Here is a 111,225-nt window from a genome sequence, read left to right on the forward strand (position 1 = left end):
CTTGGTGAGGTGAGGCTGATCTTTCGAATTCAACAGGGGTCACAATTGGCTCTTCACTGCCACATTGAAGGAAAGGAACAAGCAGAAGGAACCATTTCACCGGCCAAAAATTTGCTTTTGGGGTACAGAACTTCTCTATTAAGAATGCTCTTGGGACCGACAAGAGCTGTCCTTAATAAAGAGTTGTCTTGATTAGAGAGGTCAAGTTGAATGGAAACAACCAATTTGGGTCCAAAACTAGTGTCCTAAATAGAGGGGGAGTCAATATATATAGTAGGTGTCTGTATATTTAGACAGAGGGATTACATTTTTTGAAAATTATTAGGAAGCAACAAAAAATGTTTTATCCACACATTTATTATAAATAATCCACCCAAAATATGTTCAAAATTACTCCTCATAGTGAAACTAACAAAACCTGTGTTTTTTAAGAAAATATCAAATAATATTTGACCATGCATTTGCATGAGTGAGAGTTTCATGGTCCTTATCTAATACCAGTAATGATCATGATTGTGATGATTGTATGCAAATTGATAAATTAAAGCACCAATAAATAGCTACCCTACATGTAGCAAAGGTGTAAGATTCTGAAATTTCCAATACAACCATAAGTCGTACTTCCACCTATCAAACCCCCCCCCCGTGTCTTTTGTGCTTACACCTATGAATTGCCGTGTCTAAATAGACCCGTGTGTCAAATCCCCATGTCTATTAGCCCTATCGAGCTCGATGGGGCTAATCGGGGCTAATTTAGACCCGTGTTCAACACAGGTTTTTTGATAGATGGAATCTGAATAGACACGGCAATTGCAAGTTCTAAGATCCGGCGACAGATGGCGCGGTGTAGTTGCCTCGGTATTGCGCATGCGAAATTTCCCTCCAACGGGAAAGAAACACAGGAGAGCTCCCTTCCTACAGCGCACATGTCGCTGGGGCTATTAACCATTTTCTAACACCACTGATAGGTGTCAGTGCGCCCCGGGATTTTTGACACACGGCGAAGACACGGGTTTTGAAAAAACACGGGGTTTTATGATAGGTGGAACTATGACTATAGTTTCTAAAGCTGACATTTCCCAGGCCCCAAGACACTAAAACATAGAATGTGATTCCATCATATTCTGCTCATTCTGTCAATTCAATGAGGCCCTCTGTAAGATCTAAAGCTGTACTCGAAGGAAAACTGGAATATCTGTGGCAGTGTGTTACTTGGTATAGTACATCTAAAATTCGACTAGTTGCTAGCTAATAATTAAACTAAGTCCATCAGCTGTCAATCATCCAATGGCTGCAAATCTAGCAGCTGCAGCCTCAGCGCAGCTATTTCGCTATCTTTTTCCTCTAGAAGTTGACTCTGGTCTTGTAGAAGAGCATCCTTGTCACTTATCAGCTGTTTTTGTTGACGAATGATGCGATCTTTTTCCTTTACTTCACTACGCAACCATTCAGTCTCCTCCATTGCCATCGGTTCCTGGCTGGCACAAGCTTGAGGGCTGGGCTGTGAATAAAATATGGTATGTGAATTATTAAGGATTATCTTCTTCTCTGAATCCGAGAGAAAAAATCTTTACAGGTACATTTCACTCAGAACATGGAACGCATCAGTGTCCCAACATCGAAGGGCTTCCCCAAATCTGTCTTCAGATCCCCTATGCATTTAGCAAGGAGTCACAAGGGGTCAAGTTTATGAGAACGATCGCAGTGAGGTTGGGCTGGAGTCTTAATGAAAGAGGGACTATGAAGTTGGCATGGAAGTAAAATCAACCAAGTCGGCGCTGGACACTATAAAGCGTCAAGGCTTGACCAGAGAACATCGAGAATGACAATGGCCTTTTAGAAAAAATAAGGGCAAGCTCAAAGATGGGTAAGCTTCTTTACTCTGTATTTTACACCAGATATCAAAATCTAAATACAGCTTCATGTAAATAAAGTCCTAATTCTTCAAATGATCAAAGCAGACATACATTTTCATCCTTCTTCTCCATTTGCCCCGGACTCTCTGTCTTGGACATGTTGCCTTCAAGCAGCTCTTCTGCCGTTGGACGACTGTCATGGTCAACAGCCATCATATCCGTCACACACTGCGTCTGAGTCGGCCATTTTCTTTGGAAGATCGCGCAGAATTCCCCCCTGCGACAATCTTTCAGAGATTCCACACGCTCCATTCCAGTGTTGTATGGCTGGAAGAGCTCATATAGCACCACACCAAGGCTGTAGAGATCACTCTGAAAGATTCAAAGGTTAAATTTCAAGCATCATGCGTCGAATTTCAGCTGAAAGACCTGTTTGAATTTTGTCATTTGAGGATAGCAACCAAATGATTCAGAAATCTTGTCCCTCAAGGTTTTAAACATCTTCAGACACGCATGAGAGCCTGCTGGCCTAATGGTGAAGGCATCAACCTTGTGAATATAAGGTCGAAGATTCTAGCCCCGCTGGTAGCTCTTCTGATGGAACAGTTGATTAGCCAAAAGCTACCGGGTAGTTTACTACCTTATAGAGACAATTTCTTACTTTTGAGCCATAATTTGAACCTTTCAGCTGCTCTGGTGCTGCGTACATGCTTGTCCCGACTTTCTGTGTGTGGCCTCCATGGCCTGCATCGGCATATGTGTCATCTCGGCTAGCGGTCCAAAGGTCACATGCCAAGCCAAAGTCGCCAATCTTGACTTGAAGGTTGGAGCTGTTCACGAAGATGTTTCTTGGCTGAAAAAAGATATCACTTACTACACCATACAGAAATGAAATATAAAAGCAGATGGTTGGAAAGAGACAGTGATGTGATAGAGTCTAAAGCTAAAAAGCCTGCAAAACCCATCACTCAAAGGGGTTTTCAGACAAATAGGTGAAAAAGGAGGTGTGTTTCCATCACCTCTCAGGAAATTTCCCAGGCTAGGAAGCACCATTGACCAGTGGAGATAATGCACAGTAAGAAATAATAACTTTAAGTGCCTTCGCCGGAAAGTGCTCTACAAAACAATATACTTTATAATAACAACTATAACAAGGGTCAACCTATAAGAGATATCTAGGCCAAGTAGTTTGTGATGCATTTAATCATTACTGCGCATGAAAATCTCAAGTGGCTATCACCAGGTGTTTGGAATCTTGAGAAGGTTGGTCTTGCGGGATGGGTTCATGAGATTTACAGATGGCCATCAACAGCATATTCTGACGTAGCTTCCCGCATAATCAACATCACTAAACAAACCTTGATATCTCTGTGAATGACATCTTGTCGATGTATGTAGGCAAGGCCTTCCAATACCTGACGGATAATCTTCATGTTGTCTGGTTCACTCACAACATTGTAGCGATCTAAAAGATTAAAATCAGAGTGATTGTTGCCACTGGCAGTGCTATTAAAGTCCTGAAGATGTGAGAGACCAACAGGGGGTTGAAAACTATAACCAGCAATTTATAAAACTGCCCAAAGATGACACTGAGGAAGCCCATTTTGTAGTACAACTCTCCTTCCACAATGCATCATACCAACCTACTGAGGAGCCACATAGCCTATTGGTTGACACTGCTGGCTACCATGCAATAGGACCCAGTTTCAATCCTGGGTTTTATTTCTGGATGAACCGGCGTGGCTTTCAAGGAACTAGAATTCCCGGCTCTTAACAGTCATTTGAATGAGACATAAAACTCATACAAATGCTTTTTTCAAGATTCCTAACCCAAACCCTTTTACCTAATCAAATAAAGAGCAAGGTATTCAGACATGTACCTTCACCAGTCAGGTTCACTGCCTGTAGATTCCTTGCGTCCATCCAATCCTTCAACGTCAGCTCACAAAGCTCCATCTGAATAAACAGATGAATCTTACCCGCCTGAAGAAGACATAGAAAAATCCTTTCAACAACAAAATCCAAAGGTGCCAATCACAAAATAGAAGGTAACATCATATGTAGATAACACGGTCAGCTCACATTTTGTAGTACATTCTGACGGTGCAGTAAAAAGCAGAAAGCACTAGATGTCTTGTATATCAAGTCCCTCATAGAGCCAAAATTACTGTTTTTCAATCACGCTTCCACAAAGGACTTCTTTCACTTGTTATTTCAAACCCAGTTTAGCGAACGGAATGAAAAAATCTGGGGCTGTGCACTCGATACTTACGAAAGGATACTTTTGATTAAAGTCTCTTTCAACCTCCATGTAGTGATCGTCACACATGTCGCACACCACCGGATCATAACTGATACTCCGGCGCACCCAAAATTTCCTCGAACATTTCCTACACTCCCCATCTTGCTGAGTAGACGAGACTTGCCGTGGCGACGTGGAATCTGATCTTCCATGTGTTCCTCCGTAGCCGTTAACAGATAGGGAGCGTTGCACTAGGTCGTGTTTGGACGTGAACGGTGGATCTCCAAGTCCCGTGGGTTTTTCCCCACTGCGGTGCCTCGAACGCCTAGCCTTCACGATAGTCTCACTGTATTGTTTTTTACTATCCTCCTTAGATTTATCACTCCCCTTACGCTTCAGCGGAATATGTGGCTTTGGTTGGATATCTGGGTCACTGATGTCATCTATTGGCAGCTTTTTGAAAGAACCGCTCAAGTTGGAGGTGCCACCTATAGAGGAAGCCTCGCCTGTATTGCTGCCGCCTGCTGCAGCACCGCCCTTGACTGATGCGAGGTCTGACAAAGATTCATCGCTATCCCATCCAACTTCCATACTGGTTCGTGATTTGAGTTCAAATATTTTTGGTGTATCGACGTACTGGCGCAATCCGGATGCTGCAGTATCGAAAAGGATGCTGTCTTCCCCTTGTTCATCTTCGGTGGCTTCCTTCCCTACGCTGGAAAAGGAAACATACACATTTTCATATTTCATATACATGTAATCGGGCTGCCTTTGAACTTCACAAAACTATAGCAAAATCGGAAGGTAACAATCATGGTCAACTCTCATACAAAGCTGCCCCTTGTACAGAGTGGATGACCCGAGAGTCTGTCAAAAAAAATGGTTAAGAAAAAAGAAAGGATTTAAGGATACCAGATCAGGGCTTGAACAATGATCAAAGGGATACCAGGGAGACTCAGACCAGGGTTATGTCATCCAAAAGACAATTACAGGGACATCAGCATCCTGTTAGGCAGCGTTGGCTGACATAATGGGTATGATGGATTTTTCCAGTCGTAGATGACTATCTATAGTGTATAAAATTCGTGAAATCGATCTGGATAAGCCAATCCAATGATACTCAATTGGATATGGGCATCCCGCAAGGTGGTGCTGGCTAAGCAACCGGTCTCCATTGTCTGTTTTCCTCCTCGATCTATTTCCAAGCTGCCTCAAAGCAGCCTACTACATTTTAACTTCAGATTTCTTCTATTTCTACCCTGGTTTGGCTCACCTTTGATTGTATTCGAGTGCCGGATATTCATGATTTGTTGCCAAGGATGGTGCTGTCCTAGGATTGTCCTCAACCCAGGCGTTATTGTAGCGGACGATGTTATCATGGCTAAGCCTAGCCAATACTTTTACCTCTCTCACAATCTGAAGAGGAGAGAATAAGAGGTAATAAATCACACCAGAACGAATAATCATCCTTACAGGGATGTGGCAGTGCCAGGAGCGAAAAAAACAGATAACTTTTCATGCGGAAATTACATGCAAAGTATGCCTCTGAAAGCTCTATAAACAGTATTGGGCGATTGTATCGCAAGTAGGAGGAAACTGGATACACTGGAATATTTGGTAACTCATGTAGCGCCCCTTGTATTCCTGTTTTCTGGATTCCCTACATACCTTCACACAGACATCAGGATTCGAATTTCTGAATCTGATTATCTTCACAGCGTATTCACACCCGTCTAATTTGTGCCGGACCTGGAAAAAAAGAAATATGATATTAAACTTTACTCACAATTCAGAGAAGACTATCACAAGACCTAAATAAGAGCTACCACCAATTAGGTTATAGTAACCCTTTCTGGTAAAAAAATCACTTTCAGAATTTCAAACCGTGCAGGAGAAATCACCAGACACATACCCGGAAAACATTCCCAAATCCTCCCTTTCCTAGAGTGCAGATTTCAGTGAACTCTGTCTCGTAGCGTGTACTCTTCATGGTGAGCATATCATGCGGAATTACAATTGGTGGTCTCTGAATGTCCCTGCAATACAAGAAAGATGATACAATTAATTCAAAATACTGGGTTTTCCATATCCTTTCCAGAAAATGTTGACTGTGATTGAACATTAAAATTGGTTTATTGTGTGATATCCACTGTCATGGCAGCAGGCAATTTCATTCGCCCTTCCACTGCAGTGGCGGATTTAGGGGCGACACAAGAGGTGCCTATTCCTCGAAGAGCAACGATATTATAAAGTGCCTCTCCCCAAGAAGCAAAGAAGGAATTTAGCCCTCCAAAAGCTTTTCAGTAAAACTCAGTCAGTACTACTACTAGAGCACTTCTGACCAGAACCCCCTTCATACAGCTAGGATATTGGCATGCCAGACAAAGAGACCTGTCCAAAGTCTCACGCAGGGTTTGAACCAGGGACCTCTCCACTCCTAGCCTAGAGACAAAAGCCACTAGACCACAGGGGCTCCAGTACATGACGTATCAAATCAAATCAAATATCAAGACAAATCAAAACAAAACATTTTATGGCAACTCACCTTTGATTAAAGAAGTTCCCAACATTTTTCGCCTCAAAGAATGAAATCCCAAATGTTGTACTCGTCTCGATAACCTTCATCGCTGCATTCATCATGCCCGCAAATGAGTTCCTGTACTGCTCTCTGATGTTACTGAACTCATCCATGTAGGTCAGCGGCGACATGGCATTGAGATCGGACAACTTGCCACATATCACTGAAAGAAAAAGGATGCATATCTTCGTATACAAAATGATGTCATTCTGATGTCATGATCACGCGTAGAAAACGCACGTCAGGATTTGCTGCGATCGTGTGCACCTAACGCCACTCAACAGACTGTGGAGTGACGCAACAATTTCAACGTCGCTCGATTGAGGCCAGATTCACTTGGATACAAGGAGTTTTTTCTCGCCTAACCCAATTACTTGTGGGATATTTTAAAATAAACCTGAATACAATTTAGGTAGAAGAGCAACTTTCATCGTACATGTATGTCAAGTGTCATTATTTTATCGAGATAAATATCAACAGGGGACTAGTTTGTTGCACCTTTTCTCAATGGACGCTAGAAAGGAATTTTGTCACCTGAATAACTTACAGTTAAAAAGTTCCTTCCGAAGTTTCTTGTCCTTCACATAGAGAGAGCAAATGTGCTCCAGTAGCGCCACCATGAGGAGATGATTGGGAACCTGTGGACGCTCCATCATCCTGGTGGCAACAACTCGTCCAACCTCATCCTCGCTGTCAATGGAGGTGTAATCACCATTTATCTCCGAATTCCAGTCTGTCTCTGCAAAGTCAAATGGAGGACATTTTTATTGAGATGACTACGGAGATCATGCAAGGGAGATCAAAAGTCAAAACGGGATTTTTCACAACCAGCCTTTGAGACGAGAAAATGTACCTTTTCATTTCCTGTCTAAAGGGGTTCTAGGACAATTCCACCCCTCCCCCCCCCAGTCAAATTGCCCCCTTGGAGCCTAATTTTTTCTTTACAAAAGTGTTTTCTCCTCAGTTTACACTCCTAAGACTCCCTACCTCCAGCCAAGCCATATGCAGACCCATCTAAGAGAAGCTTTCGACCAGTCATACTCGAAGTGAACTCCATGTTTCAAAATTGTCTATGGCGTGGCTATGACTACAAGGGATCTTGAAACAATGTAGCCTATGATGGATTCAGTGAAACTCAACTTGAATCATTGTGGAGAAACTGATCTTTCACCACGACCATGTAGCCTATGATGGATTCGGTGAAACTCAAAGATTCCTTGAATCATTGTGGAGAAACTGATCTTTCACCACGACCATGTAGCCTATGATGGATTCGGTGAAACTCAAAGATTCCTTGAATCATTGTGGAGAAACTGATCTTTCACCACGACCATGTAGCCTATGATGGATTCGGTGAAACTCAAAGATTCTTTGAATCATTGTGGAGAAACTGATCTTTCACCATGACCATGAAATGTATATCACGACAGATACCTCAGAGAGCAGGCCTGGGGTAGGCCTACTTACCATCGAATTCTTTGAATGACTCCATTACATGCCGTTTCTCTGGTTGTGGAGAATTGACCATTTATAGGGTGACCGTGCGACTGCAGACTAGGCCAGTATTGAGACTCACTCAAGTGGTCCTATATGGCTCCATCATCAATTTTTCATTTCGTCATCAGCTGTCAATGAAATTGTGAAACGTGAACAAAGATGATACTTTAATTTGTATCTTTATTAATAAAAGATCAGCGAATCTAGTGGACAAACTTCTTTGTTGGGCATTGTATTGTTTAAAACAACACTACAGTTTTCATAGAGCTTGAATTTCAGGCTCTTGTCTGTCCCGACGACCTATTTATATCAGATAATAAAAAAGCCATAGTAGACGGTGAAAGTGTACTGCATGCATGCACTGATGTGACATGAGTCATGATGCAGTGTTGTGTTGCTCTGCTTCACACACTACACAACATCATTCATACCAATACCATAAGTACACAATACACAAGTCACAACATAGACTCAGTTTTTTTATAAATCATGAAATAGAGTAGCCTAAGTTCGAGCAACACTCAACAAACTATTGCATGAAAGCAAATATTCTCCAGTTCACTTCATGTACAGAAGACAGCCAAAAATTGGATGAATCAAACAATGAAGTAGGCTCCCTACACGTTGCATCACATTTTCATCTTTTAGACACTAAAAAAATAATCGGGATTCCCACTTTTGTCGGTTTCACCACAAGCCGGCAGATGGCAGCACTAAAAACGGTATCCAGTCGTTTCCTAGGTTGAATTCGAACCAAGAACGGTGTTCTCGAAGGAGTCGAACGCGTTCGCGAACCGTTCCTACCAAGAACAAAGATGGCGGACAAGGACAATTCGTCTGCTTTTTACGTTATTTTTTGTGCGATTTCAACAATAAAACAATGTCTTGAACAGCTTTAACCCGCTCTACAACTTGTACGAATTAAATATTTAACATAGTCGACGAGACGTAAGACGAAAAATCGGTTTTATCGCGCCTTGTTCATTGTCGAAAATAACTTGCCGGCCGGGGTTTTCCCGTGGTTCCGGTAGGGTAGCTATGACAACAGTACTTACCCGTTCGAGATTCGGGAACTTGTTCGCCTGTTCTCGGTCCGTTCCAGAACGGTGGCGAACAGGGAGTCGAATACACCCAAGAAATCGAACGCGCTACTAAAAAAACATGGAGGCAAGTGATGAGAAAGTTTCGAAAATGCGCCGGTAAATGACCCTATTTAGCATTGTCTGCATTCCAAATAACATCTGAATTGATTTTGATGCTTTCGGCTGACGTAAAGCTTCGATTGAAATCACCGTTATGTCAAGTTAAGCTCAGCTTTCCATGCTGGAAGCGTTTGAATCCCGGATGATTTAGTTATGTTATGAGGTGACGCCTAGCGGCAAGAGGAGAAACTACCATAAAGCTGTCTGCTAGTGCTAGCCTTTCACAATTAACCTTATGGCAGTTTTGCACTATTGGTTGCATATATTGATAAGTTAGGCCTGGACAATTTACAAAATATGCTTGGGTTACCATGTCATGAGCAGCAGACTGAGCATGACAAAGTGATACAATAAAAATTCTATATGCCTCAGTTGTTTAACTTTGACAGTGACACTGAGACAGTCATCCTCGCCCTCGCCCATTTTTTCTATTTATCTAGAGTGTGAAGCGCTTTCAACCTTTAGGTTTTTTCTCTCATTGCAGAGTTTATCTCGACTACAATGCCACCACACCGCTGGAGGGGGAAGTTTTAGAGACTATTCAGGATGCCTTGGAAACAGCGTGGGGGAATCCGAGTAGTGCTTATGAGGAAGGTTGGTCTCCTTTGGGCTGAATAAAGTTAATTTTGAAGCTCCTAATATATCGTCTAATATCAACGATGTTTGAGGTTATCGTCTGATTTCACATTTTCCCTGAAACCAAGGCACTTAACTCAGAAAGGCTACTCGAACAGTACAACAACCTGATCATTTCTGACCAGTGCTCATTTGTTCACCTGCTGGCGCTGGGTGGAGTAAGGCAAGGTTAAGGTAGAAAATGAGTCCTGCCTTAAGTCTCACTCCGATTGTGGGGTTCGAAACTGGCCACCGGCTTTGAGTCCAAGTGTTTGAATCAAGTAGAAACAAAATCCTAATTACAAAGGTTGCCACAATGACTTTGCAATGAAGACTAGAAGAGCCCACCTAAACATACGCAAGATTCCATGCATTTTTTGGTAAATTTCAGACAACACCAATGCCTCAACAGTTGGAAGACATGTCCATCCAGACAGATCATGCAGCATAATTTGATTCATGTGTCTCCAATCTCTAATGATACATGTATCATTCATAGTCAGCGAGCTCACGAATGTTAAAAAAATGCTTCCTTTTTTGTCTGAAAAGGTTAAATGTTTTTTCATTTTTTTATTAGGGAAAAAGGCGAAGTTACTTATTCAAGATGCTAGAAGCCATGTTGCAGATATGGTTGGAGGGAGGGATACAGGTATGGAGGTCATTCTTTCTCTTGCTGACAGATTGCCTGTAAGAAGTTTGATAGGGACGATGATATATGATTTTAGTATATGCAACCAAGGAAAAAGGAGATCCAACCTGGGTTCAAACCCCAGGCCTACAGCTCACAAGGCCATCACACCACCAAACTCTACAAACAGAGTTGAGACGAAATTCCCACTGGAATGATGTCATCACTTCATCTGGTGTATGTCACTCATAGTGGAACATTTGCAGTGCAGATACACAGATACAGAACTCCCCTACTACTGATAATTAACTGGTGCTAGAGACTGGTTTGGATTACCTTTAAACTTGTCGCATATGGTATTTTATGATAATTGTGGTACTTTAAGTTTTAGTATCCATGTCTTTCAGATATCATCTTTACATCTGGGGGGACAGAGGTAAATAATATGTATTCCTATTTCTTGAAATCAGCTGTAATAGAAAACTGTAATAGAATTCGTCACAGCGAGTAAACTGCAAAGCACGTCATGCCCTACTAGGTACTTACTTGCACCTGCTTTAAACATGCCAAACGCACTTGGGGATCATAAGTTTCATCCTAATGGTATATATAGATGGGGACATTTTTGAATAGTTTTGCCAATTCAGATGAAAGTAAGCTCTACTGTGCAGTATAATTTGTGTCCATGGTTTAAATAGCACAAGATTGTGCTGGTGCTACAAGGGTTCAAGACCTTTCATTGGCTGCCCCCAGCAAAAGCATTTTCAATTTTGTTTCAGGCCAATAATTTAGTTATCCACTCTGCCTTAAAAAACTTCTGGGGGCACCACGTTTATGCCGATGGCAGCAGATGTTCTGTTTCCCCTCACATCATCACCTCCAACCTGGAGCACGACTCGGTGAAATTGGTCCTGGAGAAATTGAAGGAGGAAGGAAAGATAGGCATGTGAACATGTTTGTTTGTTGAAAGCAAATTTGAAAGACGTCGGAAAACTTTCAGAAAAAATTATTTTAAAAATTGACCAGGAGAAGAACAAACATATTGAAGTATTTAAAAAACCTAACTTAATCCTTTTAACAGTACAAGGCAATCGAAAGTCGTAGACACAGTTGACCAAAGAAGATTTAGATGGGCGATGTAAAGGAATGGACAGGAAAATTGATTGTACTCTTAGGCCTGGTTGTTCAAAACAAGATTGGTTACTAACGCTGGCATTAACTTTAGTTGGTGTTAAGTCTTATGGACTTACCTATACCGGTAAATGACAAAAAGAATTTTGAACAACCGGGCTCAAGATAGATAGATAGGTAGATAGATAGGTTCTTTAAACAATGTTTTCTGTTCCAGAATTATCAGTTGTGCAGGCTTCAAAACTAACTGGTCGTGTTGTGGTTGAGGACGTGATAAGTCACATACGCCAGGCACCAGATGTCTCCACTTGTCTGATCACCATTATGTCGGCGAATAATGAAACTGGAATCATACAGGTCAGTGAATGAAGGGGTTTCATCACCCAATGATAAAACTGGCATCATCAACCTTAGGAAAGAAACTGACTCCAACACTTTCCGAAAAAAAACTTGAAAACTCTTCTCTTCCGTGAGCATTTTGGAGCGTGAGCGCTTTTGAACATTGTATTCAGTGGGAAAGGCGCTATATAAAAGATAATTTCATTCATTAATTCATTCATACAGGTCAGCAGAGAATGAAGGGCTTGATACCAAAATTAATTTCATTGAGGAAATTTTCTGACCAATTCTAAGGAAATCAGAATTTATTGGACATTGGAGCAGCCACATGTTACCCACTTGTGGGAGGAGGTTCCTTAAAATCAGGAGGCTAACATTCACAACCCCAACAACAGTGCTTTTAACTGTAGGCATGCAGGAAAAGCTGAGGAGAACTAATTAAGATGAAAAAAGGTATGAAAAACGAATATCTTTCTTCAATATTTTTCAGCCCATTGCAGAAATTTGTGAAAGAGTGCGATCTATGAAAAGACAAAAAAATGCACCTACTCGAATTTTTCTACATACGGATGCAGCACAATCTCTTGGCAAGATACCAGTAGACGTGGACGTTTTAGGCGTCGATTATTTGACAATAGTTGGCCACAAGGTAAACTATGGCATTGTTATCATAAGTTGTGGAGAAAGGTGTTCACAAGGCCTTTACCCTGGAGCTGCAATCTGTGACAGTGTCTCCTAAACTGGTTTAATTGTCAGTGTTTAAAACCATGCCACATTTTAGGGGCAAATGGAGTCTTTGATGAGAAGAAACATTGGCTCATCGAACTTCTTGTGATTCAAAACTGATGTGCTGATGATTGAAATGAAAAGACGGAATGAAAATTGCCACTTGAATTCATAGAGCCCTGAAAATTGGCAACTGTGTATTGTCAGAATGTCTAAAAAAATTTATCAAGCTACAATTCCACTTTTGCTTTACTTCTGTACTTGTCATCATTTTGTATTTTCCCTCTCTCCATGCAGTTTTATGGACCAAGGATTGGTGCTCTCTATGTAAGGGGCCCGGCCACGGAGACACCTCTACACCCCATGTTCTTTGGTGGCGGTCAGGAGAGAAACTTTAGGCCGGGGACGGAGAACACTGGCATGATTGCGGGATTAGGAAAGGTATGAGATCAGTCCTTCGAATGAGACTTAAAACCAAAGTTCCTTGTATCTGGTGTTTGTGCTCCACCAAGTGGGAAACAGGTGTTGCTTGCGTGGACTCTATATCTGGCCAAAGACAGATTCACTAGGCCAATGAACCTAATTGGCACCTAACGGTTGTGGCACGCATAAAACGATGCAGACATTTTCCAAGGCCTCTTCCAGGCACCACTGCTTGGTAAGTTGGAGTGCCTGCCTTGAATACGCAAGATTTGGATAAGATTCTCAGCAAGCTGGGGAATAGCTTCTCTAGGGTGTTTAATCAAAATCGAATAACCATTTTCAGGCTGCTCAACTGGTTGTAAAAAATCTTGATACATATTCCTCACGCATGGAAACGATAAGGGATTACCTGGAGGAAAGGTTACAGGTATGATTGAGCTTAAGATTAGCCAAAGTGCTGGTTGAGAAGACAAGGAATATTATTGCAAAGATGGTCGTCTTTCTGCTTCCAAAACTGCCCAAATGTTTTGATTAATCAGAGGCATGCTTAATGGGTTATTTGCATCCCGCTTCTCATGAGTGACTGATTGATTCTTTTCGCTTAAGCCAAGGCTGTCTGTCTCTTTCATTAGGGGTGACACTATCATCAACAAACTTTTTAAAACCAGAATCCACCATCCAACTCATGTTCATGACATTGGGACATTTAAGTTCCAAGTTTGCCAAGGACCAGAGCTCTCAAATTTGAATATGGATCTCAATCAGCAGAACACGGCCCTTCAGAGACAGTACTCTTTCGATTTATACCAGAGACTTGATACTTGATGACTTCACTATAAATCTTTATCCTATCATTTCTTGGACTGTTCCAGAAAACCTTTGGTGCTATGGTACACTTCAATGGGAAATTCGAAGGAAGTTCGAGACTGCCGAATACGTGTAACGTTTCGTTATTAGGATGTAATTTAAAAGGTATGAAGTGGTTTTGCTCTGGTGGTCTAATGGTCTTCACGTTCCGTGGGTTGACATCATGCTTACAAAGTCAAGAGTTTTCACCATGGTATCAAGCTTCTCTAAGGAATACACATGTATCCCAGTTTCTGAGGAGCAGATGGCATCTTTTAATTTCTGTTGTCAAATAAAGTGTTTTTATGAGAGGAAAAAACAGAATTCCTCCTTTATTGGAAATACCTCATCCCTGAATGATTGGTTTTTTTCAGGTGGCACTGTTCTAGCAAACGTACGTAATTTGCAAGCAAGTGTGGGATCTGCGTGTCATGCTCAGGACCAGCCATCTCACATCCTTCTGGCCATTGGAATTCCGAGAGAAATTGCATCGAACGCTCTCCGATTGAGTGTTGGGAGGTACACAACAAAGGAGGACATTGACCTTATCATCACAGACTTGAAACAGACTGTAACCAGGTTGGAAAAGAAACGAATAGAATAGTATGGTTAATTGCCAAAAAAGACATTTCTTTAACTTGAAAATGTTGGATTACCAACAGAATTGGAATCTTATTATTATTCTTCAGCTGATGCATTCATATCATATCATTACCGGAAAATAAGTGGCAATACAGTTTCAGGTCATTGATTTTTATTTTATTTCTCAGAGAAAACAGCTTTTGGTTTTATGTATGGTTTAAGGAATAAACCTCAATACAAAGAGTTAAATTGTTACACTGGCAGTTGTTTTCTTCTGTACTTGAAATGGCCGTTCAAATTTAAAGGCGTGACAGTTCCTGACTGAGTTTACAGTATTAACCATAGATATATTTATGAAACACATGAGCCTCTCGCAAAATCACCGGTAGAGTGGAACAACATCATGGAAGGAATTAGAATATCACAGTATTTCAACTCTTTCATTGAGCGATAGACCCGAGAGTCACCCAGCTGAGCTGAAGCATGCCACAGAAAGACTCGGGCAACGGTCTGAGCTCCGGTAGACCGCATGCATATTGTATAAACTATAATGGACAAGCTTGACTAACACGGAGCAAAAAATATATGACCTGTTGCAATGGAACTGTATAATTCAGTTAATTCCATTAAAATTTGCCACCTTCAAATTAGCTCACCAAACTCCGCCTGATATCGGTTAGTCCGCAGTCTACAATGCACACTTGTGTGTGTATGGGTAACAATACATCCATGTATCACGTTAAAATGGTACTATTGCAGGTCTAAGCAAGTTAAGTAAGGAAACCCTCTCCTGACCAAGCGTCTAACTAAGAGATCATCGAATAAAGATATACTATTTACATATACTTCAGAGAGGAATACATACTATGTATAAACAAATATTCTAGTTTTAAAATGATATGTGTAAAGGACATACATTATCACAAGGACTTCACCACCATTGGTGATGTTACATGGGACACCCAACAATATTCCAACAAGGGACTACAGTCCCTTGTTCCCCCCTGATCCCCAGACCTTTGTCTCCATTGATGCACCATATGGCCATGTGGTAAGTCTCTTGGTGTCCCAGAGTCGGCTGTTCTGGAGCACATGATCCGTGGTGTCTGATCTAGTGTGTTGCACTGGCATGCAAAATATACAACAATGAATAAGGTTCCTTCCTAACGTTATCAAGAAATCGTACATTTGCCCCTTCCGCCCCTGCACTTGCAGTTACAAGATCTTGAACCACCTGAATGACTGCCCCAAACTGACCCCATTCGCATTCGAACAGGTGCCGACATCCTCCCACTTCTTGCAGTCCAATTCAAGTTTGGAAGGTGGGGTAGTCTTATCATAGTCATATGTCTGAAAAAGTTCATGGGACCAGACCGACTGACTGTGACAGGGTTTCCTCCCCTATTTCTTTTGGCTTTCTGTAGTAATCCATCGACGAGGACGAACGGTACCAAGAAGATAAAGAAGATAGCTCCAAGCGGTTTCAAGAGGACTTCTGAAAGAGATTGAAGATGATTATTAGTAAAGCAAGGCTGCTTGAGACGGGAAGGAAAGGGGCAGTTTGCTTCTCTCCGAAAAACATGTTTTTTCATGCAGATTTGCAGCCTTCTGGGACTAAGAGGATGCGTATGACATAATTTCTTTCAGTTTTCCAATCATAAAATTACTCTTCAAGATGTTTATCTTAAACACTTGTGAGAATTAAGCAGTTAGCAGGAGCTTCCTTGGCAAAGGCATTATCAATGCCATCGTTGATGATGTTGTAATGATGACGGCTTTTGAAAGTAAAAGAGAATGAGGACTTCCAAAGTTGTCTCCCAAACAAGAGGCCCAAGGGCCTGGCGCTCAGCTGGATATGACCTAATAACATAGGACTGAGGGTATAAAGTAGTAAATATCGGCTTTATACTACTGTTTGAAGGTCAAGAGAACACGTTATACCACTAAAATTTCCAATGCAGAGCTGCCAGTTGGATGAAATATGATTGAACTAATCAGCCATGGTATGTAAATATTACAGGAGGCAACGGAAGATATCCCTAGTTCAGTATAGCTTTACAGAAAAAATGGGAGTAACATTATTGTGTTGCTTAAAACGTCTACTTTTTACTCATGTAAGAATCGTAGTACTAATAATAACTTCAACTTATTTTCCAGTTATGATAACACAACACGCATCTTCATGATCATGATCTTTCTCAAACTAACTGAATGACCTATTAGTAATCGCCTTGGACGCACAACCTAACCACATATCAATCCGCCCCGACGATCGACACATCCATTCGATTCGATAACCGGGTAACCCTCGATAAAGTTTGATGAATAAACTAGAACTGAGATTTCACAGGAGCACCTGTGAATTCATGACTCCAGGGTTGTTTTGAGGGCGATATTGTAAGAGTTGGTCTTGAGTACGTGAAGGTCCGTGTGAGGCACCTGGGGAGAGAAGACTAGTTGAACGATGGGATCATGGAGGTATAAATAATTATTTATACCTCCATGATGGGATCTGACACGGACACTACTATTGATCTCATTATATGAATACCATTTAATTACAAAAAAGTGAAAACAGATCATATCATATTCCTTGGGATAAATTAAAATAGGAGTGCGGGAACAAGGTTTTTTAGCAGGAGGAAAGCGAGAACATTTTGTGCCGTCGTATTCCGATTTGGCTGGTTAGTGGTGAAATCTGCTTTTAATTTTGCAAATTAACATATTCGTTTTTCGAGTTCTAACGTTGTCTGAATTAAAGATGCTTTCCCAATGCTTGACTGGTCTGGCAATTAAAGAGACATTGCCAGGAAAACGTGACGTCATTTTGGCCATTCTTCTTACCGCACGCCCTCTCTCTCCGTAAAAGTTCCTGACATGGTGTGAAGTGGGAGGGCGCACAATGGGAACCACACTGCCGCGATGTTAATAGTTTCTATTTATAGAATTCAGCGGCAGAGATTTTAGGCACGGAAAAAGTGGATTAACTCGGCTAATCTCAATGGATTTTACCCAGGAATGTTTTCAAGGCGAGAGAAACATCTGATTTAAGTACTGCGCTTATTAGATTTCATGTTCAGGCCGAAGATTGGCCTAAAACGTGGACGAAAAGAGTGCATTATCGAGTGTTGGAGAGGTCACGTGATTGGACGAGAAACCTGAACAAAGTTTTCGTGCTTTTAGCTGTCAACATCAATGGCTATAATATACTCCTACGGAATAGTAGAACTAATAGAACTAATTTCCGAAGTTTCCAATAGTTTGAACACAAATCAAAACATCGCCCATCAGCTGGACTCAGATCTGCATAAATTACGATAAATAATGATGTCGTCGCTTCAATTTCGCAATGAAAGTTGACTCCATTCGAAGGTTGTTTTGACCAAATTCTGTTGAACTCATCGTTATGAGGGCATTTGAACACATTCTCGTTGATCTTTTCTATAAACGTGTGAAGTTTCGTACCAAAATACGTTTCCGTAAAGGCTTAAAAAAGAAAATTTGTCACTTACAAAATCATCGCTCCGGTAGAAATAAAAAGGTCACCGCCATTTTCTTGATGATAGTACTCCAGGTAACCGGCGGGAAATTTAAAGCGGGGTCATCCGGGGTCAAACAACAGTTTTGCTCACTACCGCCAACTGGTGATATAAATCCACACTAATCTATTTTATATCAAAACTTCTGTATCATGAAGACCTTTTCAACTTTATTTCGAGCTTTTATCTGCTGGAATAGAGCGTCAAAAAATTGTTTTTTCATTTACGCATTTTGTCCCCTGGGGAGCTGAATTTGAGTCGAATCGCCCAAATTTTTTTCCGTAAGTAACATTTTCTGCGGTGTTTATAAGCAAGACTAGATTTGAAGTGCTTCGGTTGTATGATTACAAAATGCCCAACTTTGCCTACAGATGGATGGATGGATGGAAGGATGGCAGGATGGGTGGAAGGACGGACACCAATCGAATAGCTATTTGACTAGCTCCGCTGACTTTGTCAGCTGAGCTAAAAATGCCAACAAGTTGTTGAAATGTCATATCGAGAAATGCCATTACAAACGTTTTACTTTCCAACTTACCATACATTTTTTTGAAGGGATTCTCAATTTGTAAAGATGCAGACGATGGCAGTCTGATTGGGGCCACATAAGGCCTTGTTCGTTTTTTTCCTTGCCCGACGGAGGACGCCCATTTTGATACTGATAAAATACCATTGATCACCATCAATACTGTTTGCCAAACTGTTACTATGGAAACAGCTGTCCCCATTATCAAGAAGACAAAGGAGACTAGAATGATGGAGGATAGATCCCAGAATGCACCTGGAAATAACGTAAAGGTATTAAAGTATCAGCATCCCAGTAGCTGGCGTTGATTCTTTGTCAATCTGGCCAAATTGACAAAATCGACAACATGTCTCAGGCCTAAAATGCAAGGCCCTAATCAGCTTTGCTATCTATTTGTTCTGAATGTCTAAGAACAGTTGATTGAGGTCACCTCTGTTTGCGGGGTTAACTGATATAATGAAATCGACATCTTTAAATCGCTTCCTCAACCAAAGCAACAGTGCAGATGTGATGCCATCAGGTCACATTATGACGTCATGCCGACATGTACTTTGTGCATCACAACGTGACTGGCTGTGCAAAAAATTTCAGCGTGTTTGCCTGGCATGAGTTCACTTACTAAATATATCACTGATAGGGTTGATACTCCAATTCAGCAAGAGATCATCTGGGCTGTACACCATCCCCCATCCATTCTCTTCGACAGAATATCGATACTTCAGGGCATCCTTCATTGTTGAACTTAACAACATGTCCTCAATTTGTGAACGGTCGGAAGCGAAGTCATGCGCGACTTCGTTCCACACTACCATACCCCATCCCATCGATACTGGTTTGATATCGTGTTTTTTCTGGGTTCTTTCTGGTGTCACACGATCATCAAGTGATCCTGAACTGTCCACTGAATCAGGATTACGTATCAACGATACGTCACTGAACATCGGAAAGTCATAGATTCTATTTGAATTTGAGTCTGTTTCTTCAGCAGTTCTATCTGGCGCTAACCTCTGTATGAGATTTGCATAATCACCACCAGTATCGAAGTCTTCTGGGGCTAGTTTTACTTGTATTGTGCCAACAATGGATTGGCCTTGAAATTCTTCATGACCGTGTCCAGATGTCAAGTGAGTTTCACCTTGACCCTGTCCAGAGATCAACTGAGTTTCGCCATGACCTTGCGCAGGGGTCAATTCGACTGGAACCTCCTCAAGAACTGGTGCAGTTGGAATGAGGCATTTTGGCTTGGCTTGAGGTTCAAGTCTCTTTCTTTGGTCCCCGACAGCATGCTGATGACTTGCAGTTATTTCCGCAGAGTTCGTGGACGTGTCGTCAATTTTGCTGGTGGCTACGTGGCCTATTTGTTGCCCCGCCCTGTTCAGGTATGTTGGTGAAACGTGAACTGAAAGAACAAGAAACAGAAAATCAATATCATACTGTTGGAACTTTAAATCTGCATCATACAGTAGAACATTTCAATTACGGACACCCTCAGGATTGACAAACTGTGAACTTTATGTCAAAGACAGTTGGGATGACACAAACAACACAATCAACTTACCTCTCAAAACTTTAGTTTCCCGATGATGTGTAGGTGTTCCTGAATCAAAAACATCGTCATCCTCGTCCCAATTTTCCCCGTTACTGTCATCGTCCTCGACCACGAAGGATCTTTGTTGTGCCTGGTTACCACCGGAATGTTTGTGAGAACGACGAAGAAATTTTGGAATGATTTTCTTGACGAAGCTCTTCTTTTTCGAGAGACGCTTTGGCGAAGGAGAGTTCTGAGCAGACATGGTAGTCGCGTGAAGGTGTCAACCTGAATGTGAATTAAGTTTATAATAGTTTATTCAAATTCATTAACCATTAAAGGGTTGAGCATGGTGCGAGTCTGTTCTTTGTTTTCCAGGCAGAGAACAGCCTCCTAGTCCTAGGTCACTTAATCATTTGATGAAGTTTTGATTGCTTTAGGAATACCGAATAGGATAGGATTTCAAGTTCCAGCCGAAATGATGGTGCCTCTACCTCTTTTATGATCATGATGATGTATACTCTTATGATTGTGCTCCGAGTGTGTGCAGTAGACACACAAAGCTTGAACACAATTCACTATAATACAGCTATGGTATTAATGGTCTTCAATCACACTCCGACCAAGGCAATGTAAATGTTGAGTTGAAAATACAGTTTTGTTTACAAATACAAGCTCTAAAAGGATTAAAGACACTAGAGAAAGTTATAAAAAGGTGTTTAACTACACTTACTGATATCAAAGATTGTCATATCACCAGCTTTGTAGGTGACAACAACGTCTGATCTGAAATACAGGTGATTTTATTGAAGGTATTTCTGACATAAGGAAGTAAACATAGTCAACCGGGTAGGTGTAAACTGTGGACGAAAGTGTGGACGAAAGTGTGGACAGCGGCCCTCTAAGTTTGGTGGGCTGGCATTTCTTTGTCTTTCAATATATTTAAAAGAAATTGCAGTATATTATGCATTATAGTCTTTTTAAGGGTCAGCGAAAGAAAAAAAGAAAAAAAAATTATTTTGATCTGTTTTACAGTATGACTTGTCTCAGTGAAACTGACTAGTATAGCTCCTGACTGATTTACAGTAACCTTTCAACATGTTCAACAGGGCTTCACAGTGGTGCCGCCATCTTGGATCAACGAAAGTTGGTCGGAGAGAGGGCCAACTATTTTTGCCTACAACTGAATGATATTGTCATTGTCATTCAAATAAAAGTAGTTTTTGTGAAAGAATATTATTTGGACTAGTTAGAAACATCACAGTTTCAACAAATTCTTTGATAATTAGTCCACATTTGGACACTAGACCTCACATTTCCCCGTCTACAAAGCCAAAGGCCACTTCGAAAACCTTCAAAAAAGGGGCAAAAAAGCCCGTCCACTCATTGATCAAAATTACCCATCAAAATAATTTTTTTCTTTTTTTCTTTCGCTGACCAATTAAAAAGATTATAATGCATAATATACTGCAATTTCTTTTAAATATGTTGAAAGACAAAGAAATGCCACCCCACCAAACTTAGAGGGCCGCTGTCCACACTTTCGTCCACACTTTCGTCCACAGTTTACACCTACCCGAGTCAACCTTATTTCCAGGCCATGAAAACATCCTGGAAGCGAGAGTAGAATTGTATACAGTGTCTTACAATAAAAAGCAATCAGATTTATTTTTCTGTTTTATCCCGTGGGTTCATAGAAATAAATGTTGCTCCTCTGACGACATAGATTCTTCACCAAAACCCTTAACCAAACCTGATGAGATTACAAACACTGTCACAACTCGACCTGGCGAGATAACAAATGCTGATACACCCAGAGCCAAGCGAACATTATTACGATTAACCCCTGATGATCTCAGGATAGGAAGGAAGGATGAGGCCCCAGTCTGAGTGCCCTTAGTATAATCTTAGTCTGATCTTGGTCTAAGCTAGCATCCCACAATTTTCCGGAAGACATTCACAGCCTTAATTCACCCCGGCTATAATAGTGTGTAGTCCCCCTTTAAGAAACCCTTTTCAAAACGACGGGAAAATGTTCACCATTTGAACTGCGCACGTGCGTTTGTTTACAAAATCTCGAAGATCACATGACTGCTAATGTGGATTGGATATAACCTGTGACGGCAATTACCATGGAAACAAGTCGGCTGGTTTTGGGGAAACCCGGAAGCAAAATTAGTCATCCGGGAACTTTCGTGCGAGATTCCAACATGGACTCCTGTTGATTTTTGTGACAGTTTTGCAGTCAAACTTTCCTATTTTTTGGCGGAGTTACGGCGAATATTGTTATGATTTGATGATAGGGATAATCTAAATTGAATTTGTAAACAGTTGACGTCAACAATCATGAGGCCAAACATTGATTTTGGTGAATGTTTGAAGGATTCTCCTCGATTTAGGTGAGCCGAGTTCTTCAACATACACAAAATACACTGAATTGCATGCATGCATGCATATGTGCATGGTATACTGCCTGAGAAACTCAAAACCATGTGGATGAGTCATCGGCTAGAGTCCATGCGTAACAACAAGTGAATAACGCATGTTCTGTCTGTTGTTATATTCAAATGTAGGCCCACGGCAATAGGTTTAGGCCTGATGGAAGAATACGACAATCAAGATGTACAGACCGGGGGAGCTGGCTGTACGTACCCATAAGTTTTGCGGTAGTCTCGCGCGTACCGGATATAACCTATCAAGCTTTTCTCCTTCAGAGAAATACTGCGTTGCGCTCAACTGCCAATTATGCATTAGTCTGGTGGACACGAGGTTGGCCTTAAACTTGCTTGACATCGAAAATTTGGACAACACACGTGTACTACAGCGCAAACGGCAGCATTCTGACATATAGAAACATGTGGTCTGATTCTATTTTAACTTGTCATTTAGTGATCACGCGTCCAACCTCGTATGCAGGGTAATGTGGCTTTCTCATTGGTCGAACGTTAATTTTGTTCACAGCCTTATAAGGCACTTGAGCGCAACGCAGTATTTCTCTGAAGGAGAAAAGCTTTATGGGTTATATCCGGTACGCGCGAGACTACCGCAAAGACTTATGGGTACGTACAGCCAGCTCCCCCGGTCTGTACATCTTGATTGTAGTATAATGGGGAAGATCAGTGGAAGAATAATTGGGGAAGCTCAGTGGCGTAGTGGTTAGAGCACCGGGCTCATAATCAGGAGGTCGTGGGTTCCATTCTCGGAAGGGTCACTGCTGTTTCGTTTTTGTGTCTTTGAGGAAGGCACTTAACCCTACTCGCTTCTCTCCACCTGGGAGTAAATGGGTACCTAGCTGGCAGAGTTGGCACACTATGAATGTTAGTCCTGAGCGCTGTATAGCTGCCGTCTTGGACCTGTAATACTCCCAGGGTTTAGAGCTTGAACCAAGAATGTACAGGCCAATACCTAGGGGTAATAATGTGAAGCGCTTTGAGCGACTGAAACCAGTTGGATTTAGCGCTATATGAGTCTCATAATTATTATTATAATTAGTAGAATTTAGATTTTTTGGAATACGGAGATATCACCGGCCGGCCATGAGCAGTCAACATTGGCCTTTTCGACCGAGATGAATCGGAGCCATAAAAAACAAATGCGCACACTCAGAATACGCCAATGCCTCAGCTGACCCAGTGAGCAGATGGTCAGTGCCCAAACAAACTTCTACGGAAAGGTCAATTACTAGCACTTGCATGCTTCCGATGACAATAGCTCCACAGCCATTGTCTTGCGTCTTTGACCTGCTGATGATGGAGACTTAGAGTAAATATCTTGATGTTTGTGACATAGACACTTACACACCAGTAGGAGGGGGTAAAACTGAAAGCTTATGAAGTAAAGTACAATTACTATCAAGAGTTGATTGGCTTTGGCTAGTTTTGCTCAGTGGGAATTGTCAAACATAGAATTTGATTCCTCCAATTTAGTCCTCAAGTTAATAAAGGAATAATTTGATACCAGGCAAGATTTCCTGGACTGAGCACATTTATGGTTGTTAATGTTATGCATCAAATTGGGTTCCTGTACAATGCATTTGGGGCACGAAAGTCAACCTACATCTCATTCATGTCATTGAGATACATACTCTAGTTTCACTGGTCTAAGACCTGTTCTGAATATGACATGGGTTCCAACTAACTATTGTGTATCATCATAGTTGTTCAGTCCCATTCAGCATGTTCAATTTTGATAAACAATGAGCTGTGACACCGAGATGTTAAATGGTCATGACGTCATATTCTGGCTCATGCCGGCCTACTGGCGGTGTGAGTCAGCTCTAAAGTCTTAAGCACAATGCCGGTAGATCAGCATGGTTCCAGCCTGGGCGCTGTTTTTGATTTCTTAGTAATCAATCAGACAACTTGTCTTAGATCAGTGAATTTAGAGTATGTGTAATAATAGGTACATGTATAATATGGTCGTATAATACAATGTATGTACTATGTGTTATTAATAAGATGACCTTACGGCAAAGAGGAAACTTCCTCTTATTATCAGTGCATGCTATGTTGTTATTGTCATGCCTCCAATGACTAAGGAGCCGCTGTGGTGTAGTGGCTTGGACTCTCGACCAGCGGTCAAGAGGTCCCGGGTTCGATCCCCACTGTTGGCGTGAGACTGTAGGCTGGTCTCTCTGTCTTACTTGCCTCTCTGCACCCAGGTGTATAAATGGGTACCGGTCAGAAATGCTCAGATTAATCATAACCTTACCAGGGAAAGTTTTTGGTGGCTGGGAAGTTGCCCAGCGAACTCTAGCTTTAAACAATCTTGCATTTCTTTCTTAACTTGACATGAAAAAAGAACAAATGAATTGAAAAAAACATTAGAATTTATCTGCTAAGCATTAGATGTGTAGGAAAGTGTTAAAAGTTCCCACAGACATTCTGGAGTACTGATACCGACATACAGTGATGAGGTTTCAGGTACTGCATTTGCATGTATCAATCATATCATACTTTATTTATAACATCCATCAAATAACTGCATGAGTGCCATGGTTTTGTTTGTTCGGGATTTGCTCAATCTATATCTAGACTGGACACCATTCAATTCTATCATCCAACCAAAAAGCTGATGTTGATAGAGTGATGTGTTTGCCCAACTCGTCAATTAACCCTTGTTGGGTGACCAGGGTGTGATTTGGGTACTGGAACGGACCATCTTTCCAGCTGCTTGCATAACTATGAGCAGACGTTATGATTGCAATCAAATGTCTGAAGTCTGGAAGTGAATTTGGAAACTGCAAGGCATACATGCCATCTCTCCAGTAGTCTGAATCGACACTGTTGTAAGCAGACATCATAAAAACTGGACCAAATAGGCATTTTGTGCATGTGAGCTCTGATCAAAGGACGAGATTTTTACCAAAATATGTCCGACTTTCTGCCTAAGCTCTTTGGCAACTTTCAATGAAATAACTGCACCAGAGTCAGAGACCCACTGCTTTTGCATTTCTAGCTCAACAACAGCATTTTGGTATCCAATCTAAATTTCGCAAGCCCCATCCTTCAATCCCTGCCAGCTCAGACTCGACAACTTATAAAGTTTAGGTAATTATCTTGAGCGATGTTGCTTCAATCGTTGCTTCGATCGAGAACAGGCTACCACAGTAAGCGCTAATAGCTCTTCTAGCTGAAGCAGAACCACCTAAACATGTCCATGTGCTAGCTATTTGTTACATTTGTTTAGTTGAGAGGGAAGGATAGTGTCTGAACTGGTCAGTCTGGTGATACTGTTTTTTAAAATTGAAACAAGAGGCCCATGTCTCTGCCACTCAGCTGATGTACATGTATTGGAGGAAGAAACTGAAAGTAATTTGGTGCCAGCCCTGACAAGCTCTCTGCGAAGCTCTCCACCTACTGGACACAATATCATTTATTACCTTAAGAGTGGCAAATAATTAAAAAAACGTATGTGAAAAATTTTAATTAATGGACAACCTCAGTGATTCGTTGTAAACATAATCCATTCCTGGATTCCCGTACCATGTACCAAAAATTTAACGATCACAACAATAATGATGAAGTTTTTACGAGTGTGAAAATGGGTGGGTATTGCTATCGCTCTAGTAACTGCAATGACTGCACTTTGGACTAATGAATGGATTTTTGATTAGTTTGACAGCTCAATTTACAGTAATGTGGTGGTAAATTGCAATTATTCAATTAGTGTTAATCTTTCAAGGTAAATAATGCTTTGTGCTGTTTGTTTGTGTATTGCTTCGTCAATTGTGTGTTTGCATTCCAGACAGTTTCTTCTTTTGACTTTTGACTCCTTGTCTTGCTCCTGTTGGGGAGGGGGGAGTCGGGGGGGGGGGTCCCTCCCCTCCCCAAAAAAGGATATGCACAACCATGCCCATGGCTGGTGATATTTTAAAGCCCTTACTGTGGGCAGGCGCTGACAATTACCTGCTTCACTTTACACCCCTTTCAGCTGCGTCATAGGCGCTGAACAATTCCGTATTGTAGACCAGTAGTAGACAGATATATTCCATAGTTTCCTGCCCATCAAACTGGACTTGCTCTCTCCAATGCCTGGATATTGATATGATAACAGCCAATAGTATTTGTAAACAGTCGTTGACATCAGACACCATCTTGTATCTTTCCAGGGCCTCGTTAGAGGATGCTGAGGATGATATTGACAAATTAGAAATAAGACTAGATAAGGTGAGTAAACATGGCAGGTAAACTGTCGTGATGACGGAGGTATCCTTCTGCGTTTGGAACTTTTGCGATGCTTGCTAAAAGTCAGTTCATTTTCGGTAACAAAGTCGGCTGTTCGGGAAAGTTCCACTACTGAGCGTCAGAGCTTTATGGTCAGGGTGCAACTTATCTGAGTTCTGCTGAAAGGTTTTTAGGATAGATCAATGTTAAAGTGTCAAAATGTATCATAACCTCTACTGCCATTATCAGACACTTAACCCAAAGCTTTTACTCTCAAAAGATGGTACCATGATACTTGCTGCGCGTACACCACGAAATATTGGTGGACCAATTGCACGTACACCACCACATTGCCGCGGCAAATTGGTTCGGCAATCCATTGCCGATACAAATTGCCAGGGAATTTGTCCCATCAAGCTTGATGGTCCAAATTCGCCCGGCTTGTTAAAAGCTCGGCTTTGTCGTGGTGTACGCGCTAATGGATCGGCAATTAGCTAGTTAGATGGTTCGGCGACAGGCGGCGCTTTCGAAATGGCGCTTTCTGCTTATTGTTTGCGCGCCATCTGTTGCCGGATTTTATAACTAGCTGCAGCGCTGGTGTACGCGCGTGGTGGATTTTCGATGGTGCGGCATTGGTTCGCGAACCAAGATTGGTGGTCCATTTTCAGGTGGTGTGCATGCGGCTAGTCTCATCAATGCCAATGTTAGATTAGTCTAGACGAGAACTGGCCGATTACAACTGCCGTTCTTCTCACCTACAATCAAACTCCCAGCCACTCATCTCGGTCAAACAATAAATGCGGTTAATGTGATAATGTGGTCTTGATGTATCAATAATTCGATAAAGATCTCGGTGAAAAAGTTTCATCACGCATTGTTGTGGTTGTTGCTTACTACATGTACAAAACAAAACTTTTTAATTATCGAAGAGATGTGTCCTACTATTTTATAGCGCAGGCCTGGGAAAATAAATGGAAGACCTGACTAGACTTAAATAATCTCTGGGGTATGCCGTTAATAATTACTGCTGGTGCAGGAAAATAGAAATGCAGTTATACACAATGCTGTAGTGCAGTTATTATGCATACGAATTTGCTGAAACTTGGTTTTTAGTATTTGAATATCTGTGTACACAATGGCATTGCTGGAGGACGTATTGAGGCAATAGGAAATTTTCAAATTCAATTACTAATTTCAAATTTTTAACGTCAGTGATGTGCAACGTTGCGCAAGTTGCACGCCGAGTTGCACGTCAATGACGCACCAGTGACACGCTTATCTCTACATTTCGCGTAAATTACACGCAACCTACGTGCGACCGACGTGATGGGTTGTGTGTCAATGATGCGCTAGAGACGCGAATTTAGGGATGTCAGTTGTGATTTGGACTGTACTTCGTCTTTGTTTGCAGATCGTGAAGCTGTGTCATACCACTACAGAGTCTGGCAAAATCTACAACAATGCCAACAAGTAAGTTGTGCGGACGTGAAAATGGTTTTGACTTCCTGGTTTGAAAATTAATTGGTGCAGTTGTCACTGTAATGGTGATTTGTAGTTGAGAGCATGACATGATAAAATTAGCCAGAAGCACATTTCACTTTACTTTCATTTTGACTATATCATCAGAATCGGAAATCAATAGGTGGACTTCCATGGGATGGGGTCCTGGAAATGGGAAAACTCGGTACTGATAAAGTTTGGCCCCTACCCTTATCCCTTTTCCTCCTATCAATGGAGTCGTATTGGAGGCTGATTGTTAATCCAATTGCAGCAAAAATGAGAGCTCTGCAGTATGTTAAATGGTTACCGTAATCATTGACTAAGTCTGCTTTCTGCGATTGCGGACTTTGCCACCAAAAGTTCAAGGTCTGTTGGATTATTGTCCCTTGATGAAAAGAAGACAGGACTTTTTGTCAGAGCCAAAGTCTGAGGAGCAAGCTGTGGGGAATTTACTGCTGAAGACTTGCAGCGGATTTTGTTGTGGCGAACGGCCTGAGGATATGATGGTTTTGTAAAATCTTATGCAGAAGAAAGAGAACGTCCCTCAGCAAGCGTTTTGTATAAATTGACAAAACTATTTTGTTTCCTTCCAGAAATTTGATCAGGGGAATCCAAGATCTGGGTGACTACTTCAAGAGTGATGATTTGGTCTCGGTGAGTATCAAGGTTTAAAGAATGGGGACGGAGAAATAGTAAAGCAAGCTGCTCCATACCTTCTGAAAACACAGAAAAAGAAAATATGTACAGCAGCTTGTCTGAAAATAAACCGCTGCAAAAATTGGGTGGTTTACAGTATAAAACATTGAGCATATTCAAAGACCAGTTTGACTCTGAACTGCCGTAACCACACACACTCTCTTCCTGTTGGTTGTTACCTGTCCGGCACTTTTTTTCTTCGGGAAATATTTTCATCTTTCCAAGTAGCCCATGTGGTTCTCTTCTATAATTTATTTACCTGTTGCAAACTTAAATCGAACATGATGTCAGTGGCAACATCATGGGAAACGCATCTTGCACAATATATTGTAACAAGTTTACTAGGTGACTCAGCTGGCATTACTTGTATTGTTAAGGGATATCACCAATTTGTCTTGAACTTGATATCCTAGAGTAATTAGAACTCCAAAATGAAGTGATTGGTTAGATTGCAATAACTCATAATATTGTTTTGGCTCTGTCGCAGATTGCGGTGACATAAATCGCTCGTTTGCGCTGAAAACCATGAGGCATGTGACATCAGGTAGTAGCGCAAGCTCAAATAACCATATGATAGCTTGATTTCAATAGCCGTGTGACTTTTAAAGAAAGTCAGATAGTAAATGCATAAGTTCTATTTCAAATTTCAGACTGTTCTTCAAAGATTTGCACAGGTACTCACAGAGATTCATAATTACAATGCCGTAAGTAAAAAATTATTCTTTATTCAAAAGTTTGTTAATTTGAATTTTTGATGTGGGATTCCCTGCCAGTCGTTGTTAGTGTTTGGCTACAGCCTATCCCAGTCTAGAGGGTCATGGGTTCATAGGCAAAGGCGACAACAAGATCTGGAATGATATGAAAGACTTGGAATTGTCCGAGAAGTGGTGTTGGCATAGTATTTAGAACTCATGAATGTGTGGCCACTTGTCTGGTGTGTTTGGGGGGAGCGGGATTTGGTTTGGTCAGTGTTAAACAGCTCTGTATTTGACATCATCACAATCCTCTAGAGCAGAGTGTTAGCCATCCAGACTGTATTTCAGCTCTGTATTTGACATCATCACAATCCTCTAGAGCAGAGTATTAGCCATCCGGACTGTATTTCAGCTCTGTATTTGACATCATCACAATCCTCTAGAGCAGAGTGTTAGCCATCCAGACTGTATTTCAGCTCTGTATTTGACATCATCACAATCCTCTAGAGCAGAGTATTAGCCATCCGGACTGTATTTCAGCTCTGTATTTGACATCATCACAATCCTCTAGAGCAGAGTATTAGCCATCCGGACTGTATTTCAGCTCTGTATTTGACATCATCACAATCCTCTAGAGCAGAGTATTAGCCATCCGGACTGTATTTCAGCTCTGTATTTGACATCATCACAATCCTCTAGAGCTGAGTATTAGCCATCCGGACTGTATTTCAGCTCTGTATTTGACATCATCACAATCCTCTAGAGCTGAGTATTAGCCATCCGGACTGTATTTCAGCTCTGTATTTGACATCATCACAATCCTCTAGAGCAGAGTGTTAGCCATCCGGACTGTATTTCAGCTCTGTATTTGACATCATCACAATCCTCTAGAGCAGAGTGTTAGCCATCCGGACTGTATTTCAGCTCTGTATTTGACATCATCACAATCCTCTAGAGCAGAGTATTAGCCATCCAGACTGTATTTCAGCTCTGTATTTGACATCATCTCAATCCTCTAGAGCAGAGTATTAGCCATCCGGACTGTATTTCAGCTCTGTATTTGACATCATCACAATCCTCTAGAGCCGAGTGTTAGCCATCCGGACTGTATTTCAGCTCTGTATTTGACATCATCACAATCCTCTAGAGCAGAGTATTAGCCATCCAGACTGTATTTCAGCTCTGTATTTGACATCATCTCAATCCTCTAGAGCAGAGTATTAGCCATCCGGACTGTATTTCAGCTCTGTATTTGACATCATCACAATCCTCTAGAGCAGAGTGTTAGCCATCCGGACTGTATTTCAGCTCTGTATTTGACATCATCACAATCCTCTAGAGCAGAGTATTAGCCATCCAGACTGTATTTCAGCTCTGTATTTGACATCATCACAATCCTCTAGAGCAGAGTGTTAGCCATCCGGACTGTATTTCAATTTGGCGACCACGAATGGCATAAGAGGGACTTAGGACGCCAAATCTCATCCCCAAGTAGACCGTCTTTCATTCAGAGTGCCAGTTCCTAACCTCTTACTTTCAGTTTTCGACTACTCTTTCATATCTTGTTTCATTCCTGCAGATTCTTCTGGAGCAGACGCAAAAATCGTTGGGGAAAAATATCAACTCATTCATTAAAAGGTAAGTGGATACTTAAATTGTTTTTCTTCTATCTTTGTCCTGATAACAGAGATGAAAGGTCTTTGGCTTTACGGGCTATGGTACATAGCGAACAGCTTGTAAAGCAAATTTCGTACGAGCAAGACAATACCCTTCCCCTGCCAATGTCGTTATCAAAGCTATCGATTCATCATTAAGTCATTCGCGAGTTTCTGAATGGAACCCCTACAAAATTTGGCATTTACTAACGCTGTCATTCCATTTTCAGTGATATCAAGAAAGTCAAAGAATCGAGGAAGCATTTTGAGAAGATCTCGGACGACATGGACCAAGCCCTGATCAAACACTCGTCAGTCCCCAAGTCGAAGTTACAGGAATGTGAGGAGACCAAGAATGTCCTCACGGCGATGAGGTCATGTTTCGCTCACACGTCTCTGGATTACGTGTTCCAGGTTTGTTCGACTTTTCTTCATCGATTCTAGTTGTTTGACACACGACTTGTTTGGATGTTATGGTTGAAGGCATTCGGATCTCCAGATCTTTGCTTGTTACCATCTTCTTTGAAAGCTTCTAAGGGAGAAGCTGGGCATGGACATGTTGGGTTTTTCGAACGAAAATGTCTTCCAGTTTTGCCGTGACTTCTCCTAACAGGATTGCTGAAAGCCCACAAAACTGCAATAAACATTGCACTTGAAATCATAGGAATCTGTTTGAATAAGACAATAGAAGTTACTCTCCCTGTCAACAGAGGTCTCTACTTGCTGGCCAACCAACATGATCAGTTAGCGTTTCCCTCTGTTTTTAGCCATGCTGAAGCGACATGTTGCAAATAATTTCTTTTCTTCTTCAGATCAACGTCCTCCAATCCAAGAAGAGATTCAATGCACTGGATACAGTAAGTTACGGAGCATTCAAAAATAGTTTGAAGAATAAAAAAGGCAAACGTTTTTCATCTCTCCCCGCATCTTAGCAGACGCTACCTACCATACTTGAACGTTGGAGAGAGGCGGTCTCCCGTGATATTGACAAGTTGTACCCGTTTTGTAAAACATGCTGCTTCAATTTTTCAGATGCTCGGCTATGTGAATGCTCATAAAACGTTCTTCCACCAAGGTCATGACCTCTATCTTGACCATGACCCTCATCTCAAATCAACAAATATGCAGGTGAGTTGAATTAGAGGAGATCAGTGACATAGTGGTAAAAGCACCAGGCTCATAATCAGGAGGTCGTGGGTTTCGGCAGACAGGCACCAGGAGTGAGCAGCTTCAATCCACATCCCATTCAGTGGAGTGAGGTGTAATTTGCAAGTCATCCAGGCAGTTTTGTTTCAAAATTGGGGCTTTTCCTGGGTGCCATGTTGTGTCTGTAACACAGTTTAAGGCAGCAGAAGGTGGATTTTGCAATCCAAGGCCTTTTGCAGGCAAAGTTCCTCTGAACGGGGGCTATAGATCTCGTGGGTAGAATATCAAAATGAAAATGTTTGGGAATAAAATGAAATGAAATTTATCAGTTAATAACTTTAATTCAACCACTGAGATGAAGTCAGAGTGGGTGTCGGAAGGGTGCACAACTTCTCTTATGCCGAGCACTTGATTTCGTTCCTTTTTCTTCAGTTGAAAGAGTTACAGGCACAGTCGGTCCAGACAGAGAAGGGAATGGAAGAACGGCACCATTTGGTTCAAGATCGGGTAAGTTGTCACAAATCTTGACTTCATTGAGATAAAATGGAGGATTCAAGATCACCTCATATGAAAGATGGCAGCACTTAGCACAGATTCTTATAACTTGCGCATGTTCTAATCTAAAAGCAGACACGATAAGTCTTCAAGTTTGTAGTTTACCAGGTAACCAACAGATGACATCACTGTTTCTCTGAAACTGCAGGAAGAGTTCAGATGTGTAGTGATGTGAGACTTGAAAGTCAAACCAACCTGCTGCTGTTAACACAATATCTGTAAATTTTCCTGAGATGTAAACGGTCTGCCATATTACAGCGCTGGGGCTTCATCATGTTTTCATAATGTTCGTGTTTTTTGCAAAGTAGTTCATCTCATTCAGTCATCGGTCTGACGTTTTTACTAAAAGTTAAGTGGAGCCAGATTTTTACTTGATCTGCTGCTGACTGAAAATTCTGTTGCATCCAGAAGCCTCAAAGCCTTGTAATAGTGGTGTAACACAAGTCTCAGTGTTCAACTACCTGCTTGCTATCCGGCCTGTTGTACTGGACAATGGTTTTGCTTCAAGCCTTATAAGAATCCCAACAATAATGACTTTATCAAACTTTCAACATTCCAAGAAAGGTTGCAGTACTATACAGTGGCCCCTGACCACACCATCGACACAGGTTCAGGGCAACCTCTTTCTGATCAGCCGATCACCTCGAGGGCAAAAACTGCTCTGCCAGAATAAAGGTTTTTACCAGATGATGTGTGAGATATTGTATCGCCAAATATTTATAAATCTAAAAGATCATTTTTCAAAGCAACTCACCTGGTGGGATTATTTTCCTATTAGTTGGCTTAAGAGCAGTTGATGGCTTCTCTGCAAAAACAACAGCACCAATTTCTACGAATTTTTTTGGACACTTTTGAAAAAGCTTCGACGATCAGCTAATAGAAAGCTTGATTGTTTAGTATTGATACCCGCTGTCAACACAGGATGGCGCTGGACGATAAATGGCTGACGCAGGGGAAGGGTTAAGACGGTTTCTCTGATTTATTGGTTGCCCAAAGCGTTAACTTGCTGTCTAAACATTATCATTTGCCCGGCATTGGTTTCCTAACATTCTTGCAGACAGGGTAAACATCATGTACCTTGTTCCAGCCTTCCTCAGAATTTTTTCCGCCTTGTTCTCACGTATGATGTGGTATACATGAGTGCCCGTTGATGTTCCATGACGGCCATTGTCTATGCATTAGTGTAACCATCAGAAGTCTCTAATTCCAGAAGGCTGAATGTTTGGTACGCAAATAAATCTGTACATCTTGTATTCCACGACTGTACATAGATTTTCATGAATGAGGTTTTTTCTGACTGATGCATTCAAGCACTGCCTTCAATACAGGCACTTTGTAACTTTTGATCGGGTAACTGTGTCCATTGATAAAGTTAGCTTGTTTCTATATTTAACTGCTGGTACAGTGGCACCTCCCTTAGCAGACACCTCTCTATTAAGGACAACCTCCGTATTAAGGACACAAGTTTTGATCCCAATGCAGTTGTTTCTATTTAATTTGACCTCTCTGATCAGTACACCTCTCTATTAAGGGCAGCACTTGTCAGTCCCGGGGGTGTCCTTGATAGAGAGGTTCTACTAACTGTATATTGTCTTTATCAGAGAGAAGTGAGAATAGGTATACTAGGCCCTTGAACCACTCAGTCTCCTTATGAGTGGAGATGTTCTTTGCCTGACTAATTAGTAATCTTAGCGATATCTGTGTCTCGTTGATGCGTCTGAAGGAAGTTATCTTTGAAAAAACACGCCAAAGTTGAAAAATCAGCTTGGATTTCCCAGCATCTCGTTTGCTCTGTCTGAGTGCACTCTTTTGGTGTTCGGTTTCCCATTACGAGGTGTACCTGATCTTGACCAACTCGCTGTGTGATTCGTTACTACTTTTTTTATTAACGAAGTGCTTCTAATCTCTACTGATTAAAGCTCTCGTAGATATACTTGTGTCTGGAGTTGGCCAGGTTGTAAGTTTCTCTGCAGAAAAAATGACATCCAGAAATAACCTTGATTTCTCGAGGATGTGTAAGTGCACTTGTTGAAGATTCACTTCTTGTGCTAAGTTCCACCTGATTGTTCAGCCTATCTGTTTTCATCGTGAGTTTTTTTTAAGTGGTGGAAGAGTTTTACAAGTTAACTGCTTTAGTACAAGATGTTACAGAGCGCTAGGAGTCACTGTGGTGTAGTGGCTCAGACTTGACTAGTGGTCAAGAGGTACTAGTTGTCGGCATGAGACTCTAGGCATGTGCCTTTGTCTGACCTGTATAAATTGGTACCACTCAAAAGTTGCTCAGATTGTAGTATTGAGCTGATTGAGCAGCTAACTTTTGTCATCACTGTTGATTAGCTGCAAAGTTTATGTAGAAGGCAAGTTTGATGCATCCAAAAATGTACACAAACATTCTTCCAACCGTTTGTGTTTCTACTACTCTGGCAAAAGAGGGCCGTTGTCCCTTCAACTGCATGTCTTGAAATAAAAGAAAAACAATTTACAAAGAAAAGAAATTTATTTGTCTTACTTTGTCCAGTATAAATTTTTGCTAAAAGCATGGAGATATTCCCTTACAAATTGTACAAACTACTTTTAGATACTTGGTATAAGCTTTTTTCACAATATTAAAACTTTTGATTTTTTTTCTATAAAATGAACCTGTTACAATACTTGTACCATTTATACTTAAGCAAAAGCTTTAGAAATACAACAGGTATATATCGAAGGTGTTTCCCATTCTTACTTGGACTAGTGCTAGTGTACAGTACTGGTTACAACTGACATGACTTTCTTGTTGCCGTAGAGGTCATCCATAGCCAACACTACAGACCACATGAAAACTTTTTATACTGGCTAGGTAATTATTAGCACTTCTAATTCCATAAGATTATTCAAAATTAAAAATCAATTGTCATTGTTGCATGACATAACGTCACGTCAGAAAAGACCTCAAATCTGAACTGAGACTTGAGTTTGGATGTTCATGATGATAATCTAGTGCAAATATTTGCGCTCAAGCCAGACATTGGTTGCACGCGGTATACCAGAAGTAGGGTTTGTCAAATGTGACCAGTACTGTATAACAGCTATGTCAGCGATATGTAGCTGTGTTGTTGTTCGTCGAGATCCAAACTTATAGTAATTGATAATATACCTGGTGCGAAGCTGCTTTGAAATTATTGCATAGATAGATATTAGCCTATTTTCTTCAAACTGCCACGACTGCACAATCCGTAAATTTTGTTCCAACTTCAGATTCAAAGCCCTCAAGGAGTATAATGACATTGATACGTAGATTGGTGCTCACACATACAAGTCTCTTGCCGTGCTTGTAGCGTTTTCTAACATAATTGCATTTGATAAAGAAAATTATTATCAACTGTGAAGGTAGTTTTTTCACCTTGGCATGTACGTGAAGATTTTTATGAGGCTGAAATCATGAACACAATGGAAGATGCCGATAAACACTTCGTTTTAAAGGAACAACTTAGGCATGGGTTTTGCCTGGCCAGGAGGAAAATACCCCGGCTTGCCACCATGTGCCGCCACTTGTAGTCTCACACTAATACTGATCTCTGGTAATAATAGCTGCCAGTGTTGCGAGGCAGTTTTGAACATGGCTTGTGAATATCAGGCAGACCTGTGTTACATTCCATTCTAGTGCAATGTTTTTTCAAAAAGTCATGGTCCTGCTGGAAGCCATTTTTTATGAAAAACAAACATATCTCATACCCAAGTTGTCCCTTTAACCATTTTGTGCATCGTTTGTTAATTTTACCAACAAATATACTGTCTATTTTGTTATGGCACTGATATGACAAGCAAGCTTCTTGCAGCGTAAATAAGGTCACACTAATAAATCTAATGTCTTACTAAAATATTGAATTCCTTTTGATTCTATCATTTTCAATGATAGTATGCCATACTTATGTCGCTTGAGAAAGATCTTGTCAGATTATGGCATAAACAGATATGTTATGGCACGTATGACCATCCCACCGTGTTTTGATGAAAGGGTCTATTTTCACTTCTTCGGCCCGGCTCACCAACCCCCAAGACATTATCCCTCATTGGCCTTGAAACAAGTTGGGCTGACCACAACGTATAAAGTTACTGGCCACTTTGACTTTCTCTCCTCACTGGTTATCACTCATCCCTTGAACTTCCTTTTGAAATTTCAGAAAAATTATTTTGAATTTATAGTCCACATTGTCTCAAAAAGCAGCGATGTCATTCCAAGTCTCTCAAGCAGTGAGAGGATTGAACTCTTAAGAAAAATATTTGAAGAAAGTGTTGCAGTTGGATAGAATTTCAGTAATCTTCCTTTTGTTATCATCAAATAATGTTAGTAGAATTTGTTCTAATATTGGGGTTTTTTTATTGTCCAAACTTAATTCTTATTCAAAGTCTTCTTCAAATATATTTCTTCAGGTTCAATCGTAACTGATTTCTTGAGACAGTTCTGCCCACTACAACACTGTATCGTCTGCCTAGAATCAAATATGGACCAAAATTTATTTCATCTCAAATTTGCCTGAATCCTGTGTACATTTCATGTACAGTTCTGTTAAAAGATGTACATGTACGCACTTTAGTCAAACTTGAGATGAATTCAACTTCAGTCAACCATAAAAGTCCGACCGGAATCTTCCTTGGAAAATCCTTCAAAACTTGAACATCCTGTCCATCATCTTCCAAACTTCTTCATCTTTTTTGAGCTGATCATTCACCTCTCCCCCTCTGTCGTCGCCATCCTTCCTTGGTTGGTCCTTCAGGTAGTCAGATACTGCATAATCGTCTGGATGTGAAGGCTGCATATTCGTAGGCCTTGATGTTGAGGATTTATAACTTTGACCATTTTCAGCTCCGCCTCGTCTGATATGTTCGAGTAGGGAACTTGGTTTCTTCTGCCTGGAGCCTGTGCTGTGTACGTTGGCACCTTCTTCAATCGCCATACCCTTGCCGCCATCTTCTGCGCTCCGGCTGTCTGACGTTGCGTCAATGATCTTCTGTATCAGCTGCGGTGAAAGCGTTCGGCCAGATGTCGGTTTGCTGCCTGGCAACCTTTCCTTATACATCTTCGCTGCATCGCGAGACCCATTTCTATCATAATACTCAGCGATTTCTCTCGTTTCTTCTGGCGTTAAGTAAATTTTCTGTCCGTTGACAAAAACCGAGACATCTGGTGCCTCACCTTCAGACGAATCTTTCCCATCACCGAATTTGATCTCCATGGAGCTCCGGGAAGCTGGGGAGAAAGCTGCTCCCAAGACCTTGCTGAGTTCGTCATGGCTGACTGAAATCTCCTTACTCTCGATCTGGATAGCCGCCTCAGTTCCCTTTGTTTTCCCAAAGTGCACCATTGCAGGTGTCGTCTGCTTAACTGCGACTTGCCCATTGAAGGCAAACTTCAAAATCTTGAGGAGCAAATCACGGGGGAGTGATTCGTAGGAATCTTGTGTATTGGTCGACCTCAAAATATTCTTCTCATCTGGTGTAAAATTGGCTTCTTGTCCATTGATCATCACAGTTGTTTCAGTTCTCCATTCTTTACCATTTTGCACGGCCCTACTCCGGAAAGACATCTGAACGGTGCGCTGCATAACAGGTGGTGGCCCAGATGCATCGAAAATTCTCTGCATCTCTTCGCTTGAGAAACCTACTTGTTTTCCATTGATGTTGAAATACGTCATCCCTTTGCTGACCTGCCCACTCTTCTTGTGTCCGACCTGCACCTCTCCAAAAGCAGATTTGATAATCAACAAAACCAAGTCATGTGCTATCTTCTTATTGTTTTGGCCTGACTCTTTCAGTTCTTGAACCTGCTGTTCTGTGAAATTACCTTTCTTGTCATTGAGATAGACGTTATTAACCACGCCCCAACCATCTCCAACAATCTCAACACCTGTCCTAAACGTCATAATGATATTTTGCCTATCCTCAGGGCGCCTCTTGGCCCGGCCAAAGATGCGTCTGTAGTCGGCAAGACTTACTTGGTAGTCTTGCCCATTGATGTTGTAAATGATCAGATTTGCTGCCAGTTGTTCAAATCCTGACGTCCCAGTGGCATAAGCTGAACGTAAAATCTTCATCAGTAGATCGCGTGACAGATCTGTCACAGCTGAAGCCTTCATAGCAGTCACCTCTTCGTCACCCAGGTCGATCTCCTTCCCATTGACAGAGACAGTGGTTGTAGTTTTCCAACCAGCCCACGATAGCCTGGACTTACTCCTGAAGGTGATTAGAACTTGTCGCTGCTCATGGGGTGGAACATCAGCATCTCCAAATATAATATCCTGTTCCTTTTCTGTGAGATCATAAGGCCTGTTGTTGACATAGAAAGTAATTGTCCTGGCAGGCATGACTGTTGAAATTAATTGGGGCGTCGTGGCGTAGGCTGTTCGGAGTATGGTCAGGAGCAAGCTGCGTGAAATATCGTGACCTCGAGCATTCCTCATCTGTTCTACTTGGTCACCTGTCAGATCAGCTTGATTTCCATTGACAAGTACTTTAGTTTCATGGCTTGATCCTTCATCTGTCTGTGAAGATGTCATCCTGAAGGTCAAAGCAACAGTCCGGTCACTTTTCTGAGGTGGGCCAGACTCGCCGAAGATGGAACTGACTTCTTGGCTGGTTAGATCATATCCACGACCTCCGAGATAAAATCTTGTGGTCCCTGCTATGACACTGCGTTTAGTTGTGTAAACCCTTAATGTATCTGTATCAGTTACATGCAGATCAAAGGCAGTCCTTATTATGATTCTGAGCAAACGTCTACTGATATCGTGATACCCTGCATTCTTCAGCTGTTTGACCTCTTGAGCCGACAAGGTCAACTTCTTGCCATTTGCATACGCTGATGTTGTTGTGATATAGCTGTCCCCAACTTTAGCAGTTGACGTCCTAAATGAAACTCTGATACTCCTATCATTCTCAGGTGGAATGTCAGTATCACCAAAGATGGACGTGACTTCTTGGGCAGTTAAATCATAGGAGCGCCCACCGATATGGAAGCTGGTCACTTCTGCAGGTCCAGTGAGTGTGGTACTCACAGTTGTGGAGACTTCAGGTACTTCGGCATGACTATCATCGTCATAAGCTGTCCTCAGTAGGGTATAGACTGCTGTTCTAGAGATTGTCTGAGTACCAGTATTTTTGATTTCCTGGACTTGCTCTGGGGTCAGGTTTGCTTTCTTTCCATTGACATAAATGGATGTCACACTACTGAAGCCAGTGCCTGTCTGCATGGAGGATGTCTTGAACGCTATCTGCAGTGTTCTTTCCATTGGTGCACCGGCCTCGCCAAACACTTGCACCACTTCAGTTGCACTGAGCTCGTAGGGTGTGCCGTTGATGTTGAATGTGGTGGAAGAATCAACCTTTCCAGATGTAGACCCTGACATATGACTTGATCCAGGCTCCATTTCTGGTGCTCTCTGTACAAATGCTGTCCTCAATATGAGATGAAATAAGGTCTTTGAGATATCTCTAGTGCTAGAATCTCTCATCTGTTGAACTTGTTGTTCGTTGAGATTCAGTTTCTTCCCATTCACATAGACAAAAGTCTGTGACCTGTACAAGCCAGTTTCAGTCTTAACTGTTGACGTCCTGAAACTGAAGTGCATCATCCTCTGCTCTGGACCTGGGAGCCCCGCTACCCCAAATATTGACTCAACCTCGTCTGTGGTGAGTTCATACTGCCTTCCATTGACATTGAAGCTGCCATTGATGTAAACAGATGGTTGAGACTTTGGCTTCATTGAAGATGTCTCACCAGAGGATCTCTGGCCAGCTGCTGTATCATCAGTCACCCGAAAGGCAGTACTTAAGAGAATATGGAGAAGACTCCTTGGAATATCTGCTCTTCCAGAACTTCTGAGACTTGACATCTGTGTTTCGGTGAGAAAGAGTTTCCTACCATTGACGTATGCTCTGGTTTCTGTCTTGAAAGTGTTGCCTGTTTGAGCTGTGGTTGTCTTGAATGTCATCAGAAGTGTTCTCTTTCCAGCAACCGGTGGACCAGAGATACCAAAGATCCTCTCTACCTCCTCAGGTTCTAACATGTACGACCTGCCATTTAGGATGAATGTTGGAGCTGTAGAGTCTCTTGTGTCAGATGTGAACACGGTTGACCCTGTTCCTGTACTACTGGATGACCCAGTTCCCGTTCTGGATGACCCTGTTCCTGTATCATTTGATCCACTGTCATTTCGTTCAGCAAATGCACCCTTCAATAAAGTCGTTAGCAATGGTCTTGGGAGGTTGTCAGTTGAATTTCTGAGGAAGTCGATATCTTCTTCTGTGAATGCCACCTTCTTGCCATTGATGAAGACTGATGTTTCGACACTGAGGCTGCCATTTAACCAACTTGAAGATGTCTTGTAAGAGACAAGAAGTCTCCTTCGATCAGCAGCTGGTAAGCCAGCTACTCCGAATATGTTCTCAACCTCGTCATATGTGAGATTATAAGATCTGCCATTGATGTAAAAAATTGGCCAGTCGGCATCCCTGGTCTCAGATGTGAAGACAGTAGACCCTGTGATGGTAGGTCCAGCCATAACACCACTTGAACTCGATCCTGATGATCCTGCTCCTGTAGTTCCAGTTAACTTATAAGCTGCCCTCAGAATTCTCATCAATAGGGGCTTTGAAATCTCTGACTTTCCTCTGAGTTTGTCGACATCCTGTTTCTGCAGATCAATCACTGTGCCATCAATCTCGCCCTTGTACTTAGTCATCCAACCACTGTCTGTCTTTGTTGCCTCTGAGCTAGTTAACACGGAGATGATGTTATCACCAGCAGGGATTTGTTCATCTTGGAACAGAGCTTGGAGCTCCACAGGTGTTAGAGTGTACTGCCTTCCATTGACTGTGAAAGTTGTACTCTGCGGAGCTAGCCCTGTGCCACCTCCTGCTGAAGTTCTCATCCAAAGGGCATAAGCTTTCTTGAGAATCAAATGAAGGAGATCAGTTGGCATTGGCTTCTTGGATGAATCTATCAATGCTTGAATATAATGAGATGGAATCTCTGTCCTTTCTCCATTGATGAAAATAACAGCATTCGCGCTGTCCTGCTCTCGCTTCCATGTAACCTGCAACACCCTTTGGCTCGGAACTGTATCTGAACCATAGAGAGTCCTGAGTTGTTGCCTGCTGACATTATAACTCTGACCATTGATCTGGAATGAGAAGACTCCGGTATTTCCTCTGGAGAATCCGTAGGCTATACGGATGATTTTGTGGACTAGGGACTGTGCTAGGTCATAGTTCCTTAGAGACGAATCTTTCAGTTCTTGGTACTCATCATTTGAAAGGTTAGCCTCGTATCCGTTGATGGTGACCTGGTTAGTCCCAAGGAAAGTCAACCGAACGGATTGATCAGTGCCGCGGGGTATGCCTTGCACTCCAAATATCGAAGTGATGTCTCTTAAAGTTAATTCATAACTGCGTCCGTTTATTAGGAATGATCGTTGCATTGTATTCATCTGAGGGGCTAATTGTCTGTCGTATGCTGCTGCAATGACTTTCCTTACAAGATATATAGGCATTCGAGACCCAATGACTTCTCCATCTTGCTTGTAGGTTGACAGAAAGTCCTCGAGTTCAGTTTCCGTGAAGTCAACTTTCTTGCCATTGACATAGACAGTTTTCTTTATCAGATCATCTCTTGGAGAGCTGGTGTATTTTACCAAGAAAGTAAGGGCCTTCTGGGTGCCGGCTGGTAGGCCTTGATCTCCAAAAATAGCATTGTAGTCTGCCTGGGTTATGTTATAAGGCTTGCCGTTGATCTTGAATATTGCCACACCTGGTTCCCGATCAGCTCTTCCTTCCTGGGGTCCAACATTGACACCAGACAAAGCTGTATCATAAAGCTTCACCACTATTTCTGGGGACAGCCTCTCAAACTCCGGAGTTGCACTGAACCCATCCGTGCGCCTGATCCTGTCCATTTCATGGGCATTCAGAGCAACTGGTTTCCCATTGACGGAGATTGTTGTTGTCCCTGTGCCTTCATAGAAGGAACCACCTACAGTGTTGTAGTCTACTTGAAGGTTTCTGATGGCAGTTTCAGGTAATGTGGACTGGCCATATATTCTCTGGACTGTGTCCACAGGCAGCAAGTACCGTTTACCGTGAATCGAAATGAATCTGTCCTGACGTCCTTTCGTAAAGTTTTCATTGGTGACGGTTGCCTCTACGCCTGAAATCACATCCAAAATGGCTGTCTCAAATATCTTTGACACCAATTCTGTGGACATGCGATCATGTTGTGGGTTTTTAGAGAATCCGTAAACATCTCTGATTTGTAAGAGTTCATTTGCTGTGAGCTGCAGAGGCTTTGTGTTCACAGTGACTGTAGTCTGCCCAGTAGCATCATAGAATGACCCACCTGTTGTTTTGAATCTCAATTCAATAGCTTTTCTGGCTGTCTTTGGTAATGATGATGAGCCAAAGAGCTTCTGGATTGTGCTTACTGGTAGGCGGTACTCCTGGCCATGTATTGTGATATAGTGGCCTGCCCTATCTTGGGTTCCACCTTGACTAGTTCCGCCTCTGCCAGTACCATCAGTCCTCTCACCTCCAGTTCCCTGAGTATGTATGTTAGCACCACCAGTTTCCTGGCCTTTTCTGTCAGTGCCCTGGCCTCTACTACCATTGCCACCAGTTCCCTGGTCTCTAGTGCCATTGCCCTGGCCTCTACTGTCAGTGCCACCAGTTCCCTGCCCTCCTCTGTCACTATCAGTGCCCTGGCCTCTACTGTCAATGCCACCAGTTCCCTGACTACCTCTGTCAGTGCCAGTTCCCTGACCATCTCTGTCAGTGCCATCAGTTCCCTGGCCTTCGCTGTCAGTGCTACCAGTTCCCTGACCTCTACTGTCACTGCCACCAGTTCCCTGATCACCTCTGTCAGTGCCACCGGTGATGGAGTCCTCGCCAGTGATGGAATCCTCACCAGTCAGGGAATCTTCACCTTTTATTGGGTCCTCCCTTGCGAAGGTTTGACCCCCTACTCCTGTCACTTCTTTAGTGAATGTCTTTGCCCCTTCTCCTCCTAAGCTACCATTATAATAATCAGGCTGTTTCACAACAACGCCACCAGTATGTGACCTCCAATTTTTGTCCACAACAACTTCATATATCTTCTCTACAAGCCCAGGGGTCAGCTTGGTATACCTTGGGTTCGTAGTATACCCCCATACATCTCTGATCTCATTTATTTCTAACTTGGTCAGGTGGATATTGAGGCGATTTACAGTTCCAAATGAACGCCCTGTCCCATGTTCAAATGAACCACCTACTGTTGTGAATTTCATTGTCAGATTCCTTGGGGCACTGGCTGGTAATGTTGACTGCCCATAAAATCTGTTGACAGCATCAGATGACAAGGTGTACCTCTGGCCGTGAATCTCTATTTCATTATTCGATGCTGCTGTTGATATTCTCCCAGTGCTGTGGCCTCCAGCTGCTGTGGTAACTATGTCTCCAGTGCCCGCAGTATCTGGGAGTGAAAATGCAATTATGACAAGCCTTCTAAGCAACTGGTCAGTCATCACTGCCTTTTCTGAACCATCAATCTGATGATGGGCCAGCCCCAAAATTGCTCGCAAGCGATTATGGATCCCTGGTTCTAAATCGCCTTCATTTCCATTGACGGTAACCTTTCCATCTTGCCCGTCTCTGAAGGAAACTTCAAGGTACCTCTGCCCTGCTGATGGTATACCTCTATTTTCGAACATCCGCAGAATCACACTCTTTGGAAGCCCGTACTCTTTGTCGGCTACCCAGAAAATCACTTGTTCCTCAGGTACCTTAGGTTTGGCCGCAGTTGATATCGGTTGTCGTGACCTGACTGACTCGAATAGCATCTTCAGGAGATAAATTGGTGGTTTCTCCTGAGCAAGGCCATCCCCTGTACTGTGTGTGGTTTCTCGTCCATACAGTGCTTCTAGGATCAAAACATCAGCCCCTGTGATAACAGTAGCAGAACCGTTTACGAAAACTTTCGATATGCCAAATCCGCTATCTGGCTTTTCGAACACCAAGCTCAGTGTTCTGTACTGTAACGCAGGCAAAGTATTTGTTCCAAATAGTTCTTTCCTCTCTTGTGGGGTGAGTAGCAATTTTTGTCCATTGATGATCAAACCCTGAAATTCTTGTCCTGAACCTGATGTACTGTCAGCCCTACCATACCCTACTTCAAATAATTTAACTGCCAATTCGGATGATAACCTTGTGTACTGTGGGGTCTGAGAGTATCCAAATACATCCCTGATCTGATTCAATTCGTAAGAACTCAAGTTGATTGGTTTGTCATTTACTCGAACTGTGGTTTGACCAGTACCTGCAGAGAAGATGCCTCCGACAGTTTTAAATTTCAATGCTAACGATTTGCTTCCTGCAGCAGGGATAGAGCTAGAGCCAAAAACTCTTTGGATTACTGGAACAGGAATGAGGTATTCCTGGCCACGGATCATGATAATTCTTGTACCTCTGTCACTCTCTGTTGGTGGGTTTGGTTTATTTGGACCAGTTGTATCATCAACTAAACCAGCCTCAAATAGTTTTGCGACCAGATCTGTGGTAAGCTGAGTGTATTGCGGGTTATTTGAGTAGCCGTACACATCTCTCAGCTGCTGTAGCTCATCTCCAGTCAATTGAATGGGCCTATTGTTGACTGTGAATGTAGTTGTACCAGTTCCCTCAGTGAAAGTGCCACCGACTGTTTTGAACCTAAGCGCCAAGATTCTGCTCGCTGCCCGAGGAATGGTGTGAGATCCAAAGATCCGCCTCACGGTTTTTGTTGGTAATAGGTACCGCTTGCCTCTAACTGTAACATAGTTTTGGTCCATATCTGCCCTACCATCTTCCCTTGTGAACGTTGTAGACCCAGCACTCGGACTAGAACTATCACCTGTACCAGTTCCACCACCAGTGCCAGTGACTTGGAGACCAAAAGCTATTTGCACTAGGTTCACCAGTAGAGGCCTTGTCATGATAGGGCTTGGTGTTCCCTCGTGGTCTAGGCCAAGGATTGCCCGCAGTTTGTTCAAATACATTGGGGGTAACACACCCCTGGTCCCATTGATATAAACTGCATTTCTGTCATGCCCATCAGCTCTGAAAGTTACCCCCAAATATCTCTTGTTTTCAGTAGGAATACTCCTGTTACCAAATATCTGCAATGTTTCTCTCTCTGGCAACCAATATTCCCTTTCGTTTATCCAGAAAAAGACCTTTTTCTCCGGTACTACTTGGGTTTTTGGTGGCACAATTGATATCTGTGCAAGGGATTGAAATAACGCCTCTAATAGATATGTTGGGGGTTTGTCCGCACTGGGTTGTGCCACTCCATGCCCAAATAATGCATTGAGAATCATGACATCAGCTCCAGATAAGTTTGTTTCTGTATTATTGACAATAACCTTAGATGGGCCAAAGTCACCACTTTTGAACGTCAGGCTAAGGCTCCGGTAGGCCAGTGGAGGCAGGTCCCCTGTACCGAATAGAGTCTGCACTTCATCTGGGGTCAGTTCATACACTATTCCATTGATGACGATATAAGGCTTGGGTGCCTTTGGCTTCTCAATTACAACTTCTTCTTTACCAAATGCAATCTCAAACAGCCGGACAACCAACTCTGGAGGGAGAGGATTTGTTAAGAAGTAGTATGCATCGCGGATCTGGCTGAGTTCATAACGGGACAATTGGATGGGGTTGTCATTGACAGTGACGGTGGTCTGCCCTGTACCATCATAGAAAGAGCCACCTGTGGTTTTAAACTTTAATTCCAATGTTCGGTTGACATCTGGAGGAATCATGGTGTTGCCAAAGATTCTTTGAATGGTGCCTGCAGGGATACGGTAACGTCTCTTATTAATGAAAATAAATCGACTGGCCGTGCCAGAATCTTCTGATTCTTTGGTAGGTTGATCCACTTCCACTTTATCTACCTTTTCTTCTACCTCTTGAAGAGAAAAGGCAATTCGGATCAGTTTCTTTAGAATCGGTTTCGGCATATCTTGAGTCCTGCTACCATCTTTGTCCAGCCCAAGGTCCTGGCGAACTATAGTCCGCTCTGCTGGTAATAGCCACCCTTTATTTCCATTGATGTAAACAACGGGACTGCCCGCTTCGTCTCTGAAGCCCACTTCCAGCGTGCGTTCATGCTGTGTCGGTATTGGGCTCTTAGCAAACAACCTTGCAACCTCTGATTGCATCAACGCAAATGGTTTCTCGTTCACCAGAAATACTATCTGTGGTTCTTGCGTCGTCAGTGGAACGGCTGTGGAAAGAGTTTGGAAAAGTTTCTTGATGATGTAGGTTGGAGGGATATCAGTTGGGTTCTCCTGATCAGTGCTCGGGCCCCAGTTGTAGACTGCCCTTAGCAACAAGATTTCAACATCTGAAAGTCTTGCCAGTTGATCGTTAACAAACACCATCACATTACCTGTGGGTGCTGTGTCTTCGTCAACAAATCTCAAGTTCAGGCCTCGGCGAGCAGACAGGGGGACAGAGTCTGTGTCAAAGATTTCTCTGACTTCATTTGGTGTAAGTTGGTACCTCTCTCCATTTATCGTGATGAAATTCCCATCTTGTTCAGGAGACATGGCTGTCTCATACAACTTTACAACTAATGCATCTGATAACTTTGCATACTTCGTATTTTGTGGATTCTTGGAGTAAGCAGAGACATCCCTGATTTCGCCTAACTCATCCGTTGTCAAACTGACCCATTTTCCATTGATAGTGACTGTTGTTGTACCAGTGCCTGCTTGAAGAGACCCACCTCTAGTTCTGAATTTCAAATCTAATGTCTTAGGGGCAGTATCAGGAATCATCGGCGACCCAAATATTCTCCGTATGACACCTTGAGGCAACAGGTAATACTGGCCCAAAATTGTAATAGACTTATTGGCATCTCCACTCTCTGCTTCATTAAGACTGAAGGCATACCTAATGAGCAGCTTTAGCAGTGTGGGGGTCATATTGTCTGTTGAATCAGCCATTACAACTCTCTTTATTTCCTGCAGCCTGTCTTGAGATAGCGGCATCTCATTTCCATTGATCAACACTTTGATGTCATTGTTGCCCAGATTTTTGCTCAGCGGTAGAAAGTTCAGCTCAAGAACACGTTGGTTTGGGCTGGGGATCTCTCGGGCACCAAACAGACTTGTCACGTCATTTTGTGGGAGTTCATATTTGTTACCGTTGATGTAGAAGATCATGTTCCCAGCAATGGTTGGCTTTGCTGTGGCAATTGGATGAGCCCTGACTGCCGCTTCGAACAGCTTCTTCAAAAGTTTGGTCGGAAGTTGCTCACTTGCAACCATTGGGTCAAAGATGGTGTCGTCACCAAATATGAGTTGGAGTAACATTCTATCGCGGTCACTCAAGACGGCTTCCCTGCCATTGACATAGACCATAGTGCCAGAAGGATGAAAACGAAGGTTTAGGTCCATTGTTGACTCAGGTATATACCTTGTGCCAAAGATGTTGTAGATTTGTTCTGGGCTAAGAGGGTATCTTCTTGAATTGATGGTTATGGTGGTGTTCGTCGGACTTGGCTGATTGTCTGTCAGACTGTCTGGCCCTATGGCTATTTCGTAAAGTTTCATGACTAATTCGTCTGTCAGCCGAAGAAACATTGGTTTCGTGGTGAAACCGTAGACATCTCGGATATTTTTCAGCTCCTCTGCAGTGATAGGAACATATTTATCATTGACATAAACAACTGTTTGTCCAGTTCCCTCATACAGTGATCCACCTTTCGTCTTGAATTTCAGATTCAGGTTGCGGATTGCATTTTCTGGCAGAGTGAAGGAGTCGTAGATTCTCTCTATGAAATCTTCTGGAAGGAGGTAGTCCTGGTTGTTGATGCGGACATAGGCGTCTGGTTTGGCATCTGAATCTCCCCGACCAAAGACAGATGTTCCTGTCCCCTCTTTGTCTCCTTCAGGGGCCTTCAGGGAGTATGCGGCAATGATTAGCTGCCTGAGTAAAGCGGGTGTCATCTCATCGTCACCCGTCCCATCGATAGATATTCCCAGTACATTTAGCAAACGCTTCAGTTTCGCTTCGTCCAACTTTACTTCATTTCCATTCACAAAGACTTTAGTCTCGCCAGTGATATTCTCCTTACCATTCTCATAGGCTGTTTGGAGAACTACATTTAAAGTACGCTGTTGCTTTGACAGAGGTATCTTCTTTGCCCCAAACAATAGATCCAATTCCTTGAGTGAATATTTATATTCTTTGTCCTCGATGAAAAAACCAATCTGCTTCACTTGAGTCTCGGTAGTTGGTTTTCCTTCTAAAATTTTTCCATTTACAGTGTCTGACTCTGACTTGAGTGGATTTGTTTCCTCAATTTTGACAATGTCTTGTTTCTTTTCAAGGTCTAAAACGGCTGCAGCAACCTTTGACAACGCATTCCTTGTCTCCAATGATCCTATTGTCAGGTTAATGAAGTTTGCGTAAATGTAATCAGTGGTGTTCTCAATGCTGGGAAAGTCGTAAAACGATAAGAGTTCTCGCAAGATGCTCGTGAAGGTAGTAAAAGGAATTCTGAATTCCTGGGCCATGTTCCTTATGATCTGTTTGGTTTCATCCTGCGCCTTCGAGGCATCAACTTTATGTAAAAGTTTCGTCAGCGCAGGTTCTAGTAATCTTCTCTTGATGTGTTGCGGCCTCCTAATCAAACTCATGATATCAATGCCAAAGGACGGTTGGTCCCGGACTTGGAGTGCCTTCTGCAATCGTATGAGGGCGATACTCGTGTTGAAGCCAGACATCCCGATATTGGGGAGATTCTGTTCGATGTATACTGTCATGTACTGATTGGTCATCCGTGGGGTGTTGGTGTACAGCTTCCGCAAAGTTGCAGACAATATTTTTGTAGGAATGTACAGGCTACTGGCAACGCTGGTCAGGAAGCTCTGATGTGCATCTCGGTCTGGATTGCTGATTATTTTTCGTAGGAGGTCCTTCAGGGTCCTCTTGAAAATGACCTCCGGGATTTGTAACTCGGCTGCCAACTCTTGTAATAAGGTGAGATTCCACTTTGGTCCAATTGGAGGCTCTTCTGGCGGCGGTTCCACAGTTGTTGTAGTGGTCGTCCGCCCGTTTACGATGTAATCCTGAATTTGTGTGAAGTCACGGTAGAGAATGTAAAGCATGGTCCTCAAGACTCCTTTCATCTCTGGGTATGTTAGGTTCAGATGTGGCATGGTGACGTAATGGAAACCAGCAGCCCGGGCAATTGTCTCTGTATTGCCCAACTGGTACAGCATCCTCAGTATCGCATGGAGGTCGATCTCCGGAATATAGAGCTCCTTGGCCAGTTCTGTCACTTTTGTACGGACCCTGCCAATGTCAGCCTCATAATGCACCCCCTCGAATAACTCTGTGATGTATCCAATGTAAGTTTTCTCAGGTATGTACAATTCTTTCGCCATCCGATTTACTGTGGGGAGATTCTTGCCTGCCATGGATGGACGAACCTCTGGCCTGAACATCCATTTCAAGAGGTCTAGAAACATGTCAACAGGAATATCAAACTGCGCAGCCAAATCCTCAGTTGTGACGTCTGAGTCAGCAATGAGAGAATTCCAGAAAATCTCCCTCATATGCCTGACTTTCATGTCCAAGTTATCGGCCATGCCTTGGACGGTGAAGACATATAATGGCTTCAGGTAGCGGGAAATCACAGTCATGTTGGTTGGCTCCATATAGACATTGTAAACTCCTGTCAGAAATGTTGCGCGAACAAGGTTGAGGATATCGGTTTTGTTGATGTACAGTTCACGGGAGAGCCTGTCCAAAAGTTTGACTGATTCTAGGTATTTTCTGTCGTCCGTGTTGCAAGCAGTTGTGTGGAAGATCTGCCACAGTTTATGTCGCAGCATCCTCAAAGGGATGGCAAGCTCCTGGGCCATGCCGTATATCGTGTAATGCATCACAGGGCTGCCATGTAGATACAGCGACGTCCCCACAACCGTAGCTGGGTCCATTCCTGTGTAGAAAATCTCTCTCAGGACTTGTGACATCTGCTTGTCTGGAATGTCTAACTCTTTCGCAAAGTCTTTCAAAGGGCAGTATGAATTCTTGGTAAAGTTTCGCTGTTGTGCAAAAGTGAAGAGACGGGTCCTGAAAGTATGCGATGCAACACCAGAGCGGAATGCAAGTGCCCGCACCATGTACTTCACTGAAGGATATATCTGCATCATGTAGGAAATGCGGTTCTCTTCGGGCTCTTTCATCATGTAGTCCAATCCAGTTGTGAAGAGACGCCAGACGATCCCCTGCACAATGTCGCTTGAAAGTCCCAGCCGTCTGCTCGCATCATCAATTAGAGCCTCTGGTGACTGACCAGGGTCAGTTATGGTCCCGCATTGCATCGTTCGCATGAAGATATTCAGCAGAATCTGGATGAGCTCTTCACGATTCACGTTCATCTTCTTTGCCATTTCCTGCAACATGTGTTCCATGATTTCTATCCCAATGTGTTTGTCATCTACCTGCTTCCTGACCTTGAAAACCTTCACGAGAACTCTACTCATGACATCAGGACTCGTACCAGCTTCATTTGACATCACCTCGATGATTTGTCTCTCCGTTGCATTGACGCGATCTTCTGGTAAAGAACTACAATTCCCCTTGGTGCCAAAGACATAAACTCGCCACAGACCAGTTCGGAATGCTGCTAAAGAGCGTCCCATTTTGATCAGCATTGTTTCAATGACCTCTCTATCAATCTTGTAACCGCCGAGAAGGATACTAATATGCAATTTCGGATCTTCAGTTGTTGTTGTCATCATGGTGGTAGTTGTTGTAGCTTCAGTTGTGGTAGTCGTTGGTTCAGGAGTGGTAGTTGTCGGCATTGGAGTAGTTGTTGGTTCTGTGGTAGTCGTTGGCGCCATAGTAGTAGTTGTGGTCATCTTTTCCGTTGTAGTCATTGGAGTTGTGGTAGTTGCAGCTGTTGTCGTGGTTGTTGGCTCTGGAGTAGTGGTGGTGGGTTCTGGAGTAGTTGTGGTAGGCTCTGAAGTAGTTGTACTGAGCACTGTAGGAGTTGCGGTAGGTTCTGTAGTAGTCGTAGTTGGCTCTGGAGTAGTGGTAGTGATAGTTGTAGTAGGTTGACTTGTTGTTGTAGTTGGTGCTGCAGTCGTTTTTGGTACCACCGGCACTACTGCAGTTCTTGTGGTAGTCATTGGTGCTGTAGTAGGCTCTACATTATCCAGGTCAAGATTGTCCTCATCTTTTCGGTTTGTGTCTGTGAAGTCCTCACCATCTTTATCTGGCCACTTATCAGGATCAACCTCATCATCTTTGGTTGGAGGGAATTTTGTGGTTTGTGGCAAACCATTTTCATCTTTCTCCTCAATACGACTGCCAGAGTCTGGTTTGTTATTGTGGTCTCTGACATTACTGTCTACAATCACACGACCATCTGGCCCAACCATACTTTCTCTGGTCGGTGGCTGATCTCCACCAACTAGAACATCACCCGTCGGGAAATCTGGCCCTCTTGTGGGTAAAGGTCGACGTATCGGTACCACAATAGGGACGCCGTTCTCATCACATGGGCAGTCCTTGCAGGTCGGTAGTCGCCTCCACTCCTCATAATCTGGTGGACCAACAACTTTTCTAAATTCTGACATCGGGACAGAAAATATTGGTCTGTCTTTCAACGCCAATGGTGTTGCGCACGTGATTAAGTGGCGCGCAAAAAACATTGATGGTTTCCTCCGCAGCCATGCCGGCATCCATGTAAGTGATCGGTTGCAATGGTACTTGTTACCTGCTAACTTGATGAGGTTGATGTTTGGTAAACGTCTGGGGAAGTCTTGGGGCAGGGTGACCAGGTCGCTGTACATCAGGTTAAGATCTCGCACCTAAAAAATGTAAATGAAATCAAAATTTTAAACGGTTACTATGGGGTGTGGTAAAATCTGTTCTAGCTTCTGTACTATACTCGGAAGCTGGTGTAAATTTCTTGGAATAAAGACCTTTTCCGAGCTATTGATGATGCTGTTTTTAAGCACTGGATCCAAAAAAAAACGAAAAATGAGAGAAAAACGTTTGAGATTTGCTATGGCCAATAAAAAATCTTTTAATTTTATCCTACAATTAATGAGAAAGACTAGATAAACAACATAGTTTCGCATCTTACTGGATGAGTTTTTGTGATTTCGTAGATCAACTTTTCGTGGTTTTTTCATTTTCAGGCTATGGCAGCAATATGTCAGCATATGTATCTTTTCACTCTCTCAGTTGTAAAAAGGTGAAACCATTTACCAGATTTTTTCCTGAAACTTCGTAATCTTCTTGTAATTTATATCCTTCAACTTTTTCGTTACAGGTGAGTCTCAAAGTCTTTTGTTAACATTTTATGGTTGGTAAGTCTGTCTTGATTGATTCGATTAACTTTTCTTATGAAAAAATGTAGGTTCTAATTTAGGTTCCACTCATGTTGAAAGGTCTTCCAAATTACAATACATGAGATTTTGAGAACCCCAGAAAATCATTGGACAAGCTGTTCGGGCTTTCTTTTGAGCTTCGTTAATTTGTCTGGAGTCAGAATATTGTGGATTGTCCAGAATGGGCATTCACTACATTTTGAAGAAGTTAGAATTGTTTTAGGATATCAAGTTCTTTCGACCTTGACTTTACGGAGTGCCTCGCGCACCTTCTCAACATATCAGTTGCAACAAAGAAAAGACGTATTGGTTTCAAAATAACCAGGAGGGCACGCGTTTTGGGGATCAAATCTCTGCAAGACTTCCTGCAGAAGAAGTCTCTGTCTGCTGTGAAATAATTGGTATCATGTTCAAGAGCATGCTAGACTATTATTTTCTGTAGTTAAACGAGAGCTTTTTTGTCTATAACATGTTGCATCTTTTTCAACTAGGTCTTTCCGGAAATATTTGCAAAAATGTCTGCCATGTATTCTAATTTTGTACCGGAAGGAGTAATGGAAGCAAAGTTTGGTTGGAACACGGCTGGATGACCTATGTGTTTAAATAAGTTTCCGGATTAAATATTTTTGAAAGTCCAAATCATTCTCGGGCTCTCAAATTCAAACTGCTTTCAGCATTGAATGTCAACAAAGACTTGGGCAAACTGTTGGTCTATAAAAAAATGAATAAGGCAAAAGTCAATCCAGAATGACCTATATTATCAGCACTTTGTACATGCTGTGAACAGAGAGGAAAGTGTAAACACTTGGTAGAAAAACTTACTTCCTGCTGTCAGATACTTATTGTTAACTATAAGGTAATAATAGACATTGATAAATTGAAGTTGGATGTATCACTGCATGTCCAGGGGCTCTGGTTTTCTCTGGTACAACATAATTTACACAATCTTGTTAAAAGTTTCACGAAGTTGATGCTGAGCACTAATGACTGTTCCTTAACTTTGATGGATGCTAGTCAACCACTGGTGTCCAGAATTAAGCTATATTCCCTGTTGGACAGGTGCTGCAGTGTCTATCTTAAACGTTATTCGCTGTCAGACAGGTGCCTTTGATCTGAAGCACAGGATGCACTGTGTGCATTTAGAGGTATGATGACTGGAAGGGCAGGGCTCCACCAAAGTCTTGAAAATCAGCAAGAAAAATTGCCTCAAAGATGGTGCTGGTCATAAAAATAGGGTTATATTCTATAGTTGGTTAACTTTCCAGGCCAGAGAAGTAGAGCTGCCTTTTTAAATAAGCTTTGTGAGCTCTGTAAGTGGAGGTCTCTTGTTTTGAATTTACCATAAAAAGTGTTTTATGGGAAACATTCTCTCACACTTTGGTATTGTTACTAACATCTGCTTTCAGGAAGAAAACAGATGCACCACATAGTGACAGCAAAAGAAAAAAATTACACACAAAGCTGTACTTTCATCTGTACGAAACTAGTGTCCATGTTTCTTTGAGGCCTTTGAATCAACATGTAACAAAATGTCCATTTTTTGCATCTTTTTAAGCATGTGCATTTATAAATAACCGAGCCGTAACTAAGGGATGGTCATTCATGCTCATACGTAACCAGATGCAAAATGTGGAAGTGTGAGTGGTGCCGCTGAAAGTAAAGGGATCTCCTTTGGTTGAATATCTGTGTCGTCCGTCCGTCCAAAAATGGTCTTTAACTTTGTTAAATCTACAGCGCCATCTAACCTGTTGCAGGATTAGAAAACTAGTGATTGCCCAGTGATTCTGACGTGGTTGGTTGATGAGGTCCCCACTTTCCACAACTTGACTCAAACGTTCAAATTTGTGCTCCTTTAACATAAAAGCAAGAAGGAATGATTCTTTGTGTGGGTTTCTTGCGTCTGAATGCTGGTGTTGATCTTTCCTGGGTAACAAGCTTTTGTTTTGACATCAATGTTGTAGCCATAGGGCCTACATCATCTAAAAACCTAATGGCTGTGCTGTGTTATTTCGTTTGCGAATCCTGCATTTGATGCCCGACTAAAAACATGGCACAAAATTCTTGCGATGAATGGGAGAAATATTTTAGACTCTGAAGGCACCTCTACCTTTACCTATGTAGTCTTTCCGTGATATATGATCTGTATCATCTTCCTAAATATTTCCATACCAAATTTTGGTGATAAAGAGGAGGCTGCATATGATTCATGGTGTCACTTTTCACCCTCCGGTGGTATTTTCAAGCCTATGTCAGTTCACTTGGCATAACTGTTTTCACTTATCATGAATGACGGGAAGAACGAACAAGTCATTCAAGAGAGTGGGTTACATATGATTCACGTGTCACAATCACCATCAGGTCGTGTCCAGTCGACTTAACAAATGCTTGTGACAAGTGTACCGTAACAGCATGAATCCTATATAAACTGCAGCCCAACAGGTAGACCTTATACTGATACACCAGATTTTCTAATCACAGGCAATCTTCGATCTACAAATAGTAAGGAAATATGACTGGTTTTTACGCCTCAACTGATGAGGTCCTCTGTTTTTATTGACCTGACCAGACATTTGAGACTAAACATATTCTTTATCTTGTTCATCTTGCTTCATGAATTTCTTAGTGATTCATGGAGGTAGCTGATTCTGAATATACTCTACTCTCACTGATCTAAGACCGTTTCTGAATACTCAATGCAATTGCAATCATAACTTAGGTAGTACGCTTGTTGGCGGTCAATGCTGTTAGTATATTCAGGTAAGATTGATCAGTGGGAGGGTAAGTTGTGTCATGTTCAAGATACATCCATGCATCAATAGAACCTTGTTATGAAATGTTCCAAAAACGGTCTTAGATTGGTGAAACTAGAGCATCGAGATAATTACCTCTGGTAGGATGACGTCCGACTGTGCGAAGCTGTTGGCCAATCCGGGGCTTTGGCTCATGTCGAGAATCTGCAAACGTTTCATCTCCTGCAGCATGTCCAAATTCCTCGCCACCGTCGGCTGATCAAATCGTGACATCGTCAGTCGCCGTAGATTATCCAGCTTCGAGAAACTCGCACGGTCGACCTGCCTAATCGGGTTGATCGAGAGGTCTACAAAATCCAGGTTGGTGAGGTTGACAAATGTGTAAGATTCCAATTCGTCCAGTTGATTCCCACGTAAAATTAACGAATGGAGGTGTCCCATATCTTTGAAACTTTGACTCGCGATCCGACGAATGTTATTCTTTTGTAAGTATAGAAATTCGAGGTTTGGAGACGGTTCTAAATCACGCGATTGAATTTGGCGGATGTCGTTGTGGTCGAGATGGACTGCGCGGACGTTGTGTGGTAGGCGGGGGAAACGTTGTAGACGATTTCTGGCCAACCAGAGCTCACGGAGGCGCGCTAAATGATCGAGCGCTCCTGGCTCGATATCACGTAAGACGTTGTCGTTCAGTATCAACATGTCCAGGGAGGTGGCGTTAGTGAAGTCGTCACGGTTGAGGCGCTGTATTTGGTTATTTTGGAGGCGGACATCAGTGGTGGTTGGTGGCAGATTCTTAATCATCGATGTCATCTGCGTATTGGTCAAATCGACAAAGTGAATCCAGCGGTTGTTATTGAGGTTCAGATTGGACGCGGCATCCCCTAACGGGTTGTTGCTCAAAATCAGATAGCGTAGATATGGCATAGGTTTCAAGGCATCCCGATCCATGTAACTTATTTCATTAAAACTTACATTAAGACGGTGTAACCCTGGAGTATGTTCGAAATTCTCTTCGCGTAAAGCGGTGATTTTGTTAGAACCTGCCCGGAGAATGCGAAGCTTTCTTAGAGGTCGTAAGGCCAATGATAAGTCATCAATTTCGTTGCCTTCAAGGTTGAGAATTTCGAGATTATCTAACCCCTCGAATGTCGTCTTATCAATACGTCTCAGACGATTTCGGCCGAGATTTAACTTTTTTAAATTTGTGAGTCCGTTGAAAGCACCACGCTCTATTCTTTCAATTTGATTGCCATGCAAATTGATACTTTCCGCCGTTTTATAATAACGCAATTCCTCATACCGTAGATTACGAATTCGGTTATTTTGGAGCTGGATATGTTTAATTTTCATATCAAGGTTTACAGGGAAGGTCGTGAACCCACCGGTACCACAATGCGCATATTCCATATCACAGAAACAGTGCATAGGGCAGTACACCTCGCGACTATCATCGCGTAGAGCTATATCGGCTCCTGGTGCATCTTGCGATGTCGTTTTGGCTACGAAAGCCAGCAATAATCCTAAAATCCACATTTTTCCAAACTCACGATATTCCTTTTTGAATCCTCATGAGAATTAATCCATTTTGAGTTTGATTTTTAAAGGAATCTGCTTTAGCACCAATTGAGGTTGTAATCCTTTAATCCATGGATGTAGTGATAATCCAAGGTAGATTTCAGTAAATCCAAAATGCAATAATCCCTGTCCCTCAGATCCTGATCTTTTACCTGAAAGTACAAAAGAAACAAATATTCATAATCCAAAATAGATTTAAACTATTGACAAAGGGGATTTCTTGATGGAGGGAATGCAATGATGGAGAAAATGTGACCCATTACAGTGAAACCAGATTCATGTTGCTCTGAGTTTGGCAGGTGGAGATGGAATGGTTGTTTATTTCAGAATAGTCTGCCTTTTCTTCCACTATCTCCTTGTGTGTCATTTGGGCTCATCTTTTTGCGTGACACACGCCAGGTTTTGTTGTGACGGGTCACAAATGTATTCTAGGGACATGGATCACAATGAGAGACAATAAATTGGAAACCTACAAAATTGCTAAACCCAAATGACATTACCACTTTGTCCTGCCAACTCGACTCCTCAGGTGAGATTCTTGACCTCTTTCTGTACTTGAAAGATTTTATCAAAGGGACCCTGCCACAGTTGTTTTTCTCTCCAATCAACATTAACTTAATTGGTGAAATTTTAACTGCGCGATTAGAATTTTAGTTGCAGTACTATCTTGCTCACACTGATGGCCTGATTTGAGACGTGACTTTGTGTGAAACGTCCCGGTGATTCTTCAAAGGAATTTTTAAAACGTTTTCCGGTGTCCTGATGTACTCTCTGTTAAAAACCTTCTGATGATTTATGGCTCTGTCTCATAATTTTTTGACAGCTTCTTTGATGGTTGGTCTTCTTTTGTTTCAGTCACATTGCAGATTTGTTGAGTAATTTTCCCGAAACTGTGTTTTCCTAGGCAATCTTGTAGGTCTTTCATATATGATCAAGTTTAGTTCATCCTTTATCGCGCATTCACACACCTTGCCACCTATCTTTGTAAACGTTGGGCTATAGTTTTTTTTGTGTTTAACTTTTAACATGCTTAAAGGGTTAATGTGTCATGCCCTCTGGTATAGACCCCATGCCCTCTGGTATAGACCCGATGCCCTCTGGTATAGACCCTATGCCCTCAGTTCCTGTTTCGTGATTTCGTACAAAGCGCTATCTCAAACTTTTTCAAAAGCTACCCTATCAAAAGCTTCTTTTACCATTACTTGATTGTGAAATTATTTTGCCAGACATCGCCAATAGGACCAATTTACAATGACGTGTTCTTCGATTAAAGATTTATTTCTTCCTGTTATGCATTTATAACATTATGTGAACACAACGGTAGTTCTTTCTTAAAATGGTTTATATGTCACCAAAGTTTGGGCCTCCCTTAAAGGTTGTTGTTAATTAAAAGTTTGAAATTTGTAATTAAATTTGAAATTTTCAAATTTGTGTTTATCCAAACTGAATATGAATTTCAAGAATGCCGTTGTGTAGACTGATAAACAAATACTTTACATACCAAGTTTCAGCAAATTTGTATGCGTAATAACTGCATTGCCGAATTAAACTGCGTTTCTATTTTCCTGGAACACCAGTATATACAAAGGGCGTACCCCTTTAAGAAGGCTGTCATTTTGAATTGTCTGATTTTGAAAGTGTAGAAAGAGAAGAATGATTTAGACTAGAGTTCAATGAACTGTCTTTGTCAGCATGAAATATATGATTTTATCATGAGGATTTTCATAGACTTCTGTGCATTTGCATATAAACTACATGACCATATGTCATTATGAGATTGCCATCACAGGCCGAAAAAAGGTCAAAACTAGTACGAAGACCAATTACCTGTAGTAAGTTTAGAAAAAGAATCAAAAGAAAACATTGAAAATAGCTTGATTGGGTAAAAAACTGAAGTCAGAACATGAAAAAATGACCAAGTGGCTTTTATTTAATGCGTCCTTGCATCAATTATGTCTAAAATTTAACTATAAAAGTTGTACTCATTAGACATTGTTAGAGGCTATTTCCTCATTAAAGTGTCAAATGATTTGGCATGATATGGCAGCTGAAAGATCTACGACTTCAACGTTGCAGGTATCTTACAAGCAATGGAACACTTTTAGCCAAAATGCTACCTGCGTTCATTTTGGGGCGCGGGTTATCTAATATTTCTAAAGCCAATACTCTTTTTCTCATCAGTTTTATAACTGTATATATTTTTTGTTCGAGAGATACCCATGTTTTTCTGCTTACCTATAGTCTGTAATTCCCCAAGACAGATGTTGAAAAGAGTAAAAGCTGTAAACGACCTGTATCTTTTCACTTGTGTAACTTTTCTTTGCGGTGATCATGTTGCTGTTTAATGGCATCTTTACATTCGCCAGACAGATATTCGAAAAAAATAACAAACAAACTTGAAAGAAGTTCCGGGCATCAGTGTATTTTAACCTTTGAATACTTCAGATGACTTTTGTCCCAGAAATGAGAAGGTAAATTTTAAGGATGATAAATGTTTTGTGCCTAGACACATTGTCCCTACAAGATACGGTAATTCATAAACATTTGTATACCTCGGCCATTGAGAGGCTATTGTGCCGGGCCTGAGAAGCAATAAAGACTCTCGATTTTCTCAGGACACTTATCCAAAGGTTGCGAGAGAAAAGTTATTATTCTGTGGGAATATTAAAGTGTTGCTGCCGATGTATCATCAGACTATGTTTTGCAACTCCAGTAGCAATGCCAGTGGTTGTTTTGGTTAGCCTATCGCTACATACCACAGAAGAGATGCATACTGAATACCATCGACATATCTCTTGGGTGTTTTCACAGAGATTTTAGAATGCTGACGTTGTAAGCTTCTACCAGCTTCTCATTAACTGTGTTCAAGACAAAATATTTTGGTGGTAGTCTGTTGTTATTACCTTTATGCCATCATTACCTATTTGCAATCATGCACAGAGGCAGAGCTCTACTGAGTAGAGCCTAGTAGTCAAGTGGTTAACACTGCTACCGCCAGTATTGCCTGGGTTCGATCCCGAGGATTGTGTTTCTAGATGTACAAGCTTGACTTTCAAGGAACTAGAATGCCTGGCTCTTCACAGTCCTTCAAATGATATGTGAAACGGATGTTCCTATGCAAGGGCAAGCAAAGGACCCCACCTAGTGAGAAACATGAGAAGCTTATGATTGACTCTGAAGACCCTAGGCCAAGAAACCCAGTTGGCGCCTGACTATAGTAGTGCCTAAAAAACGCTCCTCCTGCCTTGGAAGAGGACTACTCCATGGAGAAAACACCTCCAAGTGGTGAGGGAAATGCTGAAGAAGAACTTAGCCAAGAAGGGGTCCCTCCACTCTCTACCCAAAGTAATGCAAAGCAACAGAACTGGTCGAATCTTGATGTTTGTATGATGCTTGACCTTATGAGTGGTTTTTGAGAGTCCATTGCATCAGGACTGTCTGTTTAAAGATGCAGACGAAAAAAATGGTATTAAGCAGAAGTGTGGTTTTGATAACTGGCTTCCCCCAAGTAGCAGTGGGCATCATGTGCCCATTGTTACTTTATACTTGAAGATCCATGGACTTAAATCTGTTCTTCCTCAGTTCTTGCCACTTAATCCAGGGCTTCATGAAAACAACGACAAAATTGATACACGAATGGCTCGGTGTAACTTCATCACGAGATGTGTGGGGATGGCTCAGAATCATCAGGAAAAGGTTGAGTTTATCTGGTACAGGTTGAACAGTTTTGTTGGCTCCTCTCTCTCGGATTCCATGGCATTTTGCTTCTTTATCTTTATTTCAGTGTTTAGAGTTGTTTTATTATGTGAGATAAAGTATGGTATTTCTTGCTGAAGAGTAGGCCGACTGGTATTGGTTAGACATGTTTGCAGGGAGGGGCCAGGTCACACAAGGCACAATCAGGTATCTACTTCAGATGCTAGAGGGGAGAAGGACCAAGACACCTGCCAGAGTCATTACTCTCTTCAGTGTTAAAGGCAAGGCATGGGAAATGAAAAATAAACAATGAAATTGAAACTTAAATACCATAGTGAACGTCCAATGCTATGTTCGTTTACTAACAACCTTGGCAGAAATTCAAAATTGACCAATTTAAAGACATTTAACTTCAACTTATAGACCTGTTGCTTAGGATAACTGCAGTTCTTGTCAATTTATTAAGAATGTCATTATATTTTAATAAATAGACCTGACCTAGTTCCAAAGTCGGTAGTCTCGGCTTCGAAAGGAGTGCTTGAAATCTGTTGGAAGTCTACATGTTATATTATAAAACGTCTTGGCACACTTTTGAAGGGTACTGAAAAGTCTAGTTTTTCATCGAGTACAGAGTACAGTAGAACCACTCATTTAAAAACACCCTTGGGACTGAAAAGTGCTGTTCTTTATAGAGAGGTGTCCTGATAAGAGAGGTAAAATTGAATGGAAACTACAAATTTGGGTCCAAAACTAGTGTCATTAATAGAAAGAGTGTCCTTAACTGAGAGGTTGCCGCTTAGGGAGGTTCCGCTTTATTCTTTTAAGATTGAAGGAAGGGAATGATATGCTTCACATTGGTGAAATTATTTTTGAAAAAATGGACGTCTTGGGTAAACTTTTGGAGGGGACTAGAAAAGTCTAAAGCAGAATCCAGGTGTTTTCGATCAGTTCGAGAGTTTTGAGGTTGAGCAATTTTGTATATGCAAAGTCTATTCCTAAATGAATGTTTGCATGTTATGCCAAAAACCGAATCTCATAGTCATCCAACATGGCCAATTTGAATTGATAGAAATCAGTTTCAAATAAAAATAACCTTACATACTATCTCAAAACAAAAGAACTCATCGCAAGTTGGTTAAATTAGATTTGTTTCTATGCCCAGTTGATATTGATAGCAGTCCTAATTGCCCTAGTCGATTAGAATTTATGGTACGTTTTAAAACAAGAATTTCTCCAGGAACAAGCAACAGTATAGGCTGACAGAAATAGTAAAAACAAAATGGACAGAAGGATCCCTGCAGCCCAGTCCAGAATAAAGTGCAGTTGTGGGACCTTCGTGTATTCAATGGGGTGAAAACTTTACTTACTTGGTAATTATGCCTCTTTAATTAGAGAAAGGAGATCAGCTATCCCAGAATAGATCCGAGTTTGAAAGACAATCAGATGATGGCAACCTCGGCAAGACAATGCCAAACTATCCAAAATCTGTGTCACATCAATACAGGCCTACTGATGTGATGGCACTAAACCAAAACACTCGGCAGGAAAACAAAAACATACACTCCCACGCTAGCAGACGTCAATTTCCTGCAGGGCCACATGCAAAGGAAATTCCCGGACTTCCTCTCAACCCACTGAGGGGTCTGATATCGGCCTGCCCACTTTTTGCCTGCCCACTTTTTCCTCTCTGGCCCGCTTTCCCCTGTCCTGAGGAGCATTCACTATCTCACTCAGTGCCTCTCACCTGAGTGTGCCCGCTCCATTCATTCAGATCAAACCCAGGGGAGGGAGACCTGTGTTTGAAAAACCAGGTTACAATATGTCTCAGCCTCGTTTTGAGTCCACGCTAACTTGTCTACCGCAGTAGTGCATTCCTTTAACAAGCACTTACAAAGTCGGACAGACCTCATTGAGACATGTTCCATTCACGATATTGTGACATTGTCGCATTATAATTAGATTATTCAAAATCATATTAACAGGCCCGACTTTTGTGGTATATCTTTGTGAAGCATTTCCTGCCCTACATTCAGAATATCATTCTCTTGAGGTTAATGCACTTAGTGATCTGCAAAAAATCTGTAAAAAAATGCCTCCCACAATTCACACACAATCCTAGCTTCCTCTATCAAGATGGAAAACGAACCCAGTTGTGAAAGTACAATGTTGTGTCTTTTCCCTACGCCTACATGTACAAGGCCTGCAATGAGTTTATAACAATGCCGTAAAAAACGCATTTTCGATATAAAAATGTTGATGCAATTAGCAGACAATCCTGATTTCCTGCAAAGCAGTGGGGAGTGAACCCCCTATGGAGACTTCAGATGTTTTAAGTCTGTCATAATTGTTTTAGTACAATTTCATGTTCCCATTCACAAGTGACCCAATCTATTTATATTTCTTATTGATAAAACAAAATTATTTGATTGATATTTTTTTGCATTTGTTCCCGGCTTGCTATTAGAAAATTTTAATTGGCTATGACGTGGTATGCACGTTATCAGCACGTCATTGGGCGATGTACATGACGTTCTATGCACGTCATCCGCAGCAAAAGGGTTAACATTGACACTCAAAACGATCGTTTCTCTCAGTGTGATCGTTTTCAAAGTCGGTCTTCATGGTAACGTTTCCCATTTCAGCAATTCAGCTGCAGTGAAGTGTATTTGCTGAAAAATTTAAGTATTACTTCAACATATTCGAACTACCTGACTGCAAAGTTTTTTACGTTCTTGACACTCTTTTTTCATCAGACGACAATATATAGTAAACTCAGAGATATTCCCGTGGAATTTTTTTCACTTTTACATCAAATCACGAAAGAATATGGCCACGAAAAGGAAAACCTTATTGAAGTTAAAGTAACGTAGGTCTCAAAACTCAAAAAGTTTAAAGTACATGTACCCGGTATGCAAAAGTTGTATTTTCACGATGGTTGGGAATATTTCCGTATTTACGGTGCTACATTTATCCAGGCCTAGAAAATGTCCAGGATTGGAGGGTACCGTCGGAAAAAAACCATCTTCTTGAATCAGACTTGACCTAAATCCGACTATATTCAAATATAGCGGATTGTTTACCCTGTCGTTTCATTTAACACAGCAAACGTGGTCTCGAGTGTGAATCCTTTGTGAAACCTTTTGCAATTTTTTCTTTTTGCGAAATATTGAGGCCTACGTATGCGTGTTCTTCTGAATGGACTTTTCAAGCGCGATTTTGATTCCGGAAATGGTCCCGCCGTATTGAATGCGTGTTCTGTCCCGGGTGATCGAGCTTGTTTTGCGTTGAATGAACTTTACGCTGGGCCAATGTCTGAAAAATCTGTTGAAGAGATCTTCATTCATAAGATAATATTCATAGCGATATGGTTCCAATGCCTGAAAGGTCATAGGTGCAAAATGTTTTGAATTCGATAAGATGGGACTCCCATGGATAATTGAATTAGGCAGGCCTATCTCCACAAAAAGGCGGCATTGATAATTTTGTGTTTGGGCAGAATTTCCAAGTCTGCAGGATATTTGTTTATTCATTCATTATAACACTTAGGTTAGAAATATTGACGACTGGGAGGATCAAGACACACAATTGGTTGAGATTTTGGATAATTGGCGACGGATGTCATTATTTGACCACATTTTTGCCGGCCTAGTAGATTGTCGATGGCATAAATGGGCGTGTGTAATCTGATATATGAATAATGACATCAAAGTGGACGAACAAAGGGGGCCCCCTGCGACAAATGCACATCATTGCAAAGATCTTGCACCTGAGCAAATTTCAAGGTGATGAAGCAGATCTTGTACATGAAACGCCCCAAAGAATCAGTTCCTCATGAATCGCCAACTTTGAAAGGAAGGAAATATATATGTATACAAATAAAACTCTATAGAGTGAGGAAGAATTTTGTGAACGATTCTATCACGTCAAGGTAAAAAGAGTTTAACTGTTTGATGAAAAGATCAACTTTATTCAATTTTTATCTCTAATACTTTATAACTGTGGTCAAATACCACTCATCCTGAGATCCTGTCAATTATGACTAGTTCATAGTAATTGAGTCAACATCAAATTGACCGAACTTCTTGACTCTGAAGTCAAGTGTTTGCAAACCCTTGAAGTAATGACTTTGAAATGACACTGCAATTTATAGGTAAACTCACAAATCTAGAATCACAGCGGCGGGAAAGTTTGGGAAAGGGAGACTGCACCCAGAGGCTTGGTGTGATCTTGGAACCAAGGGCTGGTCTGGTATGGCGACACTAACCAAACTCTCAATAGGCATGCTTTTGGCCACAAGCGAGCACAATGGTCCCTGGCTATTTCATTCCCATCACCCTCTCTTGTTGTCATTTCAAGATGACCTTCGTCCCATTTTATCTCGCTGCTACTGCACTTGGAAAAAGATTTCTCCTCTTAAACCAGTTGGGGAAACATTTACCCTATTATGTTCCATGTCCATGTTGATTCTCAGAAAACTCAAATTGGTCAAAAAGCTATCAGAATTTGAAGTAGCGTGGTCTATCCTGAGCTCATTTTTCAAGTGAGTCCACTCCTGATATCTACAGTTGAACCCATACTCCAAGGCTCAAGTCTTTCAAACTATTTGACCCCTTGGAATGTGCATTGTTATGGAACGAGATTCTGGGCAAGGTTGTCACCATGGGCTGATTGGCATATGATTCAACCAGCTGTTTCTTGCACTGAGAAGTGTAGGCGTATCCTTGGTCCACAACTCGTGGATTTTTTCAAAAAATCTTTGAAATTCATTTGAGATATACTTACTTAAGTTTAACCCTGTTACTACAAGTGGAACACAGGTCGCCAACAAAGTCTGGTAGAGTACCATTCCGGTAGCAGTTGATGTTGGGTAGGCTAATGGATGTCAGTTATAACTGGCGCTGTGGTTTCATCTTTTAGAGCAGCCAGGTCTTGAGGAATTAATGCAGACATTCATTACAGTGGTTTTTGGACGTCCGAAATATCATTTATTCTCACTTGCTGCAAAGTTTCCGATATTTAGTTTCGTTGGCTGATTATGTTAAGGTGAGAAAAAACACTTTTTCTCATTCAGACATTCCAGAACCAGGTGAATAAATTCTCTGGAGAAAAAACTCTTGGTTCTGGGCGAAAGTTCTGCAGAATCTTTGAGAGACAAAAGGCAGTGGTGTAATTCTTTTCTTGTGCAATGTTCATTGTGCTGTAAACAGTTTGTGACCATTTTTTTCTCTTGCAATTTGGGGGCAAACGGAAACATAAATCTTGCCAACAATTTCAACTCTGACATGTTTTTAATGCATTAACCATTAAACCTATTAAATTCCGGCAGCGAACCCACAGAATTTAGTCCAAGACAAATGAAAAATGAGCAAATTCACACACTTATGACATTGTGAAAATTACCTGGTTTACCGTTTGTTTAATGTGAAGTTTGCTAGATCGGTACCCGATTGTCTAACAGATGGCAGTAGATGATAAAATGAGACAATCGGTTATGCCCGCCATTCTTAAAATGACATCATACACACCCTTATCCTTTGTAATTGAATTTGAAAATTTCCAATTTGGTATCAGGTGAACTGAATATGACTTTCACTGCTGTTATATACAAATACTGTTACAAAAACATCAGCGAATTTGCATGCATGATATTTGCCATACATCGTTGTTTATAACTGCATGTCTATTTTCCTGAGCCTCCAGTAAAGATGAACAGTGTATCCCTTCAAAAAGACATACCAAAGTTAAGCGGGGGAGTAACACAAAGCCATGTTTAGTCTGGAACTATTAGTTTCTGCCACCCCCGCTTATTGTGAGAGGCTTAGAGGAAGTAAAAGAATTCCTTTCTTGTTGATATCTTGTTGGTTGAGTCACCCATGAAATAACAATGCTAATGATAACAATATCTTAAAACAATGGAATGTGGTGAATGCCATGTTGGTGAATTATAATGAAAAGACGTCTTATAAACCATAATAAAACATTGATTTAATGCCACTGCCTTGTCAAACATAATCATCACTGGTCCAATAGTGATAGTCAACTGATTATCTTTTCAAGAGTTCTTATGAAAAAGGGAACCTGTACATCGGCAGTTATCATTTTTCCCGCCATACAGAGTGAAAATGTTGTGTATACCAGACCTGGTATCCAGGTCGTCTTTATCATAAGTAATTAAAGTGCCTTAGGCAAACCTTCCTATCTTTAAAGTAGATGTATTAAAAAGTGTCTGTATAACATGGATTTTATTTTGCATCAGTTATCTTATCACAGTTTTTCCGGTCTTTTCCAGAATGCAGGAGAAAAACTCTATCAGCTGTGATATCTAATGTGCCTGGCTTGATGAAACCGAAATGTCAAATTGTTGGTAAAGAAATTATGTAAACCCAGGTTGGTATCTGTGTCACCTTATCAAAACAAGACGAGTATCTAAGATAAACCTTCATCCAATTTGTATCTATATTTCACCGATTTTATTTTCTGGCAAGAATTTGAATAAAAAGAGTATTATGTATCCTATAGTGGAAGGTAATGAAGGACAGCACTTGTCAGTCCCAAGGGTGTCCTTGATAGAGAGGCTCAGCCATATTTATTCTCTTCAAAGCATCACATATCATTGTGTTCAGGAGGTGGTTACGTGAAATATCTGACATTTCTCAGTGCTGCCATCAAATGCTTATTTGTTGAACTAAATACCCAGCAACCTTTCATCCATGGTGTTTCAGGAATCACTGTAAAATTGTTTGCTGATAAGTACACCACAAATTAGCAATTTTTATTGCAGCGGTGTACTTATCGCACACGACAAAAATCGCCTGTCTGCACAGTCATTGGAAGCTCCCGTGAGATAAATATCATTATTGTTTGACTTTTATTGCAGATCAAAGTGACGATAAATTTCACACACAGACAAGCGATTCTTTATCACACATTGCAGCAATAATAATCACACGCTGCTGCAATAAAAACCACTTGTCTGCAGTGCGATTTAGTAGAGTCATTCAGAATTGGCGACATAAACAAATTTCACCTTGTGAAACTTTTCGAATACTTCAGCTGCTCTAAGTGAGGTACATTGAGATATCGTGAGCTGCATCTTGACGTTTCATGGATTAGCGTCCGCACCATCTATCACAAGTCTATAATGGCACAAGACTTAACCCATGTTAAGCCAGGATGACCTTTTCTAAAAATTACCTTGTAGGCTGTAGGCCAAAGCCCAACGGCTGTCTTTCATGACAGCATTTTGTCGCCAGAGTAAAAATGCTCCTAGCATAGTACGTAGTTAGGTGCTGACTTCATATAGAGCAAACTTTCCAGTGAAATTTGATCAACGTTAACTAGATATGATGACTTTAATCATGAGAATATTCGGTGATAAAGAGCAGTAGATTTTAGTTCACCTATTGATTCCTAGATGGCCAAACCTGCTTTCTTCAATCCTGCCACCTAGGAGGCAAATCATCAACTAAACTATCCTTTCAGCCCCTTCTGGATTTGGCATACGGGTTACTGTTCTTGTAGAGTTCAATGAGACTTAAGTGGTGACTATTTACTGTTCAGTTTAGTGCAACACTTGAAAAGCTTTGCCAATTCCTCTCGATAAAACTTCAGTGACATGCAGTATATCACAAAATTAGTACAATAATTCAGGAGCCAGAACAACTGACAAAATTTCGCCGTCAGAAAGAGCATTGCTAAGTAGGATGGATCAGCCCCTTGTGTTTTAAACCATCCGAATAAGGTCCACATGATGGCGCGGGGAGTGTTGAACAGGACATAGAACAGTGATATAAGAATGAGATTGATCAGAACCGCGTTTGATTTTGTCTCCGGAGCTGTTGCTGACGATGCTGCTACCAGCTTCCGCTCATTTTGGGCCCGAATCAAACCGACGATGATCAGAGCGTTGAAGACCAAGATGAGAACGCACGGTATGGTCACGTAGCGAAGACCGTCGATGGCAAACTCGACTAAATCCGTTTCATAATAGCAGTTCGACCCGGTTACCTCTTTGAAATTTTTCATGAGAACTGCGACGTGGATATTCGTCAAGAGGCTCACCAAGGCGATAATGAAGATTGCGATTTTTCTTTTGTGACCCGTTATGAGGGTACGTTTTAGCGGGAACCAAACGAAGACGGCTCTCTCGAAGGTGAAGCTAACCAAACAAAGTGACGAGAGGGTCGCGCATGTGTAGTAGCAAAACCGGATCGACTTGCACATGAAGTCTGATGGACCGTACAGATTGAAAGACACACCGGGTATGATGTAGGCCATTCCGTAGCGGAGCCAATCGGGTAGGGCGAAGAAAATTAGCACACCGGCATCTCCTAGCGTCACCCATGTGAAGTATTGCACCGTTGGATCATCTTTTACCGGAGCTCGGGCAAAGATAACAAGGGAAAGAATATTACCCATCAAACCGGCTAAAATAACCACTGCTACGAAGCCTCCTTGTATGTAGCCGAAAATATCGTAGATAGACAGACCGTTGTCCGATGAAAGACTGTTGGCTGTTGGTTTAAACGCGTATGAGGTCATATCTCGTAAGTTTTGAACCAGGCCACGGTCGTAGCTGAGAGATATACAGAATAGGAAACTTGGAATGTTGAGCTTGGTTTGAAGCGAGTCCTACCTTTCGTCATCAGATCAGTTTTTCCTCACATGGAAAATTTATGACTTTTGTGTTCGACATATTTTCATAAAGGATAGTGCTGCTGTATCAATAGTATAACCAAGAATTAGTAAAACCTCATCTTTATCAATTCTTGGTATAAGCTGTTGATTGCGAAGAATGTAGGTTGAAAATAAGATAGTGGAAGAATTGATGAGTTCAACACAAGTCTCAGTAAAACGAAAATGAAATAACCCAAAATTTTGGTATATCATCATGAAGATCGTTTCTCATCAGAAAGTCCTGTGTCCATTGAAAAATTTACTCACTCCATGATATATTTGGATAGTCCTCGAAGGTTTTGGAATCTGTTGTCCTTGTGCTTCATGCGATGATACCCGACGATGTGATTTGTGAGATACGAAATGGTTGATCCTTACAAGGGCTGGTTCAACAGGAGTTCAATGCCTGTAAATTCCACTTGGACGGTTTTCTCAAATTGTTGAAAAAGTTTGTTTTACTTGTGCTGTCGGCAATGTTTTCTGCTCAATAGCTGCCCATTTCTTTCTCTGAACTAAGTATATTAGTCTCTCCCCTCGTAAAGCAGATCAACTGACATTCTAAACTTACAAATTCTCCATTAATAACCCATTGTTCTTGTATCAATTTTTGGTTTGGAGAAAAAAATCCCGTGTAAACTGAACTCCAACCTGTGTTGTAAACTTATCCATTCTAATTTGAATAAGGTTTTTCCATGACTAAATTTAGCGAGGGAAATAAGCTAAATTTGGCAATATGGTGTAAAGTTTCCATGACTCGTGGCTTGTGTCAATTTGATTTCGAGTTTGTTTAAAGTGATACTATGATGTGATTTACAACTTTGCGGAAATACGTCCGTTTTTAAATGTTGATCACAAATGTAAAGCTCAAATTTTCCATTTATGATAAGATTTATCATAAAATCGCTGAATGTAAACCACCGCGACCGCTAAAATGTTCATGTTGTGACGTCATCAACGAAAACGGCATCGAAGCGAGCCGTCCGGGCGGGATTAAACCATCAATTTCTGGAAAATGTGCATTTCGATTCGAAAACCTTACCGATTTATGAGAAAGTGACGTAGTTATTTGTCAAAAACAGCTAAAACATTATATGGTGAAATTTGACACGAGTTACCCTTTAAAGTGTTAGTAAAAAATTTACTCTATACGATATCTGGTTGATCAATTGACAATGAGTTAGGACTTAACACACTCATTACCGCTAATGTCGATGAAGCAACCAGGCACTTGGCTCATAATCAGGAGGTTGTGCTTTCGCCCCTCACCACTGTTTTGCCTTGCATCCTTGAGCAAAACACTCAACCGAAAATTGCTTCGTCCTTTGAGCGAGACGTATAACCGAGGCTCCTTGTCTCAGTCTCTATTCTGGGGCAAGCAAAAAAAACCACCATGTAAGAAACATGTGGTGCTTGCACGGACTCAACCTCTGGTCATGGGAATGGGAATGGAACATGGGGTGTCCTGAGTTATCTCGGTTAATATCATTGATTCAGTTAATATGTTTTTAACAGAAGCTTATCTTGTCATGTGGCAAGTCTCGGCTCAGCCCCTTGACCCAGATGAAGTTGAATAAAACATAGGCCTATTGATTAACCGCAAAACATTTCAATAAATTACCAAATTGCCCTCAAGACTTTGCCCGGTTCGATTGTTCTTTAAGGAATATCATCAGAATAGCCCTAGCTGCACATAAATGTACATGTACTTCTTGTTAAGATATATATGGGTTGTGATTGTAACTGTTTTATCTCGGGTTTTTAGATATTACATATCTTCCTTGTATCGCTAGAGGATTTTATGGCGTCTCGCCTTTGGTTATCACACAGTGCTGGACTTAAGCACTATCGATCGTATTTTGATATTGAGTACATGTTTATATTTCATTGTTTGTCAAAACATGTTCTCGGCGGACTTATTATAGGCCTATTCGCAATTTGACAACAGTTTTGGAGTATCAGCAGGGATCGGGCGGCAAAGGTGTTGGAGTGTCCAAATTACATGATGTCAGTGTATTGAAACTACAGGGTGTACCAATATCCGGACAATATGAACCTTAACAAAACAAACTTGGACACACTTGTAGTTCACTGTAAGAACATATTGAGTAGTAAATTCAACGTTTCCCGATCTGTGACGACGAGTTGTTTTGCTGTGAAGAAGGAAAGGGACTATTTCTTTACGGTGCCACGGTGTTTCAGAAATGATGAGAATGGATTCCTAACATCGTAGACCATTCAGTTGTGAGATTTTGGGAACTTTGCAAGCCTTATGCACATAAACAGCGGCTTTAAAGCGTGTCACATGGATACCTTGTGCTACCCCAGCTTGAAGTGGGAGAAAGTTGCCTTGACTCTCCGTTTGACGGGCAAGGTCAAATATAACCGGATCGGACCTGATTCAATCTGGGTAAGTCAAAAACGTGCGTCATCGCTGTCATGTGATCAAATTATTCTAGGTCAAAGCGGGTGCCGATGGTTATGTGACTAACCTCGGATTTTTTTCTGTTCCCACCCACGTTACCAGAGAACTAGGCCAGAATTTACGCAATGTATCACAAAACCACCTTTTGTCAGCATTCATATAGTTTACTTGCTTTACTCTCTTCCTAGCCTTGTAAATTAGGAGCAAGACAGGCTCTTGACTGGCAGCCAATGCCAGGGCTTTAGAGGCTCTACATTCAAATCAGTGGTTGTACATGTAGTGTCACAACATAGAGGTATTCTCTAGGTTCTCGAGTCAGGTCAAATGCCGCACTAAAACACTGGTCGACTAATTGCTCATACATGTCATAGCATAATTAGAATAAATGAATAATTAGTCTGTAAACGCAAATGGTAATCAGTGACAACTTGGGTTGGAGACCATCTACCAATATTTGGAATAGAAAATATTGACTGTCCTGTCTGTTTCATGGTGATGTTGTATATCTGTAAAGACCCTATGGTGGTACTGCTGTGGACAAAATTAGTTGCCTCTTTTTTGGCATCCTGAACCTCATGGTCTAAACTGCCTTTAAACGTAGCCGGGGTTAAGATGACAAGATGTGACAACCTTGTTGGTCAAGATGCTTTTTGGCTGCAACATCAGTAGATGTGTGTTTTGTTTAAATTGGTGACGACGAATGGAATTGTAGGGACTACGTTCCAAGATCTTGTTCCAGAGTCTACCCTGTGACATGTCTAACATTAGACTGCCAGATGGTCCAACTCTGCAGCCAATGATTGGTACTGACTAAAAATAGCATCGATAAACTTTATCCTCTGTAAACTGGATGTTGTTCTGTCGGGGTTCTATCTGTTTCGTCCTATTGGAGAGGTTCGACAACAAATTAAACCAGAACTCGCTAATTCTCATCAATGTGGCCCGGTCACATCCAAAAGAGGAGATACCTAATCAGTCATTGTGCATATTCAGTCTAAACGATTGGCAATTGACGTAGATTCGTCAGCTTTTGTGTCAAGAATCAGAAAATTTGGTGTCTGTGTGCTAAATATAAACAAAAGGGCTGTTCCGAGGCTTATTATGTATGCGTTTGTGGAAGAGTTATTCAGATTTTGTGTTTGACAGTCAGTGTTCGCTAACTGCCATGGATAGGATTGAATTTTTGAGGCAGAGCAAGGGTTTCTTCAGAGTGCCCCAGTTGTCTCTTTATATTTGGGATGATTCGGACTATGCTTCAAGTAATGAAGTAGGTGATCTTTGGCAGGGGCATGGCTAGTGGGAGAGAGGCAGCAAACTCCTAAGTAGTCAAATGTGTTTTGACCGTGATTTTGGACAGACAGTTGCCCTTTGCCCTTCCCCTTCCCAGACGAAAAAGCCAGCTACACATTCTCCATCCATATCATTCAGATGGTCTTGTATAATTTGGCATTTAATGAACCAAAAACTAATATGATTTGAAACATCAGAATTCATCTTTCAGTCTGACAGATTTCACCGTCTTAACATTTGATATCATAGCTCATAATTTCCATATTCGTGTCGTTTCAGGATCTAAACCAGTCAGTCTCACACACGGTCAACGATCATGGCGATATCAAGATGGAGGGTTACCTCTTCAAGAGGACCAGCAATGCATTCAAAACGTGGGTCAGGTAAGTCTTGATGTGCGCTACTGACGCGACTTAAGGGATGTCAATTGTGATTTGGAGTGTACGGCATTATAATCATAACAAAATAGAATGGCAGCAAACTCTTGTTCAAACATTGTGTGGTAACATTTCCTGTGCAGTAACGTTTGGCCGTTTTTTGGAGCGGTTGTGGGCGGAATGAATCTTTGAATGGATTAAAACAGCAGTACAGGATACTCTGATTCATTTGAGGTAGGTTTAATGAAAATCCTACAGCAATTGTGAAAATGAGAGCGATATGCAGCACTTCTCAACATCTTGGAGCAAACGATAATTTCATCTTCGAATTGCAGACGGTGGTTCATGATCCATGACAACCAACTAGTCTACAGGAAACGAACGAAGGATACGTTGACGACAATGGAGGACGATCTCAGACTGTGTAATGTCAAACCTGCTTACGAGGTTGACAAAAGGGCGTGCTTCGAAGTGGTCTCACCGACAAGGTACGAGGAGTCATGGTTCTGATGTGTTTGGGATTTATGTTCTTGCGTTCCCTGGAGTCTCGATTACATTGTTCGAGGCAAGGATTTTGGTCCCAAAGGGCTGTTTCTACTCAATTCAACTTCTCTAATCAGGACACCTCTGTATTAAAGGCAGCATTTCCAAGGGTACCCTTATAGAGAGGTTCTACTATACATTGGTTCTCCAGAAAGGTTTCTGAATAGGCTGGGTAGTAATGTTTGCAATTGTAAAGCACTTTGAGACAGTAGATAATACAGTGAAAAGCGTTATTATCAGTATTATTTTTCTATATCCATTGCAGAAGTCATATGCTACAGGCGGACTCAGAGAGCGAGTGCCAGGCATGGATTGAAGCAATACAAGCAGGCGTCTCCAAGGCCTACAGGGACGCCTCCCACCAACCTAATACAAAAGAAGAGGTAGGTCCTATCTAATTCCATTCCAGGTTCCAAAAGATGCGCTGCCCCAAAACTCACCTCGCTACAGCAGAGGTCATTATGACGTTATATACAATCTTGTGACGTCACTTTTGTAAGTTCAATGGTTTAAAACCAGTAATAGCTTTGTCTTTCTTTGTTCTTCAGGAGGACCGATCACCACGCACCACTCCAGTCCAGAGTCCGAGCTCAGCTAGTCTCGAAACAGCCCCGGACACTCCACCACAGAGGCTACCTAACCCAGTGAAGGCAAGGTATGCAGTAGAGATGGAGATTATGAAGACATATGACGTCCAGAGGTGATATAAACTATCCGATTTTTTTCCATCCGCTGAGATGTCCTATCCTCTCCTTCCTTGGGTTCGGATGCTGTCTCTTCTTCTCACATCTCTGCGTAATCTTCGTGGTGGTTTTAGACTTTTAGCGTTTTACAGAGTTTTTCATTCAGATGTTGTCGTCAGTAAAACTCTTCTGTAAACTTCCTCTTTTGAAGAAAAATTCAAAATTTCTATTTTGGCAGATTACAAAAGTTTCATTTTTTCCAATCAAATTTGCTTTTGCGGTTCTTTACGGGTTTCTCTTTGGCAAGAGGCCCCCTAAAACATGCAATCTTAGTCGCTGCGACTTGTAACAGAGCCATGAAAACATTAGATATAGTGTAAGTACAGATCAGCAACCACATTTCACCGACAATTGTCATGTTGTCATGGCTTCATCGCAGGTCGCAGTGATAAAAATCACATGTTCGTCTAGCGCTTCAGCGAACTAGATGTAGCTTCATAAAGTAGCTTGTGGGGTCTATGCTTATAAATGGTTAAGGGAGTCTTGTTTCGGGCCCTGGTTGTTCAAAGGAAGTTTTGAGCTTCCAACATATCAAGACTGGCTTCCAGTGGAAGAAAGAGTTTAGTTCAAGATGATTTGCACCGCAATGCTTGACATCGCAACAAAGGTACTTGTCCAATCAAATGTCTTATCGAGACTGAATTATTGTAACAGCTTGCTTGTTGGTGCCGATGAAAATAAACTTTACCAACTGCAGAATGTGCAAAGTCTCTCATGCGAACTGCTTCAGATTGATGATTGGAAGAACAAATGAATAGTTTTAGAGTGTTAGAGTTTGTTTTTATTTCGAGTTGTCAACTTGACATACCATTTTGAGACAGGTGCATTTAGCATGGGGAGCATATCCTGCATAAAGTCATCCTTTTCTTGAGCAGTTGTCGATGGAAAAAAACTTGATCATTCAATTCAAGGAGCATATATTTCATGTTGCCAACTTGAAATAACATTTTAGACTGTTTCGTTTCAGGATACAACAGATCACCGGTATCCCTGGCAACGAGAAATGCTGCGATTGTGGAGCGACCGATCCGAGGTGGTCGAGTATGAACCTCGGGATAACGTTATGTATAGAATGCTCGGGGATTCATCGGTAAGCTGTTTTATTGCTACGCCCTCTGATAACAGGATAGTGCATTTCTCTAGCTTTGTGTCCATGGGATGGCCACTTGACCAGAGAAAATCTACGACAGACATGCAAGGTGGTGCGCAACGCTGTACAGAAGATGTCGTTAAAGGTAAAAGAGTTTTGAACAACCCAGCCAGGCTATTGGCTATCAGAACTACCAAGGATGAGATCCCAGCGGACTTAATACCAGAACTCCAACATTTACTTCTAATATTACAGGAGTTTTGGTGTCCACAAATCCAAGGTGAGATCATTGACCTTGGACGCCTGGGAGCCCGAACAGCTCAAGGTGATGGCCGAGTTAGGGAATGATGTAGTGAATAGCATTTATGAAGCACACGTGGACGAGAGCATAGCCAAACGAGCTTCGCCTCAATGTAATAGGTGAGTTAGAAACCGGGGAAGAGATTTCTGATTTTTGGAGGATCTTTTTTCCTCCTAAAAAGTCCTTAATTTGACAGCAAAAACATTTTTACTTTGCCCCTGAAATGTTGTCACAAATTACCGCTTTAATTAGGCCGCAGTCTATAAAGTAGCATGTCGTAACCACTACACCTGTCATCGCACTCATCATTTCGGCACCCTTGTCCTTTCAGAGATATACGCGAAGCTTGGATTAAGGCAAAATACTTAACGAAAGCATTTCTTCAGACGCTACCAGATAAGGGTACGGAGCAGACAGGGTCGGCAAAACACTGGAGCGTCTCTAGGCGGAAGCGGCGGTTGTGGAAAGGAAAGACGCCAACACCAGATAAGGATTCAACAGAATTGACAGTGCCTAGCAAGGGGAAGGATACTTTGAGCGTAGTACAAGGTACACAGTGCATTCAAAAGCAAATACATGTATGGACAGTGCATTCAAAAGCAAATACATGCACGGACAGTGTATTCAAAAGCTAATACATGCATGGACAGTGTATTCAAAAGCAAATACATACACGGACAGTGTATTCAAAAGCTAATACATGAATATACAGTGCATTCAAAAGCAAGTACAAGCATGGACAGTGCATTCAAAAGCAAATACATGAATATACAGTGCATTCAAAAGCAAGTACATGCATGGACAGTGCATTCAAAAGCAAACACATGCATGGACAGTGTATTCCAAAGCAAATATGTGACTCGCTCTACCAAAACTAGGCGCTTGTCGCATCTGAACTTGACAGGTTGATACGGACTTGTTGTTCATTTCCCTATTGTAGACCTTTTGTGAAATCTATTACAAACTGATTTGGTTACATTTCACCAAAGGTCTACAATAGGGAAATGAACAACAAGTCCGTATCAACCTGTCAAGTTCAGATGCGACAAGCGCCTAGTTTTGGTAGAGCGGGTCACATATATGAATGTAGGCCTACAGTGCATTCAAAAGCAAATGCATGCATGAACAGTGCATTCAAAAGCAAATGGATGAATATGCAGTGCATCAAAGAAATACAGGCCGGGAGAGTGCATTCCAATCTGCCAAAGTCAACAATAACAAATACATGACTTGTGATAAAATCAGAATGTTGACATCAAGCCTGTTTTCAGCCGTGTTTTATTTGTCCTTTCAGGAGCCAGCCAGGACAGTGGCCTAGGGGGCAGCACTCAAGATGTCATCGTGTTTGGGGGCGGGATACAAAACGATGACGCTATTGCACGAAGTAAGTATAATGGAACCTCCCTAAGTGGACACCTCTCTTAGCAGCACACCTTCTCTACTGAGGACAGTGGTTTGGTCCCAAATGGGTTGTTTTGAAACAGTTTGATCCTTTTGTCACACCTAGCAGCGATCATTGCGATTTAAATCACCTGTTTACGCAATTTTTCTTCGATCTTTCCAGGTATAGATCTCAGTTCAGAAGACTCGGCATCAGATGTTGACCCGGATTCCAAATCCGTCACGTCACTGGAAGATGTTAGCACACTCGATCCAGACCGTCTGCTCTATAAGGCGGCAGACGTTCGCAATCTTCCTGTCATGTTAGAGGCTGTGGCAAACGGTGCAAAATGTAATTGGGTGAATGAGAATGATGGGGGAAAGACGCCACTTATCATGGCTGTACGGAGTGTAAGTATTTATACATGTAGTTCTAATTTCAACACTAGAGGTCTCTCTACAGTTAGAAAACAATTGGGTTTATTGGGCAAGCGCCTCGGTCTTTGGCCAGAAAAAGTTTGCCCAGTTTTTTAACACTTAGCTGTACAAGTGTCAGTCTAGGCCTCCTAAGCCAGTCCTCAATGAGTAACCGTAGTGTTTAATGTCATACTTTCTCCTCTGCCTCCAGGGGTCGTTAGCGGCTAGTGAATATCTTATGCTAAATGGTGCTAAAGTGGATACAAAGGATGGGCGTGGACAGACGCCTCTCCACCACGCTACCCTGATGGGACACACGGGACAGGTGTGCCAGTTTTTGAAGAGGAATGCTAACCAGCATGCAGTTGATGCTGACGGCAATGTAAGTAGGCTTCGGTTCTGCCAGGTGCACTCACTTCCATTCTCCCACTGAAATCAGGGGCAGATCCAGGAGCCGGACTGATGGTCCAAGCAAATAGAAATGCAGTAATACACAATAACGTGATGCAGTTATTATGCGTACTAATTTACTGAAACTTGGTGCAAATAGGATTAGTATATCTGTCTTCACAACGGTTATGTTGAAATTTATGTTCAGTTTCTATTTGCGCTATTGGAATGTTTCAAATTCAATTACAAATTTCAAAACAATTACAAACGGTGTATTCCTTTAATGGTTTCAGCCAGCCTCCATTTTACCAATTTATATATCCTTCGTTTCAGGATCCCTTGAAGATAGCTGTGAGTTCTGCCAATGCTGATATTGTGACGTTGCTACGCCTTGCCAAATTGAATGAAGAGATGAAGGAGACCGACTGCATGTACGGCACGCCCGGTACGTAAGCAGACGACATTCACCTCACTCATTTTCTCGAAATCTAAAGTCTGGGCGAGAAAGTTTTTGAAGAAATGTTGGTTGTAAACAATGTTAGGGTGGGGGATTTTCAAAATTGGACCAAAAATAAACATTTTAGACCCGATATTGTACAAGTGGGTGCTGATCAAAAGACAACATTTTTACAAGAAAAAGGTTCCATACATTTTGCCCTAGCTCACTGGCATCTCTGCACACTTGACTGATTAAATGTTTCTTTCTAATTTTCAGGTGATGAAACGTTCAATGAAGTCTTCCGAGATTTCACGAACATGGCGTCTGACGATCCGCAGCGATTAAATCGGAAGAAATACAAGGATTCAGACGAGCAATAGCTCTTAATGTCCTTGTATGACAATTCATTTCATAACGATTCATGAAAATTCCCAAAAGAAGTAACATTTTGTGATTTGTGATTTGTTTGGATTCCAAATTTCTTTTGGTTTTTCCAATGAAAAAATATTTTGGTTTTATTTTGACATATCTCAGTTATTCACAAAATCTGCAAAAAGAAAACGCCCGCAAATATGCAGATATGCTTTCCTTCAAATCTTTTAGAATGGAGTTCAGTAATAGAACTTCTGTACAACATTAACTGATCTCAACATTTGGGTTGTGAAGTGTTTTCAAGGAACATGCTTGTGTGCCTAGATGATGTTTTCAGGCACAGATCTAAGGGGGGGGGGACGTGCACCAGATGTACACACCCCTCATTCATGAAAATCTTTGAAATTGATCATAACTTTGGAACACATCGGAAACTTTTTTTGGAGAAATAACTCCTGGGTCCACCCCGGTTTCATTCATGCAGCACCCAGCTCGACACTATTTTGTTCATTACTTCACCGTTAGGATGTCCAGATATCATTTTAGTAAAGTCGAATGAAATTGTTTTGGGATGGTGGGGTGGGAGTGTATAGCAGTGCATAATAGTGCCACACATGAAATCGAAGGCCTCAGTGCATTGGATCCTTGGAAAAGGGCCTGCTGCCATCTATTTGAAGTTGTTGATCAGTGTGGATTTGAGATGGTGGGACTTTGAATTTCATTTGTTAGTAATTAGGGCCTCATCATTATTGAGTGTGAGGTTGCCAAAAACAATCTACGATTTGGTGCTTTATTCTTATTGAAACACTGGTCATATGATAGATGGATGGATGGATGTCAGAATGACGTCATTTGTAAACAATGACATCCAACTATTTAATACTGTTCATAGTGATAATGTCATAAGGAAGGGAATAAATGTGAGATGGAGGGGGGGGTCACAGTCACACGGTCAGTCCAACATAAATAAAAGTAGTCTTGATTTTGTAATCATGAGATATATATCAGAAGATACGGACTTTACAATAAGATATAGGAACTTCGAGACGCTGCTGGTATTGGTAAAGCACCACATTTATTAACACCTTCAGTGCCGAACCACTTAGATCTACGTGGCCCAAATTCCCCCTTCGAGCTGGTTATCGGAGTCTCATGGACTTCATGAAAGAACTATGCCATCGCCATCTTCAGGGCAAGGTAGGTACTGAATATACCGTTTGGTCTCTTCAGTTCCTACCTTGCTCTGAAAATGGCGATGGCGTAGTTCTTTCATGAAGTCATTTAAAGTTCTGAACTACGCCATCGCCATCTTCAGGGTACGGTTAGAACTGAAAAGACCGTTTGGTCTTTTCAGTTCCTACCTTGCCCTTTTCAGTTCCAGCCTTGCCCTGAAGATGGCGATGGCGTAGTTCTTTCATGAAGTCAATGAGGCTCCGATAACCAGCTCAAAGAGGGGGGGATTTGGGCCCGGAAGGTGTTTAGGAGGAAAGTTTGTTATGCATACTGAGAAAATTTGTGGCCTTGAATTTGATTATAGATTATTTTGTAGAAACTAGTATGCAAATTTCTATGAAAGTTTTTCGACCGCTTACTGTATTTGAAAGCCATATCAGAATTTGAATTTTCTATGCTATTTTCACGGCGTGGCATTTATATTAAATGTGCTGTACAGAGTGGGTATTCGAAAAAGCTGGATCACTGGACAGCGTTTTCGAATACCCGTACAGAGTATATTTGGAAATCGTCATTTGGAATGTTTGAAGAGATGTTAAGGAATTCGTGAAGGTCTGTTATGTACCGGTATGTGAAAAGTATTTATAATCATGTACATGGCTGTTATACAATGAACTAGAAGCCACAACAAATACTCTAGTTTCACCGACCCAAGACCTGTTGATTAATTACTCTGAAATTGAAAAAAGGCCAAGTCAATACATGACATCATCACCTTCAGTCTTTTTTTTTGTTGTCAATCCATTGTCTATTCATATCGTATGTTAAATGGCTTCAAACAACCTTGTGCATAATATCTAGCTTAATTCAATATCCAGAACCGGTCTTGTATCAGTGAATCTAGTGTATACAATTCCTCTTTATGTTTCCATTGATATTATTATTAGGTGTGGCCAGTAAGAGAAGAGTGGTTCAAACAATGTTTGCATGATGTCTAGATAACATATTAGCCAGAGGACCTCACTGTCAGAACAACCATTTGTTATTATGTACCTGTCTCCAGTTGTGTGAAATCTTCCCGATTATAATCTTTTTAGTCTGTGATGTCATAGAAATCATACTGCTGTTGCCCCATACTAGGGATATCCATAATGTGGAAAATTGGCTGGGTATTTGCCTCTGAATATCCATAATGTGAAAAATTGGCGGGTTATTTGCCTCTGAATATCCATAATGTGGAAAATTGGCTGGTTATTTGCCTCTGAATATCCATAATGTGGAAAATTGGTGGGTTATTTGCCTCTGAATATCCATAATGTGATAAATTGGCTGGGTATTTGCCTCTGAATATCCATAATGTGGAAAATTGCCTGGTTATTTGCCTTTCCAGACCCGGAATGGGCCTTTAATAAAACAAAACTTTGGTGTTTTCAAATTTAAGAAGCGGATTTTGAGGTATCTTTTTTGGTTTTTAGCATTTATTCACAGAATTTGCCAAGTGCGTAACGGAAAAAGGATTTTCAAGGAATGGATTTTCGGTGGGCCTACTCTACCCACCCAGTGACACTATTTGTAAAGTTACTATTCGTTCAATCTTGATTGATGCATGTTGAAAGCTGAAATAGTATTTTGGCTTTGATGGTGACATAGTGGATAAACCAAGAATCAATAAAGACTTGTCGTTAAAATGCTATATTAATCAAGAATTAAGATCAAATTAAAAACTAGGAATGGGCGCTGTGGAATCGGTGCTTCCTGATAGTTGTACAGCTTTCTGTCATTTTATCACAATAATGAATTCAATAGTATTTCTTTGTCTTTCTGAAAAGCACAAATTCATAAATAAGTTGAACTCAAAATTGACTCGCATTTCTCATTTCATTCTTTTCATTTCTCAAACTTTGGGTGATATCAAAGTGTCTTCCACGCTTGCCTCAGTTCTTATGCGTCAAAATTCTCACAAAATATTTTCAATCAGAAAATCACAGTTTTAGGGTGAAACTATAATGACTACATTTTCCCAATCTATAAAGAAACACCAGAAATCATCCAAAATCCACAAAATGGTCAAAGTGTTTCTCGGAGGACATTGTCACCTTTGGTGCGCATGGCCTCTGAACAATATCTCGTCCTATTTTTGGTGTTCGATAGAGTTCTGTTGTTCCAAAGATTGGCAAAATGGAGTCACCATAGTTTAATTTCTTGTTTATCTTTTCATAGTTGGAGAGTTAGAGAATTCCCACGAGTTGTCAAGTTTGATGAACCTTTTTTGTTGCTCCCTGCTTTATAAAGAGAAGCTCTTTGCAAAGTTGCATTGAAGTCATCTTTCCCTCACAAACTGTTCCAAATTGCAATCATTTATGCCAAACCTGTCATGGTCATGACTGTTGTACATGTAAATAAAATTTCCACAAATTGTACAGTAGAATGTTGAATCCACATCAAATATTGCATGAAATGCATGTCGAGTTGACACTTTAGATAAAACTCTAGATTCATTTCTATAAGGTCAATGACAGATATTCATTTCTTGCCTCCAGCATTGTCTTTCTACATGGCTACTCCAAACTGCTAAATTTTTGCGCTGGTTTGTTTTTCACCAGCAGAAGAGAGATCCTTTCATCGCACAGAGCAGTGATTATAATTGCAGGAGCTACAATTCAAGCGCTGTTTGATAAATGACACCAGGAGATAATGGAAGAAATTGATGTACCCAGATTTCACAAAATATACTGACATTATAGAAGTGAATCTAGAGTATTCTCATATTTTATGCACATTTTCCACCAATCCCATTTACCCATCCTGAATGAGGACAATTACCATAGTTTCTCTCATCAGAGACATTGCAGAAATGTATTGTGCAAACATAATTACTGAGGCCGCATGTTTTCAATTTCTTGGTTTACTGGAACTAGTGAAGTATATCACCGGGTGGTGAAAGCAGAATCGGGGCTTCTGACTTTTCGATTCTCTGGTTGTTTTAAGAATGGCATCCCTGTCCTTGATCTGATATGCCGGCTCTGTGGTAAATTGGTGACTTTCGATAACTTTTGTAGATGCATTGAATGGTAAATTGTAAGTTATTAGTCTTGTTCCTGTTAAATATTTTAAGAAGAGCACGCAAAGTCTGTCACTTCAAAAATCAGTTTCCCATCTTGTCGAGAATCCTGTACAACGAGGCAGGTCTCCCAATCGTGTGTGTATTCATTTGAAAGTGACAAGTAAAAGAACCGAATATGTATTTAGAATGAACATAAGTTTATTTCATTCAAGGTGAACTGGCATTTGGAAATTTTCAAATTCAATTACATATTTCAAAAATATGACAAACAGCGTTCGTTAAAGGTGAACTTGCATTTGGAAATTTTCAAATTCAATTATAAAATTTCAATTTTTTTTACCAATGGCATTCAGTAGGCCTTTAAGTTATGGGCAAGCTTTATCATAAGTAATGGTTATTTCTCAAATATTATAAATGTTAATAGTGCACCTTTAACTCTCCAGGGTATCAACCAGTTTCAGACCAGTTTGGTAAGATGGATGACCCCCCCATGATTCTCACCAAGTTGGGAAACGATTTCTCCACAGGGTGATCCTTTTGTCTAGAAAGAATAAACATGTTTTTTATTCAAAAGTGTTTTGTTTTTTGTTTTACTGGAAGCCATTTAGACATATCTAAGTGACCCAACTATTTGTTAAAGGTCATTGACCCGCCAGTGAACTTCTAAATTATGAATTGGTATGGGTCACTATGTTTGGGTCGTGTGTGAACACTTGGGACTTGCACTTAACTAATGTCGCTTATAAAAGGAGACATAGTACAGTTAACCTGTCATTCACTCCTTGAGTACCACAGGTAGTGGATCTCATAGTGCATCAGCTTTAAAAACTAAACAAATCTAACCTAAAAAGAAATGCATCCCTTTCCAAGAATTCTGCTCAGAGACAGAAGGAATATCATGGTAAACTCCTGAACGAAGTGTGCTTACTTTTAGCGAATTTAGTTCAAGGCTCTTGCTAGCCCTTTTTATAACCTCGGGGTTCAAAGAAAAGTTACACAGGATTAAGCCGATTTGTTATTCACAATAATCCACCGCTGGTTTCTGTATAATATTTCTACCAAAAGTTTACTTGCAAAATCAACTGTATTGTGAACAGTCGTAGTGTGTTTATCGTAAGCTAAGAAGTCTGATTAGTTGACTCGCCAAGGGCATGGGGTCGTAATCGTTATGTATGTTGAGCCCTTTAATGTTGCCCTTTCTGTTGCGGAGTCACTAAAGGTTGCTACACATGGCCTACAACATAATTTTTGACGGGAAGCCGGCGAACACACAGCTATTGACTAATTATTATACGACAGCAGTTGGATATTTTGTATTAAGGTGAGTGCATCTCTATACTTTCTTTGTATAATTTTTAGGCCTAGAGAATTTGTTCCGAATTAACTTGCAATGGTTGTTCTGCCCTGGAAAAAGATTAATGTGTAGCTCCTAAAGGGGTTAATATTTTCAATTAGGAAATCAATTATCTCATTAGAATTCCTTAGAGGAACCCTCCAAGCTAAAGAAAAATGCATAATCATCGACTGCATATGAATATTTTGTATGGGATGATGCAAGTGATGTACCACACCTAAATATCAATTCGCGTCTGTCATATTGACTTCTTAATTGACATTTTCTGCCTCATCTGCTGCCTCGTTAATCTGGGTTGATGAATGCCGTGAAGGTACCGCGTTGTGTGTCACCAATTGGAAAATTAAAGGACCTGTGTCAGAATAATTAAAGGATCAATGGCATTATTCAGGTCGTTATTACAAAGCTGTCGGAAACTGAAGAAACAAACATACTGAAGTAAAAAGCATGAGTGCCCCTTAACAATTAAGACAGTATGCACAACGTTTATTATCGGTTCCCCAGCTTGTCGAGAAACTTATCTAAATATTGTGCTTTCAAAGCAGGCGCTCCAACTTTTCAAGTATTGGTGCCTGGGAAAATTTCTGCCTTTTCGAAAAAAACAGTCAATGATAATAACCAGTTCATTGTGTAAGATTATGAAACTCGACCCACATGTTGTGGGGTTGGAATAATGACCCAATGATAAGGCTGTCCGCATGTACACGTATATATGTTTGATTTAAAGCTGTATCATGAAGGGTGAAAAACTCCAGCTGAGGAGTTCACTGCGGTGCAGAATTACTGATGAAGTTCTGTAATTTTAGCTGAATTACTGGTCATTACTATCAATCATGTGCCACTTGTTGGTTGGTCTAAAAATTCAAAGGTCTATGCCGGGTTTGTTAGAAATTTGAAATTTGTGAATTTGAATTTAAAACTGTCCAATTGCGTACATATGTTCCGAATGTAAATTTCATTGCTGTAGCGAAGACAAATTCTACAAATACCAAGTTTCTGCAAATTTGTACATTATGCAGAATAACTGCAATGTGTTGTGGCATTTTGTATAACTGCATTTCTATTTTCCTGGACCACCAGTAATTATAAACGGCGTACCCCTTTAATAGCAATTACTGTATATCACTTGCACTACTTGCTGGCTGGTATAAAGTTTTAAAGCAAACTTGTCCAAATTCAGATTTTGCATACCAGTGTCAAAGTTTGAATGTCCAGGGTAGAACATCCGGGGAACAAAGAATTCTATTTTTCCATCATTCCTCATCTTTAATTTCAAATTGAAGCCTGCATGCAAAACTTTTGCTCGCCTTGTAAATTTTTGCTGCGCTTGAACAGATTTAAACTGATTTGAAAGCCTACGTAACTTCACTTTACGATACTGAAATGGAATCGATAAATCTGATGATGCTATTTTAAAATTGATTTTAGATCCGATTGCAACATATAGCATCCTCAACTTCTATTGTTAGGTGCAGCTTGATTACTGGGTTTATATTCCATGCAATTGTTATATGGATTATCTTCAGGGTTCGACAAGCAAAAAGTATTCTTTGTTTCTGATTCTAATTCACGATAGATTTTCAAAAGTTTTTTTTTAACAGCCATATATTTAAGCGATTATTTGTAACCACAAAAAGGCACAGTTATAGTAATCTCATCTGGTCACATTCATGTTGTGAAGGCAAACTTGGCTAAAGTGTCTGCACACAAGTGATTTAAATCGCTGCCATCTGCGATTTATATCGCATGTTGTATTTGCTTGCTTGCATTGGTCCTATGAGTCCCCACTTCTGACCCCCTCCCCCCCCCCCCAAAAAAAGATGCAATACTCGCCATACAGTACAAGGAGTAGCATCTGAATCGGCTTGTTCATGCAACTCAAAATTAAATATGCTTCTCCTTAACAAATACTTCATCTATGAAACGAAAAAATTAATTTGTACATCCTTCTGGAACTGAGCGATTTCCGATTTGTACAAAGCGTGCAAGCTAGCTTTAATGAATCCGTGTTGAGTAATGTGGTAACAGATAGGATAAGGGCTGCTGGTATTTACCCAGATGTGCTTCGGTACTTTCCATACTTCGAGTGGGCGTGAGGTCATTTGGATTTTATGCTCCCGGGGACATCCGTGCTCGATAATGATAAATCATTGCGGATAATATTGATGCGGTCGATTCTATCTGTATAAGTAGGATCAGCTTTTGTCTTCGTGCAGGGATAACAAACTCACTTTTGATTGGATTCTATGACTTCATCTTGTGATATTTCTTCCTGCAAAAGTGTTGATGAGGTCGGTAGGTGTAGGGTCTTCAGCAATAGTTTTGTAGTTCTTTGCTTTGGGTCTGGGTTCTATTTTGTATACATGTAGGTGTTTGTTTTGATGAGGGACGGTAGGTGTAGGGTCTTCAGCAATAGTTTTGTAGTTCTTTGCTTTGGGTCTGGGTTCTGTTTTGTATACATGTAGGTGTTTGTTTTGATGAGGTCGGTAGGTGTAGGGTCTTCAGCAATAGTTTTGTAGTTCTTTGCTTTGGGTCTGGGTTCTATTTTGTATACATGTAGGTGTTTTAGCATATCAAATAAACACCATCTCGGTCTGACCGTTCGGATGGATTCGAGAGACAATGTCACAATCATGATATCTTACTTGATTGTGACACTGTCACGTAGCATTGAGTCACTACAGTGAAGCTTGGTTTTAGTATCCTCCAAAGAATAGTTTGAAGAGTTGGGAATGAAGTGCATCCCAAGTCTGTTTTTCGTGGAAGTGCAGCAGTGATCCATCTACCTGTTAGCATGACTAGGATATTTTATTTATATTTACTTCTCCCTATTTTACTTTCAGGTGATGTCATAGGGTACCGTGTGAAGTACAGCGGAGACGGTCTGTCATGGAGCCTACAATGGAGAACCATGTCGGTATTGGAATAGACGACAACACTTCTGAAAATTCTGATCAGGCAGACGCCGAGAATTATGGTCGGGAAGCAGATGACGAAGCAATGGAACTCCCTGTCATTACCATTGGCGTAAAAACCCCACAGGGAAAACTTGCGCCATTGTACCCAAATGACACTCCGCTAAGGACGGAATACACGGATGCCGATTCGCCACGTTTTGTCGATCGAGCAAAAGTGCCGGAGATTCGAGTGACGGGGGAGCGGGGGTCAATACACCCAGTGGATATCGATACCTCCCCGTGTCATAGCCCTAGAACTCACTCCATGGCCGAGTCGGCTTACAGTGACATTGCGAACTTCAATCAGGGTCAAAAATATCGCAAAAGACTGGATTTGTTATCGATAGCTGCTGGAATTATCGCGGCATTCATTATGGTCATTGGTGCGATTTCGTTTGTCTTTCAACCGTACGTTTTTAACACCGCCATTGGACTCTGGGGCGGTGGTCTCGCTTTGTGTTTTGGAGTTTACGGGGCAACGACTCTAGTCCATTGTAAATATGACTGTCGGTTCCCAGTTTATCACGCTTATACAGGAATCGTCATCGCAATATTATTCGCTTGTGGTCTTGCTGTTGCTTATTGCATCAGTTTAGGATTTGATCGGATGTATTTATTTTGTACCTACAGGGATGGTTTCGGTGACTGTGGGGCTGTCGACGTTGTAGCATGGAGGGTCCCGCCAAATTATAAATTTGCCGCGGCAAGGATATGGATTGAAGTTTTTGGACTCATGTTTTCTATTGCTTTGATAGTTATTCATGGATTTGAGTTTGTAAGTGTGCAGAAACTTAACGAAATTGAAGAGAAGGAAAAAGTTGAGATAGATGAGTAAAAGAACTTCAGAAAACTGATGTGCATGCTAGAAAATTCTGATGACTGGGGATACATTATCAAAAATGGGGTAAAGCTAGCCCCTGCTATTTTTAATCAAGTCATGGCTAGTATTGAGCCAACTGAACCACTACTGCAGTTTTTGTCATGTTGATATTGTAGCTGGGACTATTGTGAGGACTCTGGGAGGGAGGATTTGCTGTTTGGAAATCATTTTCAAATTTGTACACACTATGCATTAAATTTTACAGTAAAAGTCAAGATCACTTGTTCCTTGGTGATGTAGTAATGTCAGACATCATATTATTCTCACATCATCGGGACATTGTGCATATTATTGCCAACATTTTGTCGGGAATTTACGTTGTGATGTAAATGGCGATAAAATTCACAATGTGTTGATATGTCTTCGGACATACATCGTGTATAGATCAAACTTGTAACTGACACTTTCAGGGCCATCTGATGTCGCTCTACACCTCTTTTTCGACCAGGAATACCCCTCCAGCCTCTGATTTTATAGTTCTCTGAAGGCTTCAACGTTGAAACAACACAAACGCCATCTTCAGGGTGATGAAGGAACTGACTTAGTTAATGCCATTGGGAGGGAAGTGCTCGGGTCTGAAATTGGGTGTTTGGTCGTGAAACTCTGAAGGCTTCAACATTAAAACAACACAAACGCCATCTTCAGGGTGCTGAAGGAACTGACTTAGTTAATGCCATTGGGAGGGAAGTGCTGGGGTCTGAAATTGGGTGTTTGGTCGTGAAACTCTGAAGGTTTCAACATTAAAACAACACAAACGCCATCTTCAGGGTGATGAAGGAACTGACTTAGTTAATGCCATTGGGAGGGAAGTGCTCGGGTCTGAAATTGGGTTGTGGTCGTGAAACTTGGCAGTGAAAGTGTTGACAAAGACAAGGCCAAAATGCTATTTTCAACAGCAATAAGTTTATTAGATTTGTACAAGAGTTCACTACATTTCATTTGTAACCATTCAACAAGAAAATTTACCAGTGAACAACTAACGAAGTACTCCTATGCTTTCACAGCATGCAAGAATATATATGCACAGGAGCCGGGCTTTATTCATTGGTGATACCAAGACGTCATAAAGACAACTCTTGGTGATATGACTCCAGTCGTTAGTCTTTCTTGTAATATCATAACCTCTTCAAGGGAGTAGGCCAAGACACAGTGCTGAAGATGCACTTGTCTCTGCATTTGAAAATGTTCAAAATAAAAATACGTCCTGATCTAAAAAGGATATTTTGGGTTTCCAGTTTTTCATATTGGGTTGATAAAATGAAGCCCACTAAAGTAATGAAACCTTTAATGCTAATGCCAGTATTGTTCATGGAATTTACTGACTTCAATAACGCTTACACTCCATCTCACAAAGAAAGCCTAAAATGGTCCAGAACATTTTTAGATTTTGGGATTTCTGCAGGTTCATTCATAGCACTTTTTACAAACATTCACACCTTCCACTTTTCACAAATTTTGCAACCCCCTCCCTAAATGTTCTCAATTGACAAGACCATCAGTAGAAAATAAATACGAACTCTATCACACAAACAATGCCCGAATGAAAAAATACAGGCTGTTATAAACATCTAAAATGTTCCCCAAACTAACTGTTATTGGCGTGCATATATAGTACAAGCATTCTTTTTCCTTTCGGGTTGAAAATTTGTTGTCCCTCAAGCAAAGTATCAACATTCAAAACATTCAACCCACTCATTCATGAGAAATAAGTTTCAACTTCATACATACAAGATAGAAAATATACATGACCGACTACAGTAATGGCATAGCCTAACAAGATTCATGATTTATAACAAGGTTTTTCCAAGTTCTGATAAATGCAAACTGGAAAGAGGCACTAAGTGTGCAGTTCATTTCACAAAGTATTCAAATATTTGATGGATAGTCCTAACTTTCGGAGATTCTCCGTATCAAATGGGCCACGGACAGTCTCAACTTTCAAACACGAGATTCTCCTCAATAAATGTTCAACCGGGCAGCCCTAACTTTCAAACGGGAGATTCTCCTTATCAAATGTTCAATGAATAGTCTTAACTTTCAAATGGAAGATTCTCCTTATCGTCCAATGACATCATGCTATATTTCTTGGCAAATCCCTGCTTCCCGTCCGGAGTCGAATGTCTGCGAAACACGTTGAGCTTGCTGGCTTGTTTACGCTGCACGATCGAAAGAGGGGAATTGACATCAACATTTTTCGTGGCAAGAGGTGATCGGAGAGACGTGATGTCTCCTAGACTCCTCCTTGGCTTAGTTGGTTGATAGACGCTAGGTGAACTCGTCGATTTGGATTTGTTTGGAGATATTTTAGACACCATTTTTTTCGCCTTCTTTCTGAAGCTTTGGTGGAAGGACTTCATGTTGAATTCAAGACCAGATTCTGCAATGATAAAAACCTTCATTAGAATAATGTAGCTGGGTCGTTTTCTCCTCTAGTCTCGTTCCACCCACTTCATGAGAAATATAATGGCACAGAAAATGTTTCAACATGAATTTTTGGACAACCAACCAAGGCACATGCCAATTTAGCTGCTAGCTCATAGTGAGTATCAATCCTGAGCAGTCAAACTTACCCGACTGCCTTCTGTCAATAAGACAGATCTGATCCGTGGACAACTCAGGGTCGGAAATTGATCGCTGCAACTCATGCTCCCCCTCGCTCTCCTCCTCGATGTCCAGGTCATCGGATGCACTGAGCAAACTTGGGCCGGATGCTGTGGAGTGTAAGTGGGTGGTTGGGTCGCTGAGGTCCAGGTAGTCGGAGAAGTCATCGGTGGTGTCCTGGTCCAGATCGAGTGGGAGGTAGGAACCGTTCAATTGTTTTACCGTTGTCTCTGGAATGGAAGTGTATAATTGAGGAAATGAAACGCAGTAATTAGAGAATCAGTTAACCAGGCAAGTTGCTCTAAGTCAAAAGTTTCTGACCTTGTTTCTTTCCCATTAGGTGTAGACTAAATTCTGCATTTGCGACAGTTTTAATAGTTTGCTGCACTGGTCATTAATCATCCATAAAAGGTGCACAAACAATTTCACAATAGACAACATTTGAAAGTCAGCCAGTGGGTAACAACAAACATCTTTTTTTTTTAGTAATGACTTTTATTCTATCATGTATTAATGTTATGTTTTATCATAAATTGTAAAGCGCTTAGAAGTTTTAACAACGTTAAGCGGTATAAAAATGTTTTTAATAATAATAATAATAATCTTTATGACAGCGTATTGCAGGTTGTTATTACCCATTGACGGACTTTAGAATGTTGCCAATCGGAATCGCCATGAAATCATACCTTCTTGAATTTCTTGGTAAAGCGGAGTTCGGCAGATTCCACAAGATGGAGATCGAGGATCAATGAGTGATGGAGCAGCAGGGGCGGGCGTCTTGTCAACCTGAATCGGGGTCCTGGTAATCTCAGAAGTGGGAGAACGCGGATCTACCGCCAGGACTTTGTGGTGATCATAATCGGATTTCAGCGGCGTGTTGGATGTGATTCCGTCAAAGTATTCTCCGAGGAGGTGAGTGTTCATGGCACCCATGGTTACAGTTGCTGAAAGAGAATTGTTCAGTCACAAATTCGAAAGAGCACTGATGCGATGCAGGTTTTGACTTAAATTTCACACTACTGTGGTTGTTGGGTATAGAGAAAAACAAGACAAATGATGATGATGCTGACTATTGGCAGTAGGCCTATTGCATGATTGCTGCAAAGTAGTGTTGTCGTTGAGTGTTGTTATCAATTTATGAATACCTCACTTGAAAACAGTCGATGGTACATATTATTCAGCTTTTTATAAGTTCTTCAAGCTCTTGAGGTAATTAAAATGATAAGAATAAATAGTATAATCACCTTTTAAATCGGGAAATGGCAACTTTCTGGCAAATAAATTGACAAAACGGTCACACACAAAACAAGGTGCGAGACAAATAAATTAAAGTTCCCGCTTCAGCCAATGAACTGGCTTCTTTCAAAGTATTGGATCACGTGATCGAACCTTCCAGCCAATCAAATCGCGTCATTGTCCAAGATGGCAGCCTCCTTGCAACAACCCGAAATTTTGGCCAAAATTCGCACTCCTACAGGAGTCGATAAAGTTTACAAAGATGAATGTGCCCTCTCATTTGATAGCCCGGTATGTTGTCCTTGGGCATACCTGGTTTTGTGCGCGATATGTACCGTAAATCTTGCAAATATTGGCCAATTAGGGTACCGGCATTGTTAACATGAGAAAATATACAGGCAAATGTACAGTGTGTTGATGTACATTTTAGAATGAGATAGCAGATTATTTCCTTTTACATATTTTTACCAATATATCTGTGTTATTTTATTTCAAAGTGTTCCAGCAGTTTAAAACCAAAGTTTTCAAGATGTCTGAACCGACAAACCCACCTTGTATTGTACCAACGACTCGACAGGACCTGACTGACACTAACGACGTACGCCCCCGGCTAGGCTATGGCTATGCTACGCCACCTACCCGCTTGGCGTTTGCACCAGATTGTTTTTTGGCTCTCCACATCACTCAGTCTTTTGTTTGAGGCCTATTTTCAAACCAACCATGCAACATGTATCGGCTCGCAAGCTCCTTTATTGCCATTGGAGAGGGGTGGTCGGGCCACACTCGCAAGTCCCCAATGGATGTGTACTTGGCATTTTTTGTCATATCATTACTGATAAACTCTTGTTTGTTCCAGGAAAGTGAGACTGGTCTGTATGTGTGTATGAACCGTTTCCTTGGTTACGGCCGAAAGCATGTGCTCCAGTATTATGAGAAGACCAATAATGCTGTCTTCCTGCACCTGAGGACCATAAAAAGAGAGGTAAAATCAGTCTTTCCGAAGGAATTTGATAATGACATTGCTGATGATTCAGATAAAGTCAGTCTCAATAGTGTATTTTTTCATTAAACTTGCTGTCATGAAATATCCTTGGGTGATTTACTCAGTTCTTGGTGAATGGTGATTCTGCAATAGCCCTCTTTGAAATTTGTTACACTTTAGTTGGAAGATATTTTGAAGTTACACATTGATAGATCAGCAATATTTGTATTACATGCACTTATCTTGGTCATAGTCAATCGTAATGTTTGTTCTGTTGATTTTTCAGGCCCCACCGGCTGAAGATGATCCTCCAAAAAAGAAACCAACCAAAATGGCAATCGGTAAGCAAACTTGCTAAAAGGTATCCTCTTTTGTGAAGTTTTTGGAATATACAGTAGAACCACCCATAGCTGACACCTCTCTAATAAGGACACCCTTCAATCAAGGACAGTACTTGTCAGTCCCGAGGGTGTTCTTAATAGAGAGGTTCTACAGTATAAAGTGTAGGCCTTACCCCTGTTTGCAAATTACATTGTGTGGCATGGTCGAATTTCACCTGTCTCAACACAAGGCCTGTTGGGAGTTACCCAGGTGAAGACCATTCATAAGTGTAATGTAAGACGACCATCTGATGATTCTAACAAAGTAATATGTTGCTTTCCATCTACAGGTGTTGAAGGTGGATTTGCGGTCGATGAAAAGAAATATGAGTTTGAGTACCACAATTCCATCTTCATTCTGCCGCAGTTCCAAAAGATCGAGCTCACTGATCCGAATCTGCCTGAACCAGTCAGGCAGTCTGCCGAAGGGATCATTACGGCCGAATCGGCGGCAAGAGCGGAAGAACTCGCAGCAATGGCGGGAACTTGGGAGGGGGAGAAGATAAACAAGTCCAAGTAAGTCTGTCTGTTTATTTGGAGTCATGTTCATTGGTCAAGTGTCAGAAACTACGTATAATTGCTGTTTTTGATAGTTTTATTTGGAGTTTAACTCTTGGAAGCATTACTACTGTTTGCGTCCTTTGGCAAGGCACTTGTCCTGACTTGCTTCTCTCCACTTAGTAGTATGTACTTTGTAGAGATGGCAAAATATGAATGTTAGTCCTGAGTGCTGTATAGCTACAGCTTGCACCAGTGATAATCCCAATGAGGCGAGCTTGAATCACAAATTTACAGGCCGATAGCTAGGGGTCAGAATGTGAAGTGCTCTGAGCAACTGAAACCAGTTTTAAGTCTCATTATTATCATTTTCTGTAAGCCATCATATGCCAGAAGAAAACTTTCAGTGTTTGCTATTGTGTTTTCAGGCATGCAGACAATTTGGTACAACTTGACAATGGCATAAAGATCCCAACATCGGGTTGGAAATGTTCGATGTGTGATAAGAGGGACAATCTGTGGGCAAACTTGTCTGATGGCACGATCCTCTGCGGTAGGAAATACTTCGATGGGACTGGTGGGAACAACCATGCTATTGAGTATTTCCATCAGACGCGTTATCCCCTGGTGGTGAAACTTGGAACTATTACTCCGAATGGTGCTGGTAAGACATCCTTCTTGTTATGCTTGGAAAATTTGTCGTCTGCTCATTTGGAAAAGACAGTTCATCTGGCATCACTGAGTCTAAAGTGTCGCGTGAACGAGCGACTTGAAATTGAATTGCTTCTACCTGGCTGCGATTATAATCGCTGCTGCTATGTGCAACAAGCAGATCTCTTGTCCGCCGGTAAAACGGTTTGATACTGATCACAGGTCTTGCAATGGGAAAATGAGACTTATTTTAGATTCCCCCACTTCTGAATGCTCGCTCAGTAAACATTTCCAATGTGTTAACGCAAAAGAAACTGAAGATATCTACTTGTTTGTTTCTTTTTCCAGATGTGTATTCATATGATGAAGATGAGATGGTCGAAGACCCGCATCTAGCAAAACATCTTGCTCATTTTGGCATCAACATGATGAAGATGGAAAAGGTACCTCGGCTGATCTTGGCAATTTTTTCATCTAGAAATACAACCCTGGATTCTCCCCATGATCAAACCGGGGCCCTCCTGCGTGGTAGTCAGCAGTTTTTACCACTAGGCCTAATGGTTTGTGTTAGCCAGCAGTGCTTACCACTAGGCCTAATGGTTTGTGTTATCCAGCAGTGTTAACCACTAGGCCATGATAGTTTGTGTTAGCCAGCAGTGTTAACCACTAGGCCATGATGATTTGTATTAGCCAGCAGTGTTTACTACTAGGCCTAATGATTTGTATTAGCCAGCAGTGTTTACCACTAGGCCTAATGATTTGTATTAGCCAGCAGTGTTTAGCACTGCACTAGGCCGTGATGATTTGTATCAGCCAGCAGTGTTTACCACTAGGCCTAATGATTTGTATCAGCCAGCAGTGTTAACCACTAGGCCTAATGATTTGTATTAGCCAGCAGTGTTTACCACTAGGCAGGCCATGATTTGTGTTAGCCAGCAGTGTTAACCACTAGGCCTAATGATTTGTATTAGCCAGCAGTGTTTACCACTAGGCAGGCCATGATTTGTGTTAGCCAGCAGTGTTAACCACTAGGCCTAATGATTTGTATTAGTCAGCAGTGTTTAGCACTAGGGCAGGCCATGATTTGTGTTAGCCAACAGTGTTAACCACTAAGTCATAACTTAAATTTAATCCTTATCATTTATGTTTCAGACTGACAAGACCATGGTCGAACTCGAGATAGACTTGAACCAAAAGGTCGGCGAGTGGGACATCATCCAGGAGTCGAATAGTAAACTTGCTCCAGTTTATGGTCCAGGGTTTACCGGCATGAAGAACCTCGGTAACAGCTGTTACATGAACTCTGTTATGCAAGTCCTGTTCTCATTTCCAGACTTTAGAAGAAGGTAAGGGTAAATCAAATATTATATAAAAGATGGCAACACTTTTAAAGATCCTTCGCCAATTCAGATAAAAGTGCTGGTCGAAAAATGGCTGCCGAGCAAAAAGGTTTAAGTTGTGTTTTCAAGGGGTCACTCTTGTTTTGTGTGTAACTCATTATTTTGCCAGCTAGAAGAATTTCTTCTAAACACTTCTTCTGGATAGCTTTTTACAAAACAATTTCCTTTTCAGATATGTTGACAATGTGCAACAGATCTTCAGGAATGCTGCTGGTAATCCGTCGGGAGATTTTACTGTGCAAATGTAAGTGAACTTTAGTATTTCAAGTTCTTGGAATGATTTGATGCAGATTATGAAATGAAATCCATGCTGCAGCGCACAGTGTATTATTATGATTATCAAGAACTTGCATCCAGTCTAACAGTCAACACTTACTTCTTCTCACAGGGCCAAACTGGGCAACGGGCTCCTGTCGGGTGATTACTCCCACCCACCACCAGAGGGAGCGGGAGATCCACAGCCCGACCAGGGAATCCATCCACAAATGTTCAAGACGCTAATCGGGCGTGGCCATGCGGAGTTTTCAACCAAGCGCCAACAGGACGCGCAGGAGTTCATTCTTCATATGTTCAATCTGATTGAGGTGAGGGTGGAGATGCTTGTCATTTCAATATCTAGAACATATTACTTCATTGTGTTTTCGGTTGTATCTAAAAAAATACTTGACTTCGGTTTCAGCGGAGCAGCCGAGACCAGCTGAATCCGTGTGATTGTTTCAAGTTCCAAATCGAAGAAAGAATCCAATGTATACAGTCGAAAAAGGTGAAATATTCCAACCGAGAAGAGAATATACTGGCTCTGCCAATCCCCATGGATGTGGCTACTAATATGGGTAAGCACTTTTCAATTTTGATAAGCCACTAAGTGTAGGAATTTGAAATAATTGTCGGACATTCTGAAAAATGAGAAAAATTACCTTTCTTCTTTCTGCGTTCAACCTGCCCAAGCTATTACTTCAGTCCTTTGGTGGAGATGAAGCGGCTCCTTTTAACTTCCATGACGGATTCTTTATAAGTCATCTCCCAACTATTTCAGATGAGGTTGCCAAGTATGAGGCAAAGAAGAAACTTCTCCAAGAATCTGGACATGCAGTGTGAGTATTTCTGTGCCATTCGATTAGTCTAATTGGTTGAATGAGGTCGACTATATCAAGCCGTTTGCACGGTACCTAACCAGCCCTGATCACTCACGACGTCATGAATGGCACAAGTCTGGTAATGACGCAAAGAAGTACAGTCAGCCAAACCAGATATGTTTGATATTGCATTATACTGCCGATTTCTACAGAGTATGTTTGTTCATTTCAAGTTTTAAGGGATTGATGCCAAGAACTGTGCTGTCCTTTTTCCAGTGACCCTAAGGAGATTGTGCGACCCAAGATCTCGTTGAAGAACTGTATTGATGCATTCCTGGCGGACGAGGTTGTCGACGACTTTTATAGTACGGCATTAGAATCGAGATCTGTTGCTAGCAAGTAAGTCCTTTATAGATGAAATCCTATAGGCGTCTTCAGTCCTTATGGGCTGATGTGTGAAGCTACTGGTCTGATTTCATCAAAGACAAGCCCATAATCTCTGCAGAAAAAAAATCGCAAAAGTTGGACAGGAGTTTGTCAAAGATCTTCACCAAAATAATTCAATAGTAGTCATGTTTTGCTTACGTCTATTTTCTGTGAGAGAAAGACAGGAGATATGCTGGTGCAAGTGGGTCTTTTTTGTGTACTTAAATCTGGGTCATCTGCATGCTCCTCCCCTCGTTCAGTATCGTTTTCTTTCATTTTCAGACGTACAAGAATCTCCACTTTCCCCGATTACCTGATTATCCAACTAAAGAAGTTCACGATAGGCGATGACTGGACTCCAAAGAAATTAGGTAATGGCACGAAAAGATGACTAAATGTTGCATTTGCTGTTGAAATATATAGTAAAACCTCTCTATTAAGGACACCCTTGGGACAGGCAAGTGCTGTCCTTGATAGAGAGGTTTGTCATGATTAGAGAGGTCGAATTAAAAGGCAACAACCAATTTTGGGACAAAACAAGTGTCCTTAATTGAAAGGGTGTCCTTTATACAGAGGTGTCCGCTAAGGGAGGTTCAACTGTATTGGTAAACGGCTTTCTACATTTTGGGCATACTTGAAGAGAATAAGATGAAACATTTTGAAAACGTTCTTATTTTGTGTTTCCCTTTCAGATGTGTCTATGGACATGCCAGACGAGGTTGACTTTGGGAATATGAAGGGTGCGGGCAAACAGACAGGGGAGGAGGATCTACCGGAACCTGGGGGAGATGTACCGGGTGAGTTGGAATAATCTTGGTGCCTCGTTGGTAAAGAAGACTTTGACTTCGAAATGGTTTAGGTTTTGTGTGAAGTGATATTGGCTTCTTCTGGTAATTTAAGAGTTACAAATAATAGCACATTTTTCATATTTTTAGGCGAATTTCAACTCGAGCTCCATCGGTCCATTTAGTCATCTGAACATGATTTGCCAATCAAATATGGTGTCACAATCACACGGGTTTCCCAGTTGCAAAAGAGTTGTATCGAGGCTTGTAAAAAGGCTGTATGTGACTTCTTGAGTCGAGACGCTATACAATGCCTTCATGCTTGAAAAAACTTTTTTGATTTTTCAGCTGTCCAGATAGATCCAATAGCAGTGCAACAGCTGTCTGACATGGGCTTCCCGGCCGAGGCTTGTAAAAAGGCTGTCTATATGACCAAGAATGCTGGGGTCGAGATCGCTATGCAATGGGTGATGGAACACATGGAAGATGCAGGTAAGAAATTGATTCTCTGATCTATTTTCGGGTAAGTTTTGGGAAGGTGTTGTCTGGTTTCAAGGGTGGGAAGCTGTTCTTTGTTTTCAGAGAACAGCCTCCCAGGTTATAAATGCGCATTCATTTTCGAGGGTTTTCAAGTTCTAGCCAAAATGGTGGAAACTATGGTCAACCCTTAACATACCAACTTCTCCTTCCAGATTTTGCTGCACCATTTGTGATACCAAGCAAAGAACAATCTTCAGCTGGCTTCACTGCCAACGAAGAACACATCATCATGCTCATGTCCATGGGATTTACACGCGAGCAGACGATTAGGGCTCTCAAGGCGACCGACAACAACCTGGAACGGGCTGCCGATTGGATCTTCAGCCACGCCAATGAGCCCATGGACACCGGGAGCGGCGAGGCTGCTGGGCCGCAGTACAGGGATGGAAATACGAGTGAGTTGGTTCGATTGTGGCCTAGTTTCAATTGCCCAGTTCATGCATGGGAACTTGAAAGTGGAAGAGATTAATCCTGGGATGCGACATTTCTGATTTTTGGAGGATTTATGTTTTTTCTCCTTTTAAAATGTTAGGGCAGTTCAGGGGACAGCATTTTCTCATGAAAGAAACTTCAATTTCTTTTGCTCTTGGCTGACAGGGTTCTCCACAGGGTTTTGTCAAGGTAGGGTGGTACCCTTGATATTGTGTGCCACACAAGGTAGGGTGGCCAGGAAGTCAAGGTAGGGTGGCCCTATAGAAACCCTTTACAAAATTCGAGAGCAAGGTAGGGTGGCTCTTCCAAGGGAGGGTAGTAAGCCCCGACAAAAGGCCTTGCGGAGAACACGGGGGCACTGTCACATTCCTGATCATCTGCTCCTTAGACCATGTAGTAAAATGTTACTTTTCCTTTCCTTTCAGAATACAAATTAGTCGCTTTCATCTCTCACATGGGGATGTCCACGCAGTGCGGCCATTACGTCTGCCATATCCTCAAAGATGGCCGCTGGACGATATTCAACGACGAGAACGTAGCCCTATCGGAACATCCTCCGAAGGATTTGGCCTATATTTACTTCTACCAGCGGTTATAAGAAGAGTTGGTGATTGACAATGAAAATGGCTGCCAAACACTTTCTGTGTCTCCACAAGAAGATTTCAGATGTACAAGATTCCATCAACCGATGCAACCATTTTGAGATATCATAACATATGCTCTAGGGTCACTGTGAAACTAGTATTCAAATCTATAAACAGGCGCAATGGATCCAACAAAAATAGATTTCAATGAAGAAATGTGATAGAATGTTCGAGTCCTGAACAAATTTAAACTGTTCATCAACTAAAAAAAGAAGTGTTTAAGTAGGATATCATCTCATCACTTGTCACTGTGAAACCAGGATTCTAGTCTTTGTTTCCACCAAAAAAATTATTTCAATAAAGAAATATGGTGGAACAAAGTTAAAAACTGTTCATTCACTACCAGTTGGAAAACTTAACCCGAAGCTTTTACTTCCAACTTGAAGCTTCGTCATTGACCAGACATGTGACTCGAAGATGCTGTCCCATATTCCCATACGGTATAGTGCTAGTTCCTATAGAGTTACTACTCATATGTGCTTTGATGTACTCTTGCCCTTTCACAGCTTGAACTGGAAACAATCGTCATAACTCCGATATAAGTATAAGTGGTCAAAATATACGCTTATGTAACTGTATACTGTGTGTATTCAAAAGTTCCAAAATGGCCCCCACATGATGTGATAATTTCAAATCCGGTTTTGAATTTTCCATTTTGTGTGGGATTCGCTGCTATTGTTGGGTAGAAGGTGACTGGGTAGCTGACAGCTTGGTGATATTGCCCTCAGTAATGCCATTAGACCTTTAACACAGGCCAGGTGGAGTGGGTTGTAAGCTATGGAATAGAGGATGAAGCAATTTGAACTTTCTTGATAACACTGCTTATACACAAATATGTGCTGCCATCTATTAGATGAAAATGACATTTACATGTACATGTATGTGCTAAGTTGATGCTTTTCAACTACCTCTGAGAATATGCATTTGATGTTTACAAAATGATGGACCCTTTGAATTTATGGTCTCAAATTGATTTTTGATGTTTCTTGAGCTTCCGGCTTGAACTTTCAATATTACAGGCCTACAACGTTCGCCAAAAAATTTGAAATTTGCAACTGAATTAGAAAATTTCAAATCGGGTAAATAGGTATTGAAAATCAATTTCAACAATGCTGTTTTGTAGATAGATATACAAAAATTATAATTTTCAGCTTAAGATTCAGCATAGTTGTATTCATGATAATTGCGCTGTGGCACTGGGTATAACTGAAGTTCTATTTTCTTGAGTCACCAGTAATTACAAATGGTATACCCCTTTAAAAGGGATCCAATCATGAGTAAAAACTTCTTATTTGGCCATGCTCATCGTAGTAAATATCAGTATTTAGGATGACCTCTTTTACAAGTCGGTAATGCAGTGGAAAATGTTATGTAATCTGGCCAAGTAATCAGCTCACATGATGACAGTTTCAAGGATCCCATTGGTGATGCAAGGTTTGTCAATGAAGGCAAAAAATGACTCTTCACTGTGTTCACCTTGGGGAGAGTCCTTGCATCTAGTGAATCCAGTGAATATTTTCGTTTCTACGTTTTCAAAGAATTGAATATGCTTTCATTACTTTTTCATCTCATTGTTTGTAAATTGGTTAAACATATTGTTATTATTTAATTGATGTTTGTCTTACAATAAATGCTAGCTGTTTTGGAATGAAAAGTTTAGTTTTTTTTGTGCTGCTGGTAGTCATGAGGAAAAGTGAGCGTTTACTATCCTTTCTAAGAACTGCTTCGCTGAGAACGTTTCGCATTCCTGTTTCTTTATCGGAAATACAAAAAAGGCCGAGATTTCATCTGGGAGTGAGCGTCGGCCAAACAATCTCTCAAGACACGCCTACTGTTACTTTATTCTCTGAATCGTGTCATTGTGGCATGGGTAATCGTCGGTTACTTCGACTTTTGTTCCCTCCAGTGAACCACAATGCTCAAATGTACGCTGTCCTAATTTGTTCAACTTTCTTCAAAACAATCAATTTCTTTCTTACGATCCTTTAATGTTTAACTTGCAAGTCTGACATTTCAATAGTATTCTATATCCCCAATACTGTTTGATAATCCCCCATAACCCATATTTGGTCAACAGTAGGCCCACCTGTCGCCCTGTCTTAGTTTTTCCAATCATCTTCAGTGCCGGCTTTCATGCAATCCTTTGAACGATATTGTTTGTAATCTGACAAAGCGCCCAGTCGTCTCGTGGCAATGACTAAAGCCGGTCTTTGTAAACATTAGCATCAGTGTCTGATCTTTTACCTTTGACGTCATAATCAGGTATGCTGCAACCATCTATGGACGTATCTTCGTTGATACGTAAGGTTGCCATGGAAACGAGATGATTCGTACAAGTTTCTTTCAAAGTATTGAGAGAAGATGCCATTTATGGTCAAGGTTTTGTTCCGGTGTCTTCCAGACTTGGCTTTGATGTCTGTTTTTCCGGATGCATCATACTTGCTTGACCCCTTATGTCCGTCAAAACACTGTTTGGGTCAATATTCAGAGACATGTAAACAATAGTATGATACATGGCTACATGTACATTCCACATGTACATGTGGTACAATGTACCTTTGTTGAAAGAGATGTACATACAGTGCAGTCAATAACATAAAACCTTTAGCATGTACATTCCACATGCATAGTGGCTACCAAGTACTTTTGTTAAGAAGTATAATATTGTACAGTGTGGACAATGACATTAACCCTTTAGCATGTACATTTCACATATTCATGGGGTACAATGTACTTGATACAGAAGAATCTCTCAATTGATGACAGCCTCGGGACTGAGAAGTGCTGTCCTTACTAGAGAGGTGTGCTGATTAGTGATATCAAATTGAAGGGAAACAACCAATTTGGGAGCAAAGCTATACCGCTCTTATTAGAGAGGGTGTCCTCAATAGAGAGGTGTCCGCTAAGGGAGGCTCCACTGTATTTTCGTTTGAAGAGATTTACATTGTAGTCAATGACGTGGACCCTTAAGCAACTCTTCCATCAAACATAAGAATTTCAGAGTTCAACGTCAGGAAGGTGTCAGTTTTAACTGTCTGAAATCAAATAAGCAGTTTGATCTCTATATCCTTGGGCATTGGGCAAGCCACATTACCTAACTCGCCTCACAGGTGAAAGTGGATTCTTCTGTCATGCTAAGAGTGACAAAGGATCATCAAGTGATGACAATCTTTGACAATCATGGGGAACAAAACCTCAAGTGAATTGGGTCAGTGTTGACAGTTTCGTCATTCTTGAGACCTGTTCAAAATACTTTTGAAGTGTTTGTTCCCTGACTCTGTGATTGTGTGGATGCCTGAAGTGTTCCTACAAATCTGAACTGCTAAGAAAGTCCCACGTTGTCTGCATGTCCACAGATACTTGTGCCCTGGTGAGGCAAATGAAATTTGATTTCACGGTTCTCATCAGTCACTTTCATTCGCCCTTTTTTTGTGCCGTGAAGGGGTTTATCTTCAACTTTCATCAGCAAAGCCACGACTTTCATGTAAAAAACACTCATTCATTGCAATTAGGCCTATAGTCCTTTAACCGTCTTTAACCATTAGGACTATTAGTCCTTTAACTAGTCTTTAGCCATTAGCACTGTAGTCCTTTAACCATTAGTTGTTCCAGAGTAAGAGGAGGAACCTAAACCATTTAGGTGGATATCTTCAACATACTAGGAACTTATTTCTCTTCCACCATAAAAGAGTTAATACAAAAGCTTTCAAGAACTTCCTCAATACGGTATATCGTAAATGCGATAGTCTTGTATCATCCATATTTTCTTCGCCAGAAAATGCCAAACTCCCCGGGAGTGTTTCCTGGAGACGAGACAATCACCACGGCAACCTCTCATAGAACAAAGTGGCTTTCGGCAGCCAGGAAGGAGCGTGTAATTACCTTATATAGTGTTGCAGGCATCAATTAGGGTTTTACGCCAATACCCAACAAAACATAATATAAACATGATAAACAAAACATTTTTGTATTTCATAGGTTTTATTTTTTCAAAATAGAATACACTGGTGCAATAAGAAAATAACCTTGGATATGTACAACAGAGGGTTAAATTGATCACAGTTTAGTAGGAATGGATTTGATATGGAAAAATAACATTATATAAGGCAGAAGATAATCCACAATTTGAAAGCGAAGTAAGGAGAGTATGATAATAATAATAACCGGTTTCCCACAACAAATCAGACAGAATAGAGAATTTGATGCAAAAACAATAAAACCAAATACATTTTGAATTTGAACAGTAAAGAATGATCACCAACTTATACCGAAGACATGTGTATCTTCTTATCATCCAGGTCAACCTGGGGTACAGTACTGCGCCTTTCGTCTTTAACAGACTGGAATAACTATGGTGACGTAATACTGATAGCAACTTACATAATATATAGCGTGCTTCTAAACTAGCATCGAGTGCACCATTTTTAGATTAAGTGCACAATTTTCAGTTCTATATGCGGCTAAAACCGGCAACAATTGCCATAAACATATGATGATGAAGGCAAGGACTGAAATGCCCCCAAAGTTATGATTTGCCAAAACCTATCGACAGGACCAATTGCCGGGTAGTTTCTGGTCGTACAATTTGTGTTATGTTATAAATTATGTTATTCTGCCATGGGGATTATAAAACATATCAAAAGAATGAAATAGCCCACATCCTTGTAGGTGGTGAGACACAACAACAAGTTATCTAACTAGACCCATCCTACCAAATACTTTATCTACACCAACTATACATAAACTACTATACACGTTCAACTCTTGTCAGTTTACTTCTCTGATATGTGGCGTATCTGAGATAATGGAATGTTATGAAGAGGAAGACCATGTCAACACTTCAAAGCTAAGTGAAACAACCAGATAAGTCTCTCATATCATATGATATTGTGACCAGCACATGTCTTAACATCAACACGAATAACATCTTGGGTAACTACAATGTACATGCAGCAAGCCATGTTTCACTTGGTGTAAAGCAGTTTAGAAATTCATCACTAGATGACACAATTTACATTGTAAGACAAGCATTTCCTTCAGTTACGATTAAACGTAAGTGATATTTTTGACAACAGTTGTCATCTCCTGCGAATCGACATCTGTCGAAACAGAAACCGTAGATACGGTGTGAGACATGTCGCCAGTACCGCAAAATTCTTTGATTGATTGTACGCCAGATTTCATTTGCTCAAGACTCATTGCCATACCGGCGCGCATTCTGTGCGCCGTATGGGCGCTGGAATCGCGTATCGTATGCATGTAATGGCTGGTCGACTCTTTCAATTGGACGGTTTGCACTTTCATGCGAGTGCGCATCTTCTCTGTCGTATGCTGCATGCCTCGTCGCAGACGTACATGCATCTCATCCAGGGTCTCTTTCATATCCTTCAGATCATTCGTAAACGTATCCTTACCATGCCCTTCATCCGAATCATACTCATCATCTGTGTAGTACGGGTAAGGTTTCGTCGGTGAGCCACCTGGCGAGTGCCGTGGCCATCGTTTCGGCGAATGAGCAGGTGAAATCGACTCCATGGAAGAGAATTTCTCCTCTTCTTCCACTTCCGTAACTTCGCTCTCCTTTTCATCTTCCCTCGAGAGGTAGTCGACGAGCAGACGGATGCAACCGCCAATCAACCCCATTATAATCCCGAGCCCCATTGAGCTGAAACCGACAATAAAACACATAACCTGAATCTGGGGCATCCTACTCGTAATGTTAACTGTTATCGAAAAGTTTGTGTTGCCAACTGGGTTGACGGCGATGCACTGGAAGCTGCCGGCGAAATATCTACGGAAGTTACTGAGGTAAAGTGAGCCGTCTTCTAGTGGCGTTGCTCTTGCCTCGTTGAACGTGGGCATGCCGTTGAAAGTGACCAGTGCATCTGTTTCCAGGTTGATCCATTCACGTTGAGATTCGTGAGCAACGTACTCGCCCAGGGGTGTTATCCAGTAAACGGACGGTCTCGGGTAGCCAGACACGTTGCAGCGTAACACCATATGATCCTGATATATCACAGCCTGGCTTTCCGTTGCGGACAAAATATCAGGTTCGGTGCACTCCATGTTTGCCAAGGTAATCATGCGGACTTGTTGAGCTTTTAGCCTCAATGGGGATTGACATTTGATATCGTGAGGGTTCTTGTAAATTCGATCGGACGACGTGGAATTGAGCTCTGTAGCTAGCCATTGCAAACTGCAGCTACAGACCCATGGGTTGTTGTCAAGTTCGATATCACGAAGTTTGGTGAGATTGAAAAGAGTGTCCTCGTGCAGAGAGCGGAGCGAATTTGATCCCAAAAGTAAGTACTGCAATTTGGAACATTTCTGGAGTGATTTGGACTCAAGGAAGTGAAGCTGATTAAAACTTATATCCAAATAGTTAAGATTACGAAGATTATGGAATGTCTTGGAAGCAAAGTACTGAATTCTGTTGCTCCTGATATTCAGGACTTTAAGTGAAATGAGCAATTTGAAAACTTTCTCTGGAAGTCGGTCGATTAAATTATGACTCAAGTCCAACACCTGCAATGATGATAGGTTACTAAATACTCTCTCGTCCAATGAATGCAACAAATTTCCGCTCAAATTCAGTTCAACCAAGTTGGTCATGTTAGTAAAAGCTGTCTCATTGATTGTTTCTATTCTGCATTCGGGGAAAGCCAAGTGTTGTAAGGAATGAAGTTTGTTCAAATATCCTGGGATATTGGGAAACCACGCTCCAACCACCGTCAAATTCTGCACCACTTTTGAAATGTCTTCGACGAAGGATGCAAAATGGACTCGGTAGCCCTCTTTACAGTAAATGGACTGGAGTGTGTTATTGCAGACACATTCTGTCGGACAAGAAGTGTCATTGAAGAGGAAGAGCATCAGTTCGTCACCTGGTGATTCGATATTTGGTATAGCACTGGAATAACTAACTCCAAGTCCAAAGAGAAGAAGTAACGACAATGGTAGAATCTTCATGACCATGCTTGGTGAAGGTGGCGACATCTTTACAGAATTAGAAATCACATCAACTGAAAAGAAAGACATTTTACATGATGTTCAGTGTTGATAAAATAACAAAGTTTTCCGAGAGTAAAAAGGCAGAAGAGCTCTTTCCTGATGATCGCCTCTTGCAAACTACACAGCGATATTGGGTCTGGCTCTGCCGATTTCAAAATCCACCACGTCATATCCAACATGATGTCCTGTCGGAAATACCAAACTGCCTTTTACTGTCGGAAAACTTTGTTATTTTATCAACACTGAACATCATGATTTGGTGGTCTTACTCTTACTATAATTAACTAAACTTGTATGTAAGACTTTGTTTGTTAAACAAGCAGTTTTCGGCGATCGTAAACCAGTAAAAGTTATGATCTTTTGTTATTTATGAGCAATGTCTAGTATTTAATTGATATACACTTTGTGCATTAGTGATTTATTGGAAAAGAGAGAAATATTGGGTGTAGAATTGCACCAAAAAAATAACAACATTTGTTATCCTTCACCATGCGATTTGTTACATCCTCAATGTACACTTCGAGGAATGTCGCAGTTCTTCTAGAAATAACAGGTGACGCCACTAGTAGTTCATAACGTGGGAAATACGAATTAGCCTCGATCCGCTTTATCGGAGTCTCATGGACTTCATGAAAGAACTACGCCATCGCCATCTTCAGGGCAAGGGAGGAACTGAAGAGACCAAACGGTATTTTCAGTTCCTATCTTGCCCTGAAGATGGCGATGGCGTAGTTCTTTCATGAAGTCCATGAGACTCCGATAACCAGCTCAAATGGGGGAGGGGGATTTGGGCCACGTAGATCTAAGTGGTTCGGCTGTGAAGGTGTTAATAAAGGGATTGCATGAAATCAGAACACCACACCTGAAGAGGCAGCAGATACTGCCGCAACCATACCATAACATGCTGCTACAACCAGACCTGATAATAAATACATCATATGCTGTCACAACCAGACCTGATAGACAGGAGATGCTGGCACAACCAGACCTGATGAGAGTGCAGATATTGTCACAACCAGACCTGGCGAGATAACAAATTCTGTTACACCCAGAGCCAAATGAACGAGCTCGATAGCGAAGATTACTTCGGAGTAATCCTCAACCCGCTTTCATGTTTGAAACATACTGAACCTATAATGTGACCAGGCGGCCGATGGGAAGGATAGAGGCCCAAGTCTAAGTGCCCTTTATATTCATCTTCCTCATACTTTTTTGGGCTCTGTGGTATTTACTGTCTCAATGGACTATGTCCTAAAATCTATCCTCGAAGACATGGTTTATCATCAATGACACTACCGCGGCTCTTACCAGCTCCTACCTATAGTCCCCCTTTAAGAAACCCTTTTCAAAACACCGGGAAAAACGAAGTCGCTATTTTTTACCATTTGAACCGCGAAATATCAAAGATCACATGACCTGCTATCGCTGATTAGATATAGCGGCCCTTGCAGATACACGACTTCTCCTTTATTACGCAGTAAGTATGTATCGAGTGAAACGGCCTCATATTGTCGGGATGAGTCTTAGGAGGATTTTAGATTACATTTATTTAAAAAAGGGATGCCCCTCCTTAGGATTTGTTGCTTTTAAAGAAGGGGACCTGGGCCCCGCCGCGGGGGGGGGGCTAGCAGCCGCCCTTGGGCTTCTGTTTGGCAGAAGCCATACTCGGTGATAAACTATTCAATGTGAACTCAAGTTAATGAGAGATATGGGTATATACAGTTGATAAACCATCCAATAGGAAGTTAATGAGATCATCTGAGGGATATGGATTCATACTGGTGATAAACCATTCAATGCTAACTCTAGTAGTAAGTGCGGTCATCTGAGAGATAAAGGATTCATATTGGTGAAAAACAATCCAATGGGAACTCGAGTTAATGTGTTCATATGAGAGATATGGATTCATACTGGTGATTACCCATTCAGTGGGAACTCAAGTTAATGTGGTCATCTGAGAGATATGGATTCATACTGGTGAAAAACAATTCAGTGGGAACTGAAGTTAATGTGTTCATCTGAGGGATATGGATTCATACTGGTGATTAACCATTCAATGGGAAGTCAAGTTAATGTGTTCATCTGAGGGATATGGATTCATACTGGTGATTAACCATTCGATGGGAAGTCAAGTTAATGTGGTCATCTGAGGGACATGGATTCATACTGGGGAAAAACAATTCAATGGGAACTCAAGTTAATGTGTTCATCTGAGGGATATAGATTCATACTGGTGATTAACCATTCAATGTGAACTCAAGTTAATGTGGTCATCTGAGGGATGTGGATTCATACAGGAGATAAACCATTCAATGTGATAGCAAATTATTTCAGTAATCAGATGGATTCATGCTAGAGTTCAACTATTCAATGTGAACTCTGGTTTATCTCCAATATCAATTCATCCCTGAGATGATCACATTAACTTGAGTTCCCATAATAAATCAGGTGTATGACACAGTTTGGGTTTCGCTTAAGTTAAGGTTAAATTCTCATTGTCTCTGTGTCTCTTGATTATATCATTTTCCAGCCTGTATACTTGAGACCAATGAATGAGATTTGACGGAAATAATTCACATGTTGTCGCTCATTTCTGTCTCCTATTTAAGGCTATGTTTCTACCATTACGTTCCTAAAATTTTCAGCATCTTAGCGTCGCTCGTGTTTGCCCTGAAAAGCCATCCAAAAATGACACAAAATGATATATTGTTATAATTGATATCTGGTCATGTCAGAACCAATAAAACACTACCAATGTAGTTGTTGATGTTGTACAGATGCTGCATGCAAAAATCAGCTCAAAATTCCAACCGCTTCATGTTTTTTCAAATATTTGGCTAATTTTTGCAAAATTCTGCCATCAAACTCAAAAAGGGGCCTTGGATCCATGGCTCATGTGACCATCAATGAGCATGAATGTATAGGACTGAAAAGCCTGTAAGACCTAGGTACAAGGTATTTTTAAAGTGGTCTGCATCCACAAACTGTGGGTTATATAATGCTGAAAATGCGAGAAATTGATGATAGATACATAATCTGATAGGTGTTAAAGCACAATTTTTATATCAATGCTGGTTTGGCAGTAATTCTTCAAAATATCAC

At 41.3% G+C, this 111,225-nt stretch overlaps 8 protein-coding genes across 12 annotated transcripts; 3 read left to right on the forward strand and 5 right to left on the reverse strand.

The window, feature by feature from the left end:
• Positions 1–339: 339 nt before the first annotated feature.
• Positions 340–8,862, reverse strand: LOC135497301 (eukaryotic translation initiation factor 2-alpha kinase 1-like). 2 transcript variants are annotated; one of them, XM_064787080.1, is made up of 13 exons: positions 8,795–8,862; positions 8,144–8,301; positions 7,224–7,415; positions 6,644–6,839; positions 6,011–6,134; positions 5,767–5,847; positions 5,372–5,514; positions 4,129–4,813; positions 3,737–3,839; positions 3,215–3,321; positions 2,518–2,709; positions 1,968–2,228; positions 340–1,501 (listed from the first exon to the last, which is right to left on the reverse strand). In XM_064787080.1, exons 2-13 carry the CDS (start codon positions 8,202–8,204, stop codon positions 1,277–1,279), a joined length of 2,370 nt encoding a protein of 789 aa, XP_064643150.1. In that variant the 5' UTR covers positions 8,205–8,301; positions 8,795–8,862; the 3' UTR covers positions 340–1,276. The 2 variants fall into 2 exon arrangements, with proteins under 2 accessions (XP_064643150.1, XP_064643151.1); XM_064787081.1 differs by lacking the exon at positions 8,795–8,862 and having other exon boundaries at positions 8,144–8,595.
• Positions 8,863–9,312: 450 nt separating this feature from the next.
• Positions 9,313–14,914, forward strand: LOC135496932 (selenocysteine lyase-like). Its single transcript, XM_064786529.1, has 11 exons — positions 9,313–9,372; positions 9,860–9,969; positions 10,568–10,639; positions 11,026–11,054; positions 11,398–11,560; positions 11,967–12,106; positions 12,579–12,737; positions 13,112–13,255; positions 13,581–13,664; positions 14,110–14,209; positions 14,458–14,914. Exons 1-11 carry the CDS (start codon positions 9,335–9,337, stop codon positions 14,685–14,687), a joined length of 1,269 nt encoding a protein of 422 aa, XP_064642599.1. The 5' UTR covers positions 9,313–9,334; the 3' UTR covers positions 14,688–14,914.
• On the reverse strand, positions 14,804–21,119 carry LOC135496931 (uncharacterized). The gene is made up of 5 exons (XM_064786528.1): positions 20,992–21,119; positions 20,289–20,546; positions 19,350–20,129; positions 18,743–18,985; positions 14,804–16,160 (listed from the first exon to the last, which is right to left on the reverse strand). Exons 2-5 carry the CDS (start codon positions 20,521–20,523, stop codon positions 15,838–15,840), a joined length of 1,581 nt encoding a protein of 526 aa, XP_064642598.1. The 5' UTR covers positions 20,524–20,546; positions 20,992–21,119; the 3' UTR covers positions 14,804–15,837.
• Positions 21,120–22,467: 1,348 nt separating this feature from the next.
• LOC135496639 (arf-GAP with coiled-coil, ANK repeat and PH domain-containing protein 2-like) lies at positions 22,468–81,236 on the forward strand. Of its 2 annotated transcripts, none has more exons than XM_064786066.1 (22): positions 22,468–22,657; positions 26,869–26,926; positions 28,335–28,393; positions 29,017–29,077; positions 29,770–29,823; positions 31,394–31,452; positions 31,700–31,883; positions 32,282–32,326; positions 32,502–32,597; positions 33,048–33,122; positions 74,261–74,364; positions 74,694–74,846; positions 75,167–75,284; positions 75,450–75,601; positions 76,612–76,734; positions 76,990–77,154; positions 77,367–77,584; positions 78,330–78,419; positions 78,600–78,826; positions 79,044–79,214; positions 79,556–79,667; positions 79,938–81,236. In XM_064786066.1, the coding sequence occupies exons 1-22, from the start codon at positions 22,605–22,607 to the stop codon at positions 80,039–80,041; spliced, it is 2,481 nt and encodes an 826-aa protein (XP_064642136.1). In that variant the 5' UTR covers positions 22,468–22,604; the 3' UTR covers positions 80,042–81,236. The 2 variants fall into 2 exon arrangements, with proteins under 2 accessions (XP_064642136.1, XP_064642137.1); XM_064786067.1 differs by having other exon boundaries at positions 75,450–75,556; positions 79,938–81,235.
• Positions 35,655–63,302, reverse strand: LOC135496638 (uncharacterized). Its single transcript, XM_064786065.1, has 3 exons — positions 62,961–63,302; positions 56,455–58,049; positions 35,655–53,044 (listed from the first exon to the last, which is right to left on the reverse strand). Exons 2-3 carry the CDS (start codon positions 57,853–57,855, stop codon positions 37,817–37,819), a joined length of 16,629 nt encoding a protein of 5,542 aa, XP_064642135.1. The 5' UTR covers positions 57,856–58,049; positions 62,961–63,302; the 3' UTR covers positions 35,655–37,816.
• A 9,117-nt stretch (positions 81,237–90,353) lies between the features above and the next one.
• On the reverse strand, positions 90,354–93,370 carry LOC135496978 (cell division cycle-associated protein 3-like). Its single transcript, XM_064786584.1, has 4 exons — positions 93,307–93,370; positions 92,749–93,006; positions 92,032–92,292; positions 90,354–91,838 (listed from the first exon to the last, which is right to left on the reverse strand). Exons 2-4 carry the CDS (start codon positions 92,993–92,995, stop codon positions 91,492–91,494), a joined length of 855 nt encoding a protein of 284 aa, XP_064642654.1. The 5' UTR covers positions 92,996–93,006; positions 93,307–93,370; the 3' UTR covers positions 90,354–91,491.
• Positions 93,371–93,476: 106 nt separating this feature from the next.
• On the forward strand, positions 93,477–102,746 carry LOC135497043 (ubiquitin carboxyl-terminal hydrolase 5-like). The gene is made up of 17 exons (XM_064786702.1): positions 93,477–93,589; positions 94,155–94,280; positions 94,567–94,621; positions 94,951–95,176; positions 95,587–95,822; positions 96,158–96,252; positions 96,962–97,155; positions 97,382–97,453; positions 97,598–97,793; positions 97,889–98,042; positions 98,246–98,303; positions 98,562–98,684; positions 98,994–99,082; positions 99,404–99,508; positions 99,845–99,988; positions 100,189–100,431; positions 100,894–102,746. Exons 1-17 carry the CDS (start codon positions 93,485–93,487, stop codon positions 101,064–101,066), a joined length of 2,394 nt encoding a protein of 797 aa, XP_064642772.1. The 5' UTR covers positions 93,477–93,484; the 3' UTR covers positions 101,067–102,746.
• Positions 102,747–105,082: 2,336 nt separating this feature from the next.
• Positions 105,083–108,615, reverse strand: LOC135497134 (leucine-rich repeat-containing protein 4B-like). 3 transcript variants are annotated; one of them, XM_064786865.1, is made up of 2 exons: positions 108,596–108,615; positions 105,083–108,134 (listed from the first exon to the last, which is right to left on the reverse strand). In XM_064786865.1, exons 1-2 carry the CDS (start codon positions 108,612–108,614, stop codon positions 106,159–106,161), a joined length of 1,995 nt encoding a protein of 664 aa, XP_064642935.1. In that variant the 5' UTR covers position 108,615; the 3' UTR covers positions 105,083–106,158. The 3 variants fall into 3 exon arrangements, with proteins under 3 accessions (XP_064642935.1, XP_064642936.1, XP_064642937.1); XM_064786866.1 differs by having other exon boundaries at positions 108,581–108,599; XM_064786867.1 differs by lacking the exon at positions 108,596–108,615 and adding an exon at positions 108,524–108,542.
• Between the last annotated feature and the right edge of the window lie 2,610 nt (positions 108,616–111,225).

Source organism: Lineus longissimus, chromosome 12 (genome assembly GCF_910592395.1).
Source record: "Lineus longissimus chromosome 12, tnLinLong1.2, whole genome shotgun sequence".
NCBI lineage: Eukaryota > Metazoa > Nemertea > Pilidiophora > Heteronemertea > Lineidae > Lineus > Lineus longissimus.

Bases quoted from the DNA above. Each gene is read 5' to 3' on its own strand.
- LOC135497301 (XM_064787080.1), bottom strand. From the start codon at position 8,204: ATGGTCAATTCTCCACAACCAGAGAAACGGCATGTAATGGAGTCATTC. The intron at 4,814-5,371 runs GTGAGCCAAACC...TTCCTTTTCCAG, and splicing joins GCACTCGAATACAATCAAAG to CGTAGGGAAGGAAGCCACCG. The intron at 3,322-3,736 runs GTACATGTCTGA...TTAATCTTTTAG, and splicing joins AGTGAACCTGACTGGTGAAG to ATCGCTACAATGTTGTGAGT.
- LOC135496932 (XM_064786529.1), top strand. From the start codon at position 9,335: ATGGAGGCAAGTGATGAGAAAGTTTCGAAAATGCGCCG. The intron at 11,055-11,397 runs GTAAATAATATG...ATTTTGTTTCAG, and splicing joins TTACATCTGGGGGGACAGAG to GCCAATAATTTAGTTATCCA. The intron at 13,665-14,109 runs GTATGATTGAGC...GGACTGTTCCAG, and splicing joins ACCTGGAGGAAAGGTTACAG to AAAACCTTTGGTGCTATGGT.
- LOC135496931 (XM_064786528.1), bottom strand. From the start codon at position 20,523: ATGTCTGCTCAGAACTCTCCTTCGCCAAAGCGTCTCTCGAAAAAGAAG. The intron at 20,130-20,288 runs GTAAGTTGATTG...TTGTTCTTTCAG, and splicing joins GGAAACTAAAGTTTTGAGAG to TTCACGTTTCACCAACATAC. The intron at 18,986-19,349 runs GTAAGTGAACTC...CGTTATTTCCAG, and splicing joins CCCTATCAGTGATATATTTA to GTGCATTCTGGGATCTATCC.
- LOC135496639 (XM_064786066.1), top strand. From the start codon at position 22,605: ATGAGGCCAAACATTGATTTTGGTGAATGTTTGAAGGATTCTCCTCGA. The intron at 29,078-29,769 runs GTGAGTATCAAG...TTCAAATTTCAG, and splicing joins AGAGTGATGATTTGGTCTCG to ACTGTTCTTCAAAGATTTGC. The intron at 77,585-78,329 runs GTACACAGTGCA...TTGTCCTTTCAG, and splicing joins TACTTTGAGCGTAGTACAAG to GAGCCAGCCAGGACAGTGGC.
- LOC135496638 (XM_064786065.1), bottom strand. From the start codon at position 57,855: ATGTGGATTTTAGGATTATTGCTGGCTTTCGTAGCCAAAACGACATCG. The intron at 53,045-56,454 runs GTAATTATCTCG...TACATTTTTTAG, and splicing joins CGGACGTCATCCTACCAGAG to GTGCGAGATCTTAACCTGAT.
- LOC135496978 (XM_064786584.1), bottom strand. From the start codon at position 92,995: ATGGGTGCCATGAACACTCACCTCCTCGGAGAATACTTTGACGGAATC. The intron at 92,293-92,748 runs GTATGATTTCAT...CTTCCATTCCAG, and splicing joins TTACCAAGAAATTCAAGAAG to AGACAACGGTAAAACAATTG. The intron at 91,839-92,031 runs GTAAGTTTGACT...TTATCATTGCAG, and splicing joins TATTGACAGAAGGCAGTCGG to AATCTGGTCTTGAATTCAAC.
- LOC135497043 (XM_064786702.1), top strand. From the start codon at position 93,485: ATGGCAGCCTCCTTGCAACAACCCGAAATTTTGGCCAAAATTCGCACT. The intron at 96,253-96,961 runs GTACCTCGGCTG...TTTATGTTTCAG, and splicing joins ACATGATGAAGATGGAAAAG to ACTGACAAGACCATGGTCGA. The intron at 98,685-98,993 runs GTAAGTCCTTTA...TTTCATTTTCAG, and splicing joins TCGAGATCTGTTGCTAGCAA to ACGTACAAGAATCTCCACTT.